Source organism: Strongylocentrotus purpuratus, unplaced genomic scaffold (assembly GCF_000002235.5).
Source record: "Strongylocentrotus purpuratus isolate Spur 01 unplaced genomic scaffold, Spur_5.0 spur5_scaffold_21, whole genome shotgun sequence".
NCBI lineage: Eukaryota > Metazoa > Echinodermata > Echinoidea > Camarodonta > Strongylocentrotidae > Strongylocentrotus > Strongylocentrotus purpuratus.
Window position 1 is genome coordinate 35477971 of NW_022145607.1, and position 118607 is coordinate 35596577.

The 118607-nt window shown below is 37.6% G+C and overlaps 4 protein-coding genes across 18 annotated transcripts in view; all 4 read left to right on the top strand.

Annotated features, from left to right (window-relative positions):
• Positions 1–2229, top strand: part of LOC105437754 (zinc finger protein 525-like) — a 5473-nt gene extending 3244 nt beyond the window's left edge. The window contains exon 2 of the mRNA XM_030994615.1: positions 336–2229. Within this exon, the coding sequence (XP_030850475.1) occupies positions 336–1444 (1109 nt within the window). The 3' untranslated portion in view covers positions 1445–2229. The remainder of the gene's footprint in view (positions 1–335) is intronic.
• An 11300-nt stretch (positions 2230–13529) lies between these two features.
• On the top strand, positions 13530–50836 carry LOC105442645 (zinc finger protein OZF-like). Of its 5 annotated transcripts, XM_030994618.1 has the most exons (10): positions 13530–13666; positions 18692–18784; positions 20312–20419; positions 21297–21386; positions 22809–22913; positions 36103–36108; positions 41360–42420; positions 43078–43080; positions 48894–48898; positions 50680–50835. In XM_030994618.1, the coding sequence occupies exons 2-10, from the start codon at positions 18697–18699 to the stop codon at positions 50768–50770; spliced, it is 1557 nt and encodes a 518-aa protein (XP_030850478.1). In that variant the 5' UTR covers positions 13530–13666; positions 18692–18696; the 3' UTR covers positions 50771–50835. The 5 variants fall into 5 exon arrangements, with proteins under 5 accessions (XP_030850478.1, XP_030850479.1, XP_030850481.1 ...); XM_030994619.1 differs by lacking the exon at positions 36103–36108 and having other exon boundaries at positions 50680–50836; XM_030994621.1 differs by lacking the exons at positions 36103–36108; positions 43078–43080; positions 48894–48898; positions 50680–50835 and adding exons at positions 26539–26619; positions 32758–32836; positions 50534–50666 and having other exon boundaries at positions 41360–41440.
• LOC115928047 lies at positions 15751–17567 on the top strand. The gene is made up of 2 exons (XM_030994622.1): positions 15751–16475; positions 16635–17567. Exons 1-2 carry the CDS (start codon positions 16323–16325, stop codon positions 16941–16943), a joined length of 462 nt encoding a protein of 153 aa, XP_030850482.1. The 5' UTR covers positions 15751–16322; the 3' UTR covers positions 16944–17567.
• A 9863-nt stretch (positions 50837–60699) lies between the features above and the next one.
• LOC100888536 (gastrula zinc finger protein XlCGF57.1) lies at positions 60700–95423 on the top strand. Of its 11 annotated transcripts, none has more exons than XM_030994632.1 (7): positions 60754–60847; positions 67456–67548; positions 68661–68765; positions 70399–70488; positions 73758–73862; positions 76961–77041; positions 91686–91802. In XM_030994632.1, the coding sequence occupies exons 2-7, from the start codon at positions 67461–67463 to the stop codon at positions 91766–91768; spliced, it is 552 nt and encodes a 183-aa protein (XP_030850492.1). In that variant the 5' UTR covers positions 60754–60847; positions 67456–67460; the 3' UTR covers positions 91769–91802. The 11 variants fall into 11 exon arrangements, with proteins under 11 accessions (XP_030850484.1, XP_030850483.1, XP_030850489.1 ...); XM_030994630.1 differs by lacking the exon at positions 73758–73862 and adding an exon at positions 71789–71893 and having other exon boundaries at positions 60755–60847; XM_030994624.1 differs by lacking the exon at positions 76961–77041 and having other exon boundaries at positions 60700–60847; positions 91684–95423.
• The last annotated feature ends 23184 nt before the right edge of the window (positions 95424–118607 follow it).

Below are 118607 nucleotides of genomic sequence, written 5' to 3' on the forward strand. Positions count from 1 at the left end.
TATGGTTTAATTTATTTTGATTTACATAGAAATAAAAAATCATCTAATTAGATGCATTTTGCTTGGTCCCGTCAAAGTCAACTTTGGCAAAAGTCAAATTTTCTTTGGCTTACACACATATTGAGATTTCAATGTTTCCTGTCAAAGTTGATGTATGCGAAGTTGACTGTATTGAAGGTTTTAAGCATTACATGATACTCTGCATCTAGGCAGACTGGATACGCCTGGTGATATTTCTTTACTCTACAGTGATTTTAATTTTGATTTTGACACTTCAATACCAGAACTTGATGTTCTCTTCAATAGGGATGTAATTACTTTCTTTTCCTCCCTAGAGTTGGACAATGGACAAGACAATATACACCCACATACAACAGCATGCAGTGGAGAGAAGACCCATCTGTGTTTACATTGCAGTAAGACATTTACAGATGAGAACATTCTTATAGTACATAAAAAAAAACACCAGGTCGACTATGAGCGTACTAGCCACCTTAGAACACAAACTGGAGAGGAAACTTTCAAGTGTTCCCAGTGTGATGAGGGTTTTCCACATAAAAGTACCCTTATTAGACAATTAAGAATACACAGCCTCAACAAAAAGCCGCAACGATGTTGCCATTGTGATGAGACGTTTTATCAAAAGAATGAGCTTACTAGCCACCTTAGAACACATACACGAGAGAAACCATTTAAGTGTTCCCAGTGTGATAGGGGTTTTACTTGCCAAAGTAATCTAGGAAATCATCTAAGGACGCATACAGGAGAAAAGCCTTTTCACTGTTCCCATTGTGAAAAGGGTTTTTCTGTAAGAAGTTCCCTCATTAGACACCTTAGAACACATACAGGAGAGAAACCCTTTAAGTGTTCCCAGTGTGATAAGGGGTTTTCTGTAAAGACTAGTCTTACTACCCACCTTAGAACACATACAGGAGAGAAACCCTTTAAGTGTTCCCAGTGTGATAAGGGGTTTTCTGTAAAGACTACTCTTACTACCCACCTTAGAACACATACAGGAGAGAAACCATTTAAGTGTTCTCAGTGTGATACAGGTTTTGCTGAAAGAGGTACCCTTATTATACATTTAAGAACACACAGTGGAGAAAAGCCTTATCAATGTTCCTATTGTGATAAGACATTTGCTCAACTGACTAGTCTTACTCGCCACCTTAGAAGACATACAGGAGAGAAACCCTTCAAATGTTCCCAGTGTGATAAGGGTTTTTCCCATAAAACTTCCCTTAATCAACATTTAAGATCACAAAGCCTCACTGAAAAGCCTCTACAATGTTTCCATTGTGATAAGAGTTTTTCTCAGAGATGTCACTTTACTAGACATTTAAGAACACACGATGAAGAAAAACCTTTCAAATGTTCCCATTGTGATAAAGGTTTTTTTCAAAGTAGTACCCTTATAAGCCATTTAAGAACACACATGTACTAGAAAAAAAAAAAAAAATGTCTCGATTGTAATATGAGATTTTCTTATCAAAGGGATGTTATTAGCTAGCTTAGATAACAGGCAGGAAACCCTTTAATGTTCTTAATGTGTGTACAGGTTTTTCCGAGTGAGGTCATCTTACCTGTCATGTGAGGACATACACTAGGAAAAAACCTTATAAAAGGGATGTTACTACAGAAGAGAGTGTTCCTAAAAAATAAGGAATTTTATTATATAAGTGAGCTCACAAGGCATTTAAAAACACATCCTATAAATGTTAAGATTGTAAAAAAGAGATTTTCTTTTAACAGTAATCTTACTAGTTATCTGAAAATACATACTGGAGAAAAGCCATTGAAATGTTGACTTTGTTCTGAAAGGGATTTTATCGTTTATACAGTGCATGATCTTGATAATTGCCTGATAACACACAGAGTAGAAATGCTACATAAATGTATTAAACGTAATAAAGGGATTTTGTTGTATAAGTGGTCTTTAAAAAATAATATAATCCTAAGTTTATTGCTTCAAATCTGAATAAATAAAAAAGCAGTTTGTGAAGGAAATTTACATAATAATGAGTGGTACATTATAAACTATAACGTAAAGAATACATTGAAGATAACATTGATAACAATTTTACATACTTGTTTTGCCATTTCAATGTATGTTCAGCATTTGTCCTTGTCTTGTGGTAATAACTCTTTCCGCTTTTTCTAAATAAATAATTTCCAACTTGAACTGTGACCATTATTAAATCTCTAGTTATACCAAAATTGATTTATTTACTTTGTATTCTTCCTGATCCCCCTTTATCATTCTTTTCAGAACTTCAGAGAGTACTCTTTAAATTTGTATGGAGTAATAAGAAGAACAAAATTAGACCCTCTTTGCTTTACAATGAATATAAAGAAAGAGGCCTTAAAATGCCTCATTTATTATCTTTTAACCGTGCAATGAAGTTACTTGGATAAAGAGATACTTAGATGAAGAAAACAAAAGCAAATGGAAAATGTTTTTTGCACATTCTCTGAGACGTATGGGAGGTGATATTGTTTTCAGCGGCAATCTCCGATCTGATCATTTAATGTTCAATAAATACACAGATCCTTTCTGGAATGATATATTGATTGCATGGAGTCACTACAAGTACTACAACCCAGTTAAATTCAAAGAAATTATTTCCCAACCCCTTTGCCTGAATTCTCATATACTGGTAGGCGGAAAACCTCTCAATATTAATATACGTTTTAATTCTGATATGATATATGTTAAGAATATAATCAATAATTTTTAATTCGTCAATACAGTTATTTCTTTTTGCAAAATATTTTATATTCACTTGTAAAATGCAAAACCTTATTCCACTATTTCCTTCTTTTCAACGAGCTCTCAAACATTTAGAAAATATGAAACATATAATTGCTTTCAATAAAAATTGTCTCGATCTTCATAATAAGAAATGGCAGATATTTTGTTAACTTTTTTTTTTATTGCTGATGAGTTAACTATTACACTATATTTTTATTATACATATTCTATGTCTATACGAACATGTTATTATTACTATTATTATTATCATGTACTACTGTTAATATGAATGAGATTTGTTTTCAATAAATATTTTGGAGAAAAAAACTTGAACTGTATACATTTTAAGTTATTTTGGGGGCATTTATTTCGAAAAATAAAGAGTTGACCATACCTAACAACAGCAAAAGTGTTAATTATTTTGTTACTATTCTCAACTCCAAAACATATATTTGTGACTGAGAATGGAAAACTAAATAATTTGAATTCACAGAGCAAATTACTGATGTCTTTCCAGAATGTTTTTACAACAGGACACGTAAAGAACAAATGAATGAACGTTTGCATATATTTGTTTGACCAAAATTGCACACTGGTGTACTTTTTATACCATTGCGGTGCAAATATTGATTTGGAGAAATTCTTTGATGGAGGAGTTTGAACTGAAATTCTCGTAATCTGGAATCTAAAGTTGTCAGAAGTGGCATTGTGAAACGATTTTGCCACTGTATTGTAATTTCAAGCGGTGGTGCAGTGGTATAGTGGTACAGGAATTTGTTCTTGTGAAGTCAGATCCAGTTTCCATTTTTATGCCTCCGCTACAAAGTAGCCGGGGGCATTATGTTTTCTGGTGTCCGTCCGTCCTCACGTCCCGTCCTAGTGATCACATTATCTTAAGCAATGGATTACCACCAAATTCGGGTCATGTATACATGTAACTTGCAGTTAGAGCTCATGAATTGATTAGATTTTAGGGTCACGAGGTCGGTCACAAGGCTCATTATGTATGAACAGATAGCTTGTGATCGCGTTATCTCAAGAACCGATTGATGTATTACCGCCAAACTTAGTTCATATATGTATCTTGCAGAGCCGATGAACTGATTAGATTTTGGGGTCCTGAGGTCAAAGGTCATGGGGCTCATTATTAATGCAAAACTACCTTGTGAATGCATTGTCAATACTGATGGCTGGATTACTATCAAACTATACATATATCGGGTATGTATCTTGCAGAGCCTATGAACTGATTAGATTTTAGGGTCATGAGGTCAAAGTTCAAAGGGTCATACATATATATGAAAAATAGCTTGCAATCACCATATTCTGAGGAGCTGTTACTTGATTACAATTAAACTTGAATTTGAAAAATTGCTTCTGTTTTGGTTTGTGAAATCGCTCTATATGGCGGAGGCATCATATTCGACTGCGAGCAGTCAAAGTTCCATCTAGTTCTAACTGTTTTGTGTTATCTGTTTTTTAATATATTTCTTTTACACAGAGATCGAATAGAAAATTTGTGTAACTTTTTTTGTACCATAACGTTATTAATATTCATATCTAAAACCACATCTGATTCTTCATATGTGTTTTTTATGCCTCAGTTATGAAATATCCTAAGGCATTATGTCTTTGGGTTGCCCATACGTCCTGTCCTCGTATTCGCGTTATCTTAAGAACAGGTTGATGGATTCCTGCCAATCCTTGTATCTTGCAGAGCTAATGAACTGATTAGATTTTAGGGTCACAAGCTCAAAGTTCAAAGTTCAAAGTTCACAGGGATCATTATGTATGCAAAAATAGCTTGTGATTGCATTATCTCAAGAACTGATCTTTGTATTCCTGCCCTACTTAGGTCATGTATGTATCTTGCAGAACCAATGAATCAATTAGATTTTGGGTTACGAGGTTAAAGGTTACAGGGCTCATTATGTATGCAAAAAAAGCTTGTGATTGCATTATCATTAGAACCAATGGATGGATTACCATCAAACTCAAGACATGTATGTAATGAAATGCGTACATTCTGGGGTCATGAGGTCGAAGGTCAAATGTCATGAGGCTCATTATGCATGCAAAAATGGCTTGTCAAAGCATTCTCATTAGAACTGACGGATGGATTGCAATCAAACTTAGGGCATGAATATCTTGCAAAGCCAATGAACTGATTAGATTTTAGGGTCATTTGGTCAAAGATCATAGGGTCATATATGTATATGAGAAATTGCTGGTAATCACAATATTCTGAGAACCTTTTAATGGATTACAATTGAACTTGAATTTGAAAAATTGCTTCTGTTTTGGTTTGTAAAATTGCTCTATGACAGAGGCGTCATTTTCGACTGCCTGCAGTCAAAGTTCCATCTATAGTTAATAATTACATTTAGTGTGAATGTAAGATTGATAATTTTTTTGAGGGAAAGTATATATATATTTTTAATTTTTTTTAGTTCAGGGTAAATGGGAGGGGAGCTTGAAAGAAACGTCACAGAGTTACCAATTTGTGTATGTTTGATTGCACGTTAAAAAATTCATAACTTTCTTATTTTCGATTGTTTTTTGCTCAAACTTTCACTGAGATGATTCTGTCATTTTTCTGCTTCCGCAAAACCAGCTTTAGATGAGGGTGGAATTCCCTTTTAATGATTTAACAAAAAATTTTGTGATGTCTAAGCATATATGCTTCAGCCATTGACTTACCAATTAAATTTCATGCATATATTTTATAGGAATGCACTATAAGGTGTGCAATATAATCTAACAGCCTCATTATTTATCATCAGGTGTATAGCTTGAATTTGGCTTCCTTATTAATTCTTCCAAATCTTCTTTGAAATTCACTATTATATATTCACTTCATGTTTTCTAATATACTTTTCCGAGAAATCAACACCTTCACAACTTTGTATTTTTCTGACGCTGAATTAGGTTTTAAAATAAAGGGATAGTTGAGTTTTGTTGCAACGGGCGCTACATAAAATAATTTGTTTGTGATATAATGAAAAACTGATTTTGCAGTTCTCTTCCTCCTTATTGGCAATATATTCTTGTAGATAGTAATTTTATTGTCTAAGTTTTAACAGGAGTCTGCAGTCATATACCGTGTACGTGAAAAAAAAATAACGGTAACGTTCTTATTTTCTGAGTTTGGATAAAAACTATAATATCAAAAAAACTGCTGGCAAGTTCCCGAGTTCTGTTTGGGACCAGATTTGGTTTAATTCATTTTGACTTAAATAGAAATAAAAAATCATCGAATTAGATGCATTTTGCTTGGTCCCGTCAAAGTCAACTTGGGCAAAAGTCAAATTTTCTTTGACTTACACACATATCGAAAATTTCAATGTATCCTGTCAAAATTGATGTAATTATGCAAAGTTGACTGTATTGAAGGTTTTAATCAATCTGCATCTAGGCAGACTGAATACGCCTGGTGATATTTCTTTACTCTACAGTGATTTTGATTTCGACACTTTAATACTAGAACTTGACCTTCTGTTCGATAGGGATGTAATTACTTTCTTTTCCTCCCTAGAGTTGGACAACGGACAAGACAATATACACCCACATTTAACAGCATGCAGTGGAGAGAAGACCCATCTGTGTTTACATTTCAGTAAGACATTTACAGATGAGAACACTCTTATACTACATCAGAAAACACACCAGGTCGACAATGAGCGTACTAGCCACCTTAGAACACAAACTGGAGAGAAAACTTTCAAATGTTCCCAGTGTGATAAGGGTTTTTCTCACGGAAGTAACCTTATAAGAAATTTAAGAACACACAGTGGAGAAAAGCCTTATCAATGCTCCTATTGTGAAAAGGGTTTTTCTGAAAGAAGTACGTTGTGCACTTAATTTTCCCACCAACAAGTTGTGAATCGGAGAGGGGGCAAAGGGCCCTTATTGCCTCCCCCCGCCACGGCTAAAAAAAGAGAGAAGGAAGGAAGGAAAAAAGGAAAGAGGAGAGCAAAAAGGGAACAAAACAGAGGAAGACCCCCCCCCCCCAGACAACGTGTGGATCGGGGTGGGGGCCGAAAAGCCCTTGCCTCCCCTACCCCCCTCCCCCATACCCCCCAGCAAACCTCAAAGCGAGAGAGGGAAGGGAAGGGAAAGAGGAGAAAAGGGGGAAAAAAGAGAAAGGCAGGGGAGATCAGTTGCGATTTTTCCCGCAAACAAAGTGTAGATCGGGGGGGGGGGGGGCACTGGCGTACTGATAGGGGAGGGGGGACTTGGGGGAAATAAAATTCGAACGTGGTTGATGTTTAATTCCATAACGGTGATTTACAAATAATGCTGGAATGACACAATTTCCGAGATTTTTTCTCTCTTTTTAGTAAATTTTAATTTTTTATGCGTTTGTTGGAAAATGACAAATTCCTAAATATGCAGTCAGGCAAGAAATATGCTTTTTTGAGTTGCCTACATGTCAGGACCCGCGAAACGGTGGGGATCGGAAGCCTCGAGCTGCCTCCCCCCAACTTTTGTTGAAAAAGTATATTAAAGAGAAATAGAAAGAAAGAGAGCATGAAAGAAAGAATATATAGTGTTAACTGGCAGTGTCACACAAAAATGAGGTATCAAACTATGCTCATCTGACCGTGATTTAATGCCTAAAACCCCTCAGCTTCCGGGGGCTCTGCCCTTTAGATTCCACCTAGGGCCCTTATGCGGACCCCTGGATGCTCATCTGACGGTAATTTAATGCCTAAAACCCCTGAGCTTCTGGGGGCTCCGCCCGCTGGACCCACGCCATATTGTGTCCTGCCAGTGTCACAAAATAATAAGGTATAACAAAATGCTCATCTGACCGTAATTAGATGCCTAAAACCCCTGAGCTTCCGGGGTGGAAAAGGTGTCAAAATATGCTCATCTGACCGCAGGGGCGTAGGCAGGGGTGGGGGGGGGGGACGGTGGGGGCGATGAGGGCGGTTCCCCCAGAACGCCGGCCAAAAAAAAAAAAAAAAAAAAGAGGAGAAAAAAGGAAGCTAGAGGACGTAGGAAAAAAAAGGAGCAGACAAAGAACATTTTTGAAATTCAGACAATAGTATTACGAATCGTCTTCTTTCTCTATATTAATTTAATAAAACCTCAAAGCTTAACAGTCGAGAACGGTACAATGATCGTCTTCTCTCTCTAATGTTTTAGGTATTTAACTACGGTCAGATTAGCACCCAGGGGACCGCCTTAGGGCCCTTAGTGGGGTCCGGGGGCAGAGCCCCCGTAAGCTCTGGGGTTTTAGGCATTTAATTACGGTGAGATGAGCATACATTGATACCTCATTTGTGACATTGGCAGGTCACATATTTTTTCTCTCTTTCTTTCTTTTTCTCTGTAACAAAGTTTTTCAAAAAGTGAGGGGGGGGGGGGGGGGGGGTTCGAGCCCTCGAGCACAGCCGTTCTGCAGGCCCTGACATGAAAGCTTCTAAATAAGCATATTTTTCGCCCGACTGTAAATTTGGGAATTTTTAATTTTCCAACAAACGCATAAAAGGTATGACTTACAAACAAATTGAGAAAAAATACCGGAAAATCATGTCATTTTAGCAACATTTTGTAAATTACTGGTATCGAATAAGAAATAACCCCCCCCCCCCCGTCCCCCGGCCCCCATCCGTACGCCAGCGTCCAGCTAGAGGCTCAAGTCTAGTCACCCCTATAACAAAAACACACACGCTCAGTTTCCATCCTCTCACAATATTTCCACGATATGCGCGTATCGCTATTATAATAACCTCCATTGACAAATATAGGTGGCATGCGGAATGTTTAGGAAATTTAATTCCTGTTAACTTTCCTTTTCTTTGAATGGAATTGTATATGTGATTTAATAGGTTGTTATTATTCTTTTGCATGGGTTAAACATACAAACTTTCATTACTCCCTAACTGCTTTTCATTTCTTTTTTTTTGGAGGGGGGGGGGGCGTTTTGCCCCCCCCCCCGCCCCCGCACTTTTTTGGTTGGGGGCGAGTGCCCCCCCCCCACACACACACTTCCGGCGCCTATGCAGGCTAGACTTATTTGTTTTATTTGAGAATTCTATCGTTTCCAAAGCAGTCCGAACATTTTCTCCAATAAATTTCACGTAAAAAAACGTAAAAAAACTGTTCGTTACAGGATTTATTTTTCGAGGGATGGGCTGAGGTATATAATGTAAATGATGCCAATACTGCATATAAACATTTTAGTTACAAATTGCAATATTATTATGAAAAGAATATTCCTTTAGGCAAAATGAGTTATAAGCGAAATAAACCCCGGAATCCTTGGATAACGAAAGGTTTATTGAAATCAATACAAACACGCAATCGCCTCTACAAATTACATTTACGCAATCCAACTGACACTAACCTAAACACATATAACATTTATCGAAACAAATTAACAAAACTAATCTGTACATCCCGTAGATTGCATTTTTCTAATAGAATAAAAAGGGCCAGTTCAAACACTACTGCAACTTGGAAAATTATCAAAGAGGTTATGGGAAAAAAAAAACGAATCCCCCACCCACGGATAATATCACATTAAATGGCACTAAAATACATGATCCTAGTCTTCATGCAAATTCATTTAACTCATTTTTTACGAATATTTATAGGCCCTGAACTCGCCGGCAAAATTAATAGAACTCACGCTCACTTTAAAGACTATCTTTCCAATCAAAACCAAGAGTCTCTCTTTTTAAATCCGACAAATCCTAGCGAAATTATTAACATTACCCAACAACTCAAAATCTCACGGTTTTGATAAAATAAGTATGTTTCTCCTAAAAGAAATAATGTATCCACTTGCAAAGCCTTTAACTCACATATTTAATCACTCGTTATCGCAAGGTGTTTTCCCTGATCTATTAAAAATAGCTAAAGTCAACCCCATTCTCAAAAAAGATGATCCTCACGAAATTAGTAACTATCGTCCAATTTCCCTACTTCCAAGTAATATCCAAAGTCTTAGAAAAAAATGGTTCATAATAGGCTACACAAATTTATCACTAAACACAAAATACTCAATTCAAATCAATATGGCTTCAGAAAAAATTACTCAACTGACTTAGCATTAATTCAAATTTATGACAAAATTACAAGTGCCATATAACAAAGAGCATGTTATAGGTATATTCTGTGACTTGAGTAAAGCATTCGATACGCTCAATCACGCTATTCTACTCTCCAAACTCAGTCATTATGGAATTCGGGGTCAGCCACTCTTATGGTTTAAAGATTATTTAACAAACAGAAGACAATATGTTACATTTAATAGTTATGATTCTGATCCTCTTTTAATTCAATGCGGTGTTCCTCAAGGCTCCATCTTAGGTCCACTGTTATTTCTTCTTCATGTAAATGATATTATCAATACTTCCCCCCTTCTTTCTTTTATCTTATTTGCCGATGATACAAACATCTTTTATTCCCATAAAGACCTTAATTCGTTAAACAATACTTTGAATTATGAAATTAACAAAGTATCAGATTGGTTTAAATCCAATAAACTTTCACTTAATACAAAAAAGACTCATTTCATGTATTTTAAACATCATTCTCATAATACAGAAACACCTATATATATTAAAATCGATGGTATGCTACTAGAGAAGAAAACTAAGTCCAAGTTTTTGGGAGTTCTTATAGATGAAACCTTGACTTGGAATGATCATTTACACCAAGTTACATTTAATGTGCATTTCCAAAAGTATTGGAGTAATCTCCAAGCTAAAGTTTCTTCTACCCCATGCAACCTTATTCCTACTATAATATAATTCGCTAGTTCTCCCGTATATAACATATTGTAATAGTGTATGGGCAAATTGTGGTTCGACAAAAATTAATTATATTTTCAAACTGCAAAAGAAAGCCATACGTATTTGTACAGCCTGGGGTTCGCATTTCTTAGCTCACACTGATCCTTTATTCTATAAACTTAAAACACTAAAAAATTTCGATCTGAACACCCGGCCCCCCCCCCACTCAGTGTTATTTAGGGTACGCATATGCTCGTACCCTCTTTTTGAAAGCACCCCCTATCTGAGGACTGCCAACATTTCCGAACCCCCCTTTCGCGGGCTTTTCGCGAGCTTTTCCTGCCTTGGAGACCCCCCTAAATCAGGAAAAATGCTCAATGTACCCCCCTAAATTCGGAATAATTTCTCATGAGTCCAAAGAGATGAGAGAAAAAAAGAAAAACACCCCCTTTTTAAAGAAATCTCCCGGTGAAAATTCAAATAGACCCCTTTTTTTACAATTCTCGGGCCGGACTTTGTCGCACGAAAAGTACCCCTTTACCGGACATTTTGGCAACACGCATGCGGTCATTCCGACCTCTGAGTGGGGGGGGGGGGGGGGGGCGGGTCTGAACACTACTCAAGTAGCAGTTATGTTTAAATACATTAATAATCTGCTTCCACCATCCTTTGATAACATGTTTAGGTTTAATAGTTCCGTTCATGCATACTCTACTCGCATATTATATCTGGAAACTTCCATCTTACAAACCCCAAATTATCAATAACTCACAAATCTGTTAGACATTCTGGCCCGGACATTTGGAATAATTTTCCCGACAACATAAAGTCTTGTTCAACCATCTACTCCTTAAAAGCTACACTTAAACAACAAATAATACAATCGTATGCTCCTCTCTCTTTAAATTAGTATATAACAAAACCGTGACTTATTTTATTCTTTATCATGCAACGTACTGCTCACTGCATGCACCTGCACTTGCACCGCACCCACTTGATCACTCAGTTTTCCGAAGAGAGTTATGTCGCCAATTCTTTTTATGAGGCCGCCATCCATCTTCAGCCTAACCGCTCACGATGGTGGTCTCCTGCGTTCTAAATTACCTCTCTAATTTATTGAAAATATTTCATATTTCTTATCTCATTGAATGCTTCGTACACTGTTTATCGAATGATATAATTGTAGGCCTACATGATTTTTTTATTTAATTGCTTTTGTAAACATTTTATTCATTGTATTTGTGATTGGTCGAAATTTTGTACTTTGACTTTGAATTTGTATATTTTTGAACGCAGAAATAAAATCAATCAAACAAACAAACTTATTAATGGTCGGCAAAACCTTTTTCAGTCTTAAAGAGATGCATGTAGCAATAAGTTTGTAATCTGTTTTTATAACTGTAATCTTGACATTTCATTATGTAACCCAAGATGTATGGACAAATTTGAGCACTATTTTTTTTTTTGGGGGGGGGGGGGGGGCACGTGCCCCCTGTGCCCCCTAGATCCTTTTTCAGGGCATACAAGGTTTTCGAAAGTCCGAGTTACGCAGTTTGTTGGTATATTTGAACAGCCTTCAAAGTTGAAAACGCATTTTGGCCATAGATCTAATTAATATTGCGGATATAAGCCTTCCGATATGCCAGTTTGAGTCCTATTCAATCTGAAACAATAAGACCCAGACAAAAAGGTTTCTTCATGTAATCTGTATGAGAGTAAAAAGTTAGACCTCATTTTTAAATTGGTGTAGGCCATTAATTATTTAAAATGTCATATGATAGACTAGTTTTACCAGCCTAGCTTCAAAGTTCAATATGCATTTTGGCCACAATAATCTGTAATGCGCGGAGTTGTACAGATGCTGGCGGGTTAAAGCCGGGGTTGAAGCTCTAAATTCAATCTGAAACAATAAGACCCAGACAAAAGGTTTCGGCATGTAATCTATATGAGAGGAAAGAGTAAGATCTCAGCTTTAAATTGGTGTAGCCCATTATTTATTTAAAATGTCATACGATAGTTTTAACAGCCTTCAGCAAAGTTGGAAACGCATTTTGGCCATTATTTTCTGTATAGTGCAAATAAGCCTTCCGATATGCCAGTTTGAGCCACATTCAATCTGAAACAATAAGACCCAGCCAAAAAAATTCGGTGACCTAGATCTATATGAGAGCAAAGCGTAAGATATCAGCTTTAAATTGGTGTAGACTACTAGTAGGGTGTCTGATCGCGCACCCGATGTTGTGTGCTAAAATCTTTCCCATAGAGATTGCACACATCCCTATGTGGTCTACATGCATTGCGCGACCAAGCAAAATTGGTCAATGGTTTTATGAAAAATTTGAAATTCAAACCTTTATAACAAATGATCCTGAAGGTGAAACTCAATAAATGTGGTGTCATATGAAAGAGCAGGTTTTTCTCCATATTCCCCATAGGGGGCCACCCCCGGAATTCTAAAAATATCTTGCTCAAAACAGCGATTTAAACATCGTTTCCATGGTAACTCGGAGATTTACCAATTTCACGAACTGCTCCCCCGAGGGATAAGTTGGGCCAGCTGTAAAGAATATATCCATGCACTTATTTTTTCTCTAGTCCCAAGGGATCATTTGTTACAACAGTTTGAAAATACCCTTGCTCCACACTTTGCATATCGTGCTGTGCATTAGCTGTGCAGCTTTTGAGCAGAAATTATAACTCTGCGTGAACCACTTTTCTGTCCATTCTGACCAAAATGCTATGAATATTGCACAATTTTTGAGGGGCTGTATCTTTTGATAGAAACATCGGTGAGTCTTGAAATTTGAAAGGTATTATTCTGATTACATTTGTTATTCCAATATCAAACAAAAATGGTGAAAAACGATCCCAAATTGAAAATTGAAAAATCGTTCAGACACCCTACTACTAGCCATTTATATTTCAATGTTAGGTGGCCGTTACCGTCAGCCGCGCGCGCGCGACGTGCACAGTTTTTTCTTTTCCTATTCGATATTGCATCAGGCCGCCTAGGCCAGCTCATAATTATCGGTGGCTAGCGCTATAGCCTCCTCGATCAGTTTCATTGAGCAAGCGGATTCAACTTCAAGTAGCGTTTTAGGATGCCCGTATTTCCTTTATTAACATAAATGCCCAGAAGCCAGAGGTGACTCAGCTGAGAGAGCAGGTAAGTGCAAAATAAACGTACTGTATTCAGCCTCAGTGGCATTAAGTAGAGTTTCTACTCCTGGAAAGGTCCAAGATTGAGCTGCAGCCACAGCTCAGCTCAGCCAACTTCTTTAGAAGATTTTGCTTCAGCTTCAGTCCCGCTTGCTCAACATCACGTTGGAGCTGGACCGGAGAAGCTAGAAGGGCCTGAGCTGAGCTACATGTAGGCCTAGACCGAATTGGGTTCAGACAGAGGCGTATGTGCTCAGCTTATACTGACCATTGACGATCTGGCCAAGGGAATCGAAGAGAAAGGGCAGACTGATGGTCTACTGGACTTCTTCTTTGGATTAAGTTTACCTCCTTCACCATGTTCACAGTACGGTAGACCCTAGTTCATTAGTTGAAGAATCTGATGATGTGTGTGTGTGGTGCAATGTAGACCGAAAGCTTCAGTCTCTGAATCTGATATCGACGGTTGTTCCGCTGAGATTGCATCTGGCTCCTCTGACCGCCTCTATATACATAGACTGAAGTACGGCCTAGATCTATAGCTGAGTGGAACAAATGGTTCGGTTCGGCCGGACCGCGATGAATGAGATATGCAACAAGATTTTCACTCTTTACATCCTCATAGTCATAGACCTAAATGCACTTTGCAATATTACGATAGGATTATTAAAATATAAAAAAATAAACAAATATGGCTTTGACTTACGATAGCTTGCTAATTTATATCCTAAATTAATGATTAATCTGAGAAAGTCTCGTAGTCGACATGATTTGTTGTCATCCATCTTGGTTTTAGTTGATGAATATTCATTTTTTCTTTTCGAACGTCCAATAGCTACGTACGAGTCAACCCAGTGATATATGCATATTCATAAACCCAATACGAAACGAGTGCTCTGATTGGCCATTTGCTATGTTTTGGTACGTTGACCCGGAAATATATCGGCCGGGTCAGGTCGTAGATTACTAGTTTGAACGGATGAACGATACGTTTCACGGTTCGGAGAAAAAAATTGGATAAGTCCGTAAATTTCGCATTTGTATAATAGGTCATCTAAAAATATTTAGTGTAAATAGGAGAACAATATACCTATTTTATATCTGATTTATAAATCAGAAAATTAGATCTCAATGGTGAAAATCGGGGAAGAAAGTTTCTGTCACAAAGTGGTATGAATAGTTGGCCAGATTACCTCCTCGGTGCGAGACCTCTGAAGTACCGTCTGTATATTGGAAATGTCAACAAATGTCAGTTTTATTAAAGAAATGACCCATATCAGATGGTTATTTCTCTAGGTGCAATGCTATTAACGTGGTGCAAGAAAAAGTTCCTGGACTTCAGCAAAGCCTTTGACAAGGTCTCCCGCAGATTGCTCCTACACAAGCTGGAGCACTAGTAATAGTCACACATAGGTGCATTGCTAGATCTATATCCTGGCTGTGTATTAAAAGCTGTGCTATTGAATTTCAAACATTTCAAACACCACTCACAAAACTCAGCTGATTTCACTAAAAATCGGTACTTTAGTGACAATTGATAAGTAAAATACAATTTTTTCAACTTTCCGATGTTAGAAAGAATAATTTAAAAGTTGAAATTGTGAGTCCACTGTCAAACTTGCCGATCAGCCGCATCGGAATGATTGTGTGCATCTGTGTGTTTAATATGAGTGTATTGACTATTCATGTGTTCAAATGCTGCCTATATTAACACGTAGTGCAGTGCTAGAGGTCAACCGTCAATACGCATTAGCATTGACTCTCTATGCTTGGCTGGAGTGGTATTATAGTATGGTGTATGTCACTATGTGGTACAACTCTACTTTGCACGAAGAACTTGCGCATTGAGCGCTGTACAGTGATTTTATGTGCTCTCATTGGCCGATCTGCCCGAGTGGCTTCGAATTTAAGTTCAATGGCAAAGTCAATACGTAATATTATGTCACACAGGCCTTAAATTTCAATATTTTTAGGGCAAGGCCACTTTTCTGTAGGGCACATTCCTATATTACAGCACAAATAGGAAGAATTGGAAAGGGCACAAAAAATCTCCAAGGCCAATGAGAGGGGTATTGAGGCCAATCAAAGGGGCATCCAAGGCCATGACCTTGGTAGCCTTGGATTAATTTAAGCCCTGGTCACACCACAGAGATTTTGACACGTCCTGCTTTAAACAAGTGACGCAATTCACACATAACTGACGCACACACGGCATTGCATATAAAATAGAAAAATCAAGGAACGTCTCAGGAAAAATTCCAGTTTGTATCTTAAATATGACGAAAATAGTTAAGTAAACCTAAAATTAAGTGACATACTTAAGTGAAATACTTAATTGAAAAAATCATAACAAATAGAGGGTTTGACTGAAATATCATAATTTTGGTATACCGTTAAAAAACCCCGGTAAATTGCAAGGTTGCTCCTCGCACAAATATCGTATAGCATTGAGTGGATGGAGAACAGCGATAGCCAATCTGAAGGGCCCGTGTCGGCTAGGCTAGGCGCCAACTTACGAATATGAGGCTGAGATCGGATGAACGATCTGTGCATAAGCTAATTGTAAGCTAAAGTTCTATGTGCTTTGGGTCAAGGACTTCCTTAGTCAATGAACTCAACAAGTTCTGGTAGACAGCCAAGTCAGCCCATAGGCCCATAGGCAGATGCAAGGCAGCGTCCTGGGACCACTTCTCTTCCTGGCGCACATTAACGATCTCCCAGAGTGCGTTAAGAGCTCCACAGCAAGACTATTTGCTGATGGCTGTGCGGTCTACAAGAGAATCACATCACCTCAGGATGCTGCACTACTTCAGGACGACTAAGATGCCTTGCAGAAGTGGGAAAGAAAGTGGCTAATGGAGTTCCATCCTTCCAAGTGCCAAGTTGTCTGTATAACAAGTGCAAACCTACTTCTTCAACTTACTCCATCCATGGATTAATCCTTGATGAAGTTCACTCTGCCAAGAGTGTTGAAGGACAAAAAGCTGTCCTTCAACATACATGTTGACATCACCACCAAGAAGGCTAACTCCATTCAAGCTCTTCTCCAACCCAACTTCAACAACTGTAGCCGCAAGATTAAAGAGGCAACAAACAAGACCTATGTGAGACCAATGGTGGAGTGTGCAACAACTGCAGACCGCAGATCAAGCGTAACAGCCTTACTGAAGGATCTACAATGGCCAACTCTCCAGAGTAGGCGCTGTCAGAGTCGACTTGCTATGTATGCTTTACAGAATCCGCTGGGACCTGGTAGATATCAAGTGGAAACAACATCTCACTGAATCTAAGTCCATCACAAGAGGTCATGGCTCACGTTTCTGGACTCTGTACTGCAGCTCCCAAGTGTACTTTTCCTCCTTCTTTCACCGCACCAGCAAAGAATGGAACTCTCTGAAGAAAGACCCAACAAAGGCTCACACGATGCCTTCAAAGTGGCATTGAAGGATGGCACCGTCTTGCATGCAGACGAGCTACTTATTAACCTCACATCACTATACAATGTACATACCTGCACCAGAAGTCTTGTCTGCGTACTATTGACTGTGCGCGCATCATTCCACATAGCGTTATCTTCATTTCATGAAGCCTGCACTTTTCAGGAAGAAGAAGAAGAAAGAGTCAGTTTTTGAATGATATCGACGGTTCCGCTGAAATTGCATCTGGCTCCTCTGACCACCTCTTTACATAGACTGAAGAACGTCCTATGGGTACTGTGAGGGGAGAGTGGCCAAACAGAGATGAGTGAGATGCTATGGGGTTTTTCACTTTTCACCAGTTCACGTTTTCATCATATCCAATTTGGCTTCATTACTACACTCGATCCTGTTATCTTTAAAATAGGGAGGCCAATACCCGGGCGTAAGGCTTCTTCGCCTACGATTTGTGCGCTCGTCATCCAAGTCAGATTTTGGCTAGATCTAAACATAGGGTGTCTGAACGATTTTTCAATTTTCCCTTTGTCCCATTATGGTTGGATAATTGGTTTGTCTATTCAGATGATACATTTCAAATTTCAAGACTCACCGATGTCTCTATCAAAAGATACGGTCCACCGAAATCTAGGCAATATTCATCCAATTTTGGTCCAGAATGGGCAAAAAACGTGGTACACGCCGAGTTATAATTTTCGCTCAACAGCTGCATTTATAGGCGATATGTAAAAAGTGGGGGAAGGGTATTTTCAAACTTAAATCGTATGTTATCCCTTGGGGCTAGCAAAAAAATAAGCACATCAATATATTCCTTACGACTTGAACTAATTATCCCTCGGGGGGGGGGGGGGGGTCAATTCTCAAAAGTGTTACCATGGAAACAATGTTAAAATCGCCGTTTTGATCAAGATATTTTTAGAGTTCTGAGACGACCCCCTTTGTAAACATCTAGGTTATCTGAAATCTGTCTCTGGATTTGATGTTTGTTGTGAGTTTTGTAGACAGCAGCCTGCCCAAACTTTCTGTAATAGGTTAGTAGTAGAATCAAATCCTGGATCCGCCCCTGACTTATGGAAGTTACGCTGAGTAACAACGGGTCGGTGGAATGTCGTGTTAACTTAATCCTGGCAAGTTGGTCCGAGTAAGAGGGTGTGGACAACTAATGGTGTAGGTAAGTCAAATATTCATGAGATATGTACTGCTGCAGGGATTAACTTACGCCCACTAGCAAGCCACCGTCTGAACATACATGTAGCCATAGCATGTTAAGAAATAAGCCACTGCTCATTCTCTTTGTATGTGAGAGGTTCATTGCAAGAGGGGTTCAAGAGGACATATTTTTTTTTTTTGGGGGGGGGGGGGGCCCAAATTATGAAAATTTGACCGATGGGGGGGGGGGGGGGGGGGGGGTAAGGTAATCTTTTTTAGGTCATCCATTAGGATTTTAAAAATATTTTTTAAATATTGTTTTTATTTAAAAAAAATCAAAAAAAAAATCAAAACTCAAAAGGGGGGGGGGGGGGGGGGGGTTTCCAGAAAAACATGCACATAAAAAAAACTCAAGCATATAGATAATGATAATTCATATTGTTTCACAGATAACATGGCGACGAAGCATGCGTGTTGGACGTCTGTCTCAAGTACAGATGGAGGAGGGGGAACTCTTCAGTCATCACAGGAACATGATGAAGGTATGGAGTGTTTCAATGATAATTGAGTTCAGTATATATATGTATGCTCTTTCTCATCTTATCTTGAAATAAATGCCCCAGTGGGTGTGATTTCTTTTATTTTTTGTTTGTGTTGCTTTGAGAATGAAGTTTGTTTATATTCATGAAGCATAACGTTAAACATTAAAATTTCAAGGTGTGAAGAGTAGACCTATTGCAAGTCTGAAAAACTTTAAACACCTTAAAAAGGAGCTGGACCTTATAGATGGTACCTTTAGCTAGAACATGAGTTGTGCAAAAACAGGAAATTGAGGTGATCCCTTACACCTTTAGATAAAATAGTTAGGAAGGCTCTCTCTCAAAACAAAAGAAGAATTATAAGGATACAGTAAATAGGCCTACTGTAATTAACGGTGTATTAACCGCACCTTTTTGTGCGGTTTATACACGGTACACCCAAAAAAAAAAAAATTAAAGTTTCGATTTATGCCCCTCCACCTGGCGCAATGCCTGGCAATGTCTCCCAGCTCAGTAATCGGTGTGTTGACTCACCACTCGGAAACTAGAATAACACTCAAATTTGTCTGTCATCTTGGTTTGAAAGTAATCTTTCTGATAGATTTCAATATGTAGTTGATAAAAATAATTCCTCCAATTTTCCTTCTATTACACGGCGTACATGTACCACAAGGTTCTATCCTAGGTCCTCTACTGTTTTTTAAGTCGGCAAAAAAAAAAAGTCTGCAATTTTTTTTTTTCTTATTTTTTTAGGGCGAAAAAGAGGGGTGCGGTTAATACACGAGGGCGGTTTATACAACGTTAATTACGGTATACAGATAATTTAGTCTCTGCACTGATTAAAAAAATAATATTATAGCTTTATTCAATACACTGAACAAAGTATTGTGATTCACGAATGTTAGGCATGTGCAATTGAAAATTTAAAGGGAGATTGCTGGCATTTTCCATGTGCAGAAGGTCATATTTCGCTGACACCAGACTTGACACCAGGCTTGGTGGAAGTACCATTGATGGGTGTACAAGTCTTGCATACAGCAAATCGTAGTTCCATCAAAAAATACCCCTACCCCTAGTCTTTCAGAGAATGTAAAATATGTAAGATAATGGCTTTACCATATAAGGATGGGTGGAATAAGCAGAGCATTACATAAGGCCTGTTGCTGATAAAACTGAAGGTGATTGACAACACTTATTATTGGGTAAATGCCCAAATGGTGTCAAATTCCCCAGTGAGAGCCCACTACAATGCATCTCTTATATACAACGTTCATTCTCTCACCTTACACATCAAATCATGAAGAAGAAAACAAATTAGTAAGATTTATTAAAAACAAGTCGATTCACTAGCTCAGAATCAAGAGTGTGTATTTGCACCAATACAACCTCTAAACAGATGCATAATACATAAATATTCAAAAACACAATTTACATATTCATCAATAACATAAGTATCCACTTCACTCTGTATTTTAGAAATGATAAGTGTAGTGATCAAGAATTTAATGATTTTTATTTTGACATGTACAGGAAACATCAGAATCAAGACGGAGGGAGAATTTGAGAAGGAGGAGACGTGTCTTTCCATTCCAGGTTCAGAAGGATTGAGATATGAGGGTCAGCTTGTAACTCATGACGGTATGCTATAGGTTCTTGAAGGAAAATCAAAAATTGAGAGATGAGGGTCAGCTTGTAACTCATGACGGTATGCTATAGGTTTTTGAAGGAATATCAAACATTGAGATATGAGGGTCAGTTTGTAACTCATGATGGTATGCTATAGGTTCTTGAAGGAAAATCAAACATTCAGATATGAGGGTCAGCTTGTAACTCATGGGGGTATGCTATAGGTTCTTGAAGGAAAATCAGACATTGATAGCAAATTGCTCTGAGAGAAAGCAAAACAATTGGATAATTGGATTGGTGAAAGTTAGAACAACCTCGTAGAAGAAATAAGAAAGTTATGAGTGTTTAAAGTATGATATCACTAAGTCCATGCAAATCTCAAAATTTGGCTATTTGGTTACGAGAGTTTTTCTCTTAAGCTCCTTCTCCTTTGGCGCACTACTAAAAATATATTTTGTATAACATAATATTACAGGTTCTCTAATTTTTTTCTCGAAAGTTGTTTCCAATTTCTTCCAAACTGTCACCAGTCTGCTTCTCAGATTTGTCTACTTTCTTTTAGAGTTGTTTGCTATCAGGGCTGAGTATCACTTTAAAGGAAAATCAAACCTTAAATTGTTTGAGCCAACTAGAAAATGCTTGCAAAATCCAATTAAAAAAAAAGAAAGAAAATATCCATATTATTGATCTAATTGCATACATTGATAGGTGTCCTTCAATGATCTTTTCCCTCTGTTTCATACCATGACATTCATTCTTGGGAGTTATTGGCATATCACCTTTTATTTTGCTATAAAATTCATTCCTCTCTTTATAGCCAATAATAAGTAACCAGATCAAATTTTCCTTCTCAGATGATGTAAAAATATCTTTACTTTGTTCATAACAGGTCTGGTATTCACCATCAAACAAGAAGTTGACACAGACATGTTTGAATCCCTCTCAAGTGCAGAAGGACAAGACCCATCGACTGAACAAGGTATCATGAAGTTATCAAGAGAATTCTTTTGTACAATGGCCTGAAAGTGGTCAACAAAAAATTTAAATAAAAACAAAACAAAACAAATCAAAATGTAAAATTGGAACATGAAAGGAGTATGTAGCCTACTGATGCATGCATAAATGCATAAATGCACTCTGGTGCAATCCTTATTTTAAAGCATTTCAAACAAATTTTGTACCTCATATTATTGAATGGTTTTTGGTGGGAATGAACATTAATCTGTTACTAAATTTGTTAAAACCCCTTGTGGACCTGACACGGAAGTAAATTAGTTAAAGGTAATACAAAGCTTTGGGAATTTTTGAAAATGGCTGGATAGCTATTCTTTAAAATTTTGATATATTTGGATGCCCCTGAGGATGTATTATAAGCACTAGAAAATATAGCCCCTAAACACTTCTGCTTTTGAGAAAAATTGAATATCAAAATTTACCAGTGCTCCCAGTAAATTTTGATAAATTTCAAATAGCGCCTATTACGGCCATCCAATATTAGCTGCCACCATGAAAATCTCAGAATATGCAGTTGTGATATATATTTTCCAAACGGGAATAACTGATCGGTCGATTTTAGTCAAGAAACATTTTTGTTATGCTAAATTAAAATCTTGACCTTGAGAGAGAGCTATGCAGCATAAAGAGTTTATTATTTACAATTTCAATTTCATCACTTTAGACTCGATTTCAACCGCAACAACAATCTCTGAATATTGTAGGATCGCATATGCTTCAAATATTTTCAAGACCCCATACCAAAACTTTGTATTACCTTTAAAGCCCCACTGTCCTACTTGTAGCTACTTGCTCCCTCTATATAGAAAATTCCCCAATCGGTGCCTGTTGGTCCCCCATGATCCTCTTTTTCTTATGTTAGTTGAGAGCTGAGTTAATGAGATAGCCACCTGTCAGTGACCTCGCTGTGTGGTGTAATCCCTTCTTGCCCAATAGTATTGATGGTATTGGCTACTGGGGTATCGTTTCACAAAATTGTCAACAGTACAAGTTCACCGACAACCAATTGAAAAACATGTATGCGTTATAATCAGTCCACACATTTTGATGGGTTGTGTAACAAAGCTCTACTTAGTACAGTTTCGTGAAACCCTGCCCTGTTTTTTGTTTTGAATGAATTCGTAATTCATTGTTGAGGTTGGCTTGTAAAAGACTAAAATTTAAGGCATGATAACTAAGCCTATATTCAGAAGGAAGGAAACAACTTAATAAGTAAATAGCATTTTCTCTATGTTCCAGTTTAATATCTTGAACATCAAGTTGCACCACAAGAATTGACATGGTCTGAAAAAAGTGATGACAAATAGTTCAAAATCCTCCAATAATTAGCAAATGCACAGCTAAAGAATGATGTTGAACATTTCTTCTTGATTTCCTTTTCTTATAGAAATGGTCTATGCCACCATAAAGCAAGAAGACAAAGAAGAGATATTTGAACCTATTACAACTCAAGGTGAAGGAGGAGGAGAAACTGAGCAATCAATTCCTGAAGGTATGATCAACATTCTTTCATTTTAAAGGCAAATCAAATCCTTAAAGGGGAAGTCCATTCTGATATTAATAACAAGAATTAACCCCCCCCCCCCAAAAAAAAGAGAGAAACAAATCAGGGTTAAGTATCCCTTAAAAGGAAAATCAACCTTTAGATTTTAACAGGCTAGACCCAACAGTAATTAAAATACGGCTAGGTGAGCTTTTGTTTTTTGAAACAGGAACTTTGATTGAATGTACATGTACATTATATATACAAAATGTACTAAAATAGGTTTTTGCGGCCAATTTCACACTTTTTTCATTCAAATTCATATTCCGAGCATTTAAATTCGCACTCGCAGCGTTGAATCAGCTTTCAAATTCAAAATCCGTCATTCAAATTCACTGTCCGTGCAATGAAGTATCATATCACTGGATCCAAAATGACACTTGGTTGCTTTATCCTTTCAACTCATCAAATATTGTACAAATATCAAACTTTTCGTGGCATATTCAAAATATATAAATGCACATACCAAGATATGCCTAAGATCAGACAATTTTAAAAGTTTTGTTTATTTGGTGGTGGAATCGGTGTTATGTCTGAGTATTGTAAAATTGTGTATGCTGATCTTAGGATGGGTGAAGTATACTTGTTCTTGTAGGGGGTGTTATCTGTGTTTTTTTCATGGAAAACTGATGTATTGTCATGACCTGATAATCAATATTTAGCAATTTTGTGTGAGTAAAATCACCAAAATTTCAAACAATCATGTGCGCATGCTTCCACGCAGTGTTGGCATGCCGTTTTTTTTTAGATTCATAGCGCCACTTAGGAAATTACTGATTTATTCCAAAAATTAGTGATTTTGAGCATTGTGATTACTGATTTTCTGTTCTGGAGGTTGGCAGCTCTGTTTGTATTGTTCCCATGTTCTCAAACATGCATAGCCTAGGCTTTTACGTTGATATGTTTTACAGTATGTGATAATCAATATTAAATTAATGTTTTTCTGATAATTTTCATGCAGCAGAATGCAATGTAGTATACAATGCAAGTAAATCCATACATTGAGAGAGACAATTACAGTTAAGTCCTTAAGTTCGGACACCCCAAGAGAAGCTAGAGCAAAAAAAAACTGTAGGCAGGTAGGCCTACATGTAAGTCTATGGGGGGGGGGGGGGGTATGAGTTGACTGATACTGAAATTTGTTGTGCGAAACATCAGATAGCATATCAATGAATAATTTTACACCAATTTCGGGTGTTAAAAAACTTATTTCATGATGATAGCAGACAAAATTGACAGAGTTTGACAGGTTTCGAGACAGAAATTTGCATATAAAATATTATGCCAATTTATAATGTCATTAACAGTTGAAGACATGAAATAAGTTAAAATAATTTTGTCTACCTATTGTTGTATGATGTACAAAGATCCTTAATTAATTTGGTCGAGATTAGATTTATATCTGCTGAGAAACGGTAAAATATACTGTAAGCGCATAATTCATAGACCCTAAGAAAGCGTTCAAAACAAGAAAAACTGACATTTTACATATCTTCAAATAAGGGGCAAAAAAAACAATGTCTGAATGAATTTTTTCTTGGGAACATCTTTTTTTCTGATGAAATGGATCACAATGAACAAAATGACACCCAAGAAGTAGGATCACAGAGGGGGGGGGGGGGGGGGGGGGGAGAGGAGGGTGCATGGTAGCCCCCTCTGGCCCACGGACTAATAGCGCTCATATCTGTCAGACTTGACACTCCTGGCACTCCCGATTATTACTATGGCTTTAATTTTCTTCTATTTTGTAACAACTTTTGTCTCTTCAATATGATTTAAGCTAAACTATAATTGGACAATCACCTTTTCCTTGCTGAAGAAAGGTCGCCAACTCGATGGCTACGGTCTATTTCTTGCTCCTGTAGATCAAGTTTAATTTGCTTACCTTCTTCACAAACGAGAGTATTCAATTTGGTGTTTTTCCACGCTTCTCTATGAGACTGGAGATACTTTTGCAGCTGTTTCGAGAATACTGCTCTTATCTGTAACTTGGCATTTCAGGTTTGCAATTTTGTTGAGGCTCGTATCAGTTGACTAAGAAGATGTTTGATGGCTGTCTCCCTCTCGTTCACCTTCATCTCGACATCCATCAAGGTTGATTTTGCCTTCTCTGATGAGGTGTGAATGTACTGAAATTTGTTGCGAGTTCATCATAAACTTCAGTTATTTTAATATCTGACTTTCTGAGACTTTCAATAGTTATGAAGCATTGATCATGATGATCAAGTTTCTGGTAAATGTCATTAAGTTTATTTGAGATTTCATCTTATTTGCTACTAACATTGTTTGAGAGTGCCTCCTTAAAGTCCTCACTGTCTAGGAGCACCTTGATAGCTTATGCTATTGCTGTTCGTTTAGGAGGCATTGTAGTACTGCTAGCCAGCCTAGCCCTATATAGGGTCACCACAATCCCGATTATCACACCGGTATTAGTATCAATGCATGTACATGTACGCAGCTCACTAAACGTTTCATCAAGTATGGGACCGTAGTAGATTATCTCGAAGATCCAACAATATCTATCAACAGTTTGCACAAGAATGATAGCTAAATTCAATATTATTGATTCATATGTGTTACCATTCCGTATTCAGCACCCATTCATTCATTATGGTAAACAGATTTTGCAGTTCTCTTCCTCCTTATTGGCAATATATTCTTGTAGAAAGAATTTTATCGTCCAAGTTTTAAAGATAAAGACCAGTTATGGTCATGTGATTGCTTTGTGAAAGAAACGTTGTGGAATCGATCAGAAAAGGTTGATCATCTAGCATATAAGTATTGGTGTGTACTGCAAGGTTCTGGAATCATCAAAATGATAAGAAATTTGGCCCAGTCTTGGTAAAGTTACAAGCATTGCACACAGAAAGATGTATATGGGACTATGCACACGTGCGCGACACGTGCGTTTATCTCTCACATACCAATAGATAAACTAATTTACCAAATATATCAATTAGTAGGCGGTTTCCCGGCAAAATTGTTATCATCACGTATTAGTCAAAACATATTCTTTCACATGATTGGTTATAAGAGCTTCCATTTCATTTTTTGAAATTGGGGCCTTTCCATTACTGGTCTTTACCTTTAACAGGAGTCTGCCAGTCAAATACCATGTACATGAAAAAAAAAAATACCCTTGACTTTCTTATTTTCTAGATGTTTGCCCAACAGTTTAAACCGAGTTTGGATAAACACTATAATATCAACAAAACTGCTGGCAAGTTCCAGAATTCTGTTTGGGACCAGATATGGTTAAATTCATTTTGACTAAATAGAAATCAAAGATAATCTAATTAGATGCATTTTGCTTGGTCCCATCGAAGTCAACTTGGGCGAAAATCAAATTTTCTTTGACTTACACACATATCAAAGATTTCAATGTATCCTGTCAAATTTGATGTATGCGAAGTTGCTGTATTGAAGGTTTGAAGCATTACATGATAGTCTGCATCTAGGCAGACTGGATACGCCTGGTGATATTTCTTTACTCTACAGTGATTTTGATTTTGGCACTTATCAGAGCTCGACCTTCTCTTCAATAAGGATGTAATTACTTTCTTTTCCTCCCTAGAGTTGGACAATGGACAAGACAATAAACACCCACATATAACATCATGCAGTGGAGAGAAGTCCCATCTGTGTTTACATTGCAGTAAGACATTTACAGATGAAAACACTCTTATACTACATCAGAAAACACACCAGGGCGAGTATGAGCTAAGTAGCCACCTTAGAACACAAACTGGAGTGAAATTTTTCAACTGTTCCCGGTGTGATGAGGGTTTTCCCGATGCAAGTACCCTTATCAGCCATTTAAGAACACACAGCCTCAACGAAAAGCCTCAACGATGTTCCCATTGTGATAAGACGTTTTCTGCAAAGACTAGTCTTACTGCCCACCTTAGAACACATACAGGAGAGAAACCCTTTAAGTGTTCCCAGTGTGATAAGGGGTTTTCTCAAAAGTCTATTCTTACTAACCACCTTAGAACACATACAGAAGAGAAAACCTTTAAGTGTTCCCAGTGTGATAAGGTTTTTATTTGCCAAAGTTATCTTACTACCCATGTAAGAACACACAGTGAAGAAAAGCCTTATCGATGTCCCAATTGTGATAATGGGTTTTCTAAAAAGAATCGTCTTACTCGTCACCTTACAACACATACAGGGGAGAAACCGTTTAAGTGTTCTCAGTGTGATAAGGGGTTTTCTGCAAAGACTAATCTTACTGCCCACCTTAGAACACATACAGGAGAGGAACCCTTTAAGTGTCCCCATTGTGATAAGACATTTTCTCAAAAGGCTATTCTTACTAACCACCTTAGAACACATACAGGAGAGAAACCCTTTAAATGTTCCCAGTGTGATGAGGGTTTTCCCTATGAAAGTACCCTTATTAGACATTTAAGAACACACAGCCTCGATGAAAACCCCCTTCAATGCTCCGATTGTAATAGGACATTTTCTCACAAGAAAAGTCTAACTCGTCCCCTTAGAATACATACAGGAGAGAAACCTTTTCACTGTTCCCATTGTGAAAAGGGTTTTTCTGAAAGAGGTACCCTTATCAGACACCTTAGAACACATACAGGAGAGAGAACCTTCAAGTGTTCCCAGTGTAATAAGGGGTTTTCTGCAAAGACTAGTCTTACTGCTCACCTTAGAACACATACAGGAGAGAAACCCTTTAAGTGTTCCCAGTGTGATAAGGGGTTTTCTCAAAAGTCTATTCTTACTATTACCACCTTAGAACACATACAGGAGAGAAACCCTTTAAGTGTCCCCATTGTGATAAGACATTTTCTGTAAAGACTAATCTTACTGCCCACCTTAGAACACATACAGGAGAGAAACCATTTAAGTGTTCTCAGTGTGATGAGAGTTTTCCCTATGCAAGTACCCTTATTAGACATTTAAGAACACACAGCCTCGATGAAAACCCCCATCAATGCTCCGATTGTAATAGGACATTTTCTCACAAGACAAGTCTTACTCGTCACCTTAGAATACATACAGGAGAGAAACCATTTAAATGTTCCCAGTGTGATAAGGGTTTTTCTCGAAGAAGTCACCTTACTAGACATTTAAGAACACACAGTGGAGAAAAAACTTTTCGATGTTCCCGTTGTGATATAGGATTTTCTGAAAAGAATCATCTTACTCTTCACCTTAGAACACATACAGGAGAGAAACCCTTTAAATGTTCCCAGTGTGATGAGGGTTTTCCCTATAAAAGTACCCTTATTAGACATTTAAGAACACACAGCCTCAATGAAATCCCCCATCAATGCTCCGATTGTAATAGGACATTTTCTCACAAGACAAGTCTTACTCGTCACCTTAGAATACATACAGGAGAGAAACCATTTAAATGTTCCCAGTGTGATAAGGGTTTTTCTCGAAGAAGTCACCTTACTAGACATTTAAGAATACACAGTGGAGAAAAAACTTTTCAATGTTCCCATTGTGATAAGGGTTTTTCTCGAAGTCGCTCCCTTATAAGCCATTTAAGAACTCACAGTGGAGAAAAGCCTTATCAATGTTAACATTGTTATAAGTCATTTTCCCCTGTGACGGAGCAATTTCGGTTACATCGCCAGTAATGGAAAATTTGGCGGTGCTTTCTTCTTTCATTGCCCATTGCGCCTCATTCAGTCATTTTCGTGATTTTTAGTAAATGTAAAAATGAAAGATCAGACTTTTTTCTTTCTAAAAATATAAGTTTTGTTCATCAATACGTAAAATAAGGTCTCTTATTTTGCTGAAGCTCCACGTCTTTCCTTTTCACAATACAAATTGCGCAAGCACCTCCGCACGCGCAGATCTGTCAATACCTCCATTCATTCCCCCATTGTCAATGATTGTCGTCTGCTAAAGCTCGGCCGATTATCCTACATCCTCTTCTTTCAAAACAGTAATCTCCCAGAGTAGTTACTTAGAGTAGTTTAGGCCTACATCTTCTTCTTTCAAAACTATTCTTTCAAAACGGTAATCTCCAGAGTAGTTACTTCTTTATATTTTTTTGTTCCTCTTAGGGTGGGGTCCGTTCCAGGCAGGTCCATATATACCTGAATGATTCGCTAATTATTGGTCAAGTTGATGAAATGAAAAGGCATTGGTAATTATAGGGGAGAAGAATTACCAAGTCCTTTTATCAATGCATACTTTTATACTAGTAAGGTCGGTTATTTGTAGCCAAGTGAAACGCGGCGTATCGCGAATTTTATTTAAAAGGAATAGTCCTATAGGTCTTTATGAATAGGCCTACTATAGGCCTAATACTATCATTATATGAATAACTACAATACATCTATGGAAATGTGAGGAAAACAACGCCCTCTCAGATTGCCCAGCGAAAATCATCCAATCACCGATGGAAAATCGCCTTGTAACCATCTTCATCAACAAAACCAATACTCCAAAGCCTTGAATCAAGGCAAGAATATAGAACGGACGCGCACGTACGCGTCCGTCTCCAGCTGTACGATTATTTCGATGGCCTTTTTTCGATCCGAACACTAACTTAGGGTAAAGTTGAAATGATATCACCTTTTTCTCGATTTTTTTCCACGTAACTTTATTATTCTTTTAATAGATGAGATGAATGAATATATCTAAATAATACTTCAAAGAACTTAAGCACATACCGGTAATAGCTAATAATAAGCTGGAAAAATTTGTCAAAATATTAGGTATACATTTCGGCTTCTGTAGAATTTTGAGGGTGGGCCGGCCCTGTGGGGAATATGGAGAAAAACCTGCGCTTTCATATGACACCTCACTTATTGAGTATCACCTTCAGGATCACGAGCAATATTAGTTTGAACCTCTGGTAATTAAAACATCGACCAATCTAGCATGATCAAATGCGCAATGGCCAATGGAAATGCATAGGGATGTGTGTAATCTCTACAGGAAGGATCTGCATCTGTCCGTGACGTACAAATCACTACAATCACCAGCATCTGGTTGTCGCGTACTAGAATCTAGATCTAGGGCTACTGAAAAAATTATGGAAGATTTCACGTACCCTTTTTGGTGTTCTTGCTGTCAGCATGTCTCGCATTTGATCCTCATCCAGAAGTTAAAATCTTGGGAGCGTTTCTAATTCAGCCATTTTGGCCTAGTACAGTCGGTCGTCTGCGCTAGGGAGTCGGGCTAACTCGCCCCACGGGACATCTCGCCCCAGCGAGATATCCCGACATGATTTATCGATCGAGAGATACCAGTAGTCTGCTAATTAACGGCCAGGACGAAAGAATGTGAACAAATATCAGCCATATCGTCTTAAATGTACAATGAGCACAAACATATACACATTGGTATCTCTCGATCGATGAATCGTGTCGGGACATTTCGACCCAGTCTTTGATGCTGGGGCGAGATGTCCCGTGGGGCGAGTTAGCCCGGATTCGCTGCTAGTTGTATTACAAAATTGGTAAAATATAGCGACCAATTCTTCACACATGTACGGTATCCTCGATCGCTCAAACCATTTTTTAACATGTAAACCTATGGGGTAACCATGGAGACTGACCTATTTTCCCGGTAACCATGGTTATTGGGATTTTAGAACTGTTTTAACCATGGTTACCAGGAATTTTACAGGAACAGTTAAAGTTTATTTCGACCAATCAGATGGCTGGATTTCTTAAGTGAGGTATATAATATTAATTACAATAATACTGAAACACTGTCAGAATTGTAACATAACTAGCCCAGTAATTTAGTAAGACGTAGAGGGCGTTTTAGTTAATTGTGAAATATATATGTGTACATCGTGAGATGTCAGTGAGTCCGCATTGAGCTGTCGTTGGGACAGGTTCTATATAGTTGTGATCTGTGAGTCAGCGTTCACCTGTCGTTGTGACAGGTCCGTTACCAGGAACGAATAAAGATACTTGAACTGCAGATACTGTGCCAGTGTTGTTTCTTGAGTTCCTGTCGGACATTCAGTGATTGCGGGAGTCAGTAAAATGAGAGCTACACCTGTAGTCCACGTTATTCTTACACGATATACTTTTGTGAGAGCCCACTGAGAGATATAGTTGATGAATGATTGTCGAGAGCGTGAACCGGGTTTTAAGAGACTGCAAGGCAGAACGCTTCCCCGGCAGAGCCCGGTTACGCCACAGAATGATAAAAACGATGACAAAAACAACAACAACAATGATAATAATAATAGTATAATAATATAGGTTTTCTCGCCCAACTTTGTAAACTTTTTTCAATTAGGTCTTCTTGGATGGTTGTGCCTGAGTTCTTTAATATTGGGTTCTTGTATAATGCTCATATCTGTCCGACTTGACACTCCTGGCGCTCCCGATTATTACTGTGGTTTTAATTTTTTTCTATTTTGTAACAACTCTTGTCTCTTGCAATATGATTTAAGCTAAACTATAATTGGACGATCACCTTTTCCTTGCTGAAGAAAGGTCGCCAACTTGATGGCTACGGTCTATTTCTTGCTCCCGTAGATCAAGTTTAATTCGCTTACCTTCTTCACAAACGAGAGTATTGGTATTTTTCCATGCTCCAAAGGTTCTTTTGCAGCTGGGACGAGAATAGTGCTCTTATCTGTAACTTGGCGTTTCAGGTTTGCAATTTTTTTGAGGCTGTTATCAGTTCACTTAGAAGATGTTTGATGGCTGTCTCCTTCTCGTTCACCTTCATCTCGACATCCATCAAGGTTGATTTTGCCTTCTCTGATGAGGTGTGAAGGTACTGAAATTTTGTTGCAAGTTCATCATAAACTTCAGTTATTTTAATATCAGACTTTCTGAGACTTTCAATAGTTATGAAGCATTGATCATGATGATCAAGTTTCTGGTAAATGTCATTAAGTTTATTTGAGATTTCATCTTATTTGCTACTAACATTGTTTGAGAGTGCCTCCTTAAAGTCCTCACTGTCTAGGAGCACCTTGATAGCTTATGCTATTGCTGTTCGTTTAGGAGGCATTGTAGTACTTCTAGCTAGCCTAGCCCTAGTGTCGACACTAATTACTACGTCACCACAATTACGATTATCACACCGGTATCAATTAGTACATGTATCAATGCATGTACGCAGTTCACCAGACGTTACATCAAGTATGGGACCGTGGTAGATTATTTAGAAGATCCAACAATATCTATCAACAGTCTGCACAGGAATGATAGCTAAATTCAATATTATCGATTGATAAGTGTTACCATTCCGTATTCAGTACCCTTTCATTCATTATGGTAAGCAGATTTTGCAGTTCTCTTCCTCCTTTTTGGCAATATATTCTTGTAGAAAGTAATTTTATTGTCCAAGTTTTAACAGTCATATACCGTGTACATGAAAAAAATACTGGTATCTTTCTTATTTTCTGGATGTCTGCACAACAGTTTAAACCGAGTTTGGATAAAAACTATAAAATCAACACAACTGCTGGCAAGTTCCTGAGTTCTGTTTGGGACCAGATATGGTTTAATTCATTTGACTTAATACATAGAAAGCAAAAATCATCTATTTAGATGCATTTTGCTTGGTCCCATCAAAGACAACTTGGACGAAAGTCAAATTTTCTTTGATTTACACACATTTCAAAGATTTCAATGTATCCTTTCAAAATTGACGTATGCGAAATTGACTGTATTGAAGGATTTAACCATTTCGTGATAGTCTGCATCTAGGCAGACTGGATACGCCTGGGGATATTTCTTTACTCTACAGTGACTTTAATATTGATTTTGACACTTTAATACGAGAACTTGACCTTCTCTTCAATAGGGATGTAATTACTTTCTTTTCTTCCTTAGAGTTGGACAATGGACAAGACAATATACAACCACATATAACAGCATGCAGTGGAGAGAAGACACATCTGTGTTTACATTGCAGTAAGACATTGACAGATGAGAACACTCTTATACTACATCCAAAAAAACACCAGGTCGACTATGAGCTTACTAGCTACCTTGGAACACATACTGGAGAGAAAGCTTTCAAGTGTTCCCAGTGTGATAAGGATAAGGGTTTTTCTCATAAAAGAACCCTTGATAGCCATTTAAGAACACACAGTAGAGAGAAACCTTTCAAGTGTTCCCAGTGTGAAAAGGGATTTTCCAATAAAAGTACCCTTCGTAGACATTTCAGAACACACAGTGGAGAAAAGCCTCATCAATGCTCCGATTGTAATAGGACATTTTCTTACAAGTCTGTTCTTACTAACCACCTTAGAACACATACAGGGGAGAAACCATTTAAGTGTTCCCAGTGTGATAGAGCTTTTCCTCGAAGAGGAACCCTTAATAGCCATTTAAGAACACACAGTGGAGAGAAACCTTTCAAGTGTTCCCAGTGTGATAAGGCATTTTCCCATAAATGTACCCTTCGTAGACATTTCAGAACACACAGTGGAGAAAAGCCTCATCAATGTTTCCATTGTATTAAGAAATTTTCTCACAAGACTAGTCTTTCTACCCACCTTAGAATACATACAGGAGAGAAACCCTTTAAATGTTCCCAGTGTGATGAGGGTTTTCCCTATAAAAGTAACCTTATTAGACATATAAGAACACACAACCTTAATGGAAAGCCTCAACGAGGTTCCCATTGTGATAAGACGTTTTCTCAAAAGAATGAGCTGACTATAGCCACCTTTATTTGAACACATATAGGAGAGAAACCTTTCAAGTGTTCCCAGTGTGATAAGGGTTTTTCTCAAAAAAGTACCCTTACTAGACATTTAAGAACACACAGTGGAGAAAAACCTTTTCAATGTTCCCATTGTGATAAGGGTTTTTCTCGAAGCCGCTCCCTTATAAGCCATTTAAGAACACACAGTGGAGAAAAGCCTTATCAATGTTAACATTGTTATAAGTCATTTTCGCAAAAGAAAGTGCTTACTAGCCACCTTAGAACACTATAACACATACAAGAGAGAAACCATTTTAATTGTTCCCAGTGTTGTACAGGTTTTTCTCAAAGAAGTACCCTTATTAGGCAATGAAGAAAACACAGTGGAGAGAAACCTTTCGAGTGTTTCCAGTGTGATCAGGGTTTTTCTCAAAGTAGTAACCTTATTAGACATTTAAGTACACACTGTGGAGAAAAACCTTTTCAATGTTCCCATTGTGATAAGGGTTTTTCTCGAAGCCGCTCCCTTATAAGCCATTTAAGAACACACAGTTGAGAAAAGCCTTATCAATGTTAACATTGTTATAAGTCATTTTCGCAAAAGAAAGTGCTTACTAGCCACCTTAGAACACTATAACACATACAAGAGAGAAACCATTTTAATTGTTCCCAGTGTTGTACAGGTTTTTCTCAAAGAAGTACCCTTATAAGCCATTTAAGAAAAGCCTCATCGATGCTCCCATTGTGATGAGATTTTTTCTCAACTAGGTCATCTTAAATATATTATTAGGACACATACATGTACTAGAAAAAAAACATAAAAATGTCCTATTTGTAATATCAGATTTTCTTATCAAAGGGGTGTAATTGGCTAGCTTAGATAACATTCAGGCAGGAAACCCTTTAATGTTCCTAGTGTGTGTACAGGTTTTTCTGAACGAGGTCATCTTACCTGTCATGTTTATAGGACACACACACTAGAGCAAAACATTATAAATGTTGTGATTGAAATAAAATATTTTTTTATAAAAGGATGTTACTAGCCACCGTAGAACACATACAGGAGAGAAACCCTTCAAGTGTTCCTAATAAAATAAGGAATTTTCTTATAAAAGTGAGCTCACAAGGCATATAAGAATACATAGAAACCCTATAACTGTTAAGATAGTATTAAGAGATTTCCTTTCAACAGTAATCTTACTAGTTACTGGAGAAAAGCCATTTAAATGTTTACCAGTACTCTGTTCTAAAAGGGATTTTATTGTTTATACAGTGCATGATCTTGCTAATGCCTGCGATTAGTTTACGGAGCCTGTATCCTACCTGTATACCCGTACACGTGCACGCTAATGGCCCAGCTGTTTCGATCTGGGCCCAAAGACGCATGCGCAGTACATCGCTGAGTTCGATGACGTCATGTTCAATGAGTTCACTGACTGGGCTGATCCAACCAATTCTGGTCTGCTTGTGATGGCTGAGCATATATGCTTCAGCCATTGACTTACCAATTAAAGTTCATGCATATATTTAGGAATACACTATAAGGTGCGCCTCATTATTGATAATTACGTGTATAGCTTGAATTTGGCTTACTTATTAATTCTTCCAAATCTTTTCGAAAGTCACTATTATATATTCACATTATATTTTCTAATAAACTTTTCCAACAAAACAACAACTCCACAACTTTATATTTTTCTGACGTTGAATTAGGTTTTAAATTAAATGGACATGTGCATACTTTCATCTCACCCTCTACAAGTATTTGATAGCGATAGATAAAGAAAAGAATTTACATCCTACATTACATTATACAAATAATATGACATACATGTTTCGTATCTGCCTTAGTAAGTTAGTAATAACAAAAAAATAGGTAAGTGATCATATGTACCTGCAATCAATCAAAGTAGCACAGGACTACACTCTTCAAGTGGGTTTCAAAATGATAGGAAAAAAGAATGTGCATTCATTGTTTCTGAAAATAAATTTGCATTGCAATTTGTATTTTCTAGTAAATTCAGTACATAGTTTGGTTGTTTTCATTGCACAATTTGGATGGTACTGCTGTTAGATCAGCCTAGGCCCCGTCTTATAAAGAGTTGATATTGATCGCAACTTATTTGTGAATGATATCGATCGCAACTCTGAATATGTACATGAGAGATAGAAGACTGAAAATTGCGATCGATTTCGGATCAATCGTAACTCTTTTAAGACGGGGTCCTGAGATATAAAATTAATCACTCTGTTTTTGTGGTTTGAATACACAACAGCAATATTGAAGTTTTTACCCTTTTGTAATATTTCAATACTTTATATTATAATTAAAGACATTAAATCAACACATTCTTTAAAAAATTATTAATGGAAGCACCAACTCCACCACCATGATTCTCTCTGTTTTTGCCTTAGAATGTGTATTTATGAAATGTTTCCAAGGAATTCAGGTAATCTGTAGTGTCAACCATGTTTCACTTAAAGCAATAACATCAATTTTAAACTTTCAATTACTGAAGGTACACAGATAAAGGTTCATAGTTGTTTGTCAAGCAATTCATATGAACAAGTGAAATATTTCTATAATTTATAATATTAACGATCATATTATTAAAATTGTCAGGGGATTAATATAATATATATCTGTTTCACACACTCCATCAAAGTTGTCATCCACTGATAAAGGTGATTGAGTATGCAATACTTTCTTCAGAATTTCCAAAAATGACCAGGTCTTATCCATTCATTATGTATAGACATACAGGAAATATAATTTCAAAGACATGTCAGAAAATTTCTTTTAAGAACGAAAAATAACAAGAAAAAAGCCTCTATATTCCTTAAATATAAAAGTGAAATGTCCTCTAAGAGATATGTCATGGTGCTGCACATTACTCTTAGATTGCAATTAAGATAATTAAGTGACATTGTTTTAGTACAAATCAAGGTTTTGATGCAAGTTTTGTTTGGACCGATACAAATATTATTCCATCGGAAGACCATGCGCCTTAAACTCTGCCTTTTTTTGAGAGTTTGTATGCTTCTTGGAGCAATTCTCTGTTTTTTCAATTACCGGTAGGTCTCGTGCAATATGATTTAAGCTTAACTATAATTGTATGGTCACCTTTACGTGTTGCTGAAGAAGGGTCGCCAACTCGATGGCTACGGTCTAAATCTTGCTCCTGAAGATCAACATGAATTCAATTCAATTCAATTTAGTATTTATTGTCCATTTCTGGATATTTGATTTTCACTGGTGTAACATATACAGATTAACATTTACTAATGAATTTACAAAAATGTAGAGATTAACAGTAAATAAATAAAGTTTAACATATGATTAGGCACAAACTATCAGAGGATCGGATGTTTTTTTTTAAACACTAATTCAGAACAATAGTTAACATAGTAATTAAATCAGAGCAAGAGGAGGTGTCAGGTGATCAAACGAATTAACAAGTGAGATAAATATAAATATACTGAGGAGGTTGGGTTTCCATACATGTGTTTGCGTCTTAAACCAATTTGGGAATTATTAATTATTAAATATAATATTAAAGTACAATTAACACTGGGTCTTCGCGACATTCCGTTGTACATGTGGATGGAGTTTGGTATGAATGATTGCCGAGTTCTCACTCGTGCAGACCTGGGCACACACAAACGAAAGCCTGACCTATTGTAATTGTAATTAGTGTGAAGCGGGTGGGTGGGGTCGTTCATGATTCGTTTGACTTTAGCAACTACTCTTTCTTCATGCAGTGTGGATACTGCGGGGAGGCTACTGCCAATTATCCATTGTGCTACTCTCCTCGTACTGTCTAACTTCTTCTCATCTTTTTGAGTTGCATTCCCAAAATAGCATATTATGTTGTATGTAGCTACACTCTCTATCAATGATCTGTAAAATAGAATCAGAATTGTTTTGTCTACAGCATGCAACTTTCTCATAATTCTCAAGAAGTACATTCTCTGATTGCACTTTTTTCTAAGCAAGGTAACATTCGATGACCAGTCGAGTGAATCAGATACCGTTGTTCCCAAGTTCTTATAACTGTCAACTCTTTCCACAGCCGACCCCTGAATAATAAGCGGTGGTCTTGCTTGTGGACTTCTCCGAAAATCTATAATCATTTCCTTTGTCTTCGAGACGTTCAACTTGTGATAGTGCCGTTCACACCACTCTACAAATCTGTTTACAACGGTGACATAATCTTGTTCACTTCTGATGTCTGACATAGAGCCTGAAATAACAGTATCATCTGCATACTTAATCACTTGACAGTTTGGTGATGTGCTTACACAATTACTGGTATAAATAGACAATAATACTGGAGAGAGGACACAGCCCTGAGGGGCTCCTATGTTGATGAATTTCACTTTAGAGTTTACATTTCTCAAGTGAACATATTGTTCTCTTTCATTTAGGAAATCCTGTATCCATAGAATGAGGGTAGGGTGTGCTTTCATCTCAATTAGTTTCTTAATCAGTGTGCGGTACAATTGTGTTGAATGCACTTGAGAAATCGACAAACAGACATCTTACAGAATTACCAACGTGGTCCATGTGATTATATATATTATGGAGAAATGTCAAAATTGCATCGTCTACACCTGTATACCTCCCTTTAAGCAAACTGCAACACATCTATCTGATCCCCAACTTGTCTCATGAGGTATTTCAACACAATCTTCTCTAAACATTTCATTACGCTACATGTAAGGGATATGGGTCTGAAATCATTCATTTCTTTCGTTTGTGTCCTTTTGGGATAGGGATGATTATTGACCGCTTCCATAACTGGGGGATTATACGTAGACTTAGAGATTTCTCAAATAGTTTAGTAAACACTGGGGCAAACTGATCCTTACATACTTTCAGAACTTGGTTACATATTCCGTCTGGTCCGGGCGACTTGTGTGTTCGTAAGCTTGCAAACATACGTCTTACATCATGCTCATGTATCTGGATAAGTACTCTGACTGGAATTTCGTCTATTACCTTCCATTTCATTTCTTCGTTTTCAATAGAGAAATTTTCTACATCAAATCGGCAATAGAAGTTGTTGAGATCATTAACAAATTCACTATCGTGATCAAGTACCACAGAATTAGATTTATCTTTATTGTAACCAGTAATATCCTGCATTGTTTTCCATGCCATCCTGGGATTATTTTCCTTGTAGGAATGTTTACATTTTTCCGTCTGACGCTTGATTTTTCTTTGGATATCCTTTAGTGAAAGAGTTTCCAGCTGAGACTGCTGCTCCCTTCTCTCTGAGCAGATCGCGAAGCTCTTTATTCACTCACAGCTTGTTGTTAGGATACACTTTAACCACTTGACTGCTAATGGCTTAAGATATGTTCATACCCCCTGTGCTACAGCATTTCTGTACTGTACAAAAACTTCACAAAAAACGTACACTGCACACACAAAAAGCCGGTATTTCTCTAGAAGAGCGCCATATACTGTTCGAGACCTGTATAACATCATTGTAGTGCTAATTACACAGTAGGGCTAGGCCTTATGCAGTGCTAAGGTCTTGAAAGTGCAATGCACTAAGCACGTACATGTACGTGGTGAGCAGTCAAGTGGTTAAGGAGTCTGTGTGGGATTGTCAATTCAATGCAGGACTTGACGTAGTCGGAGACAATAGTTGCTTCTTCGTCCAAAGAGTTCGTGGAGTTGATTAACAAGTCCCAGTAGGTGCAGTCTAGGCATTCGCGTAACGCCTCGTTGGTTTCTGGGGTCCAAGCGTATCGTTGCCTAGTGACCGGCTTGCTCCGTTTCAGTTTCTGTTTATATGCCGGTATCAGCTGTATGTTCCGATGGTCTGATCGGCCTAGTTGATGACACGCCCTGGACTCCTATGCGTTTAAAATATTTCCGTAACACAGGTCTAGGGTGGCATCCCCTCTTGTAGGAATTTGAATGTATTGTTCATAATCTGATAGGGAGTTTTCTAGCCGCAACTGGTTAAAGTTGCCCAAGATGAAGATTGGGGCGTCAGGGGCAGCTGCCTCTAAACATTGCGTGTTCTCAGTTAGAATTTCACTGGCAGTGTTTAAGTCTGCCCGAGGATGTACGTAGCAAACTGTTACAAATATTTGGAAAACTCTCTGGGGAGATAAAACGGTCTTAGTCCCACTGAGATTAGCTCTATGTCTGGTTTACAAGTCACATCTTTCACTGTCCAATTTTGACACCATTTTGAGTTTATGTATAGGCATACACCTCCTCCCCTCGTCTTTCCGGGCTCCCTCGTTCTGTCCCCTCTGACCAATTCAAAATATGGAATATGTAGAGCACTGTCTGGTATTGAGCCATTTAGCCAAATTTCACTAAATCTCATGAGACAGGTTTCTCTGTATTCATGCATATATCTTGTAAGGATTTCTAGTTCATCTATCTTGTTAGCAAGGGATCGCACATTGCCGATAATCATACTAGGTATGGCTGGTTATCAATTACCTTCTTCACAAACGAGAGTATTCTATTTGGTGTTTTCTCCACGCTTAATGAGACCGAAGAGTCTTTTGCAGTTGTTTCAAGAACGCTGCTCTTATCTGTTAACTTGCCGTTTCAGGTTTGCAATTTTGTTGAGGCTCGTATCAGTTGACTTGGAAGATGTTTGATAGCTGTCTCCCTTTCATTCACTTTCGTCTCAACATCCATCAAGGTTAATTTTGCCTTCTCTGATGAAGTGTGAAGGTACTGAAATTTTGTTGCAAGTTCATCATACACTTCACTTATTTTAATATCTGACTTTCTGAGACTTTCAATAGTTATGAAGCGTTGATCATGATGATCAAGTTTGCGGTGAATTTCATCAAGTTTATTTGAGATTTCATCTAATTTGCTACTACCATTGTTCGAGAGTGCCTCCTTGGAGTCCTCACTGTCTAGGAGCTCCTTGATAGCTTTATGGTATTGCTGTCTGTTTGGGAGGCATTGTAGTACTATTAGCTGGCCTAGCCCTAGGGTTTACACTAATTACTTTTACGTCACTGCAATCGCGATTATCACACCGGTATTAGTATCAATGCATGTACACAGTTCACTAAACGTTACATCAAGTATGGGACCGTAGTAGATTATTTAGAAGATCCAACAATATCTATCAACAGTCTCCAAAAGAATGATAGCTAAATTCAATATCATTGAATCATAAGTGTTACCGTTTCGTATTCAGTACTCATTCATTCATTATGTTTAACAGATTTTGCAGTTCTCTTCCTCCTTTTTGGCAATATATTCTTGTAGAAAGTAATTTTATTGTCCAAGTTTTAACATGAGTCTGCAGTCATATACCGTGTACATGAAAAAAAATACTGGTATCTTTCTTATTTTCTGGATGTCTGCACAACAGTTTAAACCGAGTTTGGATAAAAACTATGAAATCAACAAAACTGCTGGCAAGTTCCTGATTTCTGTTTGGGACCAGATATGGTTTAATTCATTTGACTTAATACATAGAAAGCAAAAATCATCTATTTAGATGCATTTTGCTTGGTCCCATCAAAGACAACTTGGACGAAAGTCAAATTTTCTTTGATTTACACACATTTCAAAGATTTCAATGTATCCTGTCAAAATTGACGTATGCGAAATTGACTGTATTGAAGGATTTAACCATTTCGTGATAGTCTGCATCTAGGCAGACTGGATACGCCTGGGGATATTTCTTTACTCTACAGTGACTTTAATTTTGATTTTGACACTTTAATACCAGAACTTGACCTTCTCTTCAATAGGGATGTAATTACTTTCTTTTCTTCCCTAGAGTTGGACAATGGACAAGACAATATACAACCACATATAACAGCATGCAGTGGAGAGAAGACACATCTGTGTTTACATTGCAGTAAGACATTGACAGATGAGAACACTCTTATACTACATCCAAAAAAACACCAGGTCGACTGTGAGCTTACTAGCCACCTTAGAACACATACAGGAGAGAAACCATTTAAGTGTTCCCAGTGTGATAAGGTTTTTACTTGCCAAAGTAATCTAGGAAAGCATCTAAGGACGCATACAGGAGAAAAGCCTTTTCACTGTTCCTATTGTGAAAAGTTTTTTTCTGAAAGAAGTACCCTTATTAGACACCTTAGAACACATACAGGAGAGACACCCTTTAAGTGTTCCCAGTGTGATAAGGTTTTTACTTGCCAAAGTTATCTTACTACCCATTTAAGAACACACAGTGGAGAAAAGCCGTATCGATGTCCCAATTGTGATAAAGGATTTTCTGAAAAGAAGAATCTTACACGTCACCTAAGAACACATACAGGAGAGAAACCATTTAAGTGTTCTCAGTGTGATACAGGTTTTGCTGAAAGAGGTACCCTTATTAGACATTTAAGAACACACAGTGGAGAAAAGCCTTATAAATGTTCCCATTGTGATAAGACATTTGCTCAAAAGACTATTCTTACTAGCCACCTTAGGAGACATACAGGAGAAAAACCTTTCAAGTGTTCCCAGTGTGATCAGGATTTTTCTCAAAGAACACACCTTACGAGACATTTAAGAACACACAGTGGAGAAATACCTTATCAATGTTCATATTGTGATAAAGAATTTCCTGAAAAGAATAATCTTACACGTCACCTTAGAACACATACAGGAGAGAAACCATTCAAGTGTTCCCAGTGTGATGAATTTTTTTCCCTTAAAAGTTCCCTTAGAAGACATTTAAGAACACACAGTGGAGAAAAACCTTATCGATGTTCCCATTGTGATAAGACGTTTTATCAAAAGAATGATCTTACTACCCACCTTAGAACACATACAGGAGAGAAACCATTTAAGTGTCCCAGTGTGATAAGGGTTTTTCTCAAAGTGGTACCCTTACATGCCATTTAAGAACACACAATGGAGAAAAACCTTTCAAATGTTCCCATTGTGATAAAGGTTTTTCTCGAAGTAGTACCCTTATACGCCATTTAAGAACACACAGTGGGGAAAAGCCTCATTGATGTTCCCATTGTGATAAGATTTTTTTCTAAACTAGGTGATCGTAATCAGGACACATACATGTACTAGAAAAAATAACATAAAAATGTCTTGATTATAATATGAGATTTTCTTATCAAACGGATGTTATTAGCTAGCTTAGATAACATTCATGTGGGAAACCCTCACTATGAACATGACTGACAAAGAAAGCGGACAAAATATTCAGTTCCTCAGGTAGGCAAAGGAACATCCCTTCACTGCTATTATGTAAAAAGGTGAATATGCATGTGACACCTGTTCTACAAATTTTTACATAATAGCAGTGAAGGGATGTTCCTTTGTCTACCTGAGGAACTGTATATTTTGTGCGCTTTCTTTGTCAGTCATGTTCAAAGTGCCTTTAATGTTCTTAGTGTGTGTACACGTTTTTCTGAAAAAGATCATCTTACCTGTCATGTGAGGACACACACTAGGGAAAACCTTATGAATGTCATGATTGTAATATAAGATTTTCTTATAAAAGGAATGTTACTACAGGAGAGAGTGTTCCTAAAAAATAAGGAATTTTCTTATATAAGTGAGCTCACAAGGCATTTAAAAACACACCCTATAAATGTTAAGATTGTATAAAGAGATTTTCTTTTAATAGTACGGTAATCTTACTAGTTATCTGAAAATACATACTGGAGAAAAGCCATTAAAATGTTGACTTTGTTCTGAAATGGATTATATCGTTAATACAGTGCATGATCTTGATAATTGCCTGATAACACACAGAGTAGAAATGCCACACAAATGTATTAAACGTAATAAAGGGATTTTGTTGTATAAGTGGTCTTTAAAAAATAATATAATCCTAAGTTTATTGCTTCAAATCTGAATAAATAAAAAAGCAGTTTGTGAAGGAAATTTACATAATAATAAGTGGTACATTATAAACTATAACGTAAAGAATACATTGAAGATAACATTGATAACAATTTTACATACTTGTTTTGCCATTTCAATGTATGTTCAGCATTTGTCCTTGTCTTGTGGTAATAACTCTTTCCACTTTTTCTAAATAAATAATTTCCAACTTGAACTGTGACCATTATTAAATATCTATATTTATACCAGGGACTTGATAGAGAAGGACGGGAAACAAGCCGGCGAAACTCTTGTAATTTATTCAACGCATTCGTGAGTTCTAAAGCGTAACAATGGGATGTGTAACATTCCACTTGGCTTTGAAGTTCCATACTCCACACCGCGCTTCCACTGCGGGGACTTTCGGAAGCCAGGCACCAGTTTTACATTTATTACAAAATATTAGATTACCGGCAAAATTTCAGTGTAAATCAAAAACTTTATATGGGGATTGTATTGGGAATAGTGCATTAACACATTTCCAAATTTAGAACTCAGTCCTTCCTATAATTTGTGTGCCAGAGTTGGTAAAAGAAAAATGACATCCTGACAAAAACTCAATAGTTTAGGATAATTTGTGCATGTTTTAATGTCACGTTATTTGATTCATGATTTACAATCTTAAATAACATTAAGTTTGCTAATGCGTGTTTTTGCGTGTTTTTTGTATCTTTGAAGTTAAAAAAAGGATGAAATTACACAAGTTTGTGTTCGCTTGTTCTACTCTTTACACATTCAACAATAGATGAGAAATCATTGAAAAGGGACAGCGAACAGTTGCTGTGATACCATTTTCTGATGTAGGAATTCTAAATCCTGAAATTCATGCGCTCTTTTATCTCACCACCTGGTCAGCAGTTGCAGATTAGCGCATAACTTTTCGGCGGCTTGGAGCATGGGGTCAAAGAAAAGCGGTTTGATTCCAGTCCTTCTCTATCATGTCCCTGGTTATACCAAAATTGATTTATTTACTTTGTATTCTTCCTGATCCCCCTTTATCATTCTTTTCAGAACTTCAGAGAGTACTCTTTAAATTTGTATGGAGTAATAAGAAGGACAAAATTAGACGCTCTTTGCTTTACAATGAATATAAAGAAGGAGGCCTTAAAATGCCTCATTTATTATCTTTTAACCGTGCAATGAAGTTACTTGGATAAAGAGATACTTAGATGAAGAAAACAAAAGTAAATGGAAAATGTTTTTTGCACATTCTCTGAGACGTATGGGAGGTGATATTTTTTTCAGCGGCAATCTCTGCTCTGATCATTTAATGTTCAATAAATACACAGATCCTTTCTGGAATGATATATTGATTGCATGGAGTCACTGCAATTGCCTGAATTCTCATATACTGGTAGGCGGAAAACCTCTCAATATTAATATACGTTTTAATTCTGATATGATATATGTTAAGAATATAATCAATAATTTTTAATTCGTCAATGCAGTTATTTCTTTTTGCAAAATATTTTATATTCACTTGTAAAATGCAAAACCTTATTCCACTATTTCCTTCTTTTCAACGAGCTCTCAAACATTTAGAAAATATGAAACATATAATTGCTTTCAAGAAAAATTGTCTCGATCTTCATAATAAGAAATAGCAGATATTTTGTTAACTTTTTTTTTTATTGCTGATGAGTTAACTATTACACTATATTTGTATTATACATATTCTATGTCTATACGAACATGTTATTATTAGGTGATACGTAACGAAGTCAACGTATCACCTTTTGATTTCGTCAAGATTTTTCTTTATTATTATTTATTTTTATTATTCTTCCTCGAATTTGTTCGCAGGATATCTCAAGACTGAATAAAGCCATTATCATGAAACTTTCAATGATGATAGATCTTAGTCTAACTTAGAACTGCGTGAATTTTCAAAGACTCAAAATTATCGTGACGTCATCCAGGCGCCATTTTGTGAAAATCAACTAATGATCATATCTTCATAACGAATAGTAATTTTTCATTCATATTTATCATGATTAAGATCAATATCCGTCCGGTCAATTTCAAGTCAATAAAAGTCCGTAAATGCGCGCGTGCGCGCTCGTCCGCGCGTTTACGCGCGCGCAAAAAATTAAAATGCGCTAAATCATCCCAAATTTTTTTTGCATACGTTTCAGGCCATATGGAGCATTTGATAAAAAAATTACGCACACGCGCATGCGCGCGCGTTTTCGTGCGTACTGGCATTTTGCAACACAGAATCGCCGATTTTTTTCTGACATCATATTTGGTACATTTTTCCAAGCATTTTGATAATTTGTTCACCTTTTAATAACGCAATGAGCGTCCGTCAAAGTTGACAGCACGCGCGGATTTGCGTTATCTTTATCCACAATACATGGGCAAAAACATGCCTATATAAAATTCATTGTAACTCTTTAGAATAGATAGAAACTCCTAATATTTTTTCATATTTGGATAGATTATGAGTCGGAGATATGATTTCATGTCTCATTTTATCCTCAATTAACTCATGACGTCATCATAATGGCCTCCAAACTCAAAATTTTAATTTGCATATTATGACGTCAGCATATTTTTGGAAAATTGATTGTATCTCTGTAAATATGGATCAATTTTCTTTTTAATTTTGATATGTTCTAGCTGAGACAATTTTCTACAAATGTAGTATTCACAATTTTTATTTTTGACAAAAATATCATGGTGTATTTTTGCGATTAAAGGAGGTATGTCAATTTTTCGCATTTTGCGTGTATTCTCTATGGGACATGACTTTTTCTAAAAACTGGATTCTACACTCCTGTCTTTCGCGAGCAAAATCTCCGTTGTTTTAGCTTCGTTTTCGCTGAGCTTCGAATATGTTGTAGCTGAGACAATGAGCTATCAAAATTGTGCCCTTTATTTTTCGATTAGATGCCGGGATCATGCTCATATTTTACTTGCAAAGTAGGATTTCTGAATTCCATTTCCCGTTTACGTGTAATCGCTATGGGAGATGTTTTGGTATATCGGTAACGCAGTACACTTCCAACCTCGAGATCCCTGGTTCGAGTCCGGGTGTCTCCAACACTTTTTTTCACTTTTTTTTTCCTTCTGACCTTCACTGTATCATCTCCTTTGATTATTTAAACACGTAGATTCGCAAATATCGTCATAAATAACCCTTTTTACTTTATTACCCTATTTTCACTTAATCCATTACTTTTTGCGTGTAATCCCTATAGGAGATGACTTTTTCTTAAAATCTGGAGTCTACATTCCTGTCTTTTGCGAGCAATATCGCCGTTATTTCGGCTTGGATTTTGTTGATTTTTGAGTGTGTTGTAGCTGAGACTATATGCTATCTAAATCAACCCTCATTTTTTCAATAAGATGTCATGATCGCGCTCATGATCATGATCTTTATCATCATGATCATCATTATCATAATGATGATAATCATTTATCAATTACATTTTCATTTCTTTGAATAAGATAAAATCGTCAAAAGGTGTTCTTCATGATGTAAATTAGAGTCAAATGTGTAACTAGTTACTGCACAGGGTCAACGGTCATATATTGTTTCAATCTATCTTCCCTAGATCCATGATGATCAAGGAGACACAATTTAATCTTTACATATGAATAGATCATAATGGGAGAAGCATATAAATGGGAGAAGCATTTTACAAAATAATATATCGTGTAATGCATTATTCGTTATGTAAACCATTATCATACGTATCACCTAATTCGTCTAAGTGACGAATTAAAGTCTAGTTACTATTATTATTATCATGTACTACTGTTAATATGAATGAGATTTGTTTTCAATAAATATTTTGGAGAAAAAAATTTGAACTGAATAAATTTTAAGTTATTTTTTTGGCATTTATTTTGAAAAATAAAGAGTTGACCATACATAACAAAAGCAAAAGTGTTAATTATTTTGTTACTATTCTCAACTCCAAAACATATATCTGTGACTGAGAATGGAAAACTAAATAATTTGAATTCACGGAGCAAATTACTGATATCTTTCCAGAATGTTTTTACAACAGGACACGTAAAGAACAAATGAATGAACGTTTGCATATATTTGTTTGACCAAAATTGCACATTGGTGTACTTTTTATACCAATACGGTGCAAATATTAATTTGGAGAAATTCTTAGATGGCGGGAATTTGTACTGAAATTCTTGTAATCTGGATTCTAAAGTTGTCAGAAGTGGCATTGTGAAACGATTTTGCCACTGTATTGTAATTTCATGCGGTGGTACAGTGGTACAGGAATTTGTTCTTGTGAAGTCAGATCCAGTTTCCATTTTTATGCCTTCGCTACAAAGTAGCTGGAGGCATTATGTTTTCTGGTCTCCGTCCGTCCTCACGTCCCGTTCTCTTGATCACGTTATCTCAAGAAGCAATGGATTACTACCGAATTCGGGTCATGTATGTAACTTGCAGAGCTGATGAATTGATTAGTTTTAAGGTCACGAGGTCGGTCACAAGGCTCATTATGTATGAAAAAATAGCTTGTGATCGCGTTATCTCAAGAACCAATTGATGTATTACCGCCAAACTTGGGTCATGTATGTATCTTGCAGAGCTGATGAATTGATTTGATTTTGGGGTCACGAGGTCAAAGGTCACAGGGCTCATTATGTATGAAAAAATAGCTTGTTATCGCGTTATCTCAAGAACCGATTGATGGATTACCGCCAAACTTAGTTCATATATGTATCTTGCAGAGCCAATGAACTGATTAGATTTTGGGGTCCTGAGGTCAAAGGTCATGGGGCTCATTATTAATGCAAAACTATCTTGTGAATGCATTGTCAATACTGACGGATGGGTATCTTGCAGAGCCAATGAACTGATTAGATTTTAGGGTCATGAGGTCAAAGTTCAAAGGGTCATACATATATATATGAAAAATAGCTTGCAATCACCATATTCTGAGGACCTGTTATTTGATTACAATTAAACTTGAATTTGAAAAATTGCTTCTGTTTTGGTTTGTGAAATCGCTCTGTGGCGGAGGCATCATTTTCAACTACGTGCAGTCAAAGTTCCATCTAGTTCTAACTGTTTTGTGTTGTCTGTTTTTTAATATATTTCTTTCACACAGAGAATAGAAAAATTGTGTAACTTTTTTTGTACCATAACGTTATTAATATTCATATCTCAAACCACATCTGATTCTTCATACCGGTATGTGTTTTTTATGCCTCGATCAGTTATGAAATATCCTAAGGCATTATGTTTTTGGGTTGCCCGTACGTCTGTACGTCCTGTCCTCGTAATCACGTTATCTCAAGAACAGGTTGATGGATTCCTGCCAATTCTTGTATCTCGCAGAGCTAATGAACTTATTAGATTTTGGGGTCACGAGCTCAAGGGTCAAAGGTCACAGGGATCGTTATGTTTGCAAAAATAGCTTGTGATTGCATTATCTCAAGAACTGATCTATGTATCCTGCCCTACTTAGGTCATGTATGTATCTTGCAGAACCAATGAATCAATTAGATTTTGGGTTACGAGGTCAAAGGTTACAGGGCTCATTATGTATGCAAAAAAAGCTTGTGATTGCATTATCATTAGAACCAATGGATGGATTACCATCAAACTCAAGACATGTATGTATCTTGCAGAGCCAATGAACTGCGTACATCTGGGGTCATGAGGTCGAAGGTCAAATGTCATGAGGCTCATTATGCATGCAAAAATAGGGCATGAATATCTTGCAAAGCCAATGAACTGATTAGATTTTAGGGTCATTTGGTCAAAGATCATAGGGTCATATATGTATATGAGAAATTGCTGGTAATCACAATATTCTGAGAACCTTTTAATGGATTACAATTGAACTTGAATTTGAAAAATTGCTTCTGTTTTGGTTTGTAAAATTGCTCTATGACAGAGGCGTCATTTTCGACTGCCTGCAGTCAAAGTTCCATCTATAGTTAATAATTACATTTAGCGTGAATGTAAGATTGATAATTATTTTGAGGGAAAGTATATATATTTTTAATTTTTTCGGTTCAGGGTAAATGGGAGGGGAGCTTGAAAGAAACGTCACAGAGTTACCAATTTGTGTATGTTTGATTGCACGTTCAAAAATTCATAACTTTCTTATTTTCGATCGTTTTTTGCTCAAACTTTCACTGAGATGATTCTGTCATTTTTCTGCTTCCGCAAAACCAGCTTTAGATGAGGGTGGAATTCCCTTTTAATGATTTAACAAAAATGTTTGTGATGTCTTAGCATATATGCTTCAGCCATTGACTTAATTACTAATTAAATTTCATGCATATATTTTATAGGAATGCACTATAAGGTGTGCAATATAATCTAACAGCCTCATTATTTATCATCAGGTGTATAGCTTGAATTTGGCTTCCTTATTAATTCTTCCAAATCTTCTTTGAAAGTCACTATTATATATTCACTTCATGTTTTCTAATATACTTTTCCAACAAATCAACACCTTCACAACTTTGTATTTTTCTGACATTGAATTAGCTTTTAAAATAAAGGGATAGTTGAGTTTTGTTGCAACAGGCGCTACATAAAATAATTTGTTTGTGATATAATGAAAAACTGATTTCGCAGTTCTCTTCCCCCTTATTGGCAATATATTCTTGTAGATAGTAATTTTATTGTCTAAGTTTTAACAGGAATCTGCAGTCATATACCGTGTACATGAAAAAAAATAACGGTAACGTTCTTATTTTCTGAGTTTGGATAAATACTATAATATCAAAAAAACTGCTGGCAGGTTCCGGAGTTCTGTTTGGGACCAGATTTGGTTTAATTCATTTTGACTTAAATAGAAATAAAAAATCATCGAATTAGATGCATTTTGCTTGGTCCCGTCAAAGTCAACTTGGGCAAAAGTCAAATTTTCTTTGACTTACACACATATCGAAGATTTCAATGTATCCTGTCAAAATTGATGTAATTATGCAAAGTTGACTGTATTGAAGGTTTTAATCAATGTGCATCTAGGCAGACTGAATACGCCTGGTGATATTTCTTTACTCTACAGTGATTTTGATTTCGACACTTTAATACTAGAACTTGACCTTCTGTTCGATAGGGATGTAATTACTTTCTTTTCCTCCCTAGAGTTGGACAATGGACAAGACAATATACACCCACATTTAACAGCATGCAGTGGAGAGAAGACCCATCTGTGTTTACATTTCAGTAAGACATTTACAGATGAGAACACTCTTATACTACATCAGAAAACATACCAGGTCGACAATGAGCTTACTAGCCACCTTAGAACACAAACTGGAGAGAAAACTTTCAAATGTTCCCAGTGTGATAAGGGTTTTTCTCACAGAAGTAACCTTATAAGAAATTTAAGAACACACAGTGGAGAAAAGCCTTATCAATGCTCCTATTGTGAAAAGGGTTTTTCTGAAAGAAGTACCCTTATTAGACACCTTAGAACGCATACAGGAGAGAAACCTTTCAAGTGTTCCCAGTGTGATAAGGGGTTTTCTCAAAAGAGTCATTTTACTGGCCACCTTAGAACACATACAGGAGAGAAACCCTTTAAGTGTTCCCAGTGTGATAAGGTTTTTACTTGCCAAAGTTATCTTACTACCCATTTAAGAACACACAGTGGAGAAAAGCCTCATGGATGTTCCTATTGTGATAATTCATTTTCTCAAAAGATTCATCTTAATAGCCACCTTAAAACACATACAGGAGAGAAACCATTTAAGTGTTCTCAGTGTGATACAGGTTTTGCTCAAAGAGGTACCCTTATTAGACATTTAAGAACACACAGTGGAGAAAAACCTTTTCAATGTTCCTATTGTGATAAGACATTTGCTCAAAAGAATAGTCTAACTAGCCACCGTAGAAGACATACGGGAGAGAAACCCTTCAAGTGTTCCCAGTGTGATGAGGGTTTTCCCCATAAAACTTGCCTTATTAGAGATTTAAGAACACACAGTGGAGAAAAACCTTTCAAATGTTCCCATTGTGATGAAGGTTTTTCTCGAAGTAGTACCGTTATAAGCCATTTAACAACACATATTGGAGAAAAGCCTCCTTGATGTTCCCATTGTGATAAGAGTTTTTCTCAACTAGGTGTTCTTTTTTAATCATATTATTAGGACAAATACATGTACTAGAAAAAAACACATAAAATGTCTTGATTGTAATACAAGATTTTCTTATCGAAGGGATGTTATAAGCTAGCTTAGATAACATTTAGGTGGGAAACCCTTTAATGATCTTAGTGTGTGTACAGGTTTTTCTGAACGAGGTCACCTTACCTGTCATGTGAGGACACACACTAGGGAAAACCTTATGAATGTCGTGATTGTAATATGAGATTTTCTTATAAAAGGGATGTTACTACAGGAGAGAGTGTTCCTAAAAAATAAGGAATTTTCTAATAAAAGTGAGCTCACAAGGCATATAAGAACACACAGAAACGCTATAAATGTTAGGATTGTATTAAGAGATTTTCTTTTAAAAGTAACCTACTAGTTATCTGAGAATACATACTGGAGAAAAGCCATTTAAATGTTGACTTTGTTCTGAAAGGGATTTTATCGTTTATATAGTGCATGATCTTACTAATTGCCTGATAACACACATAGTAAAAATTCCACATAAATGTTTCAAATGTAATCAAGGGTTGAAGGTCCATCTATCTATAACTGTTTTTTGTTATCTTTTTTTGTACCATAATGTTATTAATTTTCTAAAACTACCTCTGATTCTTCAAATGAGTTTTTTCAGAATTCTTGTCTTACTTGCAGGAATAGCAGATACAAAAGCACATTAATCTAAAAGATGTATCAATCTCACGTTGTGGCTTCAACAAAACTTGGTGAAAGATATAAAGCTACCATTTCCACTCAGAAGATCTTTCAAATAAATTATCCTAGCCTCAACCTATTTTTATAAAGATTATCTTTTTATCTATATTCCACAATGGTTGAAATAAAATAAAACGGTTTTAGTACGTATTGTGCGACCAAGCTGAGAAAACATGTCCAAAACATATTTAATAATGGATGTTTGATATCTTTCGATTGGAAGTTTACACCACACAGAAATATATATTTTACAAATAAGCGAGTTCGTAATTAGGATTTGCGCATGTGCAGATAAAGGTCATTCGTTCCCAAATTGTAAAACCATTGAGACGACTCGTATCGTGCTCATGAAAGTTATGTTATTAGTATTCATTTATGTACCGACAGCACATTTATCTGATACACAGGTGGAAGTATTCTTCTCAAGAGGGCAAACAAAAGGTATTCATCGAAGCACCTCCATCACTTCGACAGTGTCAGTGATTATTCTAAAATGCACAAGTGGGACGTATCTATAGTGTAAAAGATCTGTGGATATTTGGGAGTCATGCGTTCCGAAGCTATTACGAAATGGCTTAATTGGAATCGACTTTAAAACGTAGTTACGGTATACAATGCCGATATCAAAATAAAACGTATCATATATACCAAATGTTGAATGTGTCAATTAGAATGATTCTGAAGAGTAATACAAAGAGAGAGAGAGAGAGAGAGAGAGAATGGCCGAGAGAAGAGAGAGAGTCAAGATTATTAAGTGTACGAACAAGGGAAGGAACAGCAGAATTTTGATACTGGACTAGTCCTGCACCTAGGAATGACCAAACCATGATTATTACAGAGGGGGCGAAAATTGGGCAAGGAATCTTTAGATGTACGTGGAAGTAGGTAAGTTTTGTGTTGGGACGTCGGTAACGAGTGGGCAAATTTCTGATCAAGCTCAATTCTTCTTGCTTGAAGGGAGGGCAGATTAAGAATCTTTAGCCTTTCAATTATGAAACAGGTGAGAGAGCTGAAACTGAGAATGAACTCTCTTAACTCTTTGAGACTGTTGACAATTGATTGAAGAAGACCAGACAGGTGAGGCATATTCCAGAATGGGACGGATATGGGATGCGTAAAGCCGTAAATCGTAACTAGATCACTCAAAGATGCATTGTGTTTCTTCAAGATACCAGGAAGCTGTAATTAATGGAGATCCCGTTCAAGAGGCCCCTTTGAAGTCATCCGTGGCACCGCGCGTCTTTTGTTTCCCCTACCGTAATCCCCTTAACCCCCTCCGAAACAATACAGCTCCCTAGTAACACTAAGTCCTCCCTTTCCACACACAGCCCAGCCCAGCGAGCACGGCGGCTTTTGCTTTGCCGGCCCGTACTTGGGGTGAATAGTGGTGATAACTTGACAACTTCTAGCCCTAAATCAATAAATGCGCAAACATATAACACAAGCAAGATAACCCTTTGGACTACCTTCCTAGCTATGTACAAATTTCGGAAATTTTCGGGAAATGTCAATAATTAGATGAGAAAATCATGATGATGAAAACCTTTCATTCGCTCTAACTCATGATTTCCTTGGTCGATTTCGCTGGTTGACATGGCCATGTCTTCAGTAGAGCTATCCGAGAACGGAACAGGCATTTGATGACTAATAGAAAGTTGCATTGGTCATATTTTGTGAATTCTGCATTTTATATGTTATAGCTAAATATATCTTCACTGAACATGACTTAATTTGTTCGGTGCCTCGCATGGCTTCAAAGCTCGATGCTTGCATATTTTTGCAAAAGAGTGAATAGAGAACTTAGGGAAGCAGATGGCGTTGCGTAACATTTCGTACTATTTGGAATGCCAGAGAGGGACTGTGCATTGATATGGACAGCTGTTGATGGAAATGATGGCTGGAGAGGGTTACATTTCTTTTTGTTAAGCCAGGTTAATCTTAAATATTTTTCCCTCGGAAAATTCTTTCGAGACGGTATCTCCATTCCTTACAGCTTCCTGAAGATACACAACATAAACAATCGTCTCGAAGATGATCAATTTGTTGACCCCACTTCATGTTACATTTCAAAGTAAATCCTAACACTGACAGATGTGCGACTTCCTTAAGAACAGTATCGCTGATCTTGATTTCAGGGAAAGGTGGAGGGGTTTGCATGAAGAATATTAATTTTCTTACATTTTGACGGTATGGGTGTCACTTGATTTGTGCTATCTAACCATAATTGGGTTAGCTGGGAGACCTGATCTTGCAATTGTGATTGCTGAGTATGCATCTTCTAAATTCTGCTAGGGTAAGGTTGTCAACATTTTGGATGAAATATGCAGCATCGTTGATCATGATCAGAAATAGGATTGGGCCAAGCTTGGTGCCTTGTGGGACACCACATGTTATGTATTGAACTTGATAGGTAATCTCACCAAGGCGGATAGTTTGGGATCTGTTACTCAGGAAGTCGCACACAACGGAAATGATAGTTTGATTGACACCCATCATCTTGGTTACTAAAACGGTATGATCGATAGCATCAAGTGCTTTGGCATATTTGTGCACTTAATTTTCCCACCAACAAGTTGTAAATCGGAGAGGGGGCAAAGGGCCCTTATTGCCTCCCCCCGCCACGGCTAAAAAAAAGAGAGAAGGAAGGAAGGAAAAAGGAAAGAGGAGAGCAAAAAGGGAACAAAACAGAGGAAGAAGAACTCCCCCCCCCCAGACAACGTGTGGATCGGGGTGGGGGCCGAAAAGCCCTTGCCTCCCCTACCCCCCCCCTATACCCCCCAGCAAACCTAAAAGCGAGAGAGGGAAGGAAAGGGAAAGAGGAGAGAAAGGGAAAAAAAAGAGAAAGAAGAAAGGTAGGGGAGATCAGTTGCGATTTTTCCCGCAAACAAAGTGTAGATCGGGGGGGGGGGGGGGGCACTGGCGTACTGATAGGGGAGGGGGGACTTGGGGGAAATAAAATTCGAACGTGGTTGATGTTTAATTCCATAATGGTGATTTACAAATAATGCTGGAATGACACAATTTCCGAGATTTTTCCTCACTTTTTAGTAAATTTTACTTTTTTATGCGTTTGTTGGAAAATGACAAATTCCTAAATATGCAGTCAGGCAAGAAATATGCTTTTTTGAGTTGCCTACATGTCAGGACCCGTGAAACGGTGGGGATCGGAAGCCGCGAGCTGCCTCCCCCCCCCCCCAACTTTTGTTGAGAAAGTATTTTAAAGAGAAATAGAAAGAAAGAGAGCATGAAAGAAAGAATATAGTGTTAACTGGCAGTGTCATACAAAAATGAGGTATCAAAATATGCTCATCTGACCGTGATTTAATGCCTAAAACCCCTCAGCTTCCGGGGGCTCTGCCCTTTAGATTCCACCTAGGGCCCTAAGGCGGACCCCTGGATGCTCATCTGACGGTAATTTAATGCCTAAAACCCCTGAGCTTCTGGGGGCTCCGCCCGCTGGACCCACGCCATATTGTGTCCTGCCAGTGTCACAAAATAATAAGGTATAACAAAATGCTCATCTGACCGTAATTAGATGCCTAAAACCCCTGAGCTTCCGGGGTGGAAAAGGTGTCAAAATATGCTCATCTGACCGCAGGGGCGTAGCCAGGGGTGGGGGGGGGGACGGTGGGGGCGATGAGGGCGGTTCCCCCAGAACGCCGGCCAAAAAAGAAAAAAAAAAAGAGAGGAGAAAAAAGGAAGCTAGAGGACGTAGGAAAAAAAAGGAGCAGACAAAGAACATTTTTGAAATTCAGACAATAGTATTACGAATCGTCTTCTTTCTCTATATTAATTTAATGAAACCTCAAAGCTTAACAGTCGAGAACGGTACAATGATCGTCTTCTCTCTCTAATGTTTTAGGTATTTAACTACGGTCAGATTAGCACCCAGGGGACCGCCTTAGAGCCCTTAGTGGGGTCCGGGGGCAGAGCCCCCGTAAGCTCTGGGGTTTTAGGCATTTAATTACGGTGAGATGAGCATACTTTGATACCTCATTTGTGACATTGGCAGGTCACATATTTTTTCTCTCTTTCTTTCTTTTTCTCTGTAACAAAGTTTTTCAAAAAGTGAGGGGGGGGGGGGGGGTTCGAGCCCTCGAGCACAGCCGTTCTGCAGGCCCTGACATGAAAGCTTCTAAATAAGCATATTTTTCGCCCGACTGTAAATTTGGGAATTTCTAATTTTCCAACAAACGCATAAAAAGGTATGACTTACAAACAAATTGAGAAAAAATACCGGAAAATCATGTCATTTCAGCAACATTTGTAAATTACTGGTATCGAATAAGAAATAACCCCCCCCCCCCTACCCCGGCCCCCACCAGTACGCCAGCGTTCAGCTAGAGGCTCAAGTCTAGTCACCCCTATAACAAAAACACACACGCTCAGTTTCCATCCTCTCACAATATTTCCACGATATGCGCGTATCGCTATTATAATAACCTCCATTGACAAATATAGGTGGCATGCGGAATGTTAAGAAAGTTTAATTCCTGTTAACTTTCCTTTTCTTTAAATGGAATTGTATATGTGATTTAATAGGTTGTTATTATTCTTTTGCATGGGTTAAACATACAAACTTTCATTACTCCCTAACTGCTTTTCATTTCTTTTTTTTTTGGAGGGGGGGGGGGGGCGTTTTGCCCCCCCCCCCCCGCCCCCGCACTTTTTTGGTTGGGGGCGAGTGCCCCCCACACTTCCGGCGCCTATGCAGGCCAGACTTATTTGTTTTATTTGAGAATTCTATCGTTTCCAAAGCAGTCCAAACATTTTCTCCAATAAATCTACCACGTAAAAAACGTAAAAAAACTGTTCGTTACAGGATTTATTTTTCGAGGGATGGGCTGAGGTATATGATGTAAATGATGCCAATACTGCATATAAACATTTTAGTAACAAATTGCAATATTATTATGAAAAGAATATTCCTTTAGGCAAAATGAGTAATAAGCGAAATAAACCCCGGAATCCTTGGATAACGAAAGGTTTATTGAAATCAATACAAACACGCAATCGCCTCTACAAATTACATTTACGCAATCCAACTGACACTAACCTAAACACATATAATATTTATCGAAACAAATTAATAAAACTAATCCGTACATCCCGTAGATTGCATTTTTCTAATAGAATAAAAAGGGCCAGTTCAAACACTACTGCAACTTGGAAAATTATCAAAGAGGTTATGGGAAAAAAAAAACGAATCCCCCACCCACGGATAATCACATTAAATGGCACTAAAATACATGATCCTAGTCTTCATGCAAATTCATTTAACTCATTTTTTACGAATATAGGCCCTGAACTCGCCGGCAAAATTAATAGAACTCACGCTCACTTTAAAGACTATCTTTCCAATCAAAACCAAGAGTCTCTCTTTTTAAATCCGACAAATCCTAGCGAAATTATTAACATTACCCAACAACTCAAAATCTCACGGTTTTGATAAAATAAGTATGTCTCTCCTAAAAGACATAATATCCACTTGCAAAGCCTTTAACTCACATATTTAATCACTCGTTATCGCAAGGTGTTTTCCCTGATCTATTAAAAATAGCTTAAGTCAACCCCATTCTCAAAAAAGATGATCCTCACGAAATTAGTAACTATCGTCCAGTTTCCCTACTTCCAAGTAATATCCAAAGTCTTAGAAAAAAATGGTTCATAATAGGCTACACAAATTTATCACTAAACACAAAATACTCAATTCAAATCAATATGGCTTCAGAAAAAATTACTCAACTGACTTAGCATTAATTCAAATTTATGACAAAATTACAAGTGCCATATAACAAAGAGCACGTTATAGGTATATTCTGTGACTTGAGTAAAGCATTCGATACGCTCAATCACGCTATTCTACTCTCCAAACTCAGTCATTATGGAATTCGGGGTCAGCCACTCTTATGGTTTAAAGATTATTTAACAAACAGAAGACTATATGTTACATTTAATAGTTATGATTCTGATCCTCTTTTAATTCAATGCGGTGTTCCTCAAGGCTCCATCTTAGGTCCACTGTTATTTCTTCTTCATGTAAATGATATTATCAATACATCCCCCCTTCTTTTATCTTATTTGCCGATGATACAAACATCTTTTATTCCCATAAAGACCTTAATTCGTTAAACAATACTTTGAATTATGAAATTAACAAAGTATCAGATTGGTTTAAATCCAATAAACTTTCACTTAATACAAAAAAGACTCATTTCATGTATTTTAAACATCATTCTCATAATACAGAAACACCTATATATATTAAAATCGATGGTATGCTACTAGAGAAGAAAACTAAGTCCAAGTTTTTGGGAGTTCTTATAGATGAAACCTTGACTTGGAATGATCATTTACACCAAGTTACAATGTGCATTTCCAAAAGTATTGGAATAATCTCCAAGCTAAAGTTTCTTCTACCCCATGCAACCTTATTCCTACTATATAATTCGCTAGTTCTCCCGTATATAACATATTGTTATAGTGTATGGGCAAATTGTGGTTCGACAAATATTAATTATATTTTCAAACTGCAAAAGAAAGCCATACGTATTTGTACAGCCTGAGGTTCGCATTTCTTAGCTCACACTGATCCTTTATTCTATAAACTTAAAACACTAAAATTTTTCGATCTGAACATTACTCAAGTAGCAGTTATTATGTTTAAATACATTAATAATCTGCTTCCACCATCCTTTGATAACATGTTTAGGTTTAATAGTTCCGTTCATTCATACTCTACTCGCATATTATATCTGGAAACTTCCATCTTACAAACCCCAAATTATCAATAACTCACAAATCTGTTAGACATTCTGGCCCGGACATTTGGAATAATTTTCCCGACAACATAAAGTCTTGTTCAACCATCTACTCCTTAAAAGCTACACTTAAACGACAAATAATACAATCGTATGCTCCTCTCTCTTTAAATTAGTATATAACAAAACCGTGACTTATTTTATTCTTTATCATGCAACTGCTCACTGCATGCACCTGCACTTGCACCGCACCCACTTGATCACTCAGTTTTCCGAAGAGAGTTATGTCGCCAATTCTTTTTATGAGGCCGCCATCCCTCTCCAGCCTAACCGCTCACGATGGTGGTCTCCTGCGTTCTAAATTACCTCTCTAATTTATTGAAAATATTTCATATTTCTTATCTCATTGAATGCTTCGTACACTGTTTATCGAATGATATAATTGTAGGCCTACATGATTTTTCATTTAATTGCTTTTGTAAACATTTTATTCATTGTATTTGTTATTGGTCGAAATTTTGTACTTTGACTTTGAATTTGTATATTTTTGAACGCAGAAATAAAATAAATCAAACAAACAAACAAACTTATTAATGGTCGGCAAAACCTTTTTCAGTCTTAAAGAGATGCATGTAGCAATAAGTTTGTAATCTGTTTTTATAACTGTAATCTTGACATTTCATTATGTAACCCAAGGTGTATGGACAAATTTGAGCACTAATTTTTTTTTTTTTTTTTGGGGGGGGGGGGGGGGGGGGGGCACGTGCCCCCTGTGCCCCCTAGATCCGCCCCTGTATATTATAGCTCGGCCAGTTACCATTCTACCAAACCGATATAATAGTTAAAGAGACCGGGGTTTGTGGGAGGGGGATCGAGAAGGCGTAAAAACTCATGACACTTTCTGTTTTCATCCTGAGGCTTAGGCCTTTTTCAGGGCATACAAGGTTTTTCGAAAGTCCGAGTTACGCAGTGGGTTATGTTTGTTGGTATATTTGAACAGCCTTCAAAGTTGAAAACGCATTTTGGCCATTATTGCGGATATAAGCCTTCCGATATGCCAGTTTGAGTCCTATACATATTCAATCTGAAACAATAAGACCCAGACAAAAAGGTTTCTTCATGTAATCTATATGGGAGTAAAAAGTTAGACCTCATTTTTAAATTGGTGTAGGCCATTAATTATTTAAAATGTCATATGATAGACTAGTTTTACCAGCCTAGCTTCAAAGTTCAATATGCATTTTGGCCACAATAATCTGTAATGCGCGGAGTTGTACCGATGCTGGCGGGTTAAAGCCGGGGTTGAAGCTCTAAATTCAATCTGAAACAATAAGACCCAGACAAAAGGTTTCGGCATGTAATCTATATGAGAGGAAAGAGTAAGATCTCAGCTTTAAATTGGTGTAGCCCATTGTTTATTTAAAATGTCATACGATAGTTTTAACAGCCTTCAGCAAAGTTGGAAACGCATTTTGGCCATTATTTTCTGTATAGTGCAAATAAGCCTTCCGATATGCCAGTTTGAGCCACATTCAATCTGAAACAATAAGACCCAGCCAAAAAAATTTGGTGACCTAGATCTATATGAGAGCAAAAGCGTAAGATATCAGCTTTAAATTGGTGTAGACTAGCCATTTATATTTCAATGTTAGGTGGCCGTTACCGTCAGCCGCGACGTGCACAGTTTTTCTTTTCCTATTCGATTGCATCAGGCCGCCTAGGCCAGCTCATTATTGGTGGCAAGCGCTCTTCAAGTAGCATTTTAGGATGCCCGTATTTCCTTTATTAACATAAATGCCCAGAAGCCAGAGGTGACTCAGCTGAGAGAGCAGGTAAGTGCAAAATAAACGTAGAGTCTACTGTATTCAGCCTCAGTGGCATTAAGTAGAGTTTCTACTCCTGGAAAGGTCCAAGATTGAGCTGCAGCCACAGCTCAGCTCAGCCAACTTCTTTAGAAGATTTTGCTTCAGCTTCAGTCCCGCTTGCTCAACATCACGTTGGAGCTGGACCGGAGAAGCTAGAAGGGCCTGAGCTGAGCTACATGTAGGCCTAGACCGAATTGGGTTCAGACAGAGGCGTATGTGCTCAGCTTATAGTACTGACCATTGACGATCTGGCCAAGGGATTCGAAGAGAAAGGGCAGACTTATTTGATACTAGGTCTACTGGACTTCTTCTTTGGATTAAGTTTACCTCCTTCACCATGTTCACAGTACGGTAGTTCATTAGTTGAAGAATCTGATGATGTGTGTGTGTGGTGCAATGTAGACCGAAAGCTTCAGTCTCTGAATCTGATATCGACGGTTGTTCCGCTGAGATTGCATCTGGCTCCTCTGACCGCCTCTATATACATAGACTGAACGGCCTAGGTCTATACTATAGCTGAGTGGAACAAATGGATCGGTTCGGCCGGACCGCGATGAATATGCAACAAGATTTTCACTCTTTACATCCTCATAAATGCACTTTTGTTGCAATATTACAATAGGATTATTAAAATATAAAAAAATAAACAAATATGGCTTTGACTTACGATAGCTTGCTAATTTATATCCTAAATTAATGATTAATCCGAGAAAGTCTCGTAGTCGACATGATTCGTTGTCATCCATCTTGGTTTTAGTTGATGAATATTCATTTTTTCTTTTCGAACGTCCAATAGCTACGTACGAGTCAACCTAGACCGAATTTTCCGTCTCTTTCGTTCGTTAGCCTCTTATTGGGGTAGGGTCGGCTCTCTCTTTAGAGACGGAAACCGTCTATACACATTCCCTTGATAACGCCACGGCCATTTCAGGTCGTAGCGTTTTGCCCCCAAAATCCCCCAAAATGTCATTTTACCTCATGCATTGATTATTTAAAATTAGGAGAAGGTTATACTACATCGGTTCCACTTACCAACTTGACTGAAATAATCTGTTTAATGGTCCCTTTTAAAGAAATTATGGGTCAAAATCGACATCCATGTTGAAATCTTGCAAGCCGTGTTAAACTCTCGCTGCGCACGGAGTCATCTAAATCAATCTCATCCCTTTTAGTCTACGCCGAAGGCAAAACGATTATGAAGGAAAAACTGTGATAACGCCATTACGAACGTGTAGATGGCGCACAGTTTTTCCTTCATAATCGTTTTGCCATCGGCGTAGACTAGAAAGGATGAGATTGATTTAGATGACTCCGTGCGCAGCGAGAGTTTAACACGGCTTGCAAGATTTCAACATGGATGTCGATTTTGACCCATAATTTCCTTAAAAGGGACCATTAAACGGATTATTTCAGTCAAGTTGGTAAGTGGAACCGATGTAGTATAACCTTCTCCTAATTTTAAATAATCAATGCATGAGGTAAAATGACATTTTGGGGGATTTTTGGGGCAAAACGCTACGACCTGAAATGGCCGTGGCGTTATCAAGGGAATGTGTATAGACGGTTTCCGTCTCTAAAGAGAGAGCCGGCCGACCCTACCCCAATAAGAGGCTAACGAACGAAAGAGACGGAAAATTCGGTCTAGAGTCAACCCAGTGATATATGCATATTCATAAACCCAATACGAAACGAGTGCTCTGATTGGCCATTTGCTATGTTTTGGTACGTTGACCCGGAAATATATCGGCCGGGTCAGGTCGTAGATTACTAGTTTGAACGGATGAACGATACGTTTCACGGTTCGGAGAAAAAAATTGGATAAGTCCGTAAATTTCGCATTTGTATAATAGGTCATCTAAAAATATTTAGTGTAAATAGGAGAATAATATACCTATTTTATATCTGATTTATAAATCAGAAAATTAGATCTCAATAGTGAAAATCGGGGAAGAAAGTTTCTGTCACAAAGTGGTATGAATAGTTGGCCAGATTACCTCCTCGGTGCGAGACCTCTGAAGTACCGTCTGTATATTGGAAATGTCAACAAATGTCAGTTTTATTAAAGAAATGACCCATATCAGATGGTTATTTCTCTAGGTGCAATGCTATTAACGTGGTGCAAGAAAAAGTTCCTGGACTTCAGCAAAGCCTTTGACAAGGTCTCCCACAGATTGCTCCTACACAAGCTGGAGCACTAGTAATAGTCACACATAGGTGCATTGCTAGATCTATATCCTGGCTGTGTATTAAAAGCTGTGCTATTGAATTTCAAACATTTCAAACACCACTCACAAAACTCAGCTGATTTCACTAAAAATCGGTACTTTAGTGACAATTGATAAGTAAAATACAATTTTTTCAACTTTCCGATGTTAGAAAGAATAATTTAAAAGTTGAAATTGTGAGTCCACTGTCAAACTTGCCGATCAGCCGCATCGGAATGATTGTGTGCATCTGTGTGTTTAATATGAGTGTATTGACTATTCATGTGTTCAAATGCTGCCTATATTAACACGTAGTGCAGTGCTAGAGGTCAACCGTCAATACGCATTAGCATTGACTCTCTATGCTTGGCTGGAGTGGTATTATAGTATGGTGTATGTCACTATGTGGTACAACTCTACTTTGCACGAAGAACTTGCGCATTGAGCGCTGTACAGTGAGTTTACGTGCTCTCATTGGCCGATCCGCCCGAGTGGCTTCGAATTTAAGTTCAATGGCAAAGTCAATACGTAATATTATGTCACACAGGCCTTAAATTTCAATATTTTTAGGGCAAGACCACTTTTCTGTAGGGCACATTCCTATATTACAGCACAAATAGGAAGAATTGGAAAGGGCACAAAAAATCTCCAAGGCCAATGAGAGGGGTATTGAGGCCAATCAAAGGGGCATCTAAGGCCATGACCTTGGTGGCCTTGGATTAATTTAAGCCCTGGTCACACCACAGAGATTTTGACACGTCCTGCTTTAAACAAGTGACGCAATTCACACATAACTGACGCACACACGGCATTGCATATAAAGTAGAAAAATCAAGGAACGTCTCAGGAAAAATTCCAGTTTGTATCTTAAATATGACGAAAATAGTTAAGTAAAACTTAAAATTAAGTGACATACCTAAGTGAAATACTTCATTGAAAAAATCATAACAAATAGAGGGTTTGACTAAGCTATATTAATTTTGGTATACCGTTAAAAAACCCCGGAAAATTGCAAGCTTGCTCCACGCACAAATATCGTATAGCATTGAGTGGATGGAGAACACAGACCTGCCAACCAGTACGATTTAGTCATATTTAGTACAATTTTTAGAAGCAAATACGACAGTATGATTTTCCTTAATAATTTTTTTTTTATTTTAAATTATTTTATTTTAAATTAATATTTTGTGTGTGCGTCCGCCATTTTCAATGGCAAAATGTCAATTCTGTCCTGTAAAGTATCCTACAAGCATCTCACATCGGCAATTTGGGGATGTTCATTGGTTCATCGAACACACCAGTCATGACGAAATCATGCATATTTAACCAATGATCAATAAAATAAAATCTTCCTTTAGGTAGAAACTGTAAGAGGCATTGGTCCGCGTAACAATCTGTGTTTATTTTCAAGAATACAACTTTTGTCAGTAAAATACAACTTTTGGGACTAAAGAATACAGTTTTTGAACTCCAGAGGTTGGTAGGTCTGAGAACAGAGATGGCCAATCTGAAGGGCCGTGTCGGCTAGGCTAGGCGCCAACTTACGAATATGAGGCTGAGATCGGATGAACGATCTGTGGTGCATGAGCTAATTGTAAGCTAAAGTTCTACGTGCTTCAGGTCAAGGACTTCCTTAGTCAACGAACTCAACAAGTTCTGGTAGACAGCCAAGTCAGCCCATAGGCAGATGTTACGTCTAGAGTCTTGCAAGGCAGCGTCCTGGGACCACTTCTCTTCCTGGCGCACATTAACGATCTCCCAGAGTGCGTTAAGAGCTCCACAGCAAGACTATTTGCTGATGGCTGTGCGGTCTACAAGAGAATCACATCACCTGCACTACTTCAGGACGACTAAGATGCCTTGCAGAAGTGGGAAAGAAAGTGGCTAATGGAGTTCCATCCTTCCAAGTGCCAAGTTGTTTGTATAACAAGCACAAACCTACTCCTTCAACTTACTCCATCCATGGATTGATCCTTGATGAAGTTCACTCTGCCAAAAGTGTTGAAGGACAAAAAGCTGTCCTTCAACACACATATTGACATCACCACCAAGAAGGCTAACTCCATTCAAGCTCTTCTCCAACCCAACTTCAACAGCTGTAGCCGCAAGATTAAAGAGGCAACATACAACACCTGGAGTATGCAACAACTGCATGGGACCCACACACTCAACGAAACATCAAGAAACTAGAGCAGGTCCAAAGAAGCAGCGCAAGATATGTCACCAGCACTTATGACCGCAGATCAAGCGTAACAGCCTTACTGAAGGATCTACAATGGCCAACTCTCCAGAGTAGGCGCTGCCAGAGTCGACTTGCTATGCTCTACAGAATCCGCTGGGACCTGGTAGATATCAAGTGGAAACAACATCTCACTGAATCTACGTCCATCACAAGAGGTCATGGCTCACGTTTCTGGACTCTGTACTGCAGCTCCCAAGTGTACTTTTCCTCCTTCTTTCACCGCACCAGCAAAGAATGGAACTCTCTGAAGAAAGACCCAACAAAGTTTGGCTCACACGAGCCTTCAAAGTGGCATTGAAGGATGTCACCGTCTTGCATGCAGGCAAGCTACTTATTAACTGCACATCACTATACAATGTACATACATTGTACCTGCACCAGAAATCTTGTCTGCGTACTATTGACTGTGCGCGCATCATCCCACAGAGCGTTACCTTCATTTCATGAAGCCTGCACTTTTCAGGAAGAAGAAGAAAAAAGAGTCAGTTTTTGAATGATATCGACGGTTCCGCTGAAATTGCATCTGGCTCCTCTGACCACCTCTATACATAGACTGAAGAACGTCCTATGGGTACTGTGAGGGGAGAGTGGCTGAACAGAGATGAGTGAGATGCGATGGGGTTTTTCACTTTTTACCAGTTCACGTTTTCATCATATCCAATTTGGCTGCAACACTACACTCGATCCTGTTATCTTTAAAATAGAGAGGCCAATACCCGGGCGTAAGGCTTCTTTGCCTACGATTTGTGCGCTCGTCATCCAAGTCAGATTTTGGCTAGATCCAAACATAGGGTGTCTGAACGATTTTTCAATTTTCCCTTTGTCCCATTATGGTTGGATAATTGATTTGTCTATTAAGAAGAACACATTTCAAATTTCAAGACTCACCGATGTCTCTATCAAAAGATACGGTCCACCGAAATCTAGGCAATATTCATCTAATTTTGGTCCAGAATGGACAAAAAATGTGGTACACGCCGAGTTATAATTTTCGCCCAACAGCTGCATTTATAGGCGATATGCAAAAGTAGGGGAAGGGTATTTTCAAACTTAAATCGTATGTTATCTCTTGGGGCTAGCAAAGAAATAAGCACATCAATATATTCCTTACGACTTGAACTAATTATCCCTCGGGGGGGGGGGGGGGGGAGTCGATTCTCAAAAGTTTACCACAGAAACAATGTGAAAATCGCCGTTTTGATCAAGATATTTTTAGAGTTCTGAGACGACCCCCTTTGTAAAAATCTAGGTTACCTGAAATCTGTCTCTGGATTCGATGTTTGTTGTGAGTTTTGTAGACAGCAGCCTGCCCAAACTTTCTGTTATAGGTAAGTAATAGTATCAAATCTTGGATCTGCCCCTGACTTATGGAAGTTACGCTGAGTAACAATGGGTCGGTGAAATGTTGTGTTAACTTAATCCTGGCAAGTCGGTCCGAGTAAGAGGGTGTGGACAGCTAATGGTGTAGGTAAGTCAAATATTCATGAGATATGTACTGCTACAGAGATTAACTTACGCCCACTAGCAAGCCACCGTCTGAACATACATGTAGCCATAGCATGTTAATAAATAAGCCACTGCTCATTCTCTTTGTATGTGAGAGGTTCATTGCAAGAGGGGTTCAAGAGGACATTTTTTTGGGGGGGGGGGGGGCCCAAAATTTTAAAAATTTGACCGATCAACATTCCGTTCCGTTGGGGGGGGGGGTAAGGTCATATTTTTTTAGGTCATCCATTAGGATTTTAAAAATATTTTTAAAATATTTTTTTTAGTTTAAAAAAAAAAAAAAAAAAAAAAAAAAAAAACCCTCAAAACTCAAATGGGGGGTTTCCAGAAAAACATTCAAAAAAACTCAAGGGGGGGGGGGGGGGTTTAACCCCCCCCCCCGGGGTAAGGTCATCCATTAGGATTTTAAAAATATTTTAAAAATATTTTTTTTAGTTTAAAAAAAAAGAATAAAAAAAACCCTCAAAACTCAAAAGAGGGGGTTTCCAGAAAAACATACACATAAAAAAAAAAACTCAAGGGAGGGGGGGGGGTGGGTTTAACCCCAACCCCCCCCCCCCTCCCTCCTGCGTACGTGCCTGCTGGGAAGCATATAGATAATGATGTTTCATATTGTTTCACAGATAACATGGCGACGAAGCATGCTTGTTGGACGTCTGCCTCAAGTACAGATGGAGGAGAGGGACCTCTTCAGTCATCACAGGAACATGATGAAGGTATGGAGTGTTTCAATGTGTTGTGCTGTATTTGCTAATGTTTCTGATGACTAATGACAATTGAGTTCAGTATATATTTATATGCTCTTTCTCATCTTATCTTGAAATAAATGCCCCAGTGGGTGTGATTTCTTTTGTTTTTTGTTTGTGTTGCTTTGAGACTGAAGTTTGTTTATATTCATGAATCAGAACGTTAAACATTAAAATTTCAAAGGTGTGAAGAGTAGACCTATTGCAAGTTTGAAAAACTTTAAACACCTTAAAAAGGAGCTGGACCTTATAGATGGTACCTCTAGCTAGAACATGAGTTGTGCAAAAACAGGAAATTGAGGTGATCCCTTACACCTTTAGATAAAAATAGTTAGGAAGGCTCTCTCTCAAAACGAGAAGAATACCGTAAATAGGCCTATAAAGATAATTTAGTCTCTGCACTGATTAAAAAAATTAATATAAAAGATTTATTCAATACACTGAACAAAGTATTGTGATTCATGAATGTTAGGCATGGGCAATTGAAAATTTAAAGGGAGATTGCTGGCAGTTTCCATGTTCAGAAGGTCATATTTCGCTGACACCAGACTTGACACCAGGCTTGGTGGAAGTACCATTGATGGGTGTACAAGTCTTGCATACAGCAAATCGTAGTTCCATCAAAAAATACCCCACCCCTAGTCTTTCAGAGAATGTAAAATATGTAAGATAATGGCTTTACCATATAAGGATGGGTGGAATAAGCAGAGCATCACATAAGGCCTGTTGCTGATAAAACTGAAGGTGATTGACAACACTTATTATTGGGTAAATGCCCAAATGGTGTCAAATTCCCCAGTGAGAGCCCACTACAATGCATCTCTTATATACAACCTTCATTCTATCACCTTACACATCAAATCATGAAGAAGAAAACAAATTAGTAAGATTTATTAAAAACAAGTCGATCCACTTTATTTGCACCAATACAACCCGGCTCTTAACAGATGCTTAATACATAAATATTCAAAAACACAATTTACATATTCATCAATAACAAAAGTATCCACTTCACTCTGTATTGTAGAAATGATAAGTGTAATGATCAAGAATTTTAATGATTTTTATTTTGACATGTACAGGAAACATCAGTATCAAGGAGGAAGGAGAAGTTGGGAAGGAGACGTGTCTTTCCATTCCAGGTTCAAAAGGATTGAGATATGAGGGTCAGCTTGTAACTCATGATGGTATGCTATAGGTTCTTGAAGGAAAATCAAACATTGAGATATGAGGGTCAGCTTGTAACTCATAACGGTATGCTATAGGTTCTTGAAGGAAAATCAAACATTGGGAGATGAGGGTCAGCTTGTAACTCATAACGGTATGCTATAGGTTCTTGAAGGAAAATCAGACATTGGGAGATGAGGGTCAGCTTGTAACTCATAACGGTATGCTATAGGTTCTTGAAGGAAAATCAAACATTGAGATATGAGGGTCAGCTTGTAACTCATGGGGGTATGCTATAGGTTCTTGAAGGAAAATCAAACATTGAGATATGAGGGTCAGCTTGTAACTCATAACGGTATGCTATAGGTTCTTGAAGGAAAATCAAACATTGGGAGATGAGGGTCAGCTTGTAAACTCATAACGGTATGCTATAGGTTCTTGAAGGAAAATCAAACATTGAGATATGAGGGTCAGCTTGTAACTCATAACGGTATGCTATAGGTTCTTGAAGGAAAATCAAACATTGGGAGATGAGGGTCAGCTTGTAACTCATAACGGTATGCTATAGGTTCTTGAAGGAAAATCAAACATTGGGAGATGAGGGTCAGCTTGTAACTCATGGGGGTATGCTATAGGTTCTTGAAGGAAAATCAAACATTGAGATATGAGGGTCAGCTTGTAACTCATGGGGGTATGCTATAGGTTCTTGAAGGAAAATCAAACATTGAGATATGATGGTCAGCTTGTAACTCATAACGGTATGCTATAGGTTCTTGAAGGAAAATCAAACATTGGGAGATGAGGGTCAGCTTGTAACTCATGATGGTATGCTATAGGTTCTTGAAGGAAAATCTAACAATAATAGCAAATTGCTCTGAGAGAAAGCAAAAAAATTGGATAATAGGATTGGTGAAAGTTAGAACAACATCGTACAAGAAATTTGAAAGTTATGAGTGTTTAAAGTATGATATCACTAAGTCAAAGCAAATCTCAAAATTGGGCTATTTGATTTGACTTTAGTGCACTAATACAAATATATTTTGTATAATATAATATTAAAGGTTTTCTAAAAAAAAAAGACACTCCCAAGTCATATGTTTTGAAAAATTGATGTTTTAGTCATTTTGTGTGTTGGAACAAATGGGATAGTTGTCCAGCAGTTCATCATAGTGACTTTACAAATTCAGCCTATTTGAAGTGCCTATGCATATGTTTACAAATTACAACTTTCGATAATGCATTATCATAACTTTCTTATTTTGTTTCCAATTTCTTCCAAACTTTCACCCGTCTGCTTCTCAGATTTGTCTACTTTCTTTTAGAGTAATTTGCTATCAGGGTTGAGTATCACTTAAAAGGAAAATCAAACCTTAAATCGTTTGAACCCACTAAAAACTGCTTGCAAAGTCCAATAAAATTTTAAAAAAATGAAAATATCCATATAGATCTAATTGCATACATTTATAGATCTATGTCCTTCAATGTTCTTTTCCCTCTGTTTCATTACCATGACATTCATTCTTGGGAGTTATTGGCATATCTTATTTTATTTTGCTATAAAATTCATTCCTCTCTTTATAGCCAATAATAAGTAACCAGATTAAATTTTACTTCTCAAATGATATAAAAATATATTTAATGTGTTCATAACAGGCCTGGTCTTCACCATCAAACAAGAAGTTGACACTGACATGTTTGAATCCCTCTCAAGTACAGAAGGACAAGACCCATCGACTGAACAAGGTATCATGAAGTTATCAAGATAATTCTTTTGTACAAATGCGCGTAGGCCTGAGGGTGGTCAACAACCCCAAAACATAAAAACAAAACAAAACAAATCAAAGGCAAGCATTGCATAAAGTCCAATGTGGTTGGCCTCTGGGGTTTATAGATGCACTCTGGCGCAATTCCTTATTTTAAAGCATTTCAAACAAATTTTGTACCTCATATTATTGAATGGTTTTGGGTGGGAATGAACATTAATCTGTTACTGAATTTGTTAAAACCCCTTGTGGACCCGACACAGAAGTAAATTAGTTAAAGGTAATACAAAGTTTGGGGAAATTTTGAAAATGGCTGGATAGCCATTCTTTAAATTGTTGATATATTTGGATGCCCCTGAGGATGTATTATAAGCACTAGAAAATATAGCCCCTAAGCACTTAATTAAATATCAAAACTTACCGGTGCTCCCGGTAAATTATGATAAATTTCAAATAGTGCCTATACGGCCATCCAGTGGTACCTGCAACCATGAAAATCTCAGAATATGCAGTTGTGATATATAATTTCCAAACGGGAATAGCCGATCGGTCGATTTTAGTCAAGAAACATAATATCTTGACCTTGAGAGAGAGTTATACACAGTGTGTGCGGGCAAGTACAGAATCCAAAGACCGGTGTAATAGTATATTTGTAAAGTGCTTAGAGACATTGTATTAAGCGCTATATAAAAGCTAAATATTATTATTATTATCATTATTTATAATTTCATCACTTTAGACTCTAACAATCACTAAATATTGTAGGATCGCATATGCTTCCAATATGTTCATAACCCCCATACAAAAATTTTGTATTACCTTTAAGATACAATGAAGATATTAACTACTGGGGTATCGTTTCACAAAATCGTCAACAGTACAAATTCACAGACATCCAATTGAATATTTGTAAATGTTAAATTCAGTACACACATTTTGATTGGTTGTGCAACAAAGCGCTACAGGTACTTATTACAATTTCGTTGAAACACTGCCCAGTTTTCTGTTTTGAATGAATTAGTAATTCATTGTTGAGGTTGGCTTGAGGAAGACTAAAATTTAAAGCATGATGACTAGGCCTATATTCAGAAGGAAGGTAACGACTTACTAAGTAAATAGCATTTTCTCTATGTTCCAGTTTAATATCTTTAACATCCAGTTGCACCACAAGCATTGACATGGTCTGAAAAATAGTTAAAAATCCTCCAATAACTAGTAAAAGCACAGCTATTAAAAAGAATGATGTTGAACATTTCTTCTTGATTTCCTTTTCTTTATAGAAATAGTCTATGCCATCATAAAGCAAGAAGACAAAGAAGAGATATTTGAACCTATTACACCTCACGGTGAAGGAGGAGGAGAAACTGAGCAATCAATTCCTGAAGGTATGATCAACAACACCCCCCCCCCCCCCGCCCCCCAGGACAATATTTCTTTCATTTTAATGGTAAATGGATTCCTTAAAGGGAAAGTCCATCCTGATATTAATTTGTTTAAAATAAGATCCCCCTAAAAAGAGAGAAGCAAATAAGGGTTAGGTATCCCTTAAAAGGAAAATCTAACCATAAATTGTTTGAGCGAAACAGAAAGTATGAATGTTTGTCGTGAAAAAGGAGGATGTATCCTTGGGGTACACTCCTGCTAGCAAAGTCCAATTAAATTAAATCTATTTACATACATCTATAGATGTACTGCAATTTTATTTTCCCTCTGTTTCATACAATGACATTCATTCTTGTGAGTTATTGGCACACCATATTTTATTTTCTATAAAATGCATTCTTCTCTTTGTAGCCAATATTAAGTAACCAGGTCAAATTTTACTTCTCAGATGATATAAAAAATATCTTTACTTTGTTCATAACAGGCCTGGTCTTCACCATCAAACAAGAAGTTGACACTGACATGTTTGAATCCCTCTCAAGTACAGAAGGACAAGACCCATCGACTAAACAAGGTATCATGAAGTTATCAAGATAATTCTTTTGTACAAATGCGCTTAGGCCTGAGGGTGGTCAACAACCTAAAAACCTAAAAACACAACAAAACAAATCAAAATCTAAAATTGGAACATGAAAGGAGTATGTAGCCTACTGATGCATGCATTGCGTGAAGTCCAATGTGGTTGGCCTCTGGGGTTTGTAGATGCACTCTGGTGCAATCCTTATTTTAAAGCATATCAAACAAATTTTGTACCTCATATTATTGAAAGTTTTAGGGTGGGAATGAACATTAATCTGTTGCTGAATGTGTTAGAACCCCTTGTAGACCAGACAGTGACGTAAATTAGTTTAAGGTAAACACAAAGTTTTGGGAAATTTTGAAAATGGCTGGATAGCTATTCTTTAAAATTTCGATATATTTTGATGCCCCTGAGGATGTATTATAAGCACTAGAAAATATAGCCCCTAAACACTTCTGCTTTCGAGAAAAATTGAATATCAAAATTTACCAGTGCTCCCAGTAAATTTTGATGAATTTCAAATAGCACCTTACAGCCATCCAATGGTAGCTGCCACCATGAAATTCTCAGAATGTGCAGTTGTGATATATAGTTTCCAAACGGGAATAGCCGATCGGTCGAGTTTAGTAAAGAAAAATTGTTTTTATGCTAAATTAATATCTTGGCCTTGAGAGAGAGAGCTATGCAGCATAGAGAGTTTATTATTTACAATTTCAATTTCATCACTTTAGATTCGATTTTAACCGCAACAACAATCTCTGAATATTGTAGGATCGCACATGCTTCAAATATTTTCATGACCCCATCCCAAAACTTTGTATTACCTAAGATACAATGATGGTATTAACTACTGGGGTATCGTTTCACAAAATCGTCAGCAGTACAAGTTCACTGACAACCAATTGAACAACATGTATGCGTTATATTCAGTACACGCATTTCGATGGGTTGTGCAACAAAGCGCTACCGGTACTTATTACAGTTTTGTTGAAATGCTGCCCTGTTTTATGTTTTGAATGAATTAGTAATTAATTCATTGTTGAGCTTGGCTTGAGAAAGACTAAAATTTAAAGCATGTTAACTAGGCCTATATTCAGAAGGAAGGGAACAACTTCATTTAATATTAGCATTTTCTCTATGTTCCAGTTTAATATCTTGAACATCCAGTTGCACCACAAGCATTGACATGGTCTGAAAATAGTTCACAATTCTCCAATAATTAGCAAATGCACAGCTATTAAAAAGAATGATATTGAACATTTCTTCTTGATTTCCTTTTCTTATAGAAATGGTCAATTCCACCATAAAGCAAGAAGACAAAGAAGAGATATTTGAACCTATTACAACTCAGGGTGAAGGAGGAGGAGAAACTGAGCAATCAATTCCTGAAGGTATGATCAACATTCTTTCATTTTAAAGGCAAATCAAATCCTTAAAGTCCATTCTGATATTAATTTAAAAAAAAAAAAATCCCCCCAATAAGAGAGAAACAAATGAGGGTTAAGTATCCCTTAAAAGGAAAATCAACCTTCATATTTTAACAGGCTAGACCCAACAGTAATTAAAATATGGCTAGGTGAGCTTTTGTTTTTTTAAACGGGAATTTTGATTGAATGTACATTATATATACAAAATGTACTAAAATAGGTTTTTGCGGCCAATTTCAGACTTTTGTCATTCAAATTCATATTCCGAGCATTTGAATTCGTGCAATTCGCACTCGCAGCGTTGAATCAGCTTTCAAATTCAAAATCCGTCATTCAAATTCACTATCCGTGCAATGAAGTGTCATATCACTGGATCCAAAATGACAGTCGGTTGCTTCATCCTTTCAACTCATCAAATATTGTACAAATATCACACTTTTCGTGGCATATTCAAAATATATAAATGCACATACCAAGATATGCCTAAGATAAGACAATTTCAAAAGTTTTGTTTATTTGGTGGTGGAATCGGTGTTATGTCTGAGTATTGTAAAATTGTGTATGCTGTTCTTAGGATGGGTGAAGTATACTTGTTCTTGTAGGGGGTGTTATCCTTTTTTTTTCATGGAAAACTGATGTATTGTCATGACCTGATAATCAATATTTAGCAATTTTATGTGAGTAAAATCACCCAAATTTCAAACAATCATGTGTGCATGCTTCCGCGCAGTGTTGGCATGCCGTTTTATTTTCGATTCATAGTGCCACTTAGGAAATTACTGATTTATTCCAAAAATTAGTGATTTTGAGCCTTGTGATTACTGATTTTCTGTTCTGGAGGTTGGCAGCTCTGTTTGTATTGTTCCCATGTTCTCAAACATGCATAGCCTAGGCTTTTACGTTGATATGTTTTACAGTATGTAATAATCAATATTAAATTAATGTTTTTCTGATAATTTTCATGCAGTGCAAGTAAATCATACGTAAGCTTACGTAAGTAATTCATACAATGCAAGTAAATCCATACATTGAGAGAGACAATTACAATTACAGTTTAGTCCTGAAGTTCATACACCCCAAGAGAGGCGTAGCACAAGAAAACACTGTAGGCAGGTAAGCCTACATGTAAGTCTATGCGTGGGGTGGGGGGGGGGGGGGGGGTATGAGTTGACTGATTCTGAAATTTGTTGTGCGAAATATCAGATAGCATATCAATGAATAATTTAACACCAATTTCAGGTGTTAAAAAACTTATTTCATGATGATAGCAGACAAAATTGACAGATTTTGACAGGTTTCGAGACAGAAATTTGCATATAAAATTTTATGCCAATTTATGATGTCATTAATAGTTGAAGACAATAAAATAATTTTGTCTACCTATTGCTGTATGATGTGCAAAGATCGTTAATTAATTTGGTGGAGATCAGATTTATATCTGCTGAGAACTGGTAAAATATAAGCGCATAATTCATAGACCCTAAGAAAGCGTTCAAAACAAGAAAAACTGCCATTTTACATATCTTCAAATAAGGGGCAAAAAAATAATGTCTAAATGAAATTTTTCTTGGGAACATCTTTTTTTCTCTGATGAAATGGATCACAATGAACAAAATGACACCCAAGAAGTAGGATCATAGGGGGGGGGGGGGTGCACGGTAGCCCCTCTGGCCCATGGACTAATGGCGCTCATATCTGTCAGACTTGACACTCCTGGTACTCCTGATTATTACCATGGCTTTAATTTTCTTCTATTTTGTAACAACTTTTGTCTCTTGCAATATGATTTAAGCTAAACTATAATTGGAAGATCACCTTTTCCTTGCTGAAGAAAGGTCGCCAACTTGATGGCTACGGTCTATTTCTTTCTTCTTCACAAACGAGAGTATTGGTATTTTTTCCATGCTCCAAAGGTTCTTTTGCAGCTGTTTTGAGAATACTGCTCTTATAAACTTGGCATTTCAGGTTTGCAATTTGTTTGAGGCTGTTATCAGTTCACTTGGATGTTTGATGGCTGTCTCCTTCTCATTCACCTTCATCTCGACATCCATCAAGGTTGATTTTGCCTTCTCTGATGAGGTGTGAAGGTACTGAAATTGTTGCGAGTTCATCACAAACTTCAGTTATTTTAATATCAGACTTTCTGAGACTTTCAATAGTTATGAAGCGTTGATCATGATGATCAAGTTTGTGGTGAATTTCATCAAATTATTTGAAATTTCATGTAATTTGCTACTACCATTGTTTGAGAGTGCCTCCTTGGAGTCATTAATGTCTAGAAGCTCCTTATGCTATTGCTGTCTGTTTGGGAGGCATTGTAGTACTACTAGCTAGCCTAGCCCTATATAGGGTCGACACTAATTACTACGTCACCACAATCACGATTATCACACCGGTATTAGTATCAATGCATGTACGCAGTTCACTGAACGTTTCATCAAGTATGGGACCGTAGTAGATTATTTCGAAGATCCAACAATATCTATCAAGTATCAACAGTCTGCACAAGAATGGTAGCTAAATTCAATATTATCGATTCATATGTATTACCATTCCGTATTCAGCACCCATTCATTCATTATGGTAAACGGATTTTGCAGTTCTCTTCCTCCTTATTGGCAATATATTCTTGAAGAAAGTAATTTTATCGTCCAAGTTTTAACAGGAGTCTGCCAGTCATATACCGTGTACATGATAAAAAATACCCCTAACTTTCTTAATTTCTGGATGTCTGCCCAACAGTTTAAACCGAATTTGGATAAAATCTTTAATATCAACAAAACTGCTGGCAAGTTCCAGAGTTCTGTTTAGGACCAGATATGGTTTAATTCATTTTCTTTGACTTACACACTATATGAAAGATTTCAATGTATCCTGTCAAAATTGATGTATGCGAAGTTGACTGTATTGAAGGTTTTAACCATTACATGATAGTCTGCATCTAGGCAGACTGGATACGCCATGTGATATTTCTTTACTCTATAGGGATTTTTAATTCTGGCATTTACCAGAGCTCGGCCTTCTCTTCAATAAGGATGTAATTACTTTCTTTTCCTCCCCAGAGTTGGACAATGGACAAGACAATAAACACCCACATATAACATCATGCAGTGGAGAGAAGTCCCATCTGTGTTTACATTGCAGTAAGACATTTACAGATGAGAACACTCTTATACTACATCAGAAAACACACCAGGGCGAGTATGAGCTAAGAAGCCACCCTAGAACACAAACTGGAGGGAAAATTTTCAACAGGGGAGAAAAGCCTTATCAACGTCCCAATTGTGATAAAGGATTTCCTGAAAAGAATAATCTTAATCGTCACCTTAGAACACATACAGGAGGGAAACCATTTAAGTGTTCTCAGTGTGATAAGGGATTTTCTGTAAAGACTAATCTTACTGCCCACCTTAGAACACATACAGGAGAGAAACCCTTTAAGTGTCCCCATTGTGATAAGACATTTTCTGTAAAGACTATTCTCACTAACCACCTTAGAACACATACAGGAGAGAAACCATTTAAGTGTTCTCAGTGTGATAAGACATTTTCTGTAAAGACTATTCTTACTGTCCACCTTAGAACACATACAGGAGAGAAACCCTTTAAGTGTCCCCATTGTGATAAGACATTTGCTCAAAAGTCTGTTCTTACTAACCACCTTAGAACACATACAGGAGAGAAACCCTTTAAGTGTCCCCATTGTGATAAGACATTTTCTCAAAGAAGTCACCTTACTAGACATTTAAGAACACACAGCCTCAACGAAAAAGCCTCAACGATGTTCCCATCGTGATAAGACGTTTTCTCAAAAGAATGAGCTTACTAGCCACCTTAGAACACATACACAAGAGAAACCTTTCATCTTTTCCCAGTGTGACAAGGCTTTTACTTGCCAAAGTAATCTAGGAAAGCATCTAAGGACGCATACAGGAGAAAAGCCTTTCACTGTTCCTATTGTGAAAAGGGTTTTTCTGAAAGAAGTATTTTGGATGGGATTATATTTAAAAAAAAACATATTAATGAGTAAATTAACATCTTTGCTGCATTTCATAGGACCTTTAATAGACACCTTAGAACACATACAGGAGAGAAACCATTTAAGTGTTCCCAGTGTGATAAGACATTTTTTGTAAAGACTAATCTTACTGCCCACCTTAGAACACAAACAGGAGAGAAAACCTTTAAGTGTTCCCAGTTTGATAAGGTTTTTACTTGCTAAAGTTATCTTACTACCCATTTAAGAACACACAGTGGAGAAAAGCCTTATCGATGTCCCAATTGTGGTAAAGGATTTCCTGAAAAGACTATTCTTGCTGCCCACCTTAGAACACATACAGGAGAGAAACCCTTTATATGTTCCTAGTTTGATAAGGGTTTTCCCTATAAAAGTACCCTATATAGACATTTAAGAACACACAGCCTCGATGAAGAGCCTCATCAATGTCCCAATTGTGATAAAGGACTTCCTGAAAAGAATAATCTTACTCCTGACCTTAGAACACATACAGGAGAGAAACCATTTAAGTGTTCTCAGTGTGATAAGGGGCTTTCTGTAAAGACTATTCTTGCTGCCCACCTTAGAACACATACAGGAGAGAAACCCTTTAAGTGTTCCAAGTATGATAAGGTTTTTACTTTCCAAAGTTATCTTACTACCCATTTAAGAACACATACAGGAGAGAAACCCTTTAATTGTCCCCATTGTGATAAGACATTTTCTCGAAAGGCTATTCTTACTAACCAACTTAGAACACATACAGGAGAGAAATCATTTAAGTGTCCCCATTGTGATAAGACATTTTCTCAAAAGACTAGTCTTACTACCCACTTTAGAACACATACAGGGGAGAAACCCTTTAAATGTTCCTAGTGTGATAAGGGTTTTCTCTATAAAAGTACACTCATTAGACATTTAAGAACACATAGCCTCGATGAAGAGCCTCGATGAAGAGCCTCGTCGATGCTACCATTGTGATAAGAGATTTTCTCAACAAAGTACTCTTACATGTACCTCTCATGTAAGGACATACATGAGAAAAGCCTTATCAATTTTCCAAGTGTGATAAGGGTTTTTCTCAAAAGGCTAGGCTTACTAACCACCTTAGAACACATACAGGAGAGAAACCCTTTAAGGATTCCAATTTGTGATACAAGTTTTTCTCCAAGAAGTACCCTTATTTGACTTTTAAGAACACACAGTGGAGAAAAGCCTTATCGATGTTACCATTACGATACCAGTTTTTCTCAACAAGGTGATCTTAATTTTCATATTAGGACACATACATGTACTAGAAAAAAAAAATGAAAATGTTTCGATTGTAATATGAGATTTCTATCAATTGGATGTTATTAGCCAGCTTGGATATATATTACAGGTAGGAAACCCTTTAATTGATCCGTTTGTGATACAGCTTTTTGTGAACAAGGTCATCTAACTTGTCATGTTAGACACACACACACAAGAGAAAAACCTTATAAATGTAGTGATTGTAATAAGAGATTTTTTTTTATAAAAGGATGTTACTAGCCACCGTAGAACACATACAAGAGAGAAACTCGTCAAGCGTTCCTAATAAAATAAGGATTTTCTTATGAATGTGAGCTCACAAGGCATATAAGAACATAAATGTTCAGATTGTATTAAAGGCACACTGCCATACTTGTAGCTACTTAATATAATAATAATAAATTATATTTCTATAGCGCATTATACAAGGTATGTCTCTATGCGCTTTACATTGTATTACAAGCTTAATTAATTACATACATCTACTATTGAACTATCCTCAAAAAATTCAAAAAATCTGACAAGATCTTAACTAAAATAGTATAACAGTAACTAGATAGATATTCATTCTTAAATAATGATACAACAATTATGGTTCAAGATTTTATTTATATATTACAAGTTGTAGGCATATACAATTTCAATTCAAATTATAGATTAATAACTAATTCTTAAAAAGGTAGGTCTTAAGTGCAGTCTTGAAGGTCTGGATGGAAGGTGCAGTTCGAATGGCGAGCGGTAGAGAGTTCCAGAGGGTGGGAGCATTGAAGGTGAAGGAGCTACGGCCGTAGTACTGGGTCTTAAAACGAGGAATCTGGAGAAGATGTTTGTTCTGGGATCTGAGAGCACGGGAGGGTGTGTAGGTGTGAATGAGTTCAGACAGATAAGAAGGGGTAGAGTTAGAGAGAGACTTGTAGGTGAGAAGTAGGATCTTAAAGTGAATCCGCTTGTTGATTGGGAGCCAGTGGAGGTTACGGAGAAGGGATGTGGTAGAAGTGAGACCAGTTGCTTTCTCTGTGATTCTGGCTGCGATGTTTTGAATTCTTTGAAGCTTCATCAGTTCGTTGGCAGGAAGATTAGGAAGAAGTGCATTGCATGTGTCAAGTTTGGAGGTGACGAAGGCATGGATGAGAGTGAGAGTTGTCTTCCGGTCTAAAACCCTACGAATTTGACCTATCTTTCTGATGGATGACATGGCAGAGCGACACACCCCTGCGACATGAGATTTCCTAGTGGCGTGCTCATCGAATATGATTCCCAAGTTCCTAGCCTCGGCCTTGGCTTCAATAACTGACTCACCGACTGTTACCGTAACAGAGGGTGTTCTTGGGAGGAATCTGGAGGAAAAGTGAAGAACTTCCGTTTTTCCGTCATTAATTTTTAACTTGTTTAAGCCTGCCCAGGAGCGGATGTCAGCTATGCATCTGTTCACTCGAAGAACGGCAGATGCTCTCTCTGATGGGTCGAAAGACAGGTAGATCTGAGTGTCGTCAGCATATAACATTGACTGAATTCCATGCTCAGATATGATGTCATGGATTGGGGCAGTGTACAGGGTAAACAGCAGCGGTCCAAGTACCGAACCTTGGGGTACGCCGCATGTGTCCTCTACTGGTCCTGAAGAAGCAAGGCTCACTCTTACCACATGATTCCTTCCTGCAAGGTAAGAGTGGAACCATTTCATTGCATTTCCTGAAACTCCAAAATTCTCAGAAAGTCTCTCCAGGAGTATTGGATGGTCTATAGTGTCGAACGCGGCCGTAAAATCTAGGAGTACGAGGATCACTTCTTTATGGGTGTCTAAGGCCTCTAAGCAGTCATTTTCTACGCGTAGAAGAGCTGTTTCTACACTATGGTGCTTTCGGTAAGCTGACTGTGTTTTAGGAAGTAAGGCATTTTCTTCAAGGTACTCTAGAAATTGCCCCATGACAGCCCTTTCTATTACCTTCGACATGTAGGGGATGTTTGAGATTGGTCTGAAATTCTTGAGTTCGTTGACTGGTAGATTCGATTTCTTAAGTTTTGGAAACACTATAGCGTGTTTCAAGGCTGTGGGAAATATGCCCATCTGGAAACTCAGGTTGACGAACTTTGTGATGAGAGGAGCAAGAATAGATGTGCAACGCTTCAGGAGGATGGTGGGCAAGGGGTCCAAGGCACAGGATGCTGAAGATGAGGTCTTAATGATTGACAAAACCTCGTCCTGTGAGACTTCGTCAAAATTCATGAAGTGATGATGGGTTGATGAAGAAATATCAGCCGAGATGTCTTCATAGATTTGCTGATCAAGGTTGTCGCGAAGACGTCTAATCTTGGTTGTGAAGAAGTCACTAAAATCTTGAGCGAGCTCAAATGGACTTGTGTGCTGTGGTAAACAGGAACCTGCAGTAGGAGAAGTCAGATCATTCATTATGCGGAAAAGCTGCTTCTGATCTGCATCCTGTATCTTGTTCTGAAAATACAATTCCTTGGTTTCATAAAGTAGATCATTGTAGAGCTTGCAATGTTTCTGGTAGATCTCTTTGTCGATTTGCAAGCTTGTTGGCTTTGTTGCTCTCCTCTCGCAGCGTCTACGTTCTTGTTTCGCCTTTCTAAGATGTTGGTTGTACCAGGGGGCGTGTGGACGTAGAATAACATTCTTCTCAAGTTCTGGAGCATGTAAATCTAGAATGTTTCGAAGTTCACTGTCTAATAAGTTCGCTAGCTGTTCTGGATCATCTGGGGGGTTGGTGATGACACTTGATGATGCTAGATCAGCTGCGAATGAACTCAGGTCGATGGTCTTGAGGGATCGGGACTTAAATTTCTTCTGAATATGCGCAGGGCGTGATAATTTGAGGTCGCATGTAACAACAGAATGGTCAGATGGCAGTGACTGACTGGTTGTAACATTGGAAACCAACTGGTTCTCTCCCCTGGTGATGATCAGGTCAAGTGTGTGCTTAGCCTTATGTGTAGGACAGCAAACATGATTACTGAAACTAACCCCATCAAGGAGCTCAAGGAATGCTCTAGAATTAGCATCAGCTTCGTTGTCGACGTGGATGTTAAAGTCTCCTACAAGTAGTAGAGGCTTGTTTGACGCCTGGAGAATCTCAATGAAGGAAGAGAATTCTTGACAAAAATCTGCGATCGAGTGTTTATTTTTCTTCGATGTTGGAGGTCTGTATACAGTGACTAGGCGGAGATGCTTTGTCGACGAGTGGATGGTAAGGTCACTGTATTCAAACGAAGAGAAGGCATGCCTGTCATGGAACACGACATCGAAAGCTTTATGCAGGATCACAACAACTCCTCCACCTGTGGATGTTGCCCGTGGGATGTGATGAAAGTCATAATTCACCAATGTCTTGCGGATGGTTGCAATGGCATGGTGATCTCTGTCTGTGTTTGTTAGCCAGGTCTCAGTAAGGGCTAACACATCAATGCGATCTTGTATGACATAGTCACAAACAGTCGTGGCTTTCCCTTTGGCCTTGATCGATCTCGCATTCCAGAGTGCAAAACGTGTGGGCTGAGATTCACAACGATTTTTAGGCAATTCAATTTTGATGAGGGCATCATCTATGTTATCTCTTTTGCTGACGAAACGAAGAGGTCGCGTATTACAGGATACATGAGAAGAAATGGATCTTGGTGGAGCAGACAATGCCTTTCTTGCAACCTTCCTACCAGCTCTGCTTGTACGCCTCTTAGCTATGTTTAAGTCACAGAGTTGCTCCCTCTATATAGAAAACTTCCCTAATCGGTGCCTGTTGGTCCCCCATGGTCCTCTTTTTCTTATGTTAAATGAGAGCTGAGTTAATGAGATAGCCACCTGTCACAGTGACCTCGATGGCTCTCTGTGTGGTCTAATCCCTTCTGGCCCAGTAGTGGTGACGATCTTTAAGAGATTTTCTTTTAACAATAATCTTACTAGTTACTGGAGAAGAGCCATTTAAATGTTTACTTTGTTCTAAAAAGGGATTTTATCGTTTATACAGTGAATGATCTTGCTAATTGACTATTAACACACAGAGTAAAAATGCCACATAAATATTATCATTAGAACAGATGGATGGATTACTAACAAACTCATGACATGTGTGTATCTTGCAGAGCCAATGAACTGATTAGATTTGAGGGTCATGAGGTCAAAGATCAAAGGGTCATACATGTATATCAAAAAAGAGCTTGTAATCACGATATTCTGAGAACCTGTTAATGTATTACAATCAAACTTGAATATTTTAAATTTTTTTTTTTTTGTTAGTAAAATCGCTCTATTACCCCGGGGGAGTTGAGGTGAGGAGCCCCTGAAAGCTCAGGGGTTTTAGGCATTTAATTATCATGGTCAGATATTGTATTTGTGCCAGGGGGCTGAGCCCCTTGAAGCTCAGGTTTTTTTAGGCATTTCATTAAAGTCAGATGACTTGAGGGGCCCATCTTAGGGCCCTGGTGGGGGCTGAAGGCCTGACTGTAAATTTTGGATTTTGATATTTTCCAACAAACGCACTTACAAAAGAAATTGAGAAAAAATCCCAGAAAATCGTGTCATTTCAGCAACATTTGTAAATCTCTAGAGGTATCGAATGAGAAATAAACCTTGTTTGAATATTATTTGGGGGCGGGGGGAAGGGGGCAACTGCCCCAAGCCCCACCCCAACCCGTCAGTACGCCAGTGTTGAGGGGATCATGTCTTCTCATCCATATGATAAAAAACATACACTCTTTTCCATTCCTCTCACATAATTTCCACGATATGCGCCTATTGCTATTTTCAAATCCTCCATCGATAAATATAGGGGCATGCAGAATATTTAGGAAATTCAATTTCTGTTTACTCTCCTTTTCTTTGGATAGAATATAATTTTTGTTGTGATTCAATTTTTATTGTATTTTTGGTTAAAAAATACCTACCATTTTCACTCCTTTACCAGTGATTTGTTTTTTGTGGAGCGAAAATGCGTTTTACCCCACCCCCCACATTTTTCCCTGCCCCCCCCCCCTCGTCACCTCTGGCGCCTCTGCTACATATAAATGTCCAAAATTAGGAACCTTAGAACACATACAGGAGAGAAATCTTTTAAGGGGTAACCTCGCTAGTCTTAAGGACTACAATTCATAACGTGTAACTTCCTATACATGAAGAAGCGCTATTAATAAAACGGAAAGGAGGTCACAATTTGTAATGTCATAAGGACCGTTATTCATAAGGACCGCTATTTATAGCGTGAGATAAGGGTTGCTATTCATTATTTATATTGAGGGTCATTACTTGTAAGGACAGGCCTCTACTCATAATACCAAATGAGGGTCGCTATTCATGAACATGAAGAAGGGGCGCTATTCATAATTTACAGTGGGAGTCACTACTCATAAGGACCGCTATTCGTAATTTATATTGGGGGTCACTACTCATAAGGACCGCTATACATAATACAAAATGAGGGTGAAATGTGTAAGACTATGTTGATGTATATATTTTCAGTATCATGAAAGTAGATTTCAGCGTCATGAATTCATGTAGCAAAATTGTGTGTACTGTGAATTTATCACAAAACTTCAGGAGGGGGGGGGGGGGGGGATGAAATGGCATGCTTGAAATAGGATTTCATTTTGCAAGCTAAATGTACCCCCAACTTTTTTGGTACATGCACTTCATAAATGATCAATTTCAATTATTCTACTCTCAATCCTCCCTCTCTCTCTCACATGGTGCACCCGCAGGCCTACTCATTGTATATCTTATTTTCGGATCGAGGAAGCGATATCTTTTCTCGTATATGATGTCACGTTTTCCCCCAAGAAGACATTTGAAGGGATAGTATTTATTTTTGTAAGTTCACTGTAGAAAATATATTTCTAGATAGAATGTAACATAGATACCGGTATTGATATTTTTCTTTTGTATCTTTTATCAGATTTTTAATGATTTTTGTCTCGCCTGCGTAGCAAAAAGCGAGACATAGGCGCCGCTTTTCCGGTGATTGCGACGGCGGCGGCGTCAACTTCAAAAACTTAACCTAAGGTTAAGTTTTTGAATCTTTGATATAATTTTTAAAGTATATGTTCTTAGTCAATGAAACTTTGACTATAGGGTAATCAAGTATCCCCAATCATGTGAGTAGAATTTCAGATCACAAAGTCAAGGTCAAAGGTCATTTCAGGTCAATAGACTTGGACTATGTTGTAGCATCATCATCGAAAACTTAACCTAAGGTTAAGTTTTTTAATTTTTGATATAATTTTGAAAGTATAAGTTCTTAGTCAATGAAACTTGGACTATAGGGTTATCAAGTCTCCCCAATCATGTGAGTAGAATTTCAGGTCACTAAGTTAAGGCTAAAGGTCATTTAAGGTCAACAAACTTAGACTTTGTTGTGGCATCAACTTCAAGATTTTCAAAATGCTTCTTCTTCGTTATTTTTCAACCGATTTTGATTCTGATTCTGATTGTTTCATATGATAGGGCTAGGAGGGGGATTTAAAATTTCTACACAGAATCGTGAAATTCATTATGCTAATTTATGCAAATTTATTCGAAATCACAAAAAAGGCTTCTTCTCCTTCATTTCTTGATCGATTTTGATTTGGTTTGCTTTGTAACGTAGAGCTAACTTTGGTACACTAAACTTCTACACAGAATTTTGAAATTGTTCTCCATTAATTAATTATGGTAATTTATGCAAATTTATTCCAAAAATAATAAAAATTGCTTCTTTTCCCTCATTTCTTGTCCGATTTTTATTTGGTTTGCCTTATCTGGTAGAGCTAAATTTGGAACACTAAAATTCTACACAGAATTGTGAGATTTTGCTTCATTGATTATTTATGGTACTTTATGCAAATGAAATGAAATTATGTCCCTTCCAGGGCATCAAATTTTTATTTTTTGACCAGTTCAAAAGTGTACCATATAAAATTTACGATATTTGTTGTTGCGAGATGCGGATGAGCGCTACGTCATTGACGTTCTGGTTTATCATATTGAATTGCGTTGTGCAGGCGAGACCGCCGAGAGCGTTTCCCTTGTTTCATACTCTTTATTTCTCTTTTCACTTTTACATAGAATGTTTTTTCTCTTTCATTTGTTATGAAAGAACTACAGTATTATCTTTTGTATTAAAATTGATTTTGTTTAATATTACCTGTATCCTTAACTCATGTTATTGTATAGTAAGCCTATGGTACACTATAGGATTTCACTACCATTCTATTTTTGAATAAGTTGCATTAGCATTTGATATGAATGTTCATTTATGTAAAAATCTTATGATCGAGGCTCTGAATTGTTGTATTAACCCTGTATTGTCATTGCCTGACCAAGCACAATCGGAGCTATGTAATACAATGTATTCTATTCATCTCTGTTCATCTTTGTAACATTGTGCTTCCATGTGAGTAACATTCCATGTGCACATAATTTTGTTAGTGGTTATGTAAATGACTTTGTACATCAACCATATAGTAGGAGATGCTTCATATAATGCTAATTATTCTTGTGCAAGTTTTTCAAGTTGAATCTTAAAAAGCAGGTGATATTCACCCTATTCCAGGGCCAGATAATAATAAATGTACCATTCATTATACACCTACTGTGACTACTGCCTCCTCTGAGCTCAAGTCCACACAACATGTATATAAGTATAATACAGCTGAGTTTCGGCAGTGGAAAGACAAGTTAACTGAATTACCACATGACGTTTTAAATGTTATCACATCATGTGGGCTTCAACCTTCTATACCAAAACGCGCAGGGGAAATCAAGGTGGCAAACATAGAAACTGTCACCGAAACGATTGTAAGGCATCACTGCCTCACCGTTCAAAGGATAAACTTGATCAACCACAACAGAGTGTCTCCTTTTGTATAATAATAATAATATGAAAAATTTATATAGCGCTTGTGACAACTGTTTCAAAGCACTGTACATGTACACAAATCAAAATTACTTTAAAAAAAAAATTCAATATTACTAAAATGGAATCACATTACTCAAATTACCAAGAAAACAAAATATTACTAACATAACTTAACAAATTATCATTACTTAAATTAACAAGAAGATCAAATATTACTAACATAACTTAACAAATTAACATTACTTAATATTACTAACATTACTAATGAAATTAACAAAACATGTAAATTCCTTGGAAATTAACACATTATATAATTATATCAATAATAGCATAATAATTATTTGTATGATTAATACCCGCCCGATTCATAATAAAAACTCTGAATTCAATGACTTTGTTATAGATATTATGACCTTGACATTTTTGGTGTATATGAGACAAGGTTGCATCACAGATGAGAGAAAGTGGTGCTAAGGTAGTGACTTCAATGCTAGATGTACAATTAAAGATAATCTTAAAATTTGAGTGAAAACAGACCATTATTCATGGTACAAATTGGAAAAAACTGATCTGATCGATTCCTTAATTCTCCCAACTATATCATTACAATTTAATTGCATTTTAGGTGAATGGAAATCTCACAAAGCAATAAAATGGCTCTACATTCCATTCCAGACATTTAAGTGTTGACAGATTTTTCATAGCCTGTTCTATATGTCTTTTTTCATGGAAAAACGTTTGGGAAAATTCAAAAATGGTTGGGAGAATTTACTGTTAATCACTGTTAGAGAGTGTCATACATTGACACCTTCAAAGAAAACCATAGATATCTTCGTGGTTTGAGAATTTTTTCAGGATTTTTTGCATGTCAGAGGGTTAGTACAGTAGAAGGAATATAATAAGTAACATACAAAAATTAAGCAATTTTTTTCATCAACCTTCAACAATGTTCAACAATGCGCAAATGGCTTAAATTGGGCCTAGAGTCTGATCGTGAGAAATATCAGAACCAGCGTCAGTTAGTGCAGTTACATGTTCGCGCTTCCAAAACATCATATAACCTATAGAGTGGTGAAGTGTGACGTCATAAAAAATCTAATTTTAGAATTTCGCAATTCTTTTTTTATTTTTCGAAAGAGCATCAAAAATAATGTACAAATGTCGAAAACCAATTAAATATGTTAAGTATTGGGTGAGATATGACCATCTGAATACATATATGTCCTATGGGAACTCAGTGTTATATGCTCTGGTTCTAATGGTTAGGAGCCAGAGCATATAACACTGAGTTCCTATGGGGAGTATATTTATTCAGATGGTCATATCTTGGGTTTGTACGAAAATCTTTGACTCAAAAAGCATGTGAACAATTAATCCATGCATTAATCTCATCTCGATTAGATTTGTGTAATTCTTTCCTATTTGGACTAACCAAACAGCAGCAAGACAGACTGCAATCCCTCCAAAATCGACTCTTTACTTTCACACCAATAATGTCCTCTATTACGCCTATATTACGCTCTCTTCACTAGCTACCTGTCCAGAAAAGGGTCCACTTCAAAATTATGTTACTTGTTTATCGGGCTCTCCATGGAATTTTGCCACAATATATTAAAGACTCACTACACCCCTACAATCCAACTTGTACCTTAAGATCTGGATGTGGTAATTTGCTGCAAATTCCCCGTACCCATCATTATGGGGAGACCATGCTTTTTCACATGCAGCAGCCAAATTATGGAATAAACTTCCCCATCACTATGCTATATTGCAACATACTCCACCTTTAATAAAGATTGTCATCAGACTTACCTATTCCATCTTTAACTCAGTACTTCCTTAACTTGTATAAGTTTATTTTACTAAATCCATAATTGATATGTTATTTGTATATATACATCTGAAATTAATGAGTTATCACCGTTTAGTCTCATTGGCTGCCCGTGTGGGGCCTGGTGGCCTCAGATCCTAGAGATCCTGTGAATAATGTGCTGACTGGGCGAGTCCCTTAAATTGTCAGTGAACGTCAACAGAGCAGCTGGAGGGCACCCGGCCCCACCGGGCAGAGCTGAGGATATAAATGGGTTAAATAAATGAATATTGCAAAATTGTTTATTTTACTTGTATCAAAAAGAACTGTTGCTGAGCTAGCTAAGCGCCATTAGCGTCCCCGGACGGTGTGTGCGCTCTATAAGTTTACAGTATTATTAGGTGATACGTACGAAGTCTTCGTATCACCTATTGATTTCGTCAAGATTTTTATTATTATTCCTATTATTCTTCCTCCATTTTGTTCGCAGGATATCTCAAGACTGAATAAAGCCATTGTCATGAAAATTTCAATGATGATAGATCTTAGTCTAACTTAGAACTGTGTGACTTTTCAAAGACTCAAAATCATTGTGACGTCATCCAGGCGCCATTTTGTGAAAATCAACTTATGATCATATCTTCATAACGGAAAGGAATTTTTCATGATTAAGATCAATATCCGTCCGGTCAATTTCAGATCAATAAACATGCAAAAATGAGCGCGTGCGCGTTCGTCCGCGGGCTCAAAAATTTAAAATGCTCTAAATCATCCCAAATTTTTTTTTGCATACGTTTCAGGCCATATGGAGCATTTGACAAAAAATCGCGCTCATGCGCATGCGCGCGCGTTTTTTGCGCGTACTAGCATTTTGCAACATAGAATCGCCATATTTTCTCTATCATCATATTTGGCACATTTTTCCAAGCATTTTGATAACTTGTTCATCTTTTAATAACGCAATGAACGTCCGTCAAAGTTGACAGCGCACGCGGACCTGCGCTATCTTTATCCACAATACAAGAGCAAAAACATGCCTATACAAAGTTTGTTGTAACTCTTCAGAATAGATAAGAACTCCCAATATTTTTTCATATTTAGAAAGATTATGAGTCGGAAATATGATTTCATGTCTCAATTGACCCTCAATTAACTCATGAAATCATCATAATGGCCTCCGAACTCAAAATTTCAATTTGCATATTATGACGTCAGCAGATTTTTGGAAAATTGATTGTATCTCTGTAAATATTGATTGATTTTCTTTCAAATTTTGAAATGTTTTAGTTGAGACAATTTTCTACAAATTTAGTGTTCACAATTTTTCATTTTGACAAAGGCATCATGGCTTTTTTTTTCGATTAAAGGAGGCATGTCAATTTTTCACATTTTTCTTGTATTTTAATACAAACATAAGTCAACTTCTCCAACATGTTATCATAGTTAACACCGACACCAATTACCTGTATTAATCTCAACAAGTAGTAAAGGCAGGGATTGCCTTTTGTAGGAACTCTATTTCTCGCTTCCAGTCCTTTTCCTTACTTTAGCTCAGCTGGAGAAAAGCGGAGAGTTCGCTATCTGACCAAGACGAGAGCCAGCGTCGAAGTGACAAAATTACCGTAAAATACTGGTATTTATAGCCTCTGAGACGCTCTGAGAGCTGCTTTATGCATGGTGCGTCTGTAATCGCGCTCTGAGCCCTTATGCCCCTAAAGCTTACTGCGCCCCCTACGTTTTCTGCAAGATAACTTAAATTGTGGCGAACTGGTTCGTTACAGTACTGAAATTTGTTGCGAGTTCATCATAAACATAAGTTATTTTAATATCTGACTTTCTGAGACTTTCAATAGATATGAAGCGTTGATCATGATGATCAAGTTTCGGTAAATGTCATCAAACTTATTTGAGATTTCATCTAATTTGCTACTACCATTGTTTGAGAGTGCCTCCTTGGAGTCCTCACTGTCTAGGAGCTCCTAATTGATAGCTTATGCTATTGCTGTCTGTTTGGGAGGCATTGTAGTAGCTGGACTAGCGCTAGGGTCGACACTAATTACTACGTCACTGCAATCACGATTATCACACCGGTATTATTATCATAATGCATGTATGCAGTTCACTAACCGTTACATCAAGTATGGGACCGTAGTAGATTGTTTCGAAGATCCTACTATATCTATCAACAGTTTGCACAATAATGGTAGCTTAATTCAATATCATTGATTCATAAATGTTACGATTCCGTATTCAGTACCCATTCATTCATTATATTAAACAGATTTTGCAGTTCTCTTCCTCCTTATTGGCAATATATTCTTGTAGAAAGTAATTCTATTGTCCAAGTTTTAACATGAGTCTGCAGTCATATACCGTGTACATGAAAAAAATACTGGTATCTTTCTTATTTTCTGGATGTCTGCACAACAGTTTAAACCGAGTTTGGATAAAAACTATAAAATCAAGAAAACTGCTGGCAAGTTCCTGAGTTCTGTTTGGGACCAGATATGGTTTAATTAATTTTGATTTAATACATAGAAAGCAAAAATCATCTACTTAAATGCATTTTGCTTGGTCCCATCAAAGTCAACTTGGGCGAAAGTCAAATTTTCTTTGATTTACACACATATCGAAAATTTCAATTCATCCTGTCAAAATTGATGTATGCGAAGTTGACTGTATTGAAGGTTTTAAGCATAACATAATAGTCTGCATCTAGGCAGACTGGTTACGCCTGGTGATATATCCTTACTCTTCAGTGATTTTCATTTTAATTCTGGCACTTACCAGAGCTCGACCTTCTCTTCAATAGGGATGTAATTACTTTCTTTTCCTCCCTAGAGTTGGACAATGGACAAGACAATATACACCCACATATAACAGCATGCAGTGGAGAGGAGACCCATCTGTGTTTACATTGCAGTAAGACATTTACAGATGAGAACACTCTTATACTACATCGGAAAACACACCAGGTCGACTATGAGCTTACTAGCCACCTTGGAACACATACTGGAGAGAAAGCCTTCAAGTATTCCCAGTGTGATAAGGATAAGGGTTTTTCTCATAGAAGAACCCTTAATAGCCATTTAAGAACACACAGTGGAGAGAAACCTTTCAATTGTTCCCAGTGTGATAAGGGATTTTCCCATAAAAGTACCCTTCGTAGACATTTTAGAACACACAGTGGAGAAAAGCCTCATCAATGCTCCAATTGTAATAGGACATTTTCTTACAAGACTAGTCTTACTCGTCATCTTAGAACACATACAGGGGAGAAACCATTTAAGTGTTACCAGTGTGATACAGCTTTTCCTCGAAGAGGAACCCTTAATAGCCATTTAAGAACACACAGTGGAGAGAAACCTTTCAAGTGTTCCCAGTGTGATAAGGCATTTTCCCATAAATGTACCCTTCGTAGACATTTCAGAACACACAGTGGAGAAAAGCCTCATCAATGTTTCCATTGTATTAAGAAATTTTCTTACAAGACTAGTCTTTCTACCCACCTTAGAATACATACAGGAGAGAAACCCTTTAAATGTTCCCAGTGTGATGAGGGTTTTCCCTATAAAAGTAACCTTATTAGACATATAAGAACACACAACCTTAAGGGAAAGCCTCAACGAGGTTCCCATTGTGATAAGATGTTTTATCAAAAGAATGAGCTTACTAGCCACCTTAGAACACATACACGAGAGAAACCATTTAAGTGTTCCCAGTGTGATAAGGATTTTACTTGCCAAAGTAATCTAGGAAAGCATCTAAGGACGCATACAGGAGAAAAGCCTTTTCACTGTTCCCATTGTGAAAAGGGTTTTTCTGAAAGAAGTACCCTTATTAGACACCTTAGAACACATACAGGAGAGAAACCCTTTAAGTGTTCCCAGTGTGATAAGGTTTTTACTCGCCCAAGTTATCTTACCACCCATTTAAGAACACACAGTGGAGAAAAAGAGCCGTATCAATGTCCCCATTGTGATAAAGGATTTTCTGAAAAGAATAATTTTACATGTCACCTTAGAACACATACAGGAGAGAAACCATTTAAGTGTTCTCAGTGTGATACAGGTTTTGCTCAAAGAGGTACCCTTGTTAAACATTTAAGAACACACAGTGGAGAAAAACCTCATCAATGTTCATATTGTGATAAAGGATTTTCTGAAAAGAATAATCTTACACGTCACCTTAGAACACACACAGGAGAGAAACCATTTAAGTGTTCCCAGTGTGATGAGGGTTTTTCCCATAAAACTTCCCTTAGTAGACATTTAAGATCACACAGCCTGACTGAAAAGCCTCTACAATGTTCCCATTGTGATAAGACATTTTCTCAAAAGAATGAGCTGACTAGCCACCTTAGAACACATACAGGAGAGAAACCAGTTAAGTGTTCCCAGTGTGATAAGGGTTTTTCTCAAAGAAGTCACTTTACTAGACATTTAAGAACACACAGTGGAGAAAAACCTTTCAAATGTTTCCATTGTGATAAAGGTTTTTTTTCAAAGTAGTACCCTTATACGCCATTTAAGAACACACAGTGGACAAAAGCCTCATTGATGTTCTCATTGTGATAAGATTTTTTCTGAACTAGGTGATCGTAATCATAGTATTAGGACACATACACAATGTACATGTACTAGAAAAAAATAACATAAAAATGTCTCAATTATATTATGAGATTTTCTTATCACAGGGATGTTATTAGCTAGCTTAGATAACATTCAGGTAGGAAACCCTTTAATGTTCTTAGTGTGTGTACAGATTTTTCTGAAAAAAGGTCATCTTACCTGTCATGTGAGGACACACACTAGGGAAAACCTTATGAATGTCATGATTGTAGTATAACATTTTCTTATAAAAGGGATTTTACTACAGGAGAGAGTGTTCCTAAAAAATAAGGAATTTTCTCGTAAAAGTGAGCTCACAAGGCATATAAGAACACACCCTATAAATGTTAAGATTGTGATAAAGGTTTTTCTCAAAGAGGTACCCTTATTAAACATTTAAGAACACACCGTGGAGAAAAACCTTACCAATGTTCATATTGTGATAAAGGATTTTCCGAAAAGAATAATCTTACACATCACCTTAAAATACAAACAGGAGAGAAACTATTTAAGTGTTCCCAGTGTAATGAGGGTTTTCCCCATAAAACTTCTCTCAGTGGACATTTAAGATCACACAGCCTGACTGAAAAGCCTCTACAATGTTCCCATTGTGAAAAACCTTTCAAATGTTCCCATTGTGATAAAGGTTTTTCTCAAAGTAGTACCCTTATACGCCATTTAAGAACACACAGTGGAGATATGCCTCATTGATGTTCCCATTGTGATAAGATTTTTCTCAACTAGGTGATCGTAATCATAGTATTAGGACACATACACAATGTACATGTACTAGAAAAAATAACATAAAAATGTCTCGATTATAATATGAGATTTTTCTTATCAAAGGGATGTTATTAGCTAGCTTAGATAACATTCAGGTGGGAAACCCTTTAATTTTCTTAGTGTGTGTACAGGTTTTTCTGAAAAAGGTCATCTTACCTGTCATGTACGTGAGGACACACACTAGGGAAAACCTTATGAATGTCATGATTGTAATATAACATTTTCTTATAAATGGGATGTTGCTACAGGAGAGCGTGTTCCTAAAAAATAAGGAATTTTCTCATAAAAGTGAGCTCACAAGGCATATAAGAACACACCCTATAAATTGTAAGTTTGTGATAAAGGTTTATCTCAAAGTAGTACCCTTACACGTCATTTAAGTACACACAGAGGAGAAAAGCCTCATTAATGTTCCCATTGTGATAAGATTTTTCTCAACTAGGTGATCGTAATCATAGTATTAGGACACATACATGTACTAGAAAAAATAACTTAAAAATGTCTCAATTATAATATGAGATTTTTCTTATCAAAGGATGTTATTAGCTAGCTTAGATAACATTCAGGTGGGAAACCCTTTAATGTTCTTAGTGTGAGTACAGGTTTTTCTGAAAAAAGGTCATCTTACCTGTCATGTGAGGACACACACTAGGGAAAACCTTATGAATGTCATGATTGTAATATAACATTTTCTTATCAATGGGATGTTACTACAGGAGAGAGTGTTCCTAAAAAATAAGGAATTTTCTCATAAAAGTGAGCTCACAAGGCATATAAGAACACACCCTGTAAATGTTAGGATTGTTTTAAGAGATTTTCTTTTAACAGTAATCTTACTAGTTATCTGAAAATACATACTGGAGAAAAGCCATTGAAATGTTGACTTTGTTCTGAAAGGGATTTTATCGTTTATACAGTGCATGATCTTGATAATTGCCTGATAACACACAGAGTAGAAATGTCACATATATGTCTTAAAAGTAATAAAGGGATTTTGTTGTATAAGTGGTCTTTATAATAATATAATCCTAGGTTTATATATTGCTTCAAATCTGAATGCATAAAAAAGCAGTTTGTGAAGGACATTTACATAATAATGAGTGGTACATTATGAAATATAGCTTACAGAATACATTGAAGATAACATTGATAACAATTTTTACATACTTGTTTTGCCATTTCAATGTATGTTCTTGTCTTGTGGTAATAACTCTTTCCACTTTTTCTAAATAAATAATTTCCAACTTGAACTGTGACCATTATTAAATCTCTAGTTGTACCAAAATTGATTTATTTACTTTGTATTCTTCCTGATCCCCCTTTATCATTCTTTTCAGAACTTCAGAGAGTACTCTTTAAATTTGTATGGAGTAATAAGAAGGACAAAATTAGACGTTCTTTACTTTACAATGAATATAAAGGAGGAGGCCTTAAAATGCCTCATTTATTATCTTTTAACCGTGCAATGAAGTTACTTGGATAAAGAGATACTTAGATGAAGACAACAAAAGTAAATGGAAAATGTTTTTTGCACATTCTCTGAGACGTATGGGAGGTGATATTTTTTTTCAGCAGCAATCTCTGCTCTGATCATTTAATGTTCAATAAATACACAGATCCTTTCTGGAATGATATATTGATTGCATGGAGTCACTACAAGTACTACAACATAGTTAAATTCAAAGAAATTATTTCCCAACCCTTTTGCCTGAATTCTCATATACTGGTAGGCAGAAAACCTCTCAATATTAATATACGTTTTAATTCTGATATGATATATGTTAAGAATATAATCAATAATTTTTAATTCGTCAATACAGTTATTTCTTTTTTGCAAAATATTTTATATTCACTTGTAAAATGCAAAACCTTATTCCACTATTTCCTTCTTTTCAACGAGCTCTCAAACCTTTAGAAAATATGAAACATATAATTGCTTTCAAGAAAAATTGTCTCGATCTTCATAATAAGAAAAGGCAGATATTTTGTTAACTTTTTTTTTTATATTGCTGATGAGTTAACTATTACACTATATTTTTATTATACATATTCTATGTCTATACGATCATGTTATTATTACTATTATTATTATCATGTACTACTGTTAATATGAATGAGATTTGTTTTCATTAAATATTTTGGAGAAAAAAACTTGAACTGTATAAATTTTAAGTTATTTTTGGGGCATTTATTTCGAAAAATAAAGAGTTGACCATGCATAACAAAAGCAAAAGTGTTAATTATTTTGTTACTCTTCTCAACTCCAAAACATATATCTGTGACTGAGAATGGAAAACTAAATAATTTGAATTCACGGAGCAAATTACTGATATCTTTCCAGAATGTTTTTACAACAGGACACGTAAAGAACAAATGAATGAACGTTTGCATATATATTTGTTTGACCAAAATTGCACATCGGTGTACTTTTTATACCAATACAGTGCAAATAATAATTTGGAGAAATTCTTTGATGGAGGAATTTGAACTGAAATTCTCGTAATCTGGAATCTAAAGTTGTCAGAAGTGGCATTGTGAAACGATTTTGCCACTGTATTGTAATTTCAAGCGGTGGTGCAGTGGTATAGTGGTACAGGAATTTGTTCTTGTGAAGTCAGATCCAGTTTCCATTTTCATTTCTGGTTTCCGTCCGTCCGTCCTCACGTCCCGTTCTAGTGATCACATTATCTCAAGAAGCAATGGATTACCACCAAATTCGGGTCATGTATGTAACTTGCAGTTAGAGCTCATGAATTGATTAGATTTTAGGGTCACGAGGTCGGTCACAAGGCTCATTATGTATGAACAGATAGCTTGTGATCGCGTTATCTCAAGAACCGACTGATGTATTACCGCCAAACTTAGTTCATATATGTATCTTGCAGAGCCAATGAACTGATTAGATTTTGGGGTCCTGAGGTCAAAGGTCATGGGGCTCATTATTAATGCAAAACTATCTTGTGAATGCATTGTCAATACTGATGGCTGGATTACTATCAAACTATACATATATCGGGTATGTATCTTGCAGAGCCTATGAACTGATTAGATTTTAAGGTCATGAGGTCAAAGTTCAAAGGGTCATACATATATATGAAAAATAGCTTGCAATCACCATATTCTGAGGAGCTGTTACTTGATTACAATTAAACTTGAATTTGAAAAATTGCTGCTGTTTTGGTTTGTGAAATCGCTCTATATGGCGGAGGCATCATATTCGACTGCGAGCAGTCAAAGTTCCATCTAGTTCTAACTGTTTTGTGTTATCTGTTTTTTAATATATTTCTTTCACACAGAGAATAGAAAAATTGTGTAACTTTTTTTGTACCATAACGTTATTAATATTCATATCTCAAACTACATCTGATTCTTCATACCTGTATGTGTTTTTTCTGCCTCATGCAGTTATGAAATATCCTAAGGCATTATGTTTTTGGGTTGCCCGTACGTCTGTACGTCCTGTCCTCGTATTCGCGTTATCTCAAGAACAGGTTGATGGATTCCTGCCAATCCTTGTATCTTGCAGAGCTAATGAACTGATTAGATTTTAGGGTCACGAGCTCAAAGGTCAAAGGTCACAGGGATCGTTATGTTTGCAAAAATAGCTTGTGATTGCATTATCTCAAGAACTGATCTATGTATCCTGCCCTACTTAGGTCATGTATGTATCTTGCAGAACCAATGAATCAAGTAGATTTTGGGTTACGAGGTCAAAGGTTACAGGGCTCATTATGTATGCAAAAAAAGCTTGTGATTGCATTATCATTAGAACCAATGGATGGATTACCATCAAACTCAAGACATGTATGTAATGAACTGCGTACATTCTGGGGTCATGAGGTCGAAGGTCAAATGTCATGAGGCTCATTATGCATGCAAAAATGGCTTGTCAACGCATTCTCATTAGAACTGACGGATGGATTGCAATCAAACTTAGGGCATGAATATCTTGCAAAGCCAATGAACTGATTAGATTTTAGGGTCATTTGGTCAAAGATCATAGGGTCATATATGTATATGAGAAATGGCTGGTAATCACAATATTCTGAGAACCTTTTAATGGATTACAATTGAACTTGAATTTGAAAAATTTCTTCTGTTTTGGTTTGTAAAATTGCTCTATGACAGAGGCGTCATTTTCGACTGCCTGCAGTCAAAGTTCCATCTATAGTTAATAATTACATTTAGTGTGAATGTAAGATTGATAATTTTTTTGAGGGAAAGTATATATATATTTTTAATTTTTTTTAGTTCAGGGTAAATGGGAGGGGAGCTTGAAAGAAACGTCACAGAGTTACCAATTTGTGTATGTTTGATTGCACGTTAAAAAATTCATAACTTTCTTATTTTCGATCGTTTTTTGCTCAAACTTTCACTGAGATGATTCTGTCATTTTTCTGCTTCCGCAAAACCAGCTTTAGATGAGGGTGGAATTCCCTTTTAATGATTTAACAAAAGATTTTGTGATGTCTAAGCATATATGCTTCAGCCATTGACTTACCAATTAAATTTCATGCATATATTTTATAGGAATGCACTATAAGGTGTGCAATATAATCTAACAGCCTCATTATTTATCATCAGGTGTATAGCTTGAATTTGGCTTCCTTATTAATTCTTCCAAATCTTCTTTGAAAGTCACTATTATATATTCACTTCATGTTTTCTAATATACTTTTCCGACAAATCAACACCTTCACAACTTTGTATTTTTCTGACGTTGAATTAGGTTTTAAAATAAAGGGAAAGTTGAGTTTTGTTGCAACGGGCGCTACATAAAATAATTTGTTTGTGATATAATGAAAAACTGATTTCGCAGTTCTCTTCCTCCTTATTGGCAATATATTCTTGTAGATAGTAATTTTATTGTCTAAGTTTTAACAGAAGTCTGCAGTCATATACCGTGTACATGAAAAAAAATAACGGTAACGTTCTTATTTTCTGAGTTTGGATAAAAACTATAATATAAAAAAAAAACTGCTGACAAGTTCCCGAGTTCTGTTTGGGACCAGATTTGGTTTAATTCATTTTGACTTAAATAGAAATAAAAAATCATCGAATTAGATGCATTTTGCTTGGTCCCGTCAAAGTCAACTTGGGCAAAAGTCAAATTTTCTTTGACTTACACACATATCGAAGATTTCAATGTATCCTGTCAAAACTGATGTAATTATGCAAAGTTGACTATTGAAGGTTTTAATCAATCTGCATCTAGGCAGACTGAATACGCCTGGTGATATTTCTTTACTCTACAGTGATTTTGATTTCGACACTTTAATACTAGAACTTGACCTTCTGTTCGATAGGGATGTAATTACTTTCTTTTCCTCCCTAGAGTTGGACAATGGACAAGACAATATACACCCACATTTAACAGCATGCAGTGGAGAGAAGACCCATCTGTGTTTACATTTCAGTAAGACATTTACAGATGAGAACACTCTTATACTACATCAGAAAACACACCAGGTCGACAATGAGCGTACTAGCCACCTTAGAACACAAACTGGAGAGAAAACTTTCAAATGTTCCCAGTGCGATAAGGGTTTTTCTCACAGAAGTAACCTTATAAGAAATTTAAGAACACACAGTGGAGAAAAGCCTTATCAATGCTCCTATTGTGAAAAGGGTTTTTCTGAAAGAAGTACCCTTATTAGACACCTTAGAACACATACAGGAGAGAAACCTTTCAAGTGTTCCCAGTGTGATAAGGGGTTTTCTCAAAAGAGTCATTTTACTGGCCACCTTAGAACACATACAGGAGAAAAGCCTTTTCACTGTTCCAACTGTGAAAAGGGTTTTTCTGAAAGAAGAACCCTTATTAGACACTTTAGAACACATACAGGAGAGAAACCATTTAAGTGTTCCCAGTGTGATTAGACATTTTCTGTAAAGACTATTCTTACTGCCCACCTTAGAACACATACAGGAGAGAAACCCTTTAAGTGTTCCCAGTGTGATAAGGTTTTTACTTGCCAAAGTTATCTTACTACCCATTTAAGAACACACAGTGGAGAAAAGCCTCATGGATGTTCCTATTGTGATAATTTATTTTCTCAAAAGATTCATCTTGATAGCCACCTTAAAACACATACAGGAGAGAAACCATTTAAGTGTTCTCAGTGTGATACAGGTTTTGCTCAAAGAGGTACCCTTATTAGACATTTAAGAACACACAGTGGAGAAAAACCTTTCAAATGTTCCTATTGTGATAAACGTTTTTTCTCGAAGTAGTACCGTTATAAGCCATTTAACAACACATATTGGAGAAAAGCCTCCTTGATGTTCCCATTGTGATAAGAGTTTTTCTCAACTAGGTGTTCTTTTTTAATCATATTATTAGGACAAATACATGTACTAGAAAAAAACACATAAAATGTCTTGATTGTAATACAAGATTTTCTTATCGAAGGGATGTTATAAGCTAGCTTCGATAACATTTAGGTGGGAAACCCTTTAATGATCTTAGTGTGTGTACAGGTTTTTCTGAACGAGGTCACCTTACCTGTCATGTGAGGACACACACTAGGGAAAACCTTATGAATGTCGTGATTGTAATATGAGATTTTCTTATAAAAGGAATGTTACTACAGGAGAGAGTGTTCCTAAAAAATAAGGAATTTTCTAATAAAAGTGAGCTCACAAGGCATATAAGAACACACAGAAACGCTATAAATGTTAGGATTGTATTAAGAGATTTTCTTTTAAAAGTAACCTACTAGTTATCTGAGAATACATACTGGAGAAAAGCCATTTAAATGTTGACTTTGTTCTGAAAGGGATTTTATCGTTTATACAGTGCATGATCTTACTAATTGCCTGATAACACACATAGTAAAAATTCCACATAAATGTTTCAAATGTAATCAAGGGTTGAAGGTCCATCTATCTATAACTGTTTTTTGTTATCTTTTTTTGTACCATATTAATTTTCTAAAACTACCTCTGATTCTTCAAATGAGTTTTTTCAGAATTCTTGTCTAACTTGCAGGAATAGCAGATACAAAAGCACATTAATCTAAAAGATGTATCAATCTCACGTTGTGGCTTCAACAAAACTTGGTGAAAGATATAAAGCTACCATTCCCACTCAGAAGATCTTTCAAATAAAGTATCCTAGCCTCAACCTATTTAAAGATTATCTTTTTATCTATTTTTATTAATGTAATATTCCACAATTGTTGAAATAAAATTTCTTTAATTCTAACGGTTTTAGTACGTATTGTGCGACCAAGCTGAGAAAACATGTCCAAAACATATTTAATAATGGATGTTTGATATCTTTCGATTGGAAGTTTACACCACACAGAAATATATATTTTACGAATAAGCGAGTTCGTAATTAGGATTTGCGCATGTGCAGATAAAGGTCATTCGTTCCCAAATTGTAAAACCATTGAGACGACTCGTATCGTGCTCATGAAAGTTATGTTATAGTATTCATTTATGTACCGACAGCACATTTATCTGATACACAGGTGGAAGTATTCTTCTCAAGAGGGCAAACAAAAGGTATTCATGAAGCACCTCCATCACTTCGACCCCGGCCCCCCCCCCACTCAGTGTTATTTAGGGTACGCATATGCGTGTTCCAACCGACCCCCCCCCCCCCCCCTTTTCAGCAAAAGTCCGGTGTGTAAAGTCAATACGGCTCGACCTTTTTCTTTTGTATACGAGCCTTTTTCAGCATCCCCCCCCTTTTCAGCAAAAGTCCGGTGTGTAAAGTCAATACGGCTCGACCTTTTTCTTTTGTTACGAAAAGGACATTTTGGCAACACGCATGCGGTCATTTTGAAACCTGAGTGGGGGGGGGGGGGGGCCGGGACTTCGACAGTGTCAGTGATTATTCTAAAATGCACAAGTGGGACGTATCTATAGTGTAAAAGATTTGTGGATATTTGGGAGTCATGCGTTCCGAAGCTATTACGAAATGGCTTAATTGGAATCGACTTTAAAACGTAGTTACGGTATACAATGCCCGCCCCCCCCCCCCACTCAGGTTTCAAAATGACCGCATGCGTGTTGCCAAAATGTCCTTTTCGTAACAAAAGAAAAAGGTCGAGCCGTATTGACTTTACACACCGGACTTTTGCTGAAAAGGGGGGGATGCTGAAAAAGGCTCGTATACAAAAGAAAAAGGTCGAGCCGTATTGACTTTACACACCGGACTTTTGCTGAAAAGGGGGGGGGGGGTCGGTTGGAACACGCATATGCGTACCCTAAATAACACTGAGTGGGGGGCCGGGATACAATGCCAATATCAAAATAAAACGTACCAAATGTTGAATGTGTCATTTAGAATGATTCTGAAGAGTAATACAAAGAGAGAGAGAGAGAGAGAGAGAGAGAGAGTCAAGATTATTAAGTGTACGAACAAGAGAAGGAACAGCAGAATTTTGATACTGGACTAGTCCTGCACCTAGGAATGACCAAACCATGATTATTACAGAGGGGGCGAAAATTGGGCAAGGAATCTTTAAATGGTGGAAGTAGGTAAGTTTTGTGTTGGGACGTCAGTAACGAGTGGGCAAATTTCTGATCAAGCTCAATTCTTCTTGCTTGAAGGGAGGGCAGATTAAGAATCTTTAGCCTTTCATTATGAAACAGGTGAGAGAGGTGAAACTGAGAATGAACTCTCTTAACTCTTTGAGACTATTGACAATTGATTGAAGAAGACCAGACAGGTGAGGCATACTCCAGAATGGGACGGATATGGGATGCGTAAAGCCGTAAATCGTAACTAGATCACTCAAAGGTGCATTGTGTTTCTTCAAGATACACAACATAAACAATCGTCTCGAAGATGATCAATTTGTTGACCCCACTTCATGTTACATTTCAAAGTAAATCCTAACACTGACAGATGTGCGACTTCCTTAAGAACAGTATCGCTGATCTTGATTTCAGGGAAAGGTGGAGGGTTTTGCATGAAGAATATTAATTTTCTTACATTTTGACGGTATGGGTGTCACTTGATTTGTGCTATCTAACCATTGGGTTAGCTGGGAAACCTGCTCTTGCAATTGTGATTGCTGAGTATAGCATCTTCTAAATTCTGCTAGGGTAAGGTTGTCAACATATTTCCATCTATTTTGGGTGAAATCTGCAGCATCGTTGATCATGATCAGAAATAGGATTGGGCCAAGCTTGGTGCCTTGTGGGACACCACATGTTATGTATTGAACTTGATAGGTAATCTCACCGAGGCGGATAGTTTGGGATCTGTTACTCAGGAAGTCGCACACAACGGAAATGATAGTTTGATTGACACCCATCATCTTGGTTACTAAAACGGTATGATCGATAGCATATAAGTGCTTTGGCATATATTGTGCACTTAATTTTCCCACCAACAAGTTGTGAATCGGAGAGGGGGCAAAGGGCTCTTATTGCCTCCCCCCGCCACGGCTAAAAAAAAGAGAGAAGGAAGGAAGGAAAAAGGAAAGAGGAGAGCAAAAAGGGAACAAAACGGAGGAAGAAGAACTCCCCCCCCCCCAGACAACGTGTGGATCGGGGTGGGGGCCGAAAAGCCCTTGCCTCCCCTACCCCCCCCCCCTAAACCCCCCAGCAAACCTAAAAGCGAGAGAGGGAAGGGAAGGGAAAGAGGAGAGAAAGGGGGAAAAAAAGAGAAAGAAGAAAGGTAGGGGAGATCAGTTGCGATTTTTCCCGCAAACAAAGTGTAGATCGGGGGGGGGGGCACTGGCGTACTGATAGGGGAGGGGGGACTTGGGGGAAATAAAATTCGAACGTGGTTGATGTTTAATTCCATAACGGTGATTTACAAATAATGCTGGAATGACACAATTTTCGAGATTTTTCCTCACTTTTAAGTAAATTTTACTTTTTTATGCGTTTGTTGGAAAATGACAAATTCCTAAATATGCAGTCAGGCAAGAAATATGCTTTTTTGAGTTGCCTACATGTCAGGACCCGCGAAACGGTGGGGATCGGAAGCCTCGAGCTGCCTCCCCCCCCCCCCCCCAACTTTTGTTGCAAAAGTATATTAAAGAGAAATAGAAAGAAAGAGAGCATGAAAGAAAGAATATAGTGTTAACTGGCAGTGTCACACAAAAATGAGGTATCAAAATATGCTCATCTGACCGTGATTTAATGCCTAAAACCCCTCAGCTTCCGGGGGCTGTGCCCTTTAGATCCACCTAGGGCCCTAAGGCGGACCCCTGGATGCTCATCTGACGGTAATTTAATGCCTAAAACCCCTGAGCTTCTGGGGGCTCCGCCCGCTGGACCCACGCCATATTGTGTCCTGCCAGTGTCACAAAATAATAAGGTATAACAAAATGCTCATCTGACCGTAATTAGATGCCTAAAACCCCTGAGCTTCCGGGGTGGAAAAGGTGTCAAAATATGCTCATCTGACCGCAGGGGCGTAGCCAGGGGTGGGGGGGGGGGACGTGGGGGCGATGAGGGCGGTTCCCCCAGAACGCCGGCCAAAAAAAAAAAAAAAAAGAGAGGAGAAAAAAGGAAGCTAGAGGACGTAGGAAAAAAAAGGAGCAGACAAAGAACATTTTTGAAATTCAGACAATAGTATTACGAATCGTCTTCTTTCTCTATATTAATTTAATGAAACCTCAAAGCTTAACAGTCGAGAATGGTACAATGATCGTCTTCTCTCTCTAATGTTTTAGATATTTAACCACGGTCAGATTAGCACCCAGGGGACCGCCTTATAGGGCCCTTAGTGGGGTCCGGGGGCAGAGCCCCCGTAAGCTCTGGGGTTTTAGGCATTTAATTACGGTGAGATGAGCATACTTTGATACCTCATTTGTGACATTGGCAGGTCACATATTTTTTCTCTCTTCCTTTCTTTTTCTCTGTAACAAAGTTTTTCAAAAAGTGAGGGGGGGGGGGGGGGGGTTCGAGCCCTCGAGCACAGCCGTTCTGCAGGCCCTGACATGAAAGCTTCTAAATAAGCATATTTTTCGCCCGACTGTAAATTTGGGAATTTCTAATTTTCCAACAAACGCATAAAAAGGTATGACTTACAAACAAATTGAGAAAAAATACCGGAAAATCATGTCATTTCAGCAACATTTGTAAATTACTGGTATCGAATAAGAAATAACCCCCCCCCCCCTCCCCCGGCCCCAATAAGTACGCCAGCGTTCAGCTAGAGGCTCAAGTCTAGTCACCCCTATAACAAAAACACACACGCTCAGTTTCCATCCTCTATATTTCCACGATATGCGCGTATCGCTATAATAACCTCCATTGACAAATATAGGTGGCATGCGGAATGTTTAGGAAATTTAATTCCTGTTAACCTTCCTTTTCCTTGAATGGAATTGTATAATATTTAATAGGTTGTTATTATTCTTTTGCATGGGTTAAACATACAAACTTTCATTACTCCCTAACTGCTTTTCATTTCTTTTTTTTTGGTGGGGGGGGGGGGGGCGTTTTGCCCCCCCCCCCCGCCCCCGCACTTTTTTGGTTGGGGGCGAGTGCCCCCCCCCCCCCCACACTTCCGGCGCCTATGCAGGCCAGACTTATTTGTTTTTTTTGAGAATTCTATCGTTTCCAAAGCAGTCCGAACATTTTCTCCAATAAATCTACCACGTAAAAAAACGTAAAAAAACTGTTCGTTACAGGATTTATTTTTCGAGGGATGGGCTGAGGTATATAATGTAAATGATGCCAATACTGCATATAAACATTTTAGTAACAAATTGCAATATTATTATGAAAAGAATATTCCTTTAGGCAAAATGAGTAATAAGCGAAATAAACCCCGGAATCCTTGGATAACGAAAGGTTTATTGAAATCAATACAAACACGCAATCGCCTCTACAAATTACATTTACGCAATCCAACTGACACTAACCTAAACACATATAAAATTTATCGAAACAAATTAACAAAACTAATCCGTACATCCCGTAGATTGCATTTTTCTAATAGAATAAAAAGGGCCAGTTCAAGTACTGCAACTTGGAAAATTATCAAAGAGGTTATGGGAAAAAAAAACGAATCCCCCACCCACGGATAATATCACATTAAATGGCACTAAAATACATGATCCTAGTCTTCATGCAAATTCATTTAACTCATTTTTTACGAATATAGGCCCTGAACTCGCCGGCAAAATTAATAGAACTCACGCTCACTTTAAAGACTATCTTTCCAATCAAAACCAAGAGTCTCTCTTTTTAAATCCGACAAATCCTAGCGAAATTATTAACATTACCCAACAACTCAAAATCTCACGGTTTTGATAAAATAAGTATGTCTCTCCTAAAAGAAATAATGTATCCACTTGCAAAGCCTTTAACTCACATATTTAATCACTCGTTATCGCAAGGTGTTTTCCCTGATCTATTAAAAATAGCTAAAGTCAACCCCATTCTCAAAAAAGATGATCCTCACGAAATTAGTAACTATCGTCCAATTTCCCTACTTCCAAGTAATATCCAAAGTCTTAGAAAAAAATGGTTCATAATACACAAATTTATCACTAAACACAAAATACTCAATTCAAATCAATATGGCTTCAGAAAAAATTACTCAACTGACTTAGCATTAATTCAAATTTATGACAAAATTACAAGTGCCATATAACAAAGAGCATGTTATAGGTATATTCTGTGACTTGAGTAAAGCATTCGATACGCTCAATCACGCTATTCTATACTCTCCAAACTCAGTCATTATGGAATTCGGGGTCAGCCACTCTTATGGTTTAAAGATTATTTAACAAACAGAAGACAATATGTTACATTTAATAGTTATGATTCTGATCCTCTTTTAATTCAATGCGGTGTTCCTCAAGGCTCCATCTTAGGTCCACTGTTATTTCTTCTTCATGTAAATGATATTATCAATACATCCCCCTTCTTTCTTTTATCTTATTTGCCGATGATACAAACATCTTTTATTCCCATAAAGACCTTAATTCGTTAAACAATACTTTGAATTATGAAATTAACAAAGTATCAGATTGGTTTAAATCCAATAAACTTTCACTTAATACAAAAAAGACTCATTTCATGTATTTTAAACATCATTCTCATAATACAGAAACACCTATATATATTAAAATCGATGGTATGCTACTAGAGAAGAAAACTAAGTCCAAGTTTTTGGGAGTTCTTATAGATGAAACCTTGACTTGGAATGATCATTTACACCAAGTTACAATGTGCATTTCCAAAAGTATTGGAATAATCTCCAAGCTAAAGTTTCTTCTACCCCATGCAACCTTATTCCTACTATATAATTCGCTATAGTTCTCCCGTATATAACATATTGTAATAGTGTATGGGCAAATTGTGGTTCGACAAAAATTAATTATATTTTCGAACTGCAAAAGAAAGCCATACGTATTTGTACAGCCCGAGGTTCGCATTTCTTAGCTCACACTGATCCTTTATTCTATAAACTTAAAACACTAAAAATTTTCGATCTGAACACTACTCAAGTAGCAGTTATTATGTTTAAATACATTAATAATCTGCTTCCACCATCCTTTGATAACATGTTTAGGTTTAATAGTTCCGTTCATGCATACTCTACTCGCATATTATATCTGGAAACTTCCATCTTACAAACCCCAAATTATCAATAACTCACAAATCTGTTAGACATTCTGGCCCGGACATTTGGAATAATTTTCCCGACAACATAAAGTCTTGTTCAACTATCTACTCCTTAAAAGCTACACTTAAACAACAAATAATACAATCGTATGCTCCTCTCTCTTTAAATTGGTATATAACAAAACCGTGACTTATTTTATTCTTTATCATGCAACTGCTCACTGCATGCACCTGCACTTGCACCGCACCCACTTGATCACTCAGTTTTCCGAAGAGAGTTATGTCGCCAATTCTTTTTATGAGGCCGCCATCCATCTCCAGCCTAACCGCTCACGATGGTGGTCTCCTGCGTTCTAAATAACCTCTCTAATTTATTGAAAATATTTCATATTTCTTATCTCATTGAATGCTTCGTACACTGTTTATCGAATGATTCCAGGCCTCGAATTACATCAAATTTGGGTCAAGGCCACTTTGTTGAGAGGGCACAAATCCACTGAAAGGGGCACAAATCTATCCTAAGGGGCACTAAGGCCAACGTGGAAAGTGCGCGTAAAATAACCTCACGCCGTTGTTTTCAAGGTGGGGGGGGGGGGGGATATGTGCACCCAGGGGCGGATCCAGGATTTCTTCCTTGGGGGGGGGGGCACACTTTTTTTTTTGTCCCAAAAAAAAATCGCAACGACTCAGCCAGCCGCTGAATAAGCAGGGGGGGGGGGGGGGCGGGTAAGAGGACACTTTTTTTGTTTTTTGGTCTCGAAATTTGAAAATTTGACATTTTGTTCCCTTAATTGGGGTGGGGGGGGGGGGGGGGGGGGGAGGGGTGGGGGGTGAGGTCACCTTTTTTAGATAAGCCATTGGCATAATTTTTTTGTGTGTGTGTGTTTCATTTAAAAAAAAAAAAGGGGGGGGGGTTGCTCCAAAATACAGACATAAAAAAAAACGAAGAGGGGGGTTTAACGCCCCAAACCCCCCCCCCCCCCCCTCCATACGTGCCTGCTCGTCTGAATACAGTTCCCCTCCCGCGGAAGCTTTTACGTTTCATTAAATCATTAGAGAAAGAAGAGGATTCGTTGTACCGTTTTTTACTCTTAATCCTCGTCTAAATTCATCCCCCCCCCCTCCCCCGCAAAGCTCGGAAGCTTTTACGTTTCATTAAATCATTAGAGAAAGAAGACGATTCGTTGTCCCGTTTTTTATTCTTAATCCTCGTCTAAATTCATCCCCCCCCCCCTCCCCCGCAAAGCTCGGAAGCTTTTACGTTTCATTAAATCATTAGAGAAAGAAGACGATTCGTTGTCCCATTCTCGACTCTTAATCCTCGTCTGAATTCAGTTCCCCCCCCCCCCCATCCGCGCGCGCAAAGCGCGAAAACTTTTACGTTTTATTCAATCATTAGAGAAAGAAGACAATTCGTTGTATCGTTCTTGACTCTTAATCCTTGTCTAAATACAGTTACCCCACCTCCTGCGCGATCGAAGCGCGGAAGCTTTGACATTTAATTAAATTATTAGAGAAACAAGACGATTCGTTGTACCGTTCTCGAAAATAATCCTCGCCTGCATGAATACAGTTTTCCCCTTCCCGCGCAAAGCGCGGAAGCTTTTATGTTTCATTAAATCATTAGAGAAAGAAGACTATTCGTTGTACCATTCTCGACTCTTAATCCTTGTCTGAATTTCAAAAATGATTTTTGTCTGCTCCTTTTTCTTCATACGTCCTCTTCCTTTTCTCTCCTCTCTTTTTTTGGCTTTTTTTTGGGGGGGCGCCCCCACTGCCCCCCCCCCCCCGGCTACGTGCCTGCGGTCAGATGAACATCTTTTGATACCTTGTTCGCCCCCGGAAACTCATGGGTTGAAGGCAAATTACGGTCAGATAAGCATTCAGGGGCCCCCCTCAGGGCCCCTGGTGGAGTCGAGGGTGCGGAAACCCCTGAATTTCAGGGGTTTCAGGCATTTGATTACGGTCAGGTGAACATATTTTTATACCTTATTTGTGACACTGGCAGGATACTGATTGGCGTGAGGTCCAGCGGGCGGAGCCCCCAGAAGCCCATGGGTTTAAAGCATTACATTACCGTCAGATTAGCATCCAGTGGGGTCCAGGGGGCAGAGCCCCCGGAAGGTCAGGGGTTTAAGCATTTGATTACGGTCAGATGAACATGTTTTTATACTTTATTTGTGACACTGGCAGGACACTGATTGGCGTGAGGTCCAGCGGGCGGAGCCCCCAGAAGATTAAGGGTTTGAGGCACTAAATTGCAGTCAGATGAGTATCAAGAGGCCTGCCAATGGGCCCTTGGTTGGGTCCCGGGGGCAGAGCCCCCGAAAGCTCAGGGGTTTTAGGCGTTTAATTACGATCAGATGAACAATTTTTGATACCTTATTTTGTTGAGAAACTGGTAGTTAACCATTTTTTCTTTCTATTTCTCTTTAAAATGCTTTTCAAAAAAATTGGGGGGGGGGGGGAGCTGGAGGGGGGGGGGGGGAAGTTTCCCCCTTTGACGTTTCATTGAATTATTAGAGAAAGAAGATGATTTGTTGTACCGTTCTTGACTCTTTATCCTTTTCTGAATTCCAAGGGAAGCGCGGAAGCTTAGACGTTTTTAATAAATTATTAGGGAAAGAAGACGATTCGTCTCGATCTCGACTACCGGTATTATCCTTTTCTGAACTCAATTCACACCCCTCCCGCGCGATGGGCGGAAGCTATGACGTTTTAATTAAAACGTATGGGAAAGAAGACGATTTTTTTGTACCATTATCTCGACTCTTAATCCTTTTCTGATTTAATTCCAGACCCTCCTCCCGAGAAAAATCCAAGTTTTTCACTGATTAAAAACTGTGAAAACGCACCAAAAAAGGTCACAACGCGAAGTAAAGATGTTGAACCAACGATGGGTAAACAAAACTTCCCGATATTGATTGGTTCAAATAAAAAGGATGGACTGAAAAACTAAGCCCGAGTCATTACGGTTTTTGTGCCAAACGTTTCAGTCATTTGGATGAAGACATTCTTTCATATCTCCGTATCGGCAATGAAGTCCCGCCAATAGTTATTAATTTAGGAGTTCCATAGTGGAAATTAAGTCTCGCCAATAATTATTGTTTTAGATCTCCGTAGGGGCAACAAAGTCTTGCCGATAATCATTGTTTTAGATCTCCGTAGGGGCAACAAAGCCTTGCTGATAATTATTGTTTTTAGAGCTCCGTAGGGGCAACAAAACCTTCCAGTAATTATTGTTTTTAGAGCTCCGGAGGGGGAACAAAACCTTCCGATATAATTATTGTTTTTAGAGCTCCGTAGGGGCAACAAAACCTTCCGGTAATTATTGTTTTTAGAGCTCCGGAGGGGCAACAAAACCTTGCCAACTATTATTGTTTTTAGAGCTCCGGAGAGGCAACAAAACCTTTCGGTAATTATTGTTTTTAGAGCTCCGGAGGGGCAACAAAACCTTGCCGATAAATATTGTTTTTAGAGCTCCGGAGGGGCAACAAAACCTTGCCGACTATTATTGTTTTTAGAGCTCCGGAGGGGCAACAAAACCTTCCGGTAATTGTTGTTTTTAGAGCTCCTGAGGGGCAACAAAACCTTGCCGACTATTATTGTTTTTAGAGCTCCGTAGGGGCAACAAAACCTTTCGGTAATTATTGTTTTTAGAGCTCCGGAGGGGCAACAAAACCTTGCTGATAAATATTGTTTTTAGAGCTCCGGAGGGGCAACAAAACCTTGCCGGTAATTATTGTTTTTAGAGCTCCGGAGGGGCAACAAAACCTTGCCGACTATTATTGTTTTAGAGCTCTGGAGGGGCAACAAAACCATGCCGACTATAATTGTTTTTAGAGCTCCGTAGGGGCAACAAAACCGTCCGGTAATAATTTTTTTTAGAGCTCCGGAGGGGCAACAAAACCTTCCGGTAATTATTGTTTTTAGAGCTCCGGAGGGGCAACAAAACCTTCCGATAATTATTGTTTTTAGAGCCTCGGAGGGGCAACAAAACCTTGCCGACTTATCATTGTTTTTAGAGCTCCGGAGGGGCAACAAAACCTTCCGGTAATAATTGTTTTTAGAGCTCCGGAGGGGCAACAAAACCTTCCGATAATTATTGTTTTTAGAGCCTTGGAGGGGCAACAAAACCTTGCCGACTATCATTGTTTTTAGAGCTCCGGAGGGGCAACAAAACCTTCCGCTAATTATTGTTTTTAGAGCTCCGGAGGGGCAACAAAACCTTGCCGATAAATATTGTTTTTAGAGCTCCGGAGGGGCAACAAAACCTTGCCGACTATCATTATTTTTAGAGCTCCGGAGGGGCAACAAAACCTTCCGGTAATTATTGTTTTTAGAGCTCCGGAGGGGCAACAAAACCTTGCCGACTATCATTGTTTTAGAGCTCCGGAGGGGCAACAAAACCTTCCGGTAATTATTGTTTTTAGAGCTCCGGAGGGGCAACAAAACCTTGCCGATAAATATTGTTTTTAGAGCTCCGAAGGGGCAACAAAAGCTTACCGGTAATTATTGTTTTTAGAGCTCCGGAGGGGCAACAAAACCTTGCCGACTATAATTGTTTTTAGAGCTCCGTAGGGGCAACAAAAACTTCCGGTAATTATTGTTTTTAGAGCTCCGTAGGGGCAACAAAACCTTCCGGTAATTATTGTTTTTAGAGCTCCGGAGGGGCGACAAAACCTTGCCGACTATCATTGTTTTAGAGCTCCGGAGGGGCAACAAAACCTTGCCGACTATCATTGTTTTTAGAGCTCCGTTTGGGCAACAAAACCTTTTTGAACATTACAAGTCGGGTTGGCTTATGATGACTATAATGTCGGCAAAACTTTTGTGGATTAAAATATTGTTGCCGTAAACGGTTTGATTTTGAAAAGGGCATTCCGGCCAGTGAGAGGGGCATGGCGGCAAATTGCCGATTGCCGGTGGGTAATTCGAGCCCTGTAGGCCTACATGATTTTTCATTTAATTGCTTTTGTAAACATTTTATTCATTGTATTTGTTATTGGTCGAAATTTTGTACTTTGACTTTGAATTTGTATATTTTTGAACGCAGAAATAAAATCAATCAAACAAACTATGATGGTCGGCAAAACCTTTTTCAGTCTTAAAGAGATGCATGTAGCAATAAGTTTGTAATCTGTTTTTATAACTGTAATCTTGACATTTCATTATGTAACCCAAGAAGTATGGACAAAAGGTTTCGGCATGTAATCTATATGAGAGGAAAGAGTAAGATCAGCTTTAAATTGGTGTAGCCCATTATTTATTTAAAATGTCATACGATAGTTTTAACAGCCTTCAGCAAAGTTGGAAACGCATTTTGGCCATTATTTTCTGTATAGTGCAAATAAGCCTTCCGATATGCCAGTTTGAGCCACATTCAATCTGAAACAATAAGACCCAGCCAAAAAAATTCGGTGACCTAGATCTATATGAGAGCAAAGCGTAAGATATCAGCTTTAAATTGGTAGACTAGCCATTTATATTTCAATGTTTATATAGGTGGCCGTTACCGTCAGCCGCGACGTGCACAGTTTTTTCTTTTCCTATTCGATTGCATCAGGCCGCCTAGGCTAGGCCAGCTCATTATTGGTGGCATGGCTAGCGCTATATTAATCAGTTTCATTGAGCGAGCGGATTCAACTTCAAGTAGCGTTTTAGGACGCCCGTATTTCCTTTCTTAACATAAATGCCCAGAAGCCAGAGGTGACTCAGCTGAGAGAGCAGGTAAGTGCAAAATAAACGTACTGTATTCAGCCTCAGTGGCATTAAGTAGAGTTTCTACTCCTGGAAAGGTCCAAGATTGAGCTGCAGCCACAGCTCAGCTCAGCCAACTTGTTTAGAAGATTTTGCTTCAGCTTCAGTCCCGCTTGCTCAACATCACGTTGGAGCTGGACCGGATTAGATCGAAAACTTCAGTCTCTCTAATCGTTGGTTGTTCCACTGAGACTACGTCTGGCTCCACTAGACCTCCGATTATAGAGACTGAAGTCTGCATGGGGACCTCTTTCTGTGAGGCACTGTACGGAACAAATGGTTCGGTTCGACCGGACCGCGATGAATGAGATATGCAACGAGATTTTCACTCTTTACATCCTCATAACTGCTGCAATTATAACACAAATTAAAAATAACATAGGCCTAGGAGGTCTATAGATCTATATAGCTTATTTGACTTACGATAGCTTGTTCATTTAGATCCTAAATTAATGATTAATCCGAGAAAGTCTCGTAGAACCTAGATCTAACGTTAGTCAACATTATCCGTCTTGGTGTTAGTTGATGAATATTCATTTTTTCTTTTCGAACGTCCAATAGCTACCGTAGCTACGTACGAGTAAGCCCAGCTTGACCAACGAACTCCCACAAAACGAGTGCTCTGATTGGCCATTTGGCTATATTTTGGTAGGTTGACCCGGAAATATTTTGGCCGCCGGGTCATATAGCCCTATGTTCCGAGTGCATGAACGTTCGGAGATACAAATTGGATAATTCATATAAGTAAGTCCGTAATTTATCCATTTAATATTGAGTTATCAAATTTTGATAACTGTAATTAGGACAAATGACATACCGACCTAATTTACATCTGATTTAGAAATCAGGAAATTAGATCTAGTAAATAAAGAAAATCGGGGAGAAAATGTCGTGGACGAAAATATGCACATATAGATCCTATAGCCATCCCCACGGTACGAGATCTCTGGGTAGCCATCTGTATTGGGTAATGACAACAAATGTCAGTTTTATTAAAGAAATGACCCAAATCAGATGGTATATAGGGTGTCTGAACGATTTTTCAATTTTCAATTTGGGATCGTTTTTCACCATTTTTGTTTGATATTTGAATAAAAAATGTTATCAGAATAATACATTTCAAATTTCAAGTCTCACCGATGTTTCTATCAAAAGTTACAGCCCCTCCAACACGCTGGTATATTCATATCATTTTGGTCAAAATCGACGAAAAAGACGTCCACGCAGAGTGATGTTGTTTTGCTAAATTTAGCCAAACAGCTGTATCGCGCGATATGCAAGCGTATGCATATCGTACGCATGCTGCTAAGCCAATCCGCGACTTGCAGCTTGAGCTACGCTGTCTCCGCGACATGTGCGATTGACTAGTATGGTTGGCGTTCGTCGCACAATAAACCCGGAAGTGAATGCACGTTATAGTCAATGGCAATATCGCGGAGACAACGCACGTTGTCTCCGCGATATTGCCATTGACTATAACGTGTATTCACTTCCGGGTTTATCGAGGGAATTGCCAACCATAATTTCAGTCACTATAATTTGGGGTTTCGTTCGTGCGCGGAGATGTTACGCGATGTAACCATGGTTTGGACTGAGCGGAGCGCACGCCTCCTAATTAGCTGATCCACCAAATAGCGAGAAGGGTATTTTTAAACTGTTATCAGTTGTGATCCCTGGGGGCTAGCGAAAATATAATCACATAGAATTGTTCCTTAGGACTGGGACTACTTATCGATCGGGGCGTCATATCTCAAAAGTGACAAACCTGAGAGTTAGCCAGGACACAATGTTTAAATTGCTGTTTTGACCAAGATATTTTTAGAATTTCGGGGGCTACGCCCCTTTGGAAATATTGGAATTCACCTGCTCTTTCATATGACACCTCATTCATTGATTATCACCTTCAGGATCACAACTGATAAAGGTTTGAATCTCGATTTGAAAAAAAAAAATTGACTTTTTTTGCATGGTCGCGCAATGCACGTAGGCTGTATAGGGATGCGTGTAATCTCTATGGGAAGAATTTTAGCACACAACATCGGGTGCGCGATCAGACACCCTAATAGTATATTGCTGTCTAGACCGGAGAAGCTAGAAGGGCCTGAGCTGAGCTACATGTAGGCCTAGCCCTAGACCGAATTGGGTTCAGACAGAGGCGTATGTGCTCAGCTTATACTGACCATTGACGATCTGGCCAAGGGAATCGAAGAGAAAGGGCAGACTGATTTGATACTAGGTCTACTGGACTTCTTCTTTGGATTAAGTTTACCTCCTTCACCATGTTCACAGTACGGTAGTACATTAGTTGAAGAATCTGATGATGTGTGTGTGTGGTGCAATGTAGACTGAAAGCTTCAGTCTCTGAATCTGATATCAACGGTTGTTCCGCTGAGATTGCATCTGGCTCCTCTGACCGCCTCTATATACATAGACTGAAGTACGGCCTATAGCTGAGTGGAACAAATGGTTCGGTTCGGCCGGACCGCGATGAATGAGATATGCAACAAGATTTTCACTCTTTACATCCTCATAAATGCACTTTTGTTGCAATATTACAATAGGATTATTAAAATATAAAAAAATAAACAAATATGGCTTTGACTTACGATAGCTTGCTAATTTATATCCTAAATTAATGATTAATCCGAGAAAGTCTCGTAGTCGACATGATTCGTTGTCATCCATCTTGGTTTTAGTTGATGAATATTCATTTTTTCTTTTCGAACATCCAATAGCTATGTACGAGTCAACCCAGTGATATATTCATAAACCCAATACGAAACGAGTGCTCTGATTGGCCATTTGCTATGTTTTGGTACGTTGACCCGGAAATATATCGGCCGGGTCAGGTCGTAGATTACTAGTTTGAACGGATGAACGATACGTTTCACGGTTCGGAGAAAAAAATTGGATAAGTCCGTAAATTTCGCATTTGTATAATAGGTCATCTAAAAATATTTAGTGTAAATAGGAGAACAATATACCTATTTTATATCTGATTTATAAATCAGAAAATTAGATCTCAATAGTGAAAATCGGGGAAGAAAGTTTCTGACACAAAGTGGTATGAATAGTTGGCCAGATTACCTCCTCGGTGCGAAACCTCTGAAGTACCGTCTGTATATTGGAAATGTCAGTTTTATTAAAGAAATGACCCATATCAGATGGTTATTTCTCTAGGTGCAATGCTATTAACGTGGTGCAAGAAAAAGTTCCTGGACTTCAGCAAAGCCTTTGACAAGGTCTCCCACAGATTGCTCCTACACAAGCTGGAGCACTAGTAATAGTCACACATAGGTGCATTGCTAGATCTATATCCTGGCTGTGTATTAAAAGCTGTGCTATTGAATTTCAAACATTTCAAACACCACTCACAAAACTCAGCTGATTTCACTAAAAATCGGTACTTTAGTGACAATTGATAAGTAAAATACAATTTTTTCAACTTTCCGATGTTAGAAAGAATAATTTAAAAGTTGAAATTGTGAGTCCACTGTCAAACTTGCCGATCAGCCGCATCGGAATGATTGTGTGCATCTGTGTGTTTAATATGAGTGTATTGACTATTCATGCGTTCAAATGCTGCCTATATTAAACGTAGTGCAGTGCTAGAGGTCAACCGTCAATACGCATTAGCATTGACTCTCTATGCTTGGCTGGAGTGGTATTATAGTATGGTGTATGTCACTATGTGGTACAACTCTACTTTGCACGAAGAACTTGCGCATTGAGCGCTGTACAGCGAGTTTACGTGCTCTCATTGGCCGATCCGCCCGAGTGGCTTCGAATTTAAGTTCAATGGCAAAGTCAATACGTAATATTATGTCACACTCACACCACAGAGATTTTGACACGTCCTGCTTTAAACAAGTGACGCAATTCACACATAACTGACGCACACACGGCATTGCATATAAAATAGAAAAATCAAGGAACATTTCAGGAAAAATTCCAGTTTGTATCTTAAATATGACGAAAATAGTTAAGTAAAACTTAAAATTAAGTGACATACCTAAGTGAAATACTTAATTGAAAAAATCATAACAAATAGAGGGTTTGACTAAGCTATATTAATTTTGGTATACCGTTAAAAAACCCCGGAAAATTGCAAGCTTGCTCCACGCACAAATATCGTATAGCATTGAGTGGATGGAGAACACAGACCTGCCAACCAGTACGATTTAGTCGTATTTAGTACAATTTTTAGAAGCAAATACGACAGTATGATTTTCCTTAATAATTTTTTTTTTATTTTAAATTATTTTATTTTAAATTAATATTTTGTGTGTGCGTCCGCCATTTTCAATGGCAAAATGTCCATTCTGTCCTGTAAAGTATCCTACAAGCATCTCACATCGGCAATTTGGGGATGTTCATTGGTTCATCGAACACACCAGTCATGACGAAATCATGCATATTCAACCAATGATCAATAAAATAAAATCTTCCTTTAGGTAGAAACTGTAAGAGGCATTGGTCCGCGTAACAATCCGTGTTTATTTTCAAGAATACAACTTTTGTCAGTAAAATACAACTTTTGGGACTAAAGAATACAGTTTTTGAACTCCAGAGGTTGGCAGGTCTGAGAACAGAGATAGCCAATCTGAAGGGCCCGTGTCGGCTAGGCTAGGCGCCAACTTACGAATATGAGGCTGAGATCGGATGAACGATCTGTGGTGCATGCGCTAATTGTAAGCTAAAGTTCTACGTGCTTTAGGTCAAGGACTTCCTTAGTCAACGAACTCAACAAGTTCTGGTAGACAGCCAAGTCAGCCCATAGGCAGATGTTACGTCTAGAGTCTTGCAAGGCAGCGTCCTGGGACCACTTCTCTTCCTGGCGCACATTAACGATCTCCCAGAGTGCGTTAAGAGCTCCACAGCAAGACTATTTGCTGATGGCTGTGCGGTCTACAAGAGAATCACATCACCTGCACTACTTCAGGACGACTAAGATGCCTTGCAGAAGTGGGAAAGAAAGTGGCTAATGGAGTTCCATCCTTCCAAGTGCCAAGTTGTTTGTATAACAAGCACAAACCTACTCCTTCAACTTACTCCATC

Coding starts and splice junctions, on each gene's coding strand:
- LOC105442645 (XM_030994617.1), top strand. CDS start 18,697: ATGGCGACGAAGCATGCGTGTTGGACGTCTGTCTCAAGTACAGATGGA. Junction 20,420..21,296: donor TCAGCTTGTAACTCATGACG/GTATGCTATAGG, acceptor TGTTCATAACAG/GTCTGGTATTCACCATCAAA. Junction 21,387..22,808: donor AGACCCATCGACTGAACAAG/GTATCATGAAGT, acceptor CTTTTCTTATAG/AAATGGTCTATGCCACCATA.
- LOC100888536 (XM_030994624.1), top strand. CDS start 67,461: ATGGCGACGAAGCATGCTTGTTGGACGTCTGCCTCAAGTACAGATGGA. Junction 67,549..68,660: donor ATCACAGGAACATGATGAAG/GTATGGAGTGTT, acceptor TGACATGTACAG/GAAACATCAGTATCAAGGAG. Junction 68,766..70,398: donor TCAGCTTGTAACTCATGATG/GTATGCTATAGG, acceptor TGTTCATAACAG/GCCTGGTCTTCACCATCAAA.
- LOC115928047 (XM_030994622.1), top strand. CDS start 16,323: ATGCAAGGCAGCGTCCTGGGACCACTTCTCTTCCTGGCGCACATTAAC. Junction 16,476..16,634: donor ATGCTGCACTACTTCAGGAC/GACTAAGATGCC, acceptor AGAGTGTTGAAG/GACAAAAAGCTGTCCTTCAA.